Source organism: Gossypium hirsutum, chromosome D10, assembly GCF_007990345.1.
Source record: "Gossypium hirsutum isolate 1008001.06 chromosome D10, Gossypium_hirsutum_v2.1, whole genome shotgun sequence".
Classification (NCBI taxonomy): Eukaryota; Viridiplantae; Streptophyta; class Magnoliopsida; order Malvales; family Malvaceae; genus Gossypium; species Gossypium hirsutum.
This window is the reverse complement of record NC_053446.1, coordinates 9,971,122-10,114,892: the sequence shown is the minus strand read 5'-3', so window position 1 is coordinate 10,114,892 and position 143,771 is coordinate 9,971,122. Positions and strand designations below refer to the sequence as shown.

Sequence of the window (143,771 nt, the reverse complement as noted above, 5' to 3'; positions counted from 1 at the left end):
CCTCATTCCAACCTACTACATCTTCAGAGGTGTAGGAATTGCTTTGATCCACTCCACCGCAACGTCGGGGAGATAGGATTCGCAACTCGTAGCTTCTAAAAAGAACAAAATTTGCTATCTCTAGTCAGCAATACTTGATGCGATCTGCTCTACTACTGCTTAGGGAGATAAGATCTATTGTTTTAATCCGCTCCACTACAACTTCAGGGAGATAGGATTATCAAATTCAATCTACTCCACTACAACCGATGGAGGCAAGGCTTCATTTTGGATCTGTTTCGCTGTCAATGCAGGAAGGCAAGATCTGCTATCTTTAACCAGCTCCACTGCAACCGATGGAGGTAAGGCTTGGGTCTTCTATGTGCTTCGCTGTCAATGCAGGAAGGCAAGATCTGCTATCTTTAACCAGCTCCACTGCAACCGATGGAGGCAAGGCTTTGTTTTCGATCTGCCTCACTCTCAATGGAGGAAGGCAAGATCTGCTATCTTTAACCAGCTCCACTGCAACCGATGGAGGCAAGGCTTGGTTTTTGATCTACTTCGCTATCAATGCAGGAAGGAAAGATCTGTTATCTTTAACAAGCTCCACTGCAAACGATGGAGGCAAGGCTTTGTTTTCGATCTGCTTTGCTGTCAATGCAGGAAGGCAAGATCTGCTATCTTTAACCAGCTCCACTGCAACCGATGGAGGGAAGGCTTGGTTTTCGATCTGCTTCGCTGTTAATGCAAGAAGGCAAAATCTGCTATCTTTAACCAGGTCCACTGCGACCGATAGAGGCAAGGCTTTGTTTTTGATCTACTTTGCTGTTAATGCAGGAAGGCAAGATCTGCTTCTTTAACCAGCTCCACTGTAACCGATGGAGGCAAGGTTTTGTTTTCGATCTTCACTGATCTGTTCTTCGGGGAACATGACCTGTGTAATGAACCTAAGTATGCCTAATGATTAGGATGGCATGATCAAAATGAATCAAATGCTCCTAACTAGACATGTGTGAATGGTGTTTGCATGAATGCAGAATTTTATTTTTTCGAGAACGATCTCGCTTAGGTTGTCATTACTCGAAGTTTATTAAGGCTTTGTGACTGACCTGCTATAACGCCTTCTTTCTTGACTGACTTTTCTGAAGAAACATTTAGCCAGGTTTCCCCCACTGTACACCTCAAAGTTTAACCCATTGGGGCGCAAAATTTAGATCATCATTCTCCCACTGTAATTCAAGGGTAGAAATATGGCTTTTCCTCAATCCTTCTCTTATCCAATTCAAGGATACAGGATCTAAATCATTCTGGTTTCTTACACCATTCTCAAGGTGTCATACCAAAGACTTATGCGTAGATGAAGGCTCTCTTCTCAAAGGTAACCTCTTCCTATTGCCTGATGATTATTGCTTGCTTGTTTATTTAAGCTTTATCATTAACCTGTCATCTTATCATTTTGTTCAATCAATGCGTTTGACAACAAAATCCAAAGAGAAAGTCCAAATTTAGACTCTTCCTTCTCAAATTTCCAACCTTTAAACCTGGTGCGTTCTAAACAATAGTCCTGTTTTAGGCTCCTATATTATTTAGAAACTTTTCTGAATAATATGCAAAACTTCCTTTGTGAAAGTTTTATTAGTCCATTAATCATTATTCCAATGCAACATGTTTGCAAAAAAGGTCATCACAATGGATAAGAATAAAGTTGGTTCTGAGCATAGCTCGAAAGAACAAATTATCGAAAATAGTAAAGAATAATAATAAAGAAATCGATCGGGATTGTATATCTTGGAAAAGAAAAAAGTATTCCAAGAACAACAAATTCAATATGAATAATATAAGAATTGGGCGCCCCAAATATCGCAGCTTGAACTTCTCTATACAAACTTTCTGAAGACCATTTCTAGTTGGACATGTGTTTAGGAGATCTACAGTGCTTTGTCGATGCCCCAAGATGTCGCCTATCCTTTCCTGTTGATTCAAGCATAGCAAGATCACCACATGTCCAATCTGATCAAGATTCGAGTTGCTCTGATCGATTCATGCCCCATTCTGATCAATATTTGAGCTGCCCTTTTCGGGTTTTCAACTCAAATCCCCTTTTGCCTAGGGTGCCCTTTGCGAGTTTTCCCCTTAGCCTCTCCATTTTTACTTTTTCATTTTCATTTTTCATTTTCATTTTTTCATTTTCATTTTTTCATTTTTCATTTTCATTTTTTTCATTTTTCACCCTTTTTTTTTTGAATCAAGGCACCCTTTGCAGGTTTTCACCTTGGTCATTTCACCTCTCAACATTCGCCTTGTCAGGATGATACTCTATCACACAATCATAACCCTTTAATAGTTCAATCCAACGTCTTTGCCTTGAAATCAACTCCTTTTGAGTGAGGCGGTACTTAAGGCTCTTATTATCTATGTAGATAACATACTTCTCTCCATACAAATAATAACGCCAAATATTTATTGCAAAAACCACAATAGCTAAATCCAAATCATGAGTAGGATAATTGCGCCCATGCATCTTCAACTATGTCGAAGCATAAGCCACAACTTTTCTCTCTTGCATCAACACATAACCAAGACTCGAATACAAAGCATCACTAAAAACCACGAAATCTTTTCCAGGTTCCAGTTGAATCAACACTAGGGTTTTAGTCGAAATTGCCTTAAGCTTATAAAACTCTTTTGTCTAGCATCAGTTCATTCAAACACCACATCTTTCTGAAGTAGTTTCATTAAAGGTGCAAAAATAAGAGAAAACCCTTCAACGAACCTACGACAATAACCAGCTAAACCCAAGAAACTCCTAACTTCAGTAACACTCCTAGACAGCTTCCTTCCAAAATTGCCTCAATCTTCTTAGAATCCCTTCTACCGATACAACATGACCTAAGAACGCCACTTCCCTAAGCCAAAATTCAAACTTACTCAACTTCGCATGCAACTGCTTATAGCTCAGAATCTACAAGATAACCCTTAAGTGATCATTGTAATCCTCCTTAGAACAAGTATACACCAAGATATCATCTACGAAGACAACCACAAATTGATCCAAATACGAATGAAACAAATAATTCATCAAATCCATGAACGTAATAGGAGAATTAGGTAATCCAAACGGCATCACCAAGAACTCTCCATGCCCATACCGAGCCCTAAAAACAATTTTCAACACACTAAACTCCTTCACCTTTAACTGATAATACCCATATCTAATATCAATCTTTGAAAACATCGTTGTACCTTAGAACTGATCAAACAAACCATCAATTCAAGGCAAATGATATTTATTCTTAATTGTCAACTTGTTCAACTGCCTATAATCAATACATATCCACATCGTACCATCCTTCTTCTTCACAAATAAAATTGGTGCACCCCACGGAGATACACTCAGTCGAATAAACCCTCTATCAAGCAACTCTTGCAATTGAATCTTTAATTCATTGAATGAAGAAAATCAAACTTTTGAAGAAAACCCAAGAAAACCTAATAACTTGACAATGGTGAAATCAATGGAGTTTTGGGTGTTTTTAAAGAAATTCTATGGATGTTTAAGGCTTGGGTGTTGAGAGAAATTAAAAGCTTGTAGTTTGGAAATCAAAAATCAACTGAAAGATCAAGAGAATGGCAAGGGACGGCAAAACTTTGTGTTGGGGAAAAACCTATCATGAAACCACATTGATGGGGGAAGAAATAGGCTAAAATTTTGAAATCTAGGCTTATTGCCTCTTAAAAAGCTCACAATTTTAACTTTATTTCAATTCAGTCATTTTTCTAAAATTAAGGGTTTCTAAATCACTTTTTCAAATATTGATTTAATAGGTAAGATGCCATAGTCGAATATAATTTCAGTTTACCATGCTACAAAATTTCGAGAACCCTAGAGCTAGCTATTTTGGGATGTTACAAAATCGGTCCATTTAGATCCATATGAAGCAACTTTAGTGGGGCAATAGATTAGACCAGTTGTACCTGCTTGTGAGACTCCCTATGTTGTTCTCTACTAAGACGACCTACATAGACCTTAGGCACTACTCCCCTTAATGTGTACATATTATTTCCATGGTTTTTAAAACATTATACATCAATTTACAACCTCATTTAAACTTCAAATAGAAGGCATAAACATTTTCAAGTCAAATAATGAAATAAATCTTAATTAATAACATCAAAATTACTTGAATTTAAACTCAAATTTTACAAATACCATATTCAAATTAAGTCTTTATGTACAAGACAATGTCCATATACAAGAACAAATAATATAAATACATTACAATCTCAATGAAGGGTGATCTGAAGCTCCCAAGTTGAAAGCTCTACTTCTCAATGAATCCATTACCAACATGTTTAAAACAACTAGCGCATGAGCTTAAAAAGCTCAATATTTACTCAAAGATAACCCTACTTATCACATCCCATTATTAATATCTAGCTACTTGGTAGGAAATATCAAAGTTCACATATAACATACATATCATTTCTAGCGTATTCAAATTTGATTGTTGAATTATAGGTTCAACTTACATATTATTGGTTATTGGCCATGTAACACCTGAATTCCAATGGTATTGGAAAATATGGTTTTGGAACCTCATTTCTATAAATCGAGTCTGTAAATATAAAATAAAAATAATTAAAAATTTAATTTGAAAGTATAATAAATATTGGTTAAGTAATAAAGCCAAAAAAGTATTTAATTAAAGGTCAGGGACTAAATTGTAAAATTTTAATCGCTATAAAGTTTTAATTAAAAAATAGCTTGGGGCCTAGATAGAAATTATCCAAAGGATTAAAATGGTTAGTTAACCATTATTTAACATGGCTTAGTGGATGATGATGATTTCCATTAAGTTAATATTGTAATTAATATATATAATTGTCTTAATTAAGTAAATCAAACATGATTAGTTAATTAATTAAAACTTAATGAAGGTATATATAGCCAAGTTAGTGGATGAAAGATGAAACTTCATATTCTCCACTAGCCACCATTTGAAAAAAAAAGGAGAAAAACTCCATTTTTATGAGTTACATTTGACCATCAATTTATTTAAGGTAACTATTCCTTTTTCATGTACCAATTTGCGAATTTTTTAAAAATTTTAGCAAGTTTTAGTTGTTGAGAAATTAATGAATTAGACTTAAAATTGATAGAAATTAAGCTTAGATCATGATAAAGACTAAAGTGTAAAGCTAAATAAGCTTGATATTTAAGTTTGTGAAATTAGGAACTAAATTGAATAAATTGAAAATATTTCATGAAATTTTGCTATGGATACAAATTATAAGGTCCCTAATGAAATAATGTGAAAACGGATTCTGAACTGATGCTAAATATTCAAAGACATGCATATCCTAAGTATAAGGACTAAATTGAATAAAATGAAAAATATGAATGGCTTTGTATTTTAATGTGAATTAGAAGAAATTTGATATTATTTATTTTTTGAATTATCATACGTTGCTAAAGATGAGTCGAATCGTCAAGAGGAAAAGGAAAAGCGAGAGCATCGACGAGTGACGCGAGGATTTGATTTGTACTTTTATAATTTGAGATCAATTTATTTACTTTCGTATTCATGTTAATTGCATGATCGAGTGTCAAGGTAAGTACATAATTTTTGTATGAATTGAGTTGTCATGATTGATATTGAAACTAGATATACTGGACTGAATTGAATAAAATAAAAAAGTAGCATGATTTAATTTATATATGATATATGATATGTGATATGAAAATAGATTGAAACATGTTATATGATATGAGAAAATTGTGAATTGATGATGAATTGAGAATGATGATATGTGAATTTTATAATGTAACTGAAACATTGGTTACCCTATTAGTTGTTTGGACAAGGTCAAACATGGTTGGCATGTCATAAGGTCCGGTAAAATGATTAGAAACCATCTTTATCGGCAAACCAGGTTGGTAGAATGTACATACGTTAATATTCATCAGTTTCAAACAACCTAGGATGATAGAATAATCAGATTGTGAAAACCATCATTTTCGGTCAATCCAAGGTGGTAGTATGTACATGTTCCAGTAGTCATCGTTGCTAGGCAACCCAAGATGACAAAGTATTAAATTCATGTATCTGTTTTAAGACTATGTCTAGTTAATAGGGTTATAAAAATATGAATTGGTAGTATGATAAATGAGATGAATGTGATTGAATTAGTATGATTGTATTTATGTGATATATGGAAAATGATAGCATGTGAAAAACCATGCAAACCAGTTTAAACAAGTCCTGTGGGTCAAGTCAAATTTGAACAAGTCAATAGACTCGAGAAAAAGAATCAAATCGTAAAATAATTTTTGAATAGCCTTGAATGAAAATGAGTTTGAATTTCAACAAGGTACATGAATGTATATGTTAGAATTGAACGTTGATAATGATAATGTAGAAAGATCACAAAGAAAAAGAAAGAAAAATAGAACACATATAGTTTACGTGAAAACCCTTTCGTGAAAAAGACCACGGGTAGAGAAGAAGAAAATTCACTAATGTCGAATTCGAATGATACAAGAGGAGTATAGACTACGTCTATTTATAGGTTTGAAAAACCTTATTCTAATCAACATCTAATAAAAGTAATGCAGCAAGGTTGAAAATTCTTATTCAAATCAATATCAAATAAATGAAGTAAACTTCTATACAGATTCCACTTGTACAACTTGTATGTACCGCCATCCCAGATCCCCTTATCTTGCCATTGTATTTTTTTAGCAAGAACTTTGGTCATACAAATCTAATAGTATATGTATGAAATTAAAATAGATATGTTTGCATCTTTATTAATGGAAAGGATGACATAAAATATTAGTTTGATCATCAAAGGAAATGGTGTAAGAGAACAACATTTGATCATTGAATATGTAATTTGATATGTTTGATTTATAGCATATACAAATCAAATTCTTTTAGTGAGTATGCTATTTTCTGACTTGAATCATGAAAGTACGACTGAGCTTTATCGCTCAGTATATGGTTTATTTATTCTATACGAAGGTTTAGCTAGATCTCAAAGTCCAAAAAGGTGATTTAGCATCCAGCATGTAATCCTCAACTCAAAAATGTTTGTATAAACCCTTTTCGTTTTGTTATATGGCAAGTACAAAGGTTTTGAGTCGTTTTGTATTTTAAATGGCTAAGCCAAAAGTGCGAATAGTTATGTTAATTTGAATTATGTATATAAAGTTGGTCAATGTGGATGAACTTGGCATATTAGTTGAATGGCAGTGATTTAGAAATGGAACATATGTTGAATTTCCAATTGGATGTTTTGAACAGAAATATTATTGAATAGAAATGGCATTCTCCACAAAAAAAACATACTGTATGGGCACGTGAAAGTGATTTTATGCTAATCTTCTAGAGCTACAACTATCTGATTGTACCCCGAGTATCCATTCTAAACAATAATACTCACATCCCGCAAGCCTATCCAACATCTGATCAATAAATGACAGCGAAAAATGGCCCTTCTAAGTCACTTTATTTAGTTTCCTGTAATCCACACAAATTTTCCAGCCTATAACTATCCTTGTTAGAATCAACTCATTATTCTCATTGTCTACAACTATGATTAACCAATTCTTCGGTACACATTAAACCGGAATGACCGACGAGCTATCAGATATTCGATAAATAATCCTTGCATTTAACCATTTGATGATTTCCTTCTTAACTATATCTTTCATATTCGGGTTTAGTCTTATTTTATCATCAATCAATGCCTTTTCACCATCTTCTAGTAAGATTTGATGCATACACAAAGACAGGCTAATACCTCGAATATCAACGTAATCCGTCGAATTGCCTTCTTGAACTTCTTCAACACATCAATCAACTTTTCTTCCTTTTTTTAGTTAACTGAGCTGAAATGGTAATAGGAAAAGCTAAGGAATGACTCAAATAAGCATATTTCAATTGGAAAGGAACTACCTTTAACTCCAATTTAAGTGGTTCCTCGATCAACGTCTTTGGTTGTGTGTACTCACAAGATGCTAACTTCAATTATTCGAATCAAGATTGTGAAGTGAATCCCTTCGAATTGGCCTCTAACAAAGCCAAACATTCATCATCTTTATCGTCATTAAGTAGGTTGGATACTAAAATACGTTCCAATGGATCATCTACAAATTTAAGCTCCCATTCTGTAGAAACTAGTGTTTCTGTCTCAGACATAGTGAAATATTCTTCAATTGCATCTAGAAATCTCATGGCCTTGAATACATTGAAGGTCACTTGATTATCTTAAACTCGTATGGTGAGTTCACCATTCTACACATCGATCAATGTTTTACCAATTGCTAAGAAAGGTCTCTCTAGAATGATTGGAACTTCTTTATCTGCTTCAAAATCCAAAACAATAAAATCAACTAGAAATATAAATTTATCCACGCGTACCAATATGTCTTCGATCCTTCCTTTAAGATGTGCTAACGATCTATCTATCAATTGGATTCTAACAGTAGTCGGTCTGGCCTCACCAATACCCAATCGCCTGAACATAGACATAAGCATCCAGTTGATACTCGCTCTCAAATCGCACAAATCCATTCTACAATAGGAGTTACTAATGTTGCATAATATGGTGAAACTCCCCAAATCCATCATCTTAGGAGGAAACTTGTTCTGTAAAAATGACTTACACTCTTTAATTAGGGCTACAATTCTGAATTCCCCCAATATTTTTTTCTTAGAAAGAAATTTATTCATAAATTTCACATAGTTGTGCATTTGCTCAAGGGCTTCCAAAACTGGAATGATCATATGCAACTGTTTCAACACAACCAAAATTTTCTTAAATTGAGTATCTTGTTGTTCGTCTAGAACTGTTGAGGATATGGAGGATGTGGAATTTTAAATTTTTCTGGACCAATTTGTTACGATACAACTACAACCTTGGTATTCAGTGTTGATTTCTCAGGACTGGTTTGTTGTGATAATGTTTCATCAAAGGTCGTAGGAACAGACTTTTGTAATATGGGGATTTCATCATTAAGTTAATTTTTTTCCTTATTCTAAACAATAGAGGGTTCATTTTCAGCTTTAGAATCCTTGGACTCCAACGTCCTCCCATTCCTCAAGGTAACGGCTTTGTAATGTTCTTTACCCGCATTTCTTGAATTTTTTGTGTTACTTGGTAAAGCACCTTGGGGTCTACTTCTCAGCTCATTGGCTAGCTATCTCACTTGATTTTCCAAATTCTTCAACATTATTTCCTAGCTTTGGATCAGTGCATCATTTTCACCATGTATGCCTTCAGCAAATTCTTAAGATTTCTCGAAGGTTTAATTGGTGGAAGTTTCAAAACTTGTTCAGAGTATCCCAGCTGGTAATTTGGTCTTGTTGGCATATGAGGTTATGCAGACCAGTCCTTTAATTGCCCTATGAAAAAATTTGGATGATTCTTCCATGAAGGATTGTAAAAATTTAACTACGAACTACTCTAATTATGATTTCCCATGTAATAGATTGACTCTGGTTTTGACAGGCAATTCCCTAAAACATGGTCGTCTCCACAATATACACAAGAGATATTCTCAAACTGGTCTGGCTACTGAACTATCAAGTTACCATTGGACTTATTTACAATTATGTTCTTAAGCATAGCAGACATAAAAGATACTTGGGCCGCCAAAGAAGTAAGTGCATCAACTTCATGTACTCCTGCCACCCTTCTTCCTATGGCTACTCGAGAAGTTGGCCACAGATAATTTTTATTCGAAATCTTTTCAAGAATTTCATATGTTTCATTGTACAATTTAGAAAGAAGAGCTCCATTAGTTAAAGTATCAGACCCTAAAAATAAGGTTAATAGAATCGAGTAATTAAGTTACAGGCTCGAGAAAGAGGTATTAGAATTAGAGTAGTAGAAATTAAAATAGAACAGAATAATTAATTAAATAAAATAATAATAAATAATCAAGTTCATAAATATATATTAGTAGGGATTAAATTGAAATAGATTTTAAATTAGAGGTCAAATGTGAAAATAAAGAGTTTTAATTGAAAATAGAGTTAATTGAAAAAGAGGAAGAATGGGAAAGGTCCTTCATTGAAATAAACCAAATTTTGAAATTTGGTTGGCTATATAAGAACACCCACCATCCTTTCCTTACACTATTTTATTCATTTGAAATTTTTGTTAGATCCAAACTAGGAGTTTTCTCTCAAAATTTTCTCAACTATTCTGATTTACCAAGCATCCAAACACATTTTTCTTCTTCAATTTCAAGAGAAACTCATCATTTCTCCTTCAATATTCTATTATTTCCTAACACGTTTTTTTCTTAAATTAATCCAAATCTCATGAAGTTCTTCAAATCAAAGGTAATAATCTGATTTCTCATAGTTTAAATAGATAGTAGGTGGTTTTAATTCAAGTTTTTATAAATCTCGTCAAGAATTCATAGGATCTATGGATTCAAAGTTTTTTTTTTTTTGCCTGAAAATTGTAGATCTCGTAAAACTGAGCTAAGTGACTATTTTAAAATAAATTTCTACTCATTTTAATGTAATTAAGAGTTTATGATCTTGATTTAACAAATATTTATTGACTTTGAATGGATCGAATGATTTTTCTTCTATTTGATTGAAAACAAACGTGATTTTTTGAAAAACAAATATTTGTGGAATTGTGTGAAATTAGAGGTATAAATCTAGAATTCAACATTAAATATGATGTTAGGATGTAAGAAATAAGGATTAAATCAAGTAAGAGTGAAGTAATTAACATATCAGTGTTTTGCGAGGAGCTCATTAGGGGTGAGAGTGGCGAACTATAGGATATTAGGAAAGATATTTTGGCTTAGAATGTTTATAATCTATATATTGTGTGTTGAAGTGCAAAGCCTCAGATCGTGAAGGATCATCCTCGAGCAAGGAAAAAGGAAAGCAGAAGGTGACTTAGGTTCGACAGTAAGTAGCAAACTAGCAAATGAATGGTCTTATATACTACATTTAAGCACCAATTTGCAAGCTAAGGGGAGCCTAAGTAATATGTGCGAAACTTATAAAAATGTGTTAACTGTGTTATACTACATGTGTAAAACCTATTATACAACATGTGTGAACCCTGTTATGATATATGTAAAATATGTTATATCATGTTTGAGCCCTTAACCATGTGCGAACCTACACCATGTGTGAACCTATATATTATGCGAACCTATATATGTTTTTGCGAACCCATGTTATATGCGAACCCATGTTACATACGAACCTATAAGGTTATACAAACTATGCTATCTGCGAACTGTGATATTGCGAGCTTTGCTAAATTACGAGCCCTTTTATATTGTGTACTGTAAATGTGTTAAAAATTATATGTTGGCATTGTGAACACTTGAAACCGTTGGATATCATTGGCATATCATAGAATTGTGAGTACTCACCTTTTAATGTGTGTTAGGGCATTGTGTCCCAAAGATAGTGTTGGAGAGATAAAGAAATATAGAGCTTAGCTCCATTTACTGAAGACAGCATGGTGTGTTTAGAGAGTGTGAGCACGTGTGTTTAGAGAGTGTGAGCACTCATGCTACACTTCTTGGAGACAGTGCAGGACTCTTTGAGTCATTTGGTGTGTTTGGAGATCCGTTTATCTAATGCATATAATTTATGAATATGTTTCACAGTCACAATTTGCCATTATACCAATATCATGTGTCATGTGTTATGTGTTATGTCATATTATCAGGTGAGTTGTTATGTCATATTATCATGCGAGTTGTTTTACCTGTATAGCATGCTTACTATTAGACTGATTGATGTGTTTATTTTTAGTATGTTTGAGCACCCACTAAGCTTCAATAAGCTCACACTCCTTACCTAAAACTTACAGATAAGTAGCTTGCGGGATAAGTGGTGAAGTGAACTGTCCAAGTGATCCATTGCAAGGCAAAATCCTCTGAGTATGTGATGTGTTTCTAAACCCCTAAAAAGGAAGGTAATGTAGGACTATTCCAAGGGATTAGACTTAGATTTAGATTTTAAATGAATTTTGATGGATTGCAATTGGACATTACGGACTGTTAATTTTGGATATGTAGATCTTTTATAATTGCTTGATTCAATAATTGAATGTTTGGACTATAATGCATGATGATTGTGTGATAAATTGATGAACTAACGAGCAACTATAGCCTAATGAGTTAGTCGAATAAAAAGGTACATCCTTAAATCTTAAACTGTTTTGAATCAATGTAATGACTTAGTTTGTATGAGAAATAGGTTGTGCTATACTACATTAATGTCTACGATCTATCTAATTGATGTAAGATTGGGTAAAAAAACATGCTAAGGCTCACAATAGTAAGGACTTCGCCAATTGTAAAAGGGATGTTATATATAATAACAAATATGTTGTGTAGTAAAATGAATTATGCTAGGGTAGAGTTCACCAATAAGGGGTTCGCCAACAATAAGATATCGTAGGGTAAGTTGTGTAATAGTGGTTAGCAAGGCAAGTTGCGAACTAGGTGTTCGCATAATAGGTCGCGAGTTGAGTGTTCGCTAGGTCGCCTGCAAGCTGCTAGGGTTTCCAGTTGGGTTTGTTACGAGGTAGGGTTCGTAGGTTCTGGGTGATTGATTTTCTTGAGTTTTTTTTATGATGTTTTGGTTTAGAAAAGCATGTGAACGATTTTAAATACCTAATAATTCAATATATGTGAGGTGCAATTGGTTGGATGGTGTGTTTCATGGTGGTTTAACGGGGAGTCACTTTGATGGCTAATGTGATGTTAGATATTTGGGTCAGACCGTCCTGGTCGAGTTTGGGGCACATGCATCATATAATATTCGTCATCAAGTTGTTAGAATGTGGTGATTTCATTTTGATGTTTGGCGTTCTTGCTAGGAGGAAAATATTTCATCAAGAATCGTTCAACCTATTCTTGCTATGTAGTTACCGAATCAAGCGGTAATGGATTCAACCATACTCATACTCTATCTCTCCAAGAGTATGGAAATAATTTCAATCTCAAGTTATCATCGATCACTCTGACCAATTTGAATGAGTCACTCACCTCTATGAATAAACGTAGATGAAGATACGGATCTGTAGTAGGTGTCCCACTAAATTGTCCCACCGTTTGAAGCATTTGGAACATGATTGGCATCAATTAGAATTGAAGTGTCTAAATTTCGGGTCTCACAATACCCGAATTAAGCTCATAGAAGAAAGGTTGATCTCTGTCATCAGCAACAATGACCGGATTTTGAACATTATTAGCAACTCCTCTTTGATCTTGTGGTGTAGTATTCATCTCTGCAGCTTGTCTCTGGTTTGCTTATTCTCTTCTTCTTCTTCTAAAAGTATGTTCAATTTCATGATCAATAGGAAGTAAATCAATAATTTTATCCACATTCATAAACTAATAACACCTGGAAAATCACAAAAATTACTAAAGTGAAAACAAAATAAAATTAAACCAAATTTCAAAATAATTAATTTCACAAATAATGACTAAAATAATCCCCAACAATAGTGCCAAAAACTTGTCACGAGATTAATAAACATGTGCAAGTGTACACAGTCATCAACAAGTAATAAACTAGTGAGTATTAGAGTTATCATATCCACGGGGATTGGTTTAAAACAATAATTGTAAAATTAACTAATAATCAATTTGGTAAGTAATGGAAATATGAGTGAATTGAGTTAACTAGGTACCTAAATTAAATTTAACAAAGTATGTAAACAAATTAAAACAATAACAGAAAATGTAACAGCAGTGAAAATAGTGACACAAGTTTCAATAACAATGACGTGAAAGGCTAGAGCGATTATTTCCCCTAACATGCAATCATCGAAAGCAATATTGTAGAATGTTGCAGTTATGTTGCGGCAATATGGTAGTTTACTAATCTGGAATCCACTGGCTGTAGGCTTCTCTTGAAGTCACTACATTAAATCGTTTAATCTCCTTAACATATGCCTATGCCAAGTTAACCTCAAGATCATATTTTCAAGCATTGTTCCTAAAGATTATTCAAGGTAACAATATATTTCTATACCATTACAAATTTAATTACTAGAAGGATTAAACGTGCACCTTTCAAGTTGTATGTCTATTAATTACCATCTTCTCAGATGTAATAATTAACTCAATTGCTTACTAATATTAGTTATGCTTTAGCAAGTGTTAAACATGAAAACCACTCAAATAAATAAACAGTCAATTGCACAAAACATTATTAGCAAAGCATCAATAATTTTATGCTAAAGATCCATAAATATTCTAGCATAACAAATTTAAGTCATAATCATAAAGTGAAAACCAATAAACAAGTTGCAGCTATGATTTAAAAACAATAGAGAAAGAAAGGATGATTAGTCGACTGCCAGTGGTTCTCTGCAGCTAGCTTATATTTGCTTCCTCAAAAACTCTATGTCATTCTCAGCCTCAATGCTCTCACTCTTGTGTTTTGGTTTTACTGCTCTCAAATTCTCTGTGTTGTGTGTTTTGTGTTGTGTCTTGTTCACAACTTCTTGCCTCTAATTATACTATTGAGCTCCATTGACTTTCTCTTCTTTGTTTTCTATTTTTGGGCGTCGATTCCTTGAATTTCTCCATGCTAGGAAGTGGTTTCTGTTAAGTTTAGTTCCCATGCAAAGGTGGCCATGCACGACATGCAAAGGTGGTCATGCTTCTGGAATCGCAGCAAGCAGTGGTGCCATGGTGTGCAGCAACTGAAGTTTGAAGCTGCCAATCTATTTGCTGTTTTTAGTTCCATTTTGGTTGTTTTGTAATCTAGTTCATGTTGAACTAAGTAGGTAAATGTTTTGATATTGATTGACTGAAAAGTCAGCAATGCAAGTTGTACAAGCTAATCTTGTAAGTTTCAATGCAAATTAGTGGAGTTAGGTAGTTGATTAGGTGATTACTTGTTTGATTTACTAGTTGACTGATATATGTAATGGCTTAATGCCTTGTTGATGCTTCTTCTCTCTTTTCTGTTTTTCACTTGCTAGTTTCATCTTTCTGTTTTCTGCTTCTGAGTTTGCTTCTTCACCAAGGCTCGAGGCTTACTACTCAAGCAAGATAGAAAACAGCTTGTTGCTGCCTCTTGCACCAACAATTGGTATCGAGAGCTCTTGTCTTAGTGGACCTATTGCTTCAAAACAAGGAACTTGATAGCTTCTTCAGGTTTTTCACCAGCAGCCCGACCAGTCTTCAATGGAGAAGGCTTTCACATATGGCTGGTCAAGATGAAGACTTACCTACAGGCCTTCGATCTGTGGGAAGTTGTCAACACAGATACTGAGCCAGCACCACTGAGGGCTAATCCCACAGTAGCTCAGATTAGGCAACATGCTGATGAGAGGACCAAAAGGCACAAAGCCATGTCCTGCATCCAGAACTGTGTGTCAGATGTCATCTTCACCAGAATCATGGCCTGTGAGACTCCAAAACAGGCCTGGGATAAGCTTAAGGAGGAGTTTCAAGGCACTGAGAGAACAAGGCAACAGCAGCTGTTAAACTTGAGAAGGGATTTCGAGAATTTGAAGATGAAGGAAGAAGAAACAGTGAAGCAGTACTCAGATAGAATTATGACAGTGGTTAACAGCATAAGGCTCCTAGGTGAGCACTTTGATGAGGCAAGAATTGTGGAGAAAGTCCTCTCCACTTTGCCTGAGAGATATGAGGCCAAGATATCCTCCCTAGAGGACTCAAGAGACCTCGCTAGCATCTCTTTGACTGAGTTAATCAACACATTCTATGCTCAGGAACAAAGGAGAGCTAGCAGAGCTGAAGATCACCAAGAAGGTGCATTTCAAGCCAAGGCCAGAGAAACCTCGAGCACTAATGCTCAAAGAGGCAAAAAGCCTTGGAAAAACAGGCCTAAGCCTGATGCTGCAAGGAGCAATGACCAGCCCTGCAGATATTGCAAGAAGCCTGGCCATCCAGAAGACAGATGCTGGTTTAGGCCAGATGCAGTATGCCAACACTGCAAGAAGAAGGGCCATGTTGAAAGGGTCTGCAAAAACAGAAGTAAGCCAAGGCAAAATCAATTTCAGCAGTCAAAGGTTGAAGCTCGAGTAGCTGAGGACAGTAGTGACCAAGAAGAACAGGTCTTTGCTATTTCCTGTGTAGCTTCTGAGAAGAAATGCTCTAAAGGCTGGTTGCTGGACAGTGGTTGCACTAACCACATGTCACCAGATGCCTCCTTGTTTAAAACCTTGGACAGAAGTTATAAAACCAAGGTCAAGGTTGGAAATGGTCAGTTTATAAGGGCTGAAGGAAGAGGAGAAGTGCTGATATGTACTCCCACAGGCAACAAGATCATTCCAAATGTGCTGTTGGTACCACAGATTGACAGAAACCTTCTCAGCATAGCTCAACTGCTCGAGAAAGGTTATTCTGTTGTGTTCAAGGATAAACAATGCCATATTACTGATCCAAGTGGATCAAGCCTTATGACAGTCACAATGACTGATAAATGCTTTGAGGTTCACTGGGCAAATGACTCAAACTCAGCATACACAGCCTCTGTTGAAGACTCCAAGCTTTGGCATCAAAGGCTTGGACATGCCAACTTCAGATCAATGGCTCGATTGGCCAAAGAGGGCTTGGCAGAGAACTTCACCAGCTCAGTGGAGCATGATGATGTGTGTGAAGTTTGCCAAATGGGGAAACAGGCAAGACTGCCATTTCCTACAAATTCAACCTGGAGAGCTACTGAAAGACTGCAGCTGGTGCACTCTGATGTATGTGGCCCGATGAGGACTGAATCACTCAGCAAAAACAGGTATTTCATCCTCTTTATTGATGACCTTACAAGGTTTTGCTGGATTTTCTTTTTAAAACACAAGTCTGAGGTAGCTCAAGTGTTTGTGAAGTTTAAAAATGCTGTAGAAACAGAAACAGGTTGCAAGCTGAAATCGATAAGGACTGATAATGGCACTGAGTACACTTCAGCTCAGTTTCAAGCCATTTGCAATGATGCTGGTATCAAACATCAGCTTACAAATGTCTACACACCTCAGCAGAATGGGGTAGCTGAAAGAAAGAATAGAAGTCTGATGGATATGGCCAGATGTCTGCTGTTTGAGAAGAAACTGCCCAAGACCATGTGGGCTGAGGCAGTAAACACTGCTGTTTACCTTCAGAACAGGCTTCCTACTAAAGCTCTTGCATCCGAGACACCTTTCGAGGCTTGGTCTGGTTTCAAGCCTTCCTTGGCACATCTGAAGGTGTTTGGTTGCCTGTGTTATGCACAAATACCAGCAGCAAAGAGAGACAAGCTCTCTAAAAGGGCTCAACCAGGTGTTCTAGTAGGCTACAGCTCAGTCAAGAAGGGCTACAGGGTTCTGGATCCCTTGATAAACAAAGTCCAGGTGAGCAGAGATGTCATCTTTGATGAAAAAGCCTGCTGGAATTGGGAGAAAAATGAGCCAGAAGCAGTTTCAGAAGACCTAGTGCCTAATCAAGCTGAACTTGAGCAGCTAGAACCTGAAATGGATGTTGATGATGTGCCTGTGAGAGGCACAAGGGCCCTAGATGATATTTATGAAAGGGCACAGGTTGCAATAGTAGAACCTAGCAGTTTTGAAGAGGCTGAGGCAGATGAAGGTTGGAAACTAGCTATGGTCAATGAAATCAACATGATTGAAAAGAACCAGACATGGGAGCTTGTTGATAAACCTACTGGAAAGAAGACCATTGGAGTAAAATGGGTCTATCGAGTAAAACAGAATGCAGATGGCAGTCTGAACAAGCTAAAAGCCAGGCTTGTTGTCAAAGGATTTAGCCAAAGGTATGGTCTGGACTACCTGGAGACATTTGCACCAGTAGCCAGGCTTGACACAGTTAGAATGATAGTTGCCTTGGCTGCTCAACATCAGTGGACCATTCATCAGCTTGATGTTAAGTCTGCATTTCTCAATGGCTTCCTGGAAGAAGAGATCTACATCGAGCAGCCTCAAGGATTTGTGATCACTGGCAAAGAACACATGGTGTACAGACTGAAAAAGGCTTTATATGGCCTGAAACAGGCTCCTCGAGCCTGGTATGCTCGAATTGACTCTTACTTGCTCAGTTTGGAATTTGAGAGAAGTCCCAGTGAACCAACACTGTATGTGAAGAAGAACCAAGCTGAAACTCAGCTTATTCTGTCACTCTATATTGATGATCTATTGATAACTGGAGGAGATAGAAGAATGCTGGAAGATTTCAAAAGAAAAATGATGGAAATGTTTGAAATGTCTGATTTAGGCAGAATGAACTACTTCCTTGGAATGGAAGTGAACCAAACAGAAAAGGGAATCTTTCTTAGTCAGAGTTCTTTTACTATGAAGATCCTGGACAAGTTCTCTATGAAGAACTGCAAGCCAACAAGCACACCAATGGCTGTTGGAGTGAAGCTTTCGAGGCAAGGGAGTGGTGAACCAATTTGTGAGACCATGTACAAGAGTCTCATTGGTAGTCTGTTGTATTTGACTGCCACAAGGCCCGATATCATGTTTGCTGTTAGTGTGCTATCAAGATACATGAATTGCTGCAATGATCAGCACTTTCGAGCAGCTAAAAGAGTGCTGAGATACATCAAAGGCACCATTGGTCATGGTGTATTGTTCAAAAGGGCTGAAAACATGAAGCTAATAGGCTATGTTGATAGTGACTGGGCTGGATCAAGTGATGACATGAGAAGCACATCTGGATATGCATTCAGTCTTGGCTCAGGCATGTTTTGCTGGAGTTCTAAGAAACAAAGTCTGGTGGCACAATCAACAGCAGAAGCTGAATATGTTGCTGCTGCATCTGCTGTGAACCAAGCCATATGGCTTAGAAAAATCTTGACTGATTTAAACCAAAACCAAAAGGAGGCAACAGAGATTTATTGTGACAACAAATCTGCTGTTGCAATTGCGAAAAATCCCATTTTTCATGGCAGAACCAAGCACTTCAATATTAAGTTGCATGTTATAAGGGAGATGGAACAAGCTCATGAAATCGAGCTGATTCATTGCAATTCAGAAGTGCAAATTGTTGATATCTTCACAAAGGCACTCATTGTGTCTAAATTTGTTAAATTCAAAAGGGAATTAGGTGTTACTAGCATGGAAACTAAGGAGGAGTGTTAAGTTTAGTTCCCATGCAAAGGTGGCCATGCACGACATGCAAAGGTGGTCATGCTTCTGGAATCGCAGCAAGCAGTGGTGCCATGGTGTGCAGCAACTGAAGTTTGAAGCTGCCAATCTATTTGCTGTTTTTAGTTCCATTTTGGTTGTTTTGTAATCTAGTTCATGTTGAACTAAGTAGGTAAATGTTTTGATATTGATTGACTGAAAAGTCAGCAATGCAAGTTGTACAAGCTAATCTTGTAAGTTTCAATGCAAATTAGTGGAGTTAGGTAGTTGATTAGGTGATTACTTGTTTGATTTACTAGTTGACTGATATATGTAATGGCTTAATGCCTTGTTGATGTGTTAATGAAAGAAATCAGCTCATTTTCATTCAATCTTCTTCTCTCTTTTCTGTTTTTCACTTGCTAGTTTCATCTTTCTGTTTTCTGCTTCCGAGTTTGCTTCTTCACCAAGGCTCGAGGCTTACTACTCAAGCAAGACAGAAAACAGCTTGTTGCTGCCTCTTGCACCAACAGTTTCCTTAATTTCCTTTAGGCTAGTTGGTAGTTCCCTTAATTTTTACTTTCCGCAATCTAATGGTAGACTAAGTTCTCTGCGTTGGAGATTGACTAATCATGCCTCAGCTTGCATGCCTGCGAACTGTCAAAGTGTGAGATGGAAACTACGACGTGTGTTCTCCAAGCATGCAAGTTGTGGATTGCGAGCTCTATGTAGGCGAGTTGGTGAAGTGCGAGCTATGCATGCGAGCTGAGAACATGAGCTGTGAATAGATAGCTTGAGAACTGATATGCTCAAACTGAAAGTTGCAAACTAGTGAAGTGCGAACTATCTCCAAGTAATGCATGCGAGCTGGTGAAGTGCGAGCTAGGCATGCGAGCATAGGATTGTGGACTATGTGCTCCATGCTGCGAGCTCCCTACCAACAAACGTTGCTTGTGAGCTGTAAAATATGCGAGCTGAGCTCTCATTAGCAAAGTGATAATACCGAGTTGTCCATGAGCAATGTATGCAAGTTGCAGTTAATTTTTTTATGCGTGTTGACTTCATTTTCTCTATTGTCCTTTTCTTTTATTTTTCCCAATAGCTAGCTTGTTCCTGTTGATCTTGAGGCTTGCGACATTGCTGTGGCATTAAGTGGACTTCAATAGCTACCTTCAAAGATAAATTTGCATATTTTAGCATGAAAAATTGACCAAACATGTAATATTCAAGTAAACCTTTCAATATCAAATTTTCAACATAAATATACAAAAATAGCTACTAAATAGTTATCAGTCCCTCTTAACTCGCTCGAAATATAAGCTCAAAAGTACTTAATTAACACTATATATTAGCGTTATCATATACACATCCACAGATTTATCGTAACCATTGAAAATTTCCCATAAAGCTGATCTTGGCACTCGTTTGCTAGTGTTATCCACAAAAACAACAAAATAACATTGTTGATTCAGTGAAACTGATACTCTATCTCCCATTTTTAACCTTCTAATACCTTCCTCCCTTGAGTTAGTTTAATCTTAGGTTAGTGGTTGAGCACTGATCTATTTTAGACTGTAGTTTATATAAAAAAAATTAGATGTTTTAATGTTTCAAAATTTGATCTTATGTAACCAAGTGGGAGATTGTTAGAATATGAACTTGTGTATAATAAGAACAATTAGACATTAGGTAAGCCCAAATTAAAAAGGTATAATGATACATTTAGCCCGCAATGTTTACATATTTTGTCAATTTGGCTCTAATTCTTTTTTTAATTAAATTTGGCCATTAATCTTTCAAAAAATGTCAAATGACTTTTTTAAAGGAAATGTTGGTTAAAACATCAATTTTTTTAACGATGTTAGAATGGCAATCCACAAGTATTTCTTGCTTACATGGCACTATTTGTTATATATGCCATGTCGAGAAATAATTTAACGTTTATAAAATTATTTAAAAATTTAAAACTCAAAAATATATATGAAGTTCATACAAATTCAAAAAAAAATTAGCTTGAAGTACACAATAATTGCCAAGCAAGTTGTCATGTCTAAAATTTTAGGATTTTAGTTAGTATTCCTATTAAAAACAACAATTTTCCTCTCCTACATTAACCAGTGGTTGAAGGTTCGATCCTCATCCTGGGTATGGAGCAACTTTGAAACTCATAGCCAGCGTCTACCTCCTTAATGGGCCTATAGAACGCAGAGGATTAGTCATTGGGCTTGCTTCAATGGATACCTTAGAAAACCAAAAAAACAATAATTTGACTCTTTTTGAAATTATGATAGTCAAATTCGCTTATTTTTAAAAGGTTAAAGACCAAGTTTAACTAAAATATGAAAGAGTAATGGTCAATTTAACAAAAGATATAAACGTTAAGGATTAAATTTATTTTTATGCCAATTAAAGTTTATTCAATACAGTAAGGCTGTTGATATTTAATTATCTAATAAATTATAACTAAACATGTGTAAATAATCTAATAATTAATTTCTAATTTATGACAAGATAGTTAGAAATTATGAAAAAGGTGTGAAAGTTATACATTTAAATTATGGTTCCTGTTTGCATACAACATATCCAATCTTCAAACAAAACAAAAAAAAAAAGAGGTCTCCACTAAACTCTAAACTTATGTGGTAATTCGAAATATAAAAACTATAAGAGTCGAGAAATTTGAGATACCTATATACCCTTGCGTACGTAGTGTATTATTCATAATGACTCGATAGAATAAAGTTTTATTGCAGTTTTTACCATAAATATTTGGGCTTGTATTAAATGTGATTAGGTATTGACTAACATCCAATCAAGAGATAGTTAAAATTTGTACTCATGCGGACGATCATTTTTGGTAGTTTGGAGCTCATCATATTGGTGGTAGGAGTTGCATGCACTTTATGATGGTTGAAGAAAATAGATTTGCAAAATAAACGAAGGAGAGGTGAAGTTGGTGAAGTCATAATTGCCATAGAAATTTGGTAGTCCAAGTCCAACCCCAGAATAATACTCAAAAGGACATTATGATGAACTGCAGTCAAGGTAGAGGTGGTGAGACCCCTCCAACAATCAGAAGATATGTCAGTTATGGAAGGTAATGAAAATAATTTAGAAAAGATATTTTGTTTATGTGTTAGTTGAAGATATGGGCTTATAATATTGCCGACTCATAATTGCAGAAATGCAATATGAAAAGGGGTGGTGAACAATTGCAAATTGTAGTTTGTGCATGTGAAACGACAAAGCAAAACAGAAGAGAGTGGAGAGGTAATATCTTAAAATGGGCAAAGGCATCATCATCAATCAGCCATCATCGACCATAATAAAAACATGGTGAGGGTCCACTCCCACCGTTGGATTTTAATGAAGAAGTCAAAGCTTGACCGTCAGACAAGACTGGACAGCAAAGATCGGGACCCTCTCCGGTTTGACTATCAGACATGAGTTGATTGATTCATTTATTTTATTTGGTTGTTCTTCGTCTCTCTAGGTAACACTGGAACAAACTTTAGTTTTTTGTCATTGAATGTTACCTGAGACCTTGTTGTTGTTATTACGATCTTTTTAATGCAAAAGGGGTGAAGAAGGGTGTCTCAGATAATAAGGAAGAAAGCAGGCATCTCGTGATTCATACAAACACTCTCTCTCTCATAGTTGACTCCCACTACTTCCGCCCCTAATTACTCAAATCAAACAATGCTATTCTGTCCTTTTTTCTGCTCTCTTGGCTTTTGCATTTGAGAATTATGGTAAATTTTACCCTTTTTTCTTATTTTTACAGCCGCCCAACTCTCTTCTAAAATAACTATGTTACGTTAATATGGGGTGGGCATTACTAATAGTGTCATTTTTCATCTTTTATGGTAAATATATGTTCTGGAATTGTGGATATTCCTTTCAAACCAGAGTTATATAATATGTAGCTGGGTATTTTTAAAAATGGATTTATCATCAACTCCGTGATCCAGTTAACCAAATATTTGATTTCTTAAGACTATTCAACAACTTCATGTTTGTAAATTTTGCTTCACTTGTAGTAATGCAATGGTGGGAGATAAATAAAATTAAATATAAATTAAGAATCCCTTGAGATTTGAAGTTATAATATTAAAGTCAAGGCTAGGTTGGTTGTAAATTTATTTTTTAAAATTTGTTATCAATCTTCACTTTTACTTGTTTCATTTTTGTTTTTTTATGAAAATAAATGCTAAATATCTAATTATAATTTTAGATTTTTTATTTTTTATTTTTATTTTCCATTGCAACCTTATTATTAGTTGTTCAAAAAAATAGTAAATTTTAAGTTGGCTAATTAAATTCATAAATGAGGCAACACCAAAATACCAACAATCATGTAAGTGTTGATTCAACTGAAGTCTTAGTTTGAATAAGTTTTAAATTAATAAAGATGTGTATATAATAACATTTGAAGTGATGCTAATTAAATTTTGAGAGAATGGATGAGGGGTCCAACTCATCTCATCTTCTTATATCTCACACTACCACTACATACAAAACAGATCAAATATTGGTTGTGCAGTCATTTCATCGGATTCCAATTCTACATCTTTTTATTACCTTTTATGGCTTAAATCAAAATCCTCTAAGGAAAACCATTCCAAATCCTTAAAATTTTATTTTTGAATGAATTTTAAATAAAAAAATAACTTTAATTATTGCTCTATTCTTTTTCTTATTTCATCCAATAGTTTTCGAATATAATTGCAATTACAAAGCCACATCAACCATAATTAAACATTACAAAGCACAATTGAATCGGTAACCAATGAGACTCGAACTTGAGATTTTAAACTTTCCAATAAATTAAGGCCTCATTATTTGTAAGTTTATTTTTTAAAGAATGGTTATCAATGATAATTATGCTTTGCTTTTGTCTTCCCTTGTACTTTTTGTTTGTTTAATATCTTTTATACAAATACATGTTAAATATTTAATTATTTAATTATAATATTAACTTATATTTTAGTATTTTTTTTCCAGCAGAAATAACTAATTAATTTTACATAAAATAATCATTTCAAAATTAAAATATAACTAAATTGAAGTTAAATATTTATTTTTTATGAAAAAATTAAATATATTTAACTTTATAGCACTTCAATATAAATAGTTAATTTTTTTATTATTTTGTAATTAAAAACAAATAAACTAATAAAAAGTACTCATAATTCCTCCCCAACTCATAAATAAGAGGATAATGTGCTCTAGCATATTCGAACCCACATCCTCTTGTATTGACAATAATGATATGCCAATCGAATTAAGACTCAATCGACAATAAAATATATTTATTGATTGTTCTAAAATTATTAAATAATATTAAAAAACTAAAATTAATAAAAATAAAAATAAAAACATACACATCATTTCTTGTAAAATTAAAAACTCGACTGAGAATAGTATGTACACAAAATAAAGGAAAAGGTGGCCAAACATGGGTGAAGTACCGAAACCATTAAACGTTAAGACAACCTATAATAAACGTGGACCATAAGCTGTGATGGGCATTCACTAGAATAGCACGGCCTACCTTCTACATTTTGCCACCTACTCCTATACTTTTCGTACTGCTTTTTTTTTTTTCAGGATAATTGCTTTTCACAATGTTTTTATAAGTAAATAATTTAACCATTATTCTTTTATTAATTTAATTTTTTTAAATTAAATTTGACTATTAAAATAAGAGTGAATTGCTTTTCTTTAACAAAAATATTAACTAAATATTAATTTTTTAACAATGATAACGTAACAATTTATATGAAAGTTTGTGTCTACTTCATGTTACATGATACTATTTGCCTTATAACAAATAATTTAAATATTATAAAAATATTCAATTCAAAAATTTAAAAAGTCCAAAATCCAAAAATATATATGTCTCATAAAAATTTTTTAAAAAATAACATAAAGAAATAGTATAAAGTACACGTGAATTGTCATACAAGTTATCATGTTTAAAAAATTAACGTTTTTCTCAATATTTCTGTTAAAATAACAATATTTCAACTCTTGTTAAAAGATTAATGATCAAATTCAATTATTTTTAAAATTTTGATAAAAAATTCAACGCTTCTTAAAAAATTGATAGCTAAATTGACAAAAAAATAATAATAAAAGTTAAATTAATTTTAATCCGTTTAATATGCTTAAATTTGATATTTAATTTTTATATTTTAATTTTAACATAATTTGCTCTTTATATATTTATAATGTTATTAATTAATTCAAATAGATAATATCATTAACTTTTCAATTAAAATGTTATACAATTATATATAATTTGAAAGTAAATTTTAAATCCAAAAAGTAAAGGGATTAAATTCTTGAAAATAAAAATACGATGTTTTAAATTTCAAATGTACAAAAAGACTTGAAATCATGGTTGTTTTAACCAAATCATATTGATTGAAATATCAATCCAAAAAGAAACATTAGATCGGTTGACCCGCAAATCGGTAGACTTATAGAATATTTTCCTATCTTTTTATAATTTTTAATAATTTATTTAATTAAACAATACAATTAATGACTTTACCGATTCGACCACCGATTTGGTTATGAAAACGTGACTTGGAGTATATTTTAATATTTAAATTTTTACTTTATAATTTAACACAAACAAATCATCAATCCAACGCAAAGAGGAAAAAACCATACTAATAATAGTTATTTTCTTTCTTTTTCACCATCTTTCTTCCATATTTCCATGCATTTAATAATAATCATGAAGTCCAATTGAAGATAAGATAAAAATAAACGAGGGAATCATAACAATAGTTGCATCTTCTGATAATATAAGATCATACGGAACTTTTAATAAACGTGCGTGAGCACCACTTAACACTCTCAGTTACGTGTAGCTCAAACATGGGTAATGTAGGAAGAATATAACAAAACCTAAGTTCTTATGCATAGACAACTCACACAAATACAGCCTTATAAAAAAAGTATTCTAACCGATATAGCATGTGTTATTAACTGTAAAATTTTTAAATAAATATACAACACTGTAAAAAGAATTATTACATGGAGAAACAAGAGTACAAATAATTTGATATAAATACACCCAAAATACATGGATTGTCAAATCTAGACAAGTAGAAATAGCAATGAAAAGAAGATTAGAATGAGGTAAGTAGTTACCAATTTTACTACTTCCATCAGAATTGTGCTTACCATGATTTATGAGCCAGGTATACCCAATATGAATATCACTTATCTAGGTATATACCAAGATTAGCATTTTGATTATGCAATATTCAGCTGAGAACAATAACAACAAACCAGATCCAAATAGCTAGCAGGACTCATTCTCAGAAAGCTGTCTTCTTAGACCCTTAAGAGCATCAACAACTTCAGTATCGAGATTGTGCTTCAATAGTTTACCTTGAAAAGAAGTAGATCTGAAAAAGGTGAAAACATGAATCAAAATCATTTTCATGTCAAACCTACAAAAGTACACTTCATCCAATAATCAGCCTAATATCAACATACTTGACTTTGATATTGAGTCAATTATTGCTAAATACTTTTGGTGCGCTGTAATCAAGATATTACTAAATCTGGAAAGTACTTATCTTAAAGTTTAAAAACATTGAGACTCGTGCTAAGTTGAAGGATATCACAAATCTCAAATGAGATGTGAGCTGTGAGCTGTGAGCTGGAGCTGTGAAGTCGAGTAGGCTAAAAGATAAGTCTACAGGACAAGGCTTAGCTTAAGTTGCCAAATTCTGCTTTAAAAAGGGTTATAACATTAACAGTCCAATCATAGTATGATTATTTTCTTTATAAGATGTTGGAATATGATCCCAAGGCCAAAACCGTGTATGCTCATTGCATTTTGCCTTCACTTCTACCCACAACCAAGAAACTATGTATAATGGTCATTAACAAATTCTCTTTGCATAACATGATAAAGGGGTTCCACTAGTAGACGTCACAGGGAATAATCTCAGAATTTATCATTAATGCACTAATACACTATCACCGAACCACATTCTGCCACTTCAAATCTTTGAAAATAGATACAGATTATTTTTTATGAAGTGAGATAAAGTGGTTCACTGGCATCGTAGTATACAATGTTGGTGCATCAAATACAAATTCTTCATCTCAAGCCATTTTATAATACCTACAAATATGACTTTACAAGTCTAGATTCACATTTCATGATTGAGCATTAAACCAAGGATACCTTAGACCATCTCCATTATTTCACAGAAGTCATGTATCTTTATAAAATTTGATATTCCTATGTTGGCGGATTTATTTGTTTGAAGCGGAGTAACTATTTCAAAGTACGGAGAACATATACATGTATCATCATTATTAGCTATTAGATTATTCCATTAGCTCAGGCCCCATGAGATCCCTAGTGAACCTTCTTCATCAAGCTTTGGAGACAACTTGTCATAGATCTCTTAAAATGACCAATATTCCCTTGTTTCTATGGTCGCATGTCAAGCAGCTAAGGCCACTATGTATTATGATTTTGGCATTAGGGCCCATCTTTCAACATGATGTGATGTTTGCCTAATGTGAATCATAAGTTCAAAATGCCCTTAGTTTGTTTCTATGGGTGCATGTGAAGGAGATAAGGCCACTACATATTATGATTTTGGCATTCTATTTCAACATGACGTGATATTTGCCTATGGTCAATCGTAAGTTCAACTAGTAGTATGATAATTTTAAAATGAGTACCTAAACCACACAGTGGCATGCATTTATTTATTCTTTTAATTTCTTAGGTGCAAATTTTTGTAATTTCATTCCAACTGGGGAAAACCTTTGTTCTTGAAGCATCCTCTCAACCTCCTTCTGTGAAGCTTTAATCTACACAATTAAAGAGAAACCATCAATAGAAATTATGGTATACAAACAATCTTCCAATAGAAAAAAGATATACAACGATGACAATCTGTCATAGCATGGATGCAATTTACATACAATACTTCAACATAAAAGGGCTACATCAAAGGTAAAAATTTGTTGTTAGAATTAAGTGACCCAAATCCTTATTTAAATAAAATACTGTAGTAAAATAAAATAAAAGTAAAATCCCTATAGAATTATACTTCTTTTATTTTATTTTAGAATAAGGCTTCTAAACCTTATTAAACTCTATCTATTTGATATTATTTGAATAAGGAGTTTCACTCCTATTAGAATACAAGCCTATAAATAGGCATAGTCTACTCCTCTTGTAATTAAGTTTTCAACATAGTGAATCTTCTCCTCTGCCCGTGGTTTTTTCCCAAAAGGGTTTCCACGTAAAATTTGTGTGTTTTTTATTTTCTATTTCTATTTTTCTTTGCAATATATTATCATTACCGACATTAGATTTTTCTCAAATTGGTATCAGAGCTTCCGAGTTGTTCATCTCAATCACAGTAATGACATCTTTGAAGTACGAAATTCTGCTGTTGGATCGCAACACCAAATTTGCATTGTGGCAGATAAAGATGCAAACAGTTCTTACACAGATGGACTTAGAGGAAGCCCTACTAGGGATAGATAAGATGCCTTCAACTTTGACGGAAGAGAAGAAGCGCAAGGATCGAAAGGCGTTAACACAGTTACATCTGCATTTGTCTAACGAAATTTTGCAAGATGTGATAAAGGAAAAGACTGCCGCTGGATTATGGAAGAGGTTGAAACAGATATGTATGTCGAAAACTCTAACTAGCAAACTACATATGAAGCAGCGTCTTTATGCTCATCGTTTGGAGGAAGGTGCATCTGTGCACGAACACTTAACAGTGTTCAAAGAAATTCTCTCAAACTTGGAGGCCATGGAGGTTCAGTATGATAAGGAAGATCTAGGGCTGATTCTACTTTGTTCGTTGCCCCCGTCTTATTCAACCTTTAGAGATACGATTTTATATAGCCGCGAGTCTCTCACAGTTGATTAGGTTTATGATTCTTTAACCTCTTATGATAAGATGAAGCATCTTGTGGTTAAAACCGACTCTCAGGGAGAGGGTCTTATTGTTCGTGGGAGACAAGATCAGAATACTGATGATGATCATGGAATGACATAGGAACGGAATCCTCGCAGTAAATCTAAAGGTAGATCGAAGTCTTCAAACAGAGGTAAAACTTGTAACTTTTGCAAGAAGAAAGGGCACATTAAATCTGATTGCTATAAGCTACAGAATAATATCAAAAGGGAGGCTGCGAATCAAAATGGAAAACAACTAGAAAATTCTGGTAAAGCTGATGTTGTAGAAGATTGCAGCGATGGTGAACTTCTAGTCGCTTCTGTCAACAATTCCAAAGCGAGCGAGGAGTGGATCCTTGATTCGGGTTGCACCTTCCACATGAGTCCCAATCAGGATTGGTTTACAACTTACGAAACAGTGTCTGAATGTATTGTGTTAATGAGAAATAATGCTTCATGTAGAATTGCAGGTGTTGAAACAATTAGAGTTAAAATGTTTGATGGAGTTGTCAGAACACTCAGTGACGTACGACATGTTCCAGAATTAAAGAGAAATTTAATTTCATTGAGTACTCTTAATTCAAAATGGTACAAATACACAGCTGAAAGTGGGGTTTTGAAAATTTCCAAAGGTTCCCTCATTGTGATGAAAGGGCAGAGAAAGACTGTCAAGTTAATGTTTTGCAGGGTTCTACAGTTACTGGTGATGTAGCTATGTCATCCTCTTCCTTATCAGATGATGATATTACTAAAATTTGGCATATGAGCCTAAGGCATATGAGTGAGAATGGCATGGCAGAATTGAGCAAAAGAGGACTTATTGATGGGTAAGGAATTTGCAAACTGAAGTTCTGTGAGCACTGCATTTTTGGGAAGCAAAAGAGAGTTCGATTCACCAGAGAAATCCATAACACGAAAGGAACGTTAGAGTATATACATTCTGATCTATGGAGGCCATCCAGAGTGCCTTCGAGAGGTGGAGCTAATTATATGTTAACTTTTATTGATGATTTTTCCAGAAAAATGTGGGCGTTCTTCTTGAAGCAGAAAAGCGATGTGTTTTCCGCATTTAAGTCTTAGATAACCATGATTGAAAAACAGACAGGAAAGCAAACAAAATATCTTCGCACAGATAATGGCTTAAAGTTCTGTTCTGATGAATTTAATAAACTGTGACAGTCAGAAGGGATCATGAGACACTTGACAGTTCGTCTACTCCACAGCAAAACGGCGTTACAGAACGAATGAATAAAACGATCATGGAGAAGGTTCGATGTATGTTGTCAAATGCCAACTTATCAAAGCCATTTTGGGCAGAAGCAGCCTCTACTGCATGTTTTTTTATCAACCGATCTCCATCCGTTACTATTAAGAAAAAGACTCCACAAGAGGTATGGTCTAATAATTCTGCTGACTATTCTGATTTAAAGATCTTTGGTTGTCCTACGTATGCTCATGTGGATAATGAAAAATTGGAACCAAGATCTATTAAATGTGTTTTTCTTAGTTATAAAGCTGGTATAAAAGGGTATAAGTTATAATGTCTTGAAAATAGAAAAGTTGTAATTAGCAGAGATGTTTTTGATGAAACTGCTATGCTACCTAACTTATCTCTTAAAAACTCTTCCAATAAAGAAAATCAAAAGCAGGTGGAGCATCAGATTGATCTAGAATCTACAACAGAATCGACTATTAAAGCCAGTACAAAAATTCAAAATAGAGTTTCTTCTTCACCACAATACTCTATCGCCAAAAACAAAATTAGAAGACAAATTAAACCTCCAAAGAAGTATGCCGAGGCTGATCTAGTTGCTTATGCTTTAAATGTGGCTGAAGATATAGATGCAAATCAAGAGCCATCTAATTATTCTGAGGCGGTTAGTTGTGAAGACTCAAAAAAATGGATGTTTGCTATGCAAGAGGAGATGGAATCACTACACAAAAATCAAACATGAGATCTTGTGAAACTTTCTAAAGGTAAAAAGGTTTTTCGTTGTAAATGGGTGTTTAAAAAGAAAGGGGACTCCAAGAATTGAAGAACCCAGATATAAAGGAAGACTTGTTGCAAAGGGTTACAGTCAAATTCCAGGAGTGGACTTCACAGATATGTTCTCTCCAGTTATGAAGCATAGTTCGATTCGAGCTTTGCTTGGTATTGTGGCCATGCATGATTTTGAGCTTGAGCAGATAGATATAAAAACTGCATTTTTGCATGGAGAACTTGAAGAGGATATTTACATGCAACAACCAGAGGGTTTTACAGTTTCAGAAAAAGAGGACTATGTTTGATTGCTGAAAAAGTCCCTTTACGGTTTGAAACAGTCACCAAGACAGTGGTATAACAGGTTTGATTCCTTTATGACTTCTCTTGATTTTAAAAAAAGTAGCTTTGACAGTTGTGTTTACTTTAAGAAAAACATTGATGATTCTTTTATGTATCTACTCCTTTATGTTGATGACATGTTGATAGCAGCGAAAGATAAATGAGAGATAAGAAAGGTCAAAACTCAACTAAGTAAAGAATTTAAGATGAAAGACTTGGGACCAGCAAAGAAAATACTTGGTATGGAGATTCTCAGGGATAGAAAAGTAAGTAAATTGTATCTAAGTCAGAAAGGGTACATTGAGAAAGTTCTTTCCAGATTCAATATGCAGAATGTTAAGCCTGTTAGTACTCCTTTAACAGCCCATTTCAGACTTTCATCGGTTTTATCTCCACAATCAGATGATGAGATTGAGTACATGTCACATGTTTCATACTCTAGTGCAGTGGGATCTCTCATGTATGCCATGGTTTGTTCACGTCCAGATTTATCATATGCAGTTAGTACAGTTAGCAGATACATGGCGAATCTTGATAAAGAACATTGGAAAGCAGTTCAATGGATTTTAAGATGCTTACGAGGTACTACCGATGTTTGCTTACAGTTTGGAAGAACTATAGATGGAGTCATTGGGTATGTTGATGCTGATTTTGCTGGGGACCTCGATAGAAGATCTCTCATCAGTTATGTCTTTACAATCGGAGGTTGTGCAATCAGTTGGAAAGCCACTTTGCAAACTACAGTCGCTTTGTCTACCACTAAAGCTGAGTACATGGCGATTACTGAGGCTTGTAAAGAAGCTACATGGTTGAAGGGACTCTTTAGTGAACTCAATGAAGACTTTCAAATCAATATAGTATTTTGTGATAGTCAGAGTGCCATCTTCCTTACAAAAGATCAAATGTTTCATGAGAGAACAAAACACATTGATGTTCGGTATCATTTTGTTCGTGATATTATTGCTCGTGATGATATTGTTGTGAGCAAAATTAGTACTCATAAAAATCCTGCAGATATGATGACTAAGTCACTTCCTATAACCAAGTTTGAGTATTGCTTAGACTTGGTTGGTGTTCATTATTGCAAATAAACCCTTAAGGGGTTTTATGGAAGAGGTGGAGAAACTCGTTCGTTGAGAGGTCGCGATGAAGAACTTGTTCATTAGGAATTCGTGTCAAGGTGGAGATTGTTAGAATTAAGTGACCCAAATCTTTATTTAAATAAAATACTGTGATAAAATAAAATAAAAGTAAAATCCCTATAGAATTATACTTTTTTTATTTTATTTTAAAATAAGGTTTCTAAACCTTATTAAACTCCATCTATTTGATATTATTTGAATAAGGAGTTTCACTCCTATTAGAATAAGGTTTACAAGCCTATAAATAGACATAGTCTACTCCTCTTGTAATTAAGTTTTTGATATAGTGAATTTTCTTCTCCTCTGCCCGTGGCTTTTTCCCCAAAGGGTTTCCACGTAAAATCTGTGTGTTCTTTATTTTCTATTTCTATTTTTCTTTGCGATATATTGTCATTACCGACATTATATTTTTCTCATTTGTCATAACATGGATGCTTATCTCTTATTCAGATGAATGATATCAAGTAGCAATACTTTGTAAGAAAGACTAGGCTCGACCATATGGGTATATTCTCTCTTGATGATCTAGAAAGGAAAGGACTTATTCGACCATAAAAGGAGACATGGTCCTCTTAATCATCCATAACCATAGGATGAGGGCATTGCCGATTAAAAGAAAGGAAAATCCAATATATAATTAGGATTGAGCCTCTCTTAAGAATAATAATAAGTGAAATTTACTGATACATGTAACTAGATGAATGCTTCAATCCTCATTAACTAATACAAGGCTAGTTATTCCATTACATTAATTTGAAGATATTTTCTTTGCATAAAACAATCTCTCTCGCACACGTGCTAAAGTAGCAGCCATAGCACATACTAACTAAAAGGTTTTTACAAGTTTATCTCTAGCTCAGTAAGATATTTATCATCTTGGTGTGATTAGGATTTATTCATTATTTTGGGTAGATTATAATTTGCTTATTATTTTTTATGATTCAAGAGTTAATATTATCAAGTAGCTGTGATGAAAGGGAGGATCAAAGGCAACTTGAAAATCTCTTATATATCTCAAGGGGCACAACGTCTGGTTTAAAATAATGAAGTGAAAAGAGTTGACTCAGTTTCTACAATCGAAACAGATTCTATCGAGAGAGAATTCAATGCTGGAGTTGAGAAAAAGCAAGAAACATTGAAGGCAAGTAACAGTTTAAAGGTGATGCAACCTTTTAGAGGAAAGCTACTCGCAGTCAACATGAAAGCTAAGTTTGTGAAAGTTGTTGCTGAAAATCTAGTTCTCGTGGTTTTAGGTGAAACAAGTAATGCTAAAATATCCTTAAAAAAAGAGAGAGTCTTGGCGAAAGAGGCATGAATGAGGAATTTCTACTAATAATTGGCTATGACTGTTGTCCCAGACTTGCATCTTATTCTGATGAGCTCAACCATTAATGCCGATTTGTTCTCTAAACTTCTGCCTAAAGCTTATGTTAGGAGGGGAATGCATGAGAGTCAGTTTACTTATAAGGTATACACTTTTTTTGGATATTACTTTTGTGTGCCAAGTATGCATTCAGCTATTTTGTCCAGATTATGCAAATGCTTACTAGATAGGATACTTTACAAGCAATCCTTCAACTTCTAGCTATTCTGTTAGTCATATAAAAGCACCTTCTGGAAATAAAGGTTTGCCAAACCCAACGAAACATGCTAATATCCTCATGTGAAGTTGCTAATTCTAAGGATTCTAGATTACGTGCAACACTCCAACACGAAATGCTACTAAGATGAACAAGTTGGATCTAGGCTTCTCGAATCCTTATTCTCCACATCCCTTTCAAGGAGCAAATAAAGTTTCTCATGCCCATGGAGATAAACTAAGGATATTAGTTATTGGCACCATGGCTGAAGCTCAAAGAACACTCAATTTGGCATCTTATGAATAAGACGTGGAGCAATATATGCACGTATATGCTGTTGCATATTCACTTGCTTGCTTAACTGATTTGAATTCATCCATTGGAGGCAACCATCAATTTCCACCATTGTCCACTTCTGAATATAACTTACGCCTTACATTAGAAACTAACATGTCTGATGGAAAGAACTTGATTGTTGTGATCTACAATTCTTTGGGATGGAAAAGAGAGGATGCAATATGTCTTACGGTTGTTAATGAAGCTGTTACTGTTCATGATCAAGAGGGAAGAAAAATTGAAACACAGCTTGTTCCAATAGATGCCTATGTGGACCTAAGCTATCATGCTAGAGCATATTTAGCAGTTGGATCAACATCAAAAGACGTTCATAGTGTGAAAGAAACTTCAAGGCAAAGGCCGACCGTTATGGTGGCTTAAGGCCACCCCTAAATTTTTTGGGAATTTTTACTTTTCCTTCAAATTTTTAGAAAATTTTAATTAGGCCCCCCAAAATTTTTAGAAAATTTTATTTTTCTCTTAAAGTTTTTTGAAATTTTTAGGTAGCTTCCCTTAATGTTTTGAAAATTCCCATATACCTTTTAATTTTTTTTGAAAATTTTAATTAAGCTCTCTTAAAATTTTTGAAAATTTTCAATAATCTTGTAGATTTTAAAAATTTTAATTAGACCCAAAAATATTTTTAAAAAATCATCATTAAACTCTTAAAATTTTCAAAAATTTTACTAGGTCTCCAAAACTCATCCCAAGATCCGCCACTGCCTTAAGGCCTGAAAGTCATCTATATCTAATATGGCGCATTAAGTTTTCCAATTTTATTCTGTACTTAATTTCCCTCTGTGTGGCTGCCGCAAGATCAAAGTTTAAAAGTTAAAACTTTGGCTCTTTTTCCATTCATGTGTATCCCTCTTGACTTTGATCTACAACTGTTCTTTTTCATTCTCTCCTTCACTTTGTTTCACAACAATATTTTATCCGGTGGAGGTAGAGGTGGAGGCGGAGGCTTGAGATGGCGGCTGACGGAAATGAAGGGCCACCTTCAGTTGAAATAAGAAGAGCAAAAGAGGGGCACCAAAGACGCAGCTTTGATTGGTAAAGAGCGAGCCAAAACTTTTTAAGTTTTGATCTTAGCTTTAGGGTTTGGCCATACCGTCTGCTCCCTTTAATGTTTAGGTTTTTTTATTTTGTTTTATTATTTTAGGCTTGGATGAGTTGGGTTTATAAGTTTTTTTTTTTTGGTTTGGACCTTTTTTTCGCTTTGGGCCGGGTCTTTTTTCAGTTTGGGTCATGATATTTGGCCCAAAAATATAAAAACTGGTTCAACCAGTCTTTTACAGATTCATCCGGCTCAACCACAGTTCACACCATTTCACAAGTCAACTGATTCCCTCTCTTATTCCGGACCAGTACACCAGCTAGTTCCCAATGTGACTAGTCCGACCAGCCAGTCCGGCCCAGTTTCGATAACAATGGTGTTAAGTTTGTAGGTGCAACATCACCTTCCAAGCTTTCCTCTCTACAACCTACTCTAAGGGGGCCAACAATTGGTATTCGAGGCAAAGTAATCCTTGCCTTTGAAGCAAATGGATCCTAAAAATTTGGGGTCAGGTTTGACAGATCTATTCCTGAGGGCAATGACCTTGGCGGTCTTTGCAAAGAAAATATGGTTTCTTCTGTGCTGCTACCTCACTAAGCTCGGATATTTCTGAAGGTGATATTGACAAACCAGTTGCTAATGATCCTTTTGAGGTTGCATTGAATGAAAGAAAAAGCAATCCCTTGAGACAGAAAAGTCTAGCTGGAAATACAGATAGGAGACTAGCTATAGAAAAAACAGGCATGGAAGTTCTTATATCAACGTTGAATCAAGAAGTTGCAGTTAGACAGTTCCTCACAGCAAAAGTCAAGGATTTGGAAGTGCAAACCACTAGAGAGAATTGTTATGAAACATGCAACCTCAAAAGGAGTTACTTTGGAAGCAATGTTTGGATATGGAATTGAAATTAAAGAAGAACAGGATGATATGGCACATGTTGGCTCAGCAAAGTTATTAGTCATGAAGAAGAAGCTGCAAAGTGCTGATATAGAAATTTATGCTGAAGCGGTAAAAGTTTTCTCACCGAGACAAGTTTTCCAAGGGGGAATGACACGAGAGGTTTATTTATTTTAAAATTTTATTATTTCAGTTTTATTTTATAATATTTTTTTAAGTACTAAATAATTTTTTCGATGGCTAAGATTGTGTTAAGAAAAAACTTTATTTTCAAGAAACTCCAGTAACTTTTCTTGCAAGAAAGTCTATTATATCAACCCTAAGTTCTTTACAGTTCCAACTTTCTAACTCATTTTCCAGCCCTAATCCTTTTTATTGCTGATGTTTTCTTCCTTAACCACATCAAGCTTCTAGTTGAGCTATATGTGAGAGGGATTGTTAAGTAGTATTATCCTACAGCTGTTAAGTCTTGGGTTTTATGATTTTATATTCAAATTGGTCAATCCACTTATTACCTATTGGTTTTAAGTTGAATAATTAACAGATACAATTTTATTTTTCAAGTTTTAATTAGCTTTTTGATGATGAATGTTTTCGGTGAGGTATTCAGTGTTGTAGTTTTCTCCCTCTGTTGATTCTTTTTAACCCCCTATTTTTCTATTTATCCCCTAATTTCATTTTTTTTTCCTCCCTAAATACTTATGTTTAGTTCTGATAGTACTTCAAATTTCTATTTGCTAATCTCTTTCCCTACTTGTTCCACATCAATTTGGTATTAGAACCTAGAAGAGCTTTACTGTCAGCATATTCTCTACATCTATAGGAAGAAAAAAGAAAAGGAGAATACATCCAGCTAAATCAAAAAAAGAAAAAGAAAAATGCAGAAAGGGAGACAATTAACAGATTGTTCTAATGACAATGTCCACATCAAGATATTCAGGAACCCATTTCCTCTCAAAGAGCCTGAGGATGAAGCTGTCCTGGAAAGAATAGTAGTGCTCCCCAAACTAATTTGATGATAGATGACTTGGGCATTAGAGATGGATTAAAAGGTGGAAATGGGAATGAGATCACTGATACTAATAGTGTGACTGCTGAGTGTTAGTCATGTTTTCCATGTAGCAAATACATTATCCCAGTGGCATGCTTTTGAGCCTTTTTGTTTTCTCCACTAGTCTTCTTAAGGCATTTTATTGGTGGCAGTAAGTGTTGGTGATGCATTTGTTGCTTGCTTCCAGTATAGACAACAATTCCTATTATGGGTTCCATGGAGCATAATAGTGTTTGCATTAACACTTTATGGACTCAAGTTTTTCCAACCAAGGGTGACTGATGGACTAGGAATTCCTATAGATGAAAGAATGTTTTTTGTTATCCAATCTTAAGGACATAAATATGTTCAAAAAGTACCATAAACAGGACAAAGACTTTGATCACAATTCATCAAATATAACCTTCAAGGACAAGTAAGGTTCTAGCAGAAGTTTCTACTCACTACATGGGTTATATTGATTAGGTTCAAAATGCCAAGGAAGATCTCAAAAGGTGATTCCATGATTTCAATCTTGAGGCAATGATTTTTCTAAAAGGAGGAAAATCTTCATGTTTACCTTTTGTTCTTCGATATTTGCCATCTAGCTGTTGTTACAATGTAATTATTTATTATTTGTTTAAGATTTATCAGTAAGGATGAGATGTTATCAATAAATTTTATAACAGCTTGTGAGTGTTAGCGTTAAACTGATTCGTTAAATATTTCATGTTCGATTCTATTGAGTTCCTCAAAGGTTGAGTCCCTTTTCATGACAGAAGATGGTTTTTTCTAGTATTGCAAACCTATTTCACAACAAAGAAACTGGACAAAATAACAAGTATAACATCAGTTTGCTCATGACAACATAACTATGTTTTCTAACAGACACACACCAATAAATAAGTTTCATATGGGCATGGAATGCAAAAATGCAGCACTTGGTTAGAAAAATGCCTCACCTCAGAAACCAATGCCTTGGAGCTCCAAATAAAGGCTCCCTGAACAAAACCATTAACATAAATAAGTCCAATGAATAATCTAATAGACCATTCCCAAACCATTGTCAAAATAGATTACACCTGCCTAAAATAATAATACAAGAGATAAGCATCCCCAACAAGTATCAAGACAATCAGACAGCTACTTGATTCTGAAACCCTAATTTCTTACCCAGTATAATTTGGAAGATCCACCTCTGTAATTTATTGACTAATCACGCTTTTTGGTTTTAATTGTAACACTTCACAATTAAAGATAATGCGGATGAAGATCCCTTTTAGCATCACTTTATCACCAAGGATACTAAGGGAGTACTCCAACCATCATCAGTGGCATCTTCTTAGTTGCCATGATTTAAGCAACCTACTCATAGTTTCTACACATAAGTTGCAACATCTTACTAAAGGAAGCTGGACAATATTTGTTATACATAGGGTGGAGAAATATCTATCTTAATGATAGTGAATACATAATGCTCTGGAATTTCCTGGTCAACCTGTGATGCAACTTTTTAGCTGTGACCCCAAAGAATCCTTAGATGTCAAGCTTACTTTACCAAGTATGATTTGCCATACAACCATAGTACTTGTGGTATGACTCATAAGGTACTGTGTATTCTACAAAATTTTGTGATTGATACAGTGTGCTCATACTTCAATATCCTTTTACCTACTTGTTACATCAGCATCTCATAGTCCATGGGCATCCCAAGTATTGAGCAAATTCAAATTTTAGATGAGTACGTAGCAGAAAATACCATCAGATAATTATAGCAAAGTAGAATGTCATGATTGCTACAACAGAATAATTTCTTGATCATAAGGCAATGCTCACCGCTCCATGTGCTGCATGCTGCTGACAATGATCAGAAGTCACAACCCAAACTTTGGGGCACCCATCCTCCCTCAGAGCTACAACCTGTTATATATTTGAGATGTACACTAGAAGTCACTAACAAGGAAATAGTTCATTTATTTTATAGAAAGATGCCTACTGAAGGTGTCATGGAAAAGAGTGAGCAACAGATGTTATAGGAAATACCTTACAGGGCAGACTAACCTAGATGCATAACTGATACTATCCCCTAATGCTGAATGCATAACTGGAACTATCCCCTAATGCATACAGTTTATCAGAGGAGAAGCAACTTTGTTATGAGACTTGTCAGATACTTTCTAACATATTCCAAACCATCATGCCTAAAATTCCAGAGAAAAATTTACCTGGAGGCCTCAACATTAATAAGTGTTTTTATTTTCCCAATGAAGTTTAAGGGAGCACATAAGAAGGATATGCTGCATGTCTTTGGAAGATACTTGTACCATCCATTCATAATAATCCTAGAAGGTTCTCGAGCAAATCAAAAACATGATTTGTAGCTCGTTTTCCTTTTTGTCCAAGAACATAATTTATAGTTTAATAATCTAAAGAAGATAAAAGTAAAACTCTACAATGCGACGTGAAAAAAGGAAGCATAATGAGGCATGCTAAAATCAATCCTTTTATTCTTCCATATATAAACCAAATATGTTAAATAACCAGTAAAGAAACAATCGAAATTCTCAGCGAGTTGTTATCTCAAACCTCCTTTTCGATCCATGCATCAGCACAAGACTCTCCTGAGTAAACTATATCAATGCTGAAAATTGGAAATTGTTAACATCAGAAATCAAAATCTTATAGAAAGAAAAGAAATTCAGTTATATAAATAAGGCAACGTTGAAATATGAAGTATTTAAGACCATGCTGCCAATTCAAGGAACATTATGCACATACCATGGCTCTATGTTACTGGATTTGATGCAAGTGTTGGATACAGTATGTGTCTAACAAGGACATGCTCATTTTTTGTAAGATTTTGCATATATATGGAGGGTTGTATCATCATACCCCTGTTCAAATATGTGTTGGACAACGAGGACTTCAAGAAAAATGAAGAGTCAAAGCAACATATCTACAGCTAATTATCGAAGTTTCAGTCGCTCAACAACCATCCATATCAAGCAATGACTCTTCCTATTACTTTTTTCTTTTCTTTTTAATAGACTTTTAACTTCTGTAGAAGATACACTGCCCTACATGTTCTATGCATTTCATGCAAAAACTATAGACACCACTAACATGCACACATAATACAATGAATTAAGGTCATTCCCAAGGCCCGACTAGTCATACTAACACAAATATAGAGGAAAAAGGTCAACATAACCAACACTAGAGATTCATAACTGTGGAAAAAAATGTGAAATCCCTTTATTTTAATGAATGATTAACACCTCTTTCAAATTGGAGACTAAAAGTCCAATTTTTTGAGCCTCGTCTTAATATCTATTAAACAAAGGGTAGAGTTATGCATGCAACTTCAAGTTTATTGTCTGACTAATGAATTCTTGCACATCTACCAAGTGATCATGAAATTTGGATTGCCATGAGACATGATGTAAAGCATCAGACATGCCAATGTTTGAATAGAAGAAGTAAAGCACAAATGTAGAATAAACTAAAAACCATTTTGCTCAGTCCTAAAAAACCAAAATGAAAAATAGCAGAGGATAAACTTAAGAAAAGTTAGTAACCATGCAGATTTGTTGATTTCGCAGCAAAGCCATTCATAATCATACAAGCATGGAGTTTTAAGCTGGATCCAGCATAGAGGTGCTCATGGGCCGGGCCAGGTTTGGATTGGGCCCATGCAAGGTATCTAGACCAATTTTTCAATCCCAAACCCGGCTCAACCTGAAAAATGAGCTTACTTTTTTTCCCAAGCTCAGCCAAATTTAAGAAAGGTCAACCCGGGTCCGACCTGCCCATATTTTATTTTTTTTAGATCAGTTTTTTATTTAAAAATAAGTTTTTAAAAATATAATACACTAAATGCACTAAAAAACGCTAAAATAAAAGTATTCAAAAACATTAAAAAAGCATGATATTAAAAAACAAAAATAAATATCATAAAGTTTTATTGTATTAAATATAATTTTTATATTTTATATTTTATATTTTGGCTTGGGTTATTTAGTTGGGTAAGTTTTTTCTAGGTTTTGGGTAAATGGGTTTAATTGTTATTGGGTTAGTGATTTAATATAAATATATATAATTATTATTTAACATATATAATTAATATAATTAATTTTTATAACATAATATATTCAGGCCAAGCCGGGCTCAGGCCAAAAAAATCTTACCCAATACTCGGACCATACAAAAAACAGGTCTTAAATTTTACCCAAGCCCATTTTTCTGGACTCGTATTTTTGTCCAAACCCTCCCATTTTTGGGCGGGCCTTCGGGCCTAAGCAAGTGGGTGACCCATGAGCAGCTCTAATCCAGCAAGTGGAAAACAGAAAATGTAAACCTAATCAAAATAAAATGAAAATCAGAATGAAGATTTCCAGTAGAAACAAGCAAGTACATCATAAGTCATAACAATGATAATGTTCTGATAATAGGTTACCTACAATTACTAAAAAAGAAAAAAAAACTGATCCATCTATACGTAAAGGAAGTTCCCTGGTTTATCAAAACAAGCATGTTTAGCATAGATAAAGATATTTCCCAGTAATGAACTTAAAGAGTAAAAGAGGACAGAAATTATTTTAGATAATAACAGAATCAGAATTATAAGTACCTGGCAAAAGTTTCCTTGTGTGTAGGAAGTCCAGACATCATAGCGTCAAATACAACAACCACTTTAACCCCTGAAAATATTTCAGAAGTAACAGAGTTAGCACATTAACAATTCAGCTAAGGCATCCTATCAGACTAGTAAACTTGAACCTTGTTCCTACATAACCCCATGAATCCGATCAGAGAGCTATAGGACATTAACAATTGGTAAAAAAGAATTAAAGGAAGTTTTTCACAAAAATGTGTGATATTAATCAAGTAACTTAATTAATACCTTAATAAGTTATTGAAGATACTGAAGCAGAAAGGTGAGTTAAATTATAATATTCTAATTGGTGCATAAAATTAACTTACTTTTGCTACATGTTTAGATAGTTAACCATCATTATAATATTAACTTACTTTTGCTACATGTTATAATTCCCAGGGAAAACTAAGAAATAGAGCATTTACAACATATTTAGTCATTCCACACAGAGATGCGCAAAGGTTATATTTGGAAGAAGCAAAGCATAAACCTCTTAGCATACTAAAAGTTATAAGTTCATCTATTAGTTTTTGGCGAGCAATGTCAAGCCTCCCTTTCATAAAATGCTTCTTCAGCTTCATCCAATAGCCACATACATTGTAACCATCGACGAGCAATACAGGGACAGCATCATCTAAACCCTGGTTGGTACTGTAAAAACTTTTAGCACCAAGAAGCTGAAAAGTGAATTGATTCAACAAATGATCTAAGAAATAAACTTAGACAGTGCTTACTAATAAAGGGTCGTTGTAGGATCACGATAAAGCTCTATGTCTTCAGGAAGCTCCTCCTTTTGCACCTTCTTTCTCCTATAACTAGTTGCAGGCTTAGGTGCACTAGATTTACTCTTTTGGAATTCCTACAGGAATTTTTCTCATATAATTAAAGAATTTAAGATAAAGTGTTTACAATAAAACAGCAGCTTAATGCTTACATACCTTCCACAACTTCAAAAACTGCAAGTTCTGCTTGACATTGGACGTGATTCTTGGAGGAGCTGATTCAGGACCCTTACCCTATCAATGGTAAAGCTAGATTGTCAGAGACAGTCTAGTCTAAATGGAAGGGCAAAGCTCCAAATAATCAAAAGAAAAATTGGTCCAAAACAGAAACCTTATGGGGAGAAGGAGAAGAGGACTTGTTGAGGATGACTGCCAAACCCTTATAGCTAGCGGAATCGCTGCAGCAATGATGAAGTGAAAGACTGATAATTCTCATCTTCCGGGAAGACCACTACATCATTAGCTCTGTCCCTTTCCGTCGCATTTAACCGGAAAACCTGAAAAGCCTCTTTCTGCGATCTACCGCTAAGTTCACTACGGATTGGAGAGCTTCCTAGAAACACATCATCATTATTCTCGTTACTTTTTTATGGATAACCGGTTGGAAAGAAACGTCACCACAAGAATTTTCCAACACCACCAGTTTTCAGGCAGGGTTTTTTATAAAGCATCCCTAAACTTAACAATTTTTACCAACTTAGTCCCTTTTTTCAGTCCATTTTTATTTTGTAATTTGACAAAAACAAAATTAAAAATATATAATATTAGTACCTGAACTTATCCAGATTGGTACCTATTATTTTTTTTTGTTCTAGATTAGTATCAATTTTTTTTCCTGTCCACTAGTTTGGTACGTGACGTGACCTACATTATTTAAACAAATATTTTTTTTAAAAACTTTTTTTTTTACTTTTCTCCCCCAATTTTTTGTTGTGTTTCTTCTTATCCTACATCTTTCTTCTTCTTCCTTCAACCCAAGTTACTACCTTGGTCGCCATTGCCGGTTAGCTTCCTTTTCCATCTAAAAATGGTACTGGAGTATAGCTCTCCGTTCACTCACCACCAATGATTTATAGAGAAAGGGGAGTGTACTTGAGTCTTAACCTTATTTTGCTATAATTTTCTACTTTTGTGGTTTGGAAAAATTCCAGGAAAAATAGAAAGGGAATGGTGGCCATGGCTTTGCAGTGATTTAAAACAATTGCATTGAAGTGTACCTGAGTCTAATTTCGTAAACTGCAAAAATCCCAAACAAGATTTAAGAAAAAACAAAAACCAAAAAAAAAATATAGAGAAAGGGGAGACCAAAGATCCTTACAATCCCAAATAGCTGATTCGAAAAGTGATGTTGCCATCAGCAAAAAGAAAGGGCTGTATTAACATTCGGAGAGTTTACGGCCACGGAAGAGACGATCCCGATGAGCCAAAACGACGTAGTATTCAAAAAAAAAAAGGAAAGCAAGGAAGAATACTACTATGAAAGAAGGTAGTAAAGGAAATGATAAGATTTGTAACGTTCAAGAGGGCGCTTAAATAGCAGTAATAAAATTTTGAGGAAAAAGTTCCCACAGTCGTTAGAACCACTCTCTGTTTTGCAAAACATCGCCAATCAACTGTCAAATTCATTTGTTAACCCAAAAAGAATTACAAAATATTAGATACTAGCTGAAAATGCTTCAATACGAATTAATGTCTCACTAAAGCAAATTGTTAATGTAAAAGAAAGTAATCAACGCCTGAAGCATGAGAATTAGTTAGTTCCAAATATAAAAATCCTCGTAAAAGGAAAGAAGTAAATATTTAAAATGATCATATTATGGGCAAGTGCCCAAAAAGAGGCTAAAGATATAACTAATCAAAAAATCCAATAACTAATCAAAAAACCCAAAAGGAGATTTAAGTACCTAAAAATGGTGATAACGAAGAGAACTCGATAAGTGATGTTACTTCAGTAAAAAGATAGAATCGGAAAAATATAGTTATTGACAATAATTTTGCTTATAATGTTGTTATTTAAATAGAAAAAGAAAATGCATATCCTGAACTTAAATCTATTGAGGAATGTAGAAATGGAAAAGATTAGTCAAAATGGAAAGATAAAATTCAAGCAGAATTGAATTTACTTTCTAAATGTGATATTTTTGGACTTGTATTTCAAACACCTAACGATGTAAAGCCAATAGGATATAAATGGGTATTTGTGTGAAAAAAAAATGAGAAAAATGAAGTTATAAGATATAAAGAACGACTTGTAGCACAAGGATTTTTGCAAATGGCCGACATTGATTACAATAAGATATATTATCCTATGGTGGATGTAATCATGTTTAGATATTTTATTAGTCTGGTAACACGTGAAAAACTTGACATGCGTCTAATGGATGTTATTACAGTCTATTTGTATGGTACACTTGATAGTAAAATTTATATGAAAATCCTTGAAGAATTTAAAATCCCTGAAGGATTTAAAATCCCTGAAGGATATAGAGTTTCTTGGGAAAATTGATGGATCAGATTAAAGAAAAATTTATATGGATTAAAACAATTTAGACGTATGTGGTACAATCGTCTTAGTGAATATTTGTTAAAATAATATTATAAAAACTATTCAATTTGTCCATGATTCTTCATAAAAAGGTTTGGATCATATTTTATGATAATTTCTGTTTATGTTGATGATCTAAATATTATTGGAAGTTCTGAAGAGTTTCAAAATGCAGTAAATTGTTTAAAGAAAGAATTTGAGATAAAATATCTTGAAAAAACAAAGTTTTTTCTTAACCTGCAGATTGAACATTTAAAAGATGGAATCCATGTCCATCAGTCAACTTATACAGAAAAGATCTTAAAGAAATTTACATGGATAAAACACATCCATTGAGTACCCCAGTGGTTTTTTTTATCGTTAGATATGAATAAAGATAAAATTCATCCTTGCAAGAATGATGAAGAATTTCTTGATCTTGAAATACCATATCTAAGCGTCATAGAAGCATTGATGTATCTTGCAAACAACACAAGACTTGATATAACTTTCGTTGTAAACTTGTTAGCAAGATTTAGTTCTTCTCCAACATGTAGACATTGGAATGAAATTAAACATGTATTTAAATATCTCAGTGGGACCATTGATACGGGATTATTTTATTCAAATTATTCAAAATCCCTATTAGTTGGCTATGATGATGTTGAATATTTATCAGATCCACATAAAAGTAAATCTCAAATGAGATATTTATTTACATGTGGAGATACTGTCATATTATGGCGTTCAACAAAACAAACATTAGTTGCTGCCTCTTCATATCGTGCAGAAATAATTGCAATGCATGAGGCAAGTCGAGAGTGTGTTTGGTTAAGGTTATTGACACAACATTTCTAGTAGATACATAATTTGCCTTTTCAAGAGAATATGTCAACTATTTTATGCGAAGATAATGCAACATGTATATCTTAATTGAAGGGGGTCACATCAAATGTGATAAAATGAAACATATTTCACCAAAATTATTTTTCACTCATGATCTTGAGAAAAAATGTTATATGGAAGTTCAACAAATTCGTTCTAGTGATAATTTAGCATATCTTTTTACCAAGGCATTACCAACTTCAACATTTGAAAGATTACTACACAAGATTGGAGTGCGCCGACTCAAAGATGTAATGTGATGTTGTCATTAGGAGGGAGTCAAAAACATGTTACACTATTTTCCTTTAACCATTTTTTGTCTCATTGGGTTTTCCAGGTAAAAGTTTTTAACGAGGCAACTTATAATAATAGATTATGTACTCTTTTCCTTTATTAGATTTTTATCTCATAAGATTTTTCCTAATAAATTTTTTTACGAGACATTTTCATTGATGGATATCCAATGGAGAGTGTTGCAAATCCATTGATAAATAGATGTCCATAACCCCCTCAAATTTATCTTATTGTAACCCCTAAAGAATGATTGTCTATAATTCCTAAGTTCATTAGTTTGTAACCCCTAAATTAATGTTGGTCATTAATGCTTTATAACTTATGATACTTGAAGCCCTATAAATAAAGGGCATGTACAAGCTTATTATATCCTAAGTGAAAGTTCATTTCATTATCTTTTTTTTCTCTCTTAATTTTTCTATTCTTTGTCTAGTTTTATAATAAATTTCAATTTTTACTATTTACATAATAATGAAATCCAAGCCATGGGACTAGAAAAAGAAAAAAAGAGGCTTCCATCTGGTGTTAGGATTAGCCCAAGAATGCGATGGACAGCAATGACTTACGACAACGGCTATAGTTGTGAAAGGAAAGAAATAAAGAAAAAATAGAATATATTTTTATAATTGAAATGGAATCAATTAATCATATTAAAAAGGGTAATTAGGAAGAAAAGTAGTATTTATAATTAAATATAAATTTGATTAGGAATTAAATATGTAAGGTCAGAAATTTAGATAAATTTTAAATTTATCAATTTTGATTTTTTGAACTTATATTATGTATTATCAATTTTTTTAAAATTTCAATTTCAATTTATATTATATCATTTTTGTTGAAATTTCAAATTTAAATTATATTATATCATTTATATTTATCAATTTTATGAACTTAAGGTTTTGAGTAACATTAAAAAAAATTAAGTATTTTTCCAGTTGATTTAGAAATTACTTAATTCATTAAAAACTTTTAAGTAAAATTAAGTAAATTTTTTTTATTATTCACATGATATTCCCAGCCAGTGTTCCCTTTTATATTTTAAGTAAACCTAGCTTGATTTGAGGTAGGTCAAGGTATAAAGATTAGATAGAAACTTGAAACATAAAGCTTAATGATTAATAATTTCACTAGTTGGTGAGGGTAACACAAGTAGTTGACGGTTCATGGGTTTGGTCCACTATACTGCACTGTTATCGATAGTGTAGTTTCTCCCGCGATACTCATTCCGGTTGGCATGCTTTGATAAGATTCTTTCACCATTCTATCCATCTGTGTGGTATTTGTGGACTCATGCTTGCTTGCTTCACCTTTTCTCTCCGTGAACCACTTGTCCAATGACGACCGCACAAACTCCTTAAACAGTCCTTCCTTCAATTGACTACCCATCTTTGATTGTGTATCATGCAACCATCAAAACACACAAGCTAAGGCCACTTCACTCATGGATAAACATATTTGTGTAGAAATACCTACCAGTGTGACCAAAGCATACAAAGGCAAGGTGCTGTAACTGCATAGAACTTGAACCATTACACTGCAAAAACCAAAAAGTTCTGTAAAACAAGTAAATGGACTTTGAAATCATCAAATGTCAAATGTTTTTACCCCATTATAAGTCTAGGGATGATATAGCTCATTCTTTCCATGATGCATGAATGGAATCCATATGTACACTGTATGAAACAAACTAGATCAGTAATATACATAGCCAAAGAGTTTAAAAAGCAGATATTGCTAGACATACCAATATCCAGAAGAAGAATGCAAGCTCAAATGCATTTTGAAAGAGAATAAAATGAATCAAGTGAAGAACGATTCCAGGCTTTTCGAACCAAAAATGTGTGTCGGAAGGTTTAACTTGTGTTGCTTCACTCACATCCACCTCTTGCGCTAAGCGAGTGATAATGTGCTCTAACTTGGTTCCCACGAGAAGTAAAAGCTGTACACCTCCATTCAACTCAAACAATTAATGTCATCTGACTCTCAATAATATTCCTAAACCACTGAATATGGCTAATTAATCTACTTACAATGACAGGGAGAAACGATAACCAAAAATAAGTATGCCACCCTGCTTAGATATATACAAATATGTTAGGGGTACATAGAATCTCATACATCGAACACTGTGTAACCAAAAGCACTGCTATGCCATTTAGATTAAAGGAAAATTACCTTCCACGTTCAATAGCAAAAACACCACCACAAATAGCCACAGGTACCAGCTATATATATGTGACACAGGATGAAATATTAGTAGGGGTTATGTATCTTAAACTTAGAATAAATCTGATTTTAAAGAAAAAAGAATTGATCACCTTATGCCAACAATCTTTTTGAAGTCCACTTCAAGTGTCCGAATCATGTAACCGTGAAAATCAAAGTTTCTATGACCTTGAGTCTGTGGGGAGAAGAGGTAATCGGTAACACCCTTTTCATCAAGCCATAGACAAAACTAATTGTTCCTAATAGTATTATTGATGATCATGATGGTTTAGGGACTTAACTCTGATAAACCCTTCTCGAAGTGCTAAGTAGTCTGACTTGGTAACAGAATCATAAAACTGTTTGAAGAATGACATCTGCCAAAACAACATATGTAATTGATGTCATATAGTGATCATGTCAAAATAATGCTTAATGTTTACAGCTATATATATATATATAAAAGTTAAATTCTCAAGGAACACAGGTCCAAAAAGCCTTATTTGAAAAGGCAAGGTGTGGTTCACAGGTTGGCTACCTTGAAGACAGCAAAATTTAACTCATTTACATTTACCAGAATAATATAAACGACTACAAGACTTACAATCCAGCTCACAACAGCTGCCCTTCTCCAATATCCTTGTGCATGTCGTGCAAAAAATGTATGATGATGATCGGTATCCTCTGCTGGACCAGATAACATGGTTAACAACAATCTTACCAAATAGAAATCAAAGATAGCTTAGTTTGGAATTTTTTATTCTTGTCACCATTTCCATGTTTCAAAATCAATTCTTCCCACTGCTTCCATTGTCGTATCTGCATAAGATGAAGAAAATTTACGAACTGCCTTAGTCTGTAGGGTTGAAAAAAAGAAAAAAAAAGGATTTCGAGTACTTGCCCAACAAAACAATCTTATATATCAACTAAGTTGTCCCTGCTAATAGTTTCGATTACCTTGATTATGTATACTTGCATATGTAAAACATATTACTAACCAAAGTTGTAGTTATATAAAGACAAAACATACTTTGAAATAAATAATCTAATTTGTAAGAAGAAACTGTAAAAATAGAACGACAATATGTCGCAAAGAAAAAAGAAATAAAAATAAAGAACACACAGATTTTTACGTGAAACCCTTTCGGGAAAAAAGCACGGGCAAAGGAGAAGAAAATTCACCACGTTGAATTCGAATGATTGTAAAAGTAGTTTCGACTACATCTATTTATAGGTTGAAAAACTTATTTCTAATCAAAGTTAAATATATTATGTTAATAAATACTAAATATATTATACACATAAATACTAAATCTTTTAGAAAGAAGATATATTTTGTTTAACTTGCATTGCAAGCAATCTCTTGGAATTTGAATCACACAACTCTAATAGTAACAAAACATCACCCTTGCTCCTCCAAGAACCATCGTAATGACGCAGAATATCACGTGAACAACTGCCAATACAAAGATGAAAATGTGCAGATGATGTAATGCTTCCAGTGACAATAAGGGGACCTTCCCCTGAGATAAAATAAAAATAAAAAAAGAAGGAAAGAAAAGAAAATCAGATTTGAGCACGATTTGGAGCCAAAATCAGATCAATCTCTTCTGGAAATGTTTAGTGTTGTCTGCAGTTCATTAATAATGTATTTTTCCCTTCAAAGTAAGGAAATGAAGCTCACAAGGACAAAGATTTGCAGTGAGTTGTTATATTCATTCTACATGAGGTAACTTTTTGAATATGGTTTGGTACATATATAGAATCTCGAATATACACACTTGAGATATTTTGAGAAAATATTGTGTTGTTATATAGGCAATTCATACATCTGTGTCGTGTGTGTGGTCTAATATATGCAATGCAAAATCATAGCATGGAGGAAGAGATTGAGCATTTACGAGGTGCCTTATTCTACTTCAAGTCATATTAGTCAGATAGTACCCCATAAGTTAAGTGACTCCACACCATATGCTTTAGCAAGCACGAGCACAGTATTGGAAACTTAACAATTTTGTGAGACCATGATAATATACCTCACGCGAACAATGGTCTGAGCCGCTATCTGTGGAGAACAAGCGCCGTCTATTGTTTATAGCTTGAGAAGTATATTCTTCATGAGTTTTCTCTTCACTATGCCTCTTGCATGGAAGCAGACTAGTTGCGAAGTAAGCCGGGATGCAAATTTCACATACTAGACCTTGAAAGACAGTTAATAGAAGGGAAATGAATCCTAATAGCATCAGCTCTGTCAACAAACATCAGTAAGGAATTGGTTAGGAAAAACCATAAACTTACAAATTCAAGGCATGGTGAAGTTATATACACCGTGTTTACTAGCTTGGGAGATTATTTGTAATGAAATCCTTCCCGTATTCCTTTTACCTCATTAATGTTGCATATTTAAATATGCACTGTTTTATGACAACGACATGAGCTGCCCAACTATTAACTTAAAGAATTTCTAGCAAGCTAATATGAGAAGAGAGAAAAAGTAAGAAAGCAAACCTTCTTTCAATTTTTGTAATGCTTCAAATAGTGCATCTTGTTTCTTATGCTTCAAGTACTGGATTGCCAAACACAAAACAATGGAAAGATTTTCTTAATTTCATACAATGTGATATTATACTAGTTAAACATAGAGGAGGAGCAAAATTGTTTCAGAAACCTTCCCGAGGCGATGAAGACATCGTTCAGCGATAATAGATATGAGAACAATGATGAAACAGACAGCAGCTACCACCCAGGTTGGTGTAAACTCGAGAGAATTGGACTCTTCTTCTGCCGACATATCTTAATTTCATACAATGTGCCAAGAAATAAAACAAATGCAATACTGTCGTATGGTTGCTGTCACCAATATATAAAATGCCTTAAAAGGAAGACGAAAAGGTGCCTAAAGAATAAGCATATACAAACGCGAGGGAAAAGAATTTAACTGAGGACAGTTGAAACGGAAAAATAAAAATAATAATAAATTGCCAAAGAATCAACCAAGTGACAAGAAAAGCGCAAATCTCAGTCACAGTTGATAGGAATAACTTGAGCTGAACCCACATTTTTTCTTTTTCTTTGCAACACAGCTACCCTAGATTCTGCTACTAACCCACCCAATCCTTTACTCTCCAATTTTCCGGCCCCGTCGATAGCTTGGCTGTTTCCATGCACCAATTTTACCACTTCAAAATTTTGTGTTACTTTGAAATCATTGAGAGCGGGGTACACATGTCGTCATTATACGCTTAACTTGCCATTTAGAAATCAAAAACAAAACCTTGAGATACAAAGAAAAGAGGAATAAATACACAAAAACCACATACATTCTGATTCAAGCACACTCCCGGTCTGGTTTGTGAGAAATACTCAAAAGGGAGAAAAGAACAACAGTGAACTGCTAAGGCGAGATTTCTATGCTCTGAAAACGGCAACCATTAGATATTAGACACAAATTTATTGTTAAATCAATTTAAGTGTTTAAACTCGTGTTTCAAAGAATACAGTATTAATACCATACATATACACTATGTATACCGTGAAATCCAAATGGACTTCATATTCAAATTATCAGATCCTGAATGCTAGTCCTATTCTCCAATCTAATAGCCAAACCACCATCAGTTTACTGCAGCTTTGTTCCATTGCACATCTCCTTCCTTGCCCTTTGCACTACTTTCACTTTCAAGGTCATCAAGGTGCCAAAAAACACTTACAAAATCATAAGACTAAGTCACACAAAAAGGAAACATTTAAAGGATCTAAAAGCATATTTATGGCTTCCAAGGTGCTGGAGGTGGTGGCGGTGTGGGAAACATTGGTGGAACTGCAGAAAATATGGTATTCTTGTCAATTCCAGTTGACTTGTCACCAGACAATGCCACAAGTGCAGCAACCAAACCAGCATTGCCTGCAAGAGTTGGTTCAGTGTAGTTGTAGTTGGTGCGAACATCGTGAAATCCATCATGCTTGTCAGGTCCAGCAACCATGGCTCCCACAAGCGTATTCGGGTTTGGCTTTTTTGAATCCCTCCATTTCCATCCCCCCTTACAGTTATATCTGATCTTATTCTTAGGGATAGATGCACCTCTATGGTGAACATGTTTTGGGTAATGGTTACCAAAACCCACAACAAAGCTCATTTTCCGAGGATTTTTGCCAAGGATGTAATCCATCTGCAAAGTAAAAGCCAAAGAAACAAAATTATTAGCTAGCAGCCTTGGTATGATTCAAGTCAAGTGGTATGAAACATTTCTCCTGGACTATCTTTTGAAAAAGAACAGACAAAAACATACCTGGGTTTTGGCAAATTCACGCAAGACATCAGTTGAATAGAAATTGGGACCACAATACCATCCAGGTGTATCAGCAGCATCAAGATAATCACTGTATAATGCGGCTAAGAAGGCTGCATTGACAACATACTGCAGAGGCTGAGGCCTACCATGGTTTAACTGAATCAAACCGCCTGTTAAATGTCCAAAGTTACCAAGGTCAAAGAAAGGTACATAGCAAACACAATTGAGTATGACATGGTTAACAAAAGCAGGAGATATGTTTACCTTTAGTTCTATTAAAGCTAGTAAAAACTGGAAGGAATGAGCACATAACTATGCTGGTTTGATTGTGAAACGTTCTCAATATTTCCTCATATGGATACCCAGGACTTAAAAACAATCTCAACCGGCTCAGAAGCACCTAAAACACAAAACATTGGTTATATTAGTGATGAACATAAAAGCTATCTCCAAAAGGTTCTATCGCTAAATAATGACAAAAGTTGATAAACCCTGTACAGGCAAATTAGGACAAGTAGTAAATGTATAACCTGTTACTGCAAACAGTGACGTACACAATTAAGCACACTAATTAAAAATTAATCCGTCTAGGAAGCATAAGTAGCAACTTTAACAGGCTTGAAGCTAGCTAGATCAGATACAGGAAATGTATGATCAATGATTTTGTAGTACAATGATATACAAAGAAGAGAAAAAAGACCAAGGAAACAAATGATTAATGACAAAAAATGAGCTTAGTGCTGAGTGGCCATGGTGCTTCAAATATTGTTAAGACTACCTGATATCGAAGACAAACAAAGACAAAGAAACAAGATCTACGATAAAATTTTACCCCTATGAATATAGGGCAAAAAACTGGAAGAATATTTCCAAATGGTAGAAAGATAGCTAATTGATTGTATCAAGAAAATTCATCTAAATTGCATTTGAATATCATATAGCTGCAAACAACACAAACCAAACCTAATATACAAGTTCTGAGAAAAATTTTACCAGAAAAGCAAAATTTTACCAGAAAAGCCTTGCATCAAATAACCAAATAGTGCAGACAGTAACAAAAGGTACAAGAGTAGAAGACAACAGCATAAAGTTACCTGAGCACCAGCAAGCTTGTTGTCCCAGCTAAGAACGCCATAATCTGGGCCTCCCCAGAATGCACCGGCATGCTTGGCAAGTTTAGGATGAGTAGCCAACTGAAGGTAGGAAGAATTCCCAGTGGCGTAGTATAACCAAGCTCCACCCCAAACAAACTCATCCCAGTAACTGGAGGAGTTATAAAAGAGGGCAGGGTCAGAACCACCAGCACTATATCTGCCTCTTTGATCCCTGGCAAACTGAAAGACTGTCCGTGCACCATGGACAAGCTTTTGAGAGTACGCCTTGTTGTCTTTGAAAACAATGGAAGCAGCAGCCAAAGCAGCAGCCATTTCAGCAGCAAGATCGGAGCAGCTGTGACATTCATAGACAGGGCGCGGGTAATCAATGTCCTCAGGGCGCATCCAGCAATAATGATCATTGGGTGTAGTACTGCCTCCGGATGTATCTCCTACTCCAACCTATAAATTTATAACTTAGCATCGATAAATGGACAAAGAACAATGAAATAAGGAATAGTATCTGTATAATTATACCTGCGCTGCAATATTATCTATGGTATCAGCTGAATTGTTGAAGGTCTTGAGCAGATAATCAGTACCCCATTTGATAATCTCCTTAACATGATTAAGTTCACCGGCAGCCTCGTATTTAGCACTGTACTCAACGACGCTCCAGCTCAACATGGTCATGGCAAAAGATGCAGGGAAGTTGAACTTGATAGCATCTCCAGCGTCGTAGTAACCGCCGACCAGATCCTTCATTGTAGTGCCGGGATCGGACTTTCCATCTCGGAGGCACGAGTTTCCTCTCCAGGACACGTTATTATGCTTGGGTAACTTCCCGGCTGCAGTGCATTTATAAATTAGATTATTACCATTATTATGGGTCAGGAAAGACTGACATTGTCGCAACAAAAGCTATTATTATATTATTATATTATTATATACCCTAAAAGCATGGGTATAATCTGATCTGACCAATACCCAACTTAGATCTGATAACTGAAGCTAAAACTGAAGGAAGAGAAACGTACAACGCTGAGCATTGAAGAACATGAGGGCTTTGTGAAGTGCGAGAGTGTAGTTATCAGGAGGAGGCTTGCCGTGGTGATGACGTGGAACGGTCTTGACGATTAAGGTGATTAATCCGGCAAGGACGGCTGAGACGACCAAGGTCCCAACCGTCCAGACAAAGATCTTGCGGCTGACAATGATGCACCCGAGATCAACGTACTTCTTCTTCTTCTTCTGCTCGCTGGGGCCAAGCAGCCAGCTCTGCTGCGTCTCGTCCAAAGGGCGAGAGAGCGCAGCCCTGTCCAGGTCTTGCAGATTCCTACTCCTGTCATCATCAGTGGCGGAATCAGCCGCGTTTATCTCCAGCGGCCCTCCCCAGGGATCTCTCCCATACATGCTCATCTTGATTAAAAGAGGAATAGACAAAAGTAAAGAAAAATTATAAAGTATAAACCGCAATGGCAGCACCGACAGATGAGATGAGAGGAAGAGGAAGAAAGTGGTGTGATAAGAAAATGGGGTAAGTGAGCAGTGGCTGTTGTTTTCTGTTCTTGTCTTTATTGTTACTTTTTTTTGGAGTTGTAGTGGGTGCTAAGTTAATATTGAGCTGGAATATTTTGGTTGCTTGGCCCTCACACCCTAATCTTTGCTCCTTTTGCTTTACTATTACTCTAAACTACAAATATTTTATTTTAACATCCAAGCAAAATCTTGGATTTGGGTTTGGGTTTGGATTTGGGTTTGGTTGATGAAACTGACAGAGGGACAAGGACGGTGTAGCTGTTAGCTTGCTTTGCCTTTTTCCACAACCCAAATCTTCCTCCAGCTAAGGGTAGGTCTTCTTTTTCTTTCACCCCATTTTATTTTCTAACTGACAAAAATTTTATATTTTAGGAAAAAAATCGATGTACAAAAATGAAATATACCAGTATCCTTCAAAATTTTAAATTTTAATAATGGTAACCTTTTAGATTTAAAAATTTAAGTCCAACGACATGACATGGTTGTATGTAAGCTCAAATTTTTACCTTTAAATGGTAGGATAAAACATGTTTAAATAATTGAGGAAAGACTCAATCAACCTCCAATATATCTATACTGTATATAAAGATTTTAATTGTATTAGTTTTATGTCTCTACTTAGTTGTTAAATTATAAAAATATCATTACTTTAACAAAACAGTAAATATTGATTTAAAGACATTTTTGTTTTAAAAGAAAAAACTTCATGTTTTTCAACTCAAAACATATACTATAGCAAATTTTAATTTTCATGTCAAATTTAATAAATATATCCACTAATATCATAGTTTAATATAATTTATTATGGAATAAAATAGGGCCAAGAGATTAATGAGGTATAGTAAAATAAATATTTAAAAAATAGATTGTGAATTCTCCCCTAATCTATTATACATAAATGCAATTACAATTTTTTTATTTGATGATACAAATAATTTAGTTTTAATTAATAAAAGTAAATTATCAAACAATATAACTAACTGAGGCTTCGGTTAGTTAGCTGAATAGATTTAATTTAAAATTTTGAAGTTAAAAAGATAAATTCAAAAATAAAATTGACGGAACCAATCCAATACTCTTCCTTACCACTTATTCAATATAATTAAAAAATTAAATGCTAAAAAAATAAGAATATTGAATTTAATTTATAAAATTTGTTTGATCTATTATTTAAAATTAATAACTAACAAAAAATCAAAAGTAATTTTTTTATAATATAATATAATATTAAAATAAATAAAATAAAATTTAACTAATTGAAAATATTTTGATAAGTAATTTTTATCTATTTATTATTTTTTGTACTTTTTTAGAAAAACATTCTATGGAATGATTTTAATTTTAAATTATCAAATATATAAAAAAATTAAAATTATTAATTTTAAATATGAATTCAATTAATCTAAATTTATGTATAATATATATATACTAATCAAGTTAATTATTTAGTAATAAAATGTTGATAATAAAATCTTTGTCTAATCTAAAAGGAATATCCGGGTCCGCGCCACGCGGCGAACATACATTCATTCTCTCCATTATTAATACAAAGGGCTCAACCTATTTTTTAATCAACCGAACCTTGACCGACATTATAAGACATCTATTTGTTGTTCTGTAATCAATTTGTATTTTTGTTTGCCACGTGTCCGGTCTGGTCCTCGCCTATGCTGCTTTATTGTTCCCGTCCTGAATTCATTCCTTCTCTTGCCCAGGCTGTCTCTGGGATTGAATAATTTAATTTTTTGGTTAAATTCTGCTTTTAGTCCTTGTACTCTATAAAAGTTGTGGATTTTATCATTGTACTTTAATTTGATCAATTTAATCCTTATATTTTTTGAATTTTTAATTTTCTTGACCCAAAGAGTAGGTGTTAAATTTATTTATTTAAATTCAATTATTAATCTTATACTATGCGTATAATTATAGATTTAGATTATATTCTTTAATTGGATCATTATAAATTCTATACTTTTTAGAATTTTAAAATTTCAATTTTATGCAAATTATAGTCGCTAAGCCGTTAAATGAATTTTTGGTGAGTAACATGTGGAAATAACAAGTTAATATAGTGTTACACATATATAATATGTTTAGCGCATTAGATTTTGAAAATAATAGAATTTAACTTAATGAGTTTAATAGATATGGTTTGATGATAACTTAAGTTTAAAATTTAAAAAGCATAAAAATTAAAAATGATTAAAATAAAATATAATGCTTAAATCTATATCTCCAGTAACTAACAATAATTTTATTTTATTTTAAATTTATAAACCCTAAACAACGTTTTTTTTTTTGTAAATTAATTCAGTTTTCTAGTGAGAGGATGGATACTACTAAAATTAAAATTTCAATATTTTAGTCTAGTTTAGTTTTTGATTTATTGAATTTGAATTTTTATTATTTATAGTGGAAGTTTATAATCGTTCTACCTTAAGCTTCCTCTAAAATTAGAATCTACATTCACTTATTAAAAATGTATTATAATTTATCAACATTCTGCGCTTATTAATTGAATTTTAGTTAATAAATAAAAAGAATGGCTGAACTCCTAAAAACTCTAAAATAAATTACGCATCTAAACATATTTTTACCATTTCTGTCATCCCAAATATTTTGTCCTAAAAACCATCATTTCTATTATAAGATTCCAAAACCTTTGGAAATGAAAGAGTCCTTGTTTAGGACTTCAAATTTTAGTTTAGATTAGCATTCCTATCGCAAGTCATCCACAAAATGGTTAAAAAGATGTTGAATGTCCAGAAAATTAAAATAAATCTGTCTATGGAAGTCCTAACTGAATTTCAACTAGACACATGGATGATTGGAACATGAAGAAATGAAGTCTTCGTGAAAAACAATCTAACACTCCAAAAACAAAGTGTAGGCCAATCAATTTTTCTAATCAATTACCAAGCAACACATGTCAAGTTAATATTATTGTGGGTCAAAGTTAAAATTACTGTGATAAAAAATGATGACATCATGTTTATTTTATAATTATTTTTTTTCTAATTATGTAACACCTTAACCCACATCCGTCACCAAAATAGGGTTACGGAGTTTTACCGATCAAACAGACATAATTTCAAGCATTTCATATCATATAATATTAAAGACAAAACTAATCAAACTCATACATATTGCCCCTTATTCGAGCCCTCGAGGCCCAAATTACGTATTAAAAACAAGTCGGGACTGATTCGGAAGCTCAGAGAATTTTTCGAAAAATAATAAAAAATTTCAAAGCTACAGGGTTCACACGGCCATGTGGCCAGAATTTACCTTAAATAACAAGTTTACCATTCCCTGCAAGCTTGGACATTAAGCAATTCAAAAATCATTCGTTTAACTTATTCAAAACACGATTAAACACATCCAAAACATGTCAAAATAATCATCCTAGGTGTCTAACCAATGTACCCTCATAGCTACCACAATTATATCATCAAAACATATAAATAAAACATCATTCAAATCCAATTTGTAAACATGCCAATTTCAATTTATTTTACCTATTTCATTTTCGTTTAAACATCAACTTAAATATGTCATATCATGACCTCAAACATAAACACATTTATATGTATATAACCATCCAATATTAACTTATAATCTTATTTACAATCAATCCACAAAATGATTAATATTTAGATGCCCTAGGTACATGACAACATAAAAGGAAAAGCATCACCACGTTTGAGTTCGAGACTGTTGTTGGATGCTAAATCGGCGATCAAAACTTAGTACCTAACCTGCACACGGAAAACAAAACCGTACGCTGAGTAAAACTCAGTGGTATTTCTATAATCCAAATATTTAAAGATAAAACAATATAAAATGTATAATAAAATATTAAACACAATTGAAAATTTTAAAATCATACAATATTCAATTTCCATCACTTGCTATAGAAATAACTTTTCACAATTTAAATCACATTTCATTTATGCAATTGCTTTATCCATACAATATTCGATTCACTATTCCACTTCATTTCTCATATCATTCCATTTCAATATCAATTATAAGATTTTTGTAACACCCCTAACTTGTATTCGACGCTGGAACAGGGTTACGGAGCATTATCAGACTTATAAACCAAACAATCATACATTTCATATTCATTTCTCATTAAAAAAAACCATTCAAAATCATTCATATAGTCCCTAATACGAGCCCTCGATGCTCAAAATAAACATTAAAAATGGTTCGGGACTAAACCAAGTACTCAAGGAATTTTTAGGAAAAACATGAAAATTTTTCAAAGTGTAGGGGACACACGCCCATGTGGCCAGGCCGTGTGGACATTCAAAATAGGGCTACACGTCCATGTCCTAGCCTGTGTCCAAACTAGTGAGCATGCTGACTTGGGTCACACGGCCAAACCACACGTCGTGTGTCAGGCCATGTACCATTCGAAATGGCCTCACACGTCTATGTGCCAGGCCGTGTGCTAGGCATTGTAAAAACTGGAGGGTATATTGACTTGTGCACACGGCCAAGCCACACACCTGTGTGCTAAGCCGTGTGAAGCTACTGACTTGATTTCTAAGGAAGTTACAGGGAACACACAGCTGTCTCAGCTGGTGTGTCATACACGGCTAAGACACACACATGTGTCTCTGCCCGTGTGGACCAAAATAGGTCATTTTCTAAGCCATATTTCTCACCCAAATTGATACCAACCTACACACATCAATATGCATATAACCATGGCCTAAATAGGCATTCAAAACCAACCAATGTCAAGTTTATAATATGTAATAATATCACATACCATCATGATACATATAGGCTCCTCAAATGGTCACTCATAATCATGCCAACTATCTCTCTAAATATACCTAATTGGTCAAACATGTATATGCAATCTTTGTGCCTAAAACTTAACATGTATGCCACTTATAAATCTCAACCATTTGGTACCAAAAATACCAATTCACAACCAAGTCATTTACATAACAACCATACATCATATACTGTAAGGCTATTTACCTATTTACATATTTACAATTCAAAAGATATGTCCACAAAACAAGCCAAATCAAATGGCTAAAACACAACTAGACATATAGGCTTCCATTAGCCAAAAAGACCTATACATGCCATTTAACCCAAAATATAAAGTCAAAAGTACCAAAATAATGTTTGATAGTGTGATACGATCTCTGACAACTTCTAATCCGAACGAGCTTCTGAAACACTATAAAATACGAAAAAATAAACAGAGTAAGCAATTAAGCTTAGTAAATTCATATAACACGGAATTAAACTTACTATTTAACCCCAAATTTAGGTAAGTAACCCAAATCATAACACAATTCAATTTGGCCAAAGCTTATCACATAACCATTTATCAAGTTAGCCATGTATTCATATAAAAACCAAGAATCATGTATGAATTCAATAATTACTAAATTCCATGTACATGTAACATCTATACCGTGTATCTGTATATCATACATAGATCATTTCCATGTAAATACTTGTACTGGTTCGTATCGAACTTGTATAATCTCGTAATAACACTATGCCCGTTGAACCACTTAGAATATCGTTAGATACGCTGGTGGTACACACGAGGTGTACTGACTGAATTGTAATCTATCAATTCCTGTACATGTATGCTCATACGAGCGATAAACGCTAAGCTCCTCCGAGCTGAATAACGGTAAGCTTATACGAGTTGAGTATCGGTAAGCTAATAAGAGTTGGAATCGGTAACCCTAATGACATGTCATTCGTATCCTACGAATTCTTAAAGTTCAAACGGGGCTCGATATTCTTCGTATGTTGTCGGTTATGTGCTCGATAATCATACATAAAGATTAAACCATTCACATACATATATTTCAATTAAAGCATATAAATACGCAATTTAATTACACGAACTTACCTTAAACTTGTACGACGGAAATATGATTGTTTAGTCCATGGCTTTATCATTTCCCCGATTTAATTCTGAATGTTGCTTTTCTTGATCTATATAATCAAATTTAACTAATTTAAGCATCATTCTATTCAAATCAACCAAAATTCATTATGGAAAAATTACCATTTCCCCTATACTTTTGACTTATTTACAATTTAGTCCTTAGGCTCGTAAAATGAAATTCATGCAATTTCATCCACACCTAAGCCTAGCTAAATTTTATATGTGCTTATGCAGCCCATATATTCCTCAAATTCATACATTTACCACCCTATTTTCATATTTCACAAATTAACCCTTAATTGACAATTTCAACAAAACTCACTTAACAAAAATTGTTTATTTAACAACCAAAATTCATTTTCTTCCATTAAACTTCAAAACCTTAACAAATTCATCAATGACAACACTCAAACTATTCAATAGTTTTGTAAATTAGCCCTCTAGTTAGCTAGGTTAAGCTACAACGATTCCAAAAACATAAAAATCAACAAAAACGGGACAAAGGATCACTTACATGCAAGGGATTTTGTGGCTAAAAAATTGTAATGGCCCAAATTCAAGGTTATCGGAATAGTGATTTCGTAACCACAAATCCGATTTAAAGAGAAATTTATTTTAATATTTTTGCATGAATATTGATATGATAGAAAAATCGTATAAAATATTGATAGAAAAATTTTACCGATTTAGTGGTTAGTTAGAAAAAGAAATTATTGAAGAAATTGGGTAAAAAAAGGTATTGAGACCTCGATCTTGTAAAATCGAGTCGAAAATATTTTTATAAATATTTATGAAATGTTAGTAATATGGTATTAAAATTTTGTTAGAAAATTTTAATGTTTGGGTAGTCAATTAAGTGAAAAAGACTAAATTGAAAAAGGTGTAAAAGTTACTAGAAGGATTAAATAGCTCAATTGTTAAATGAGGAGGGACATAAATTGTAAATAAGCCCAAAAGGAGATATTTTGGGCGGCATAAGCTGAGAAAAATCAGGAGAATTAGTGAAATAAGGGTAAAATAGGAAAATAACAAATTTTACTAACATAAAAATGAGACCAAATTGGAATATCTAGAATTCTCTTTATTTTTCTGCATTCTCGTCAGCCAAAAACATCCTAAGGGTTTATTCAAGCTGGTTTTTCATAATTTTTGCACCAAGTGAGTTAATCCTTGCCTTTTTCTTGTAATTTTGGTGTTTCTAAGACTTTTACAACTAGGTCATATTACTAAATTTATTAGTTTTTGATTTTATGAATGAAATTGAAAGTTGATATGAATATGTGCTGGAATTTTATGATGAAATAGCATGAAATTTAAGTTTTAATTTGTTTATGAGATGATTTTATTAGGTAATTTCTATAGAAATTGATTTGTAGGACTTAATTGTGAAAAGTTTGGAATTAAAGTCTAGTGCTAAAATTCTAATTTCCAAAGGTTATAAAATATTTTAAAGTGATATAATAAAGTGTTAATTGAGAAAAATCAGCTCAATTGAGAGGTTAATTGAGCAGGGATGAAATTATCATTTATTGAAAGTCTGGGAGGAAAATGGTAATTAACATCATGCACTAAACAGTTTTGGACAGCAGCAGTAGGTTAACTTTGAAAAATCACCAAAAATTGTATAAACTTAATTAGAGAATGAATAAAATATGAAATGTTTCTTATAAAAGAAACGGTGTAAGCAATGGAATTGTAAATCATGAGATATAATAGATTTTGTGAGATAAGGTCAGAATGAATTCAGGTTCCCCTGTTCTGACTTTGGAAAATTATTAAAAATTGTAAAAAAATGATTGTGAGTTGTAATTTATATGATTAGAATCCTTAATTAGTCTATTTTCAGAAGAAACAAATAAAAACACCATCCGAATTCTGTACAATGAGATAATTAATTTTTAGTGAAGAGGGATCGGAACTGTCAAATAGTGAAACAGGGGAAACTTTAAAGAAATAAACTGTACTTATTGGCTAAACCGAAAATTCTGGAAATTTTATGGTAAGAAGATATGTGAGTTTAGTTTCGCAAAAAATTAGCGGATCTTAATTTGGAGTTCCGTAGCCGAAGATATAAATAATTTAGTGACTATGATGCAGTGAAACAGCTTTGAATGCACTATAAATAATAATAGAATTATTGAGAATATTACATATGAACATGAATTGTATTAGATTAATGATTAAATTTATTTATTTAGATCCATAAAATTCAAATACAAAGCTAGATCGAGGAAAAGAAAAAGTTCGGGATTAGTAGATTTTTGTTTACGAACAAATATCGAGGTAAGTTCGTGTAACTTGAATTATATTCTTAAATGCCTGAAATGTTTGTTATTGATGTGAATATGATTTGAATGTTCATTGTATGAAAATTGATGAAACACTGATATATCTGATAAAAAGGGGAAGAAATCTCGGTTGAATGGAAGGAAAATTAGATGGATCTCTGAAAAGGAATTGACGGTAAAAAGGATCTAGTCCGGGCGGGTGATCCTATCCTGATATAGCGCTCCCGGAGAATGTGTGGAAAATGGATTTAGCCCGGACAGGTAATCCGAATTAGGGTCTGAATTTAGCCTGGACTGGTAATTCAGATCCAAGCTCATTAGAGTAATTGTCATTGCTGGGGATTTAGCCTGGACTGGTAATCCCGATAATACTCTATGAGTTTATATTACAGGGGATTTAGCCTGGACTAGTAATCCCGCTGTAAGGATGAGATTCACGGAATTGTGCTCTCTGAAATGGAAATGTGCGCACATGAATATTAATTGACGGACTCGGATTTGTACACTTAGGTGTACTTCTGAAAATGCATCGAAATTCCGAGAAATTCAACTGGATAAATATGGAAAAATAACAAGGGAATGGAAATCATGGAATTGATGAGCTCATCAATCATGGTATAAATTATTGATATATGGAAATTGTTTGACTAATTTGAATGTTGAGTTGTGCATGATAGGGGAATAATGTATTGAATGGGTGTATAAATGTTTATTGCATTGTATTGAAAATATTAGGTAAGTATAATTCTTGTTACATGAACTTACTAAGCACAAAGTGCTTACCCTGTTTCTTTTTCTCCTATTTTGTAGTGTTAAGAGCTCGGAGGTCGGATTCGGTCAGAGACGTATCACACTATCAACCTCAAGATCTCGGTATATAAAGATACTTTATTTTGAAAATCAATGGCATGTATAAGCTAGTAAAGTAAATGTTAATGTGAAATGAATGTATGGTTAGCCATTGGTATGGCTAACAAATTTTGGTTTTGGTATGTGATGAGGTTATCTTATGAGTACGTTAAATCTATCTTGAAAATATGTTGAAATTGATTGGTTGTGTTGGATTGGTCTCGGTTTAAAATTTGCAGGGAAGATTAGATACTTGTAAAATGGGTTATATTGGATTTAAAAAAAACTTTGGGATTTTGCAAAAAATTTATTCGGTAAAATTTGGTAATGCCTCATACCCTATTTCGGTGACAAATATAGGTAGGGGGTATTACAAAAATTCAAGCTCTCGAATGGCCATTCTTTGCTGTAAATTTTGGTGCATGCAAGAATGAAAGAGATGGCCATTTGTGTTATTTTATCTTTAATTACCTAATTACCTTTTTGCCCTTACCTAACTTTAAAATTTACTCAAGTACCAAGCCATGCACATCCACTAACTCATTTAATGGTCTAATTACCATATAAGGACTTCCACTTTAAGGTTCTATAGCTATTTAGCACCTTTAGCTAATAGAATTCAACTTTCGCACTTTACGCGATTTAGTCATTTTTTACAAATTGAGCATACAAACGGTAAAATTTCTTAACGAAATTTTTATACCATAATTCTATCATGATATAGATCACAAAATAATATTAAAATAAATTTTTTTGACTTCGGATATGTGGTCCTAAAACCACTATTCTGATTTCATTGAAAACGAGTTGTTACAACTTTATTATTCATTTACCCTTGTTAACACGACTCGGACTCAGATGGATACACGGATCTAACCAAAACACACCAGTTTGGCAACCAGTGCATCATCGGATAATTCGGAGTAATAAGTTGACACCCAGTGTCTCATCGGCTAAACCGAAGTAAATTGGCACCCAGTGCCTCATCGAATTAATCTGAAGTAGTAAATTGACACCCAATGTCTCATCGACTCGAAGTCGAAAAAATCTCTGAACTCTTCCAATCCTATAGCGTACCATCTATATCCGACTCAACTCGATACAATTAATAGGGTTTAATTTCATAATTCAAAAACAATCAATATTCAATATCAATTTTTCATATAATCACATATACATATAAATTCAATTCAATATCAAAATGTCAAATACTCACCTCAACCACTTACCATAAGTATTAAATCAAAATACAATAATTAATAATTAGATTTGGATTATAGAAATATAAACCAGAAATTCCGAGTTATTCCTTGTCGACCTTATCTTTCCCTTTTTTACTCGAGGGTTCCGGTACGATGTTAGCTACAGAATTAAAACAATTAAAATTCATCAATACAACACAATTCAATCTCATATTTAATATTTCAATTTTTACTCAATATTTTCCTAAATTCCAATTTAGTCCCTAAATCGAGACTAATTTTATTTCTTCACAATCAATCTTATATTTTTATACAAATTCCACTTTAGACTAGATTTAACTCTCTAATTTCACTAAAATCCCTAAATTTTGAATTTTCACAATTTAGTCCCTATTACTCAAAATTTACAATTTATTTTACAATTCAATCCTTTTTCATTTCTAACTTAAAAATCTATCAATTTAATCCCTAATACTAAAATTATTCAACATAGACAACACTTAAAAATTCAATAATTTCTAAAATTTTGACATGGGTCGGGTAGTATTTAATACCAGGATTCCAAAAACATAAAAGTTACAAGAAAAGGGACTAAATTGACTAACCAATTGAGTTTGGAACTTTAAAACCCTAATATTTCCTTCCTTTTTATTTTCTTTATTTTTCTCCCTGTTTGGTTTGGCTTTCTCTATTTCTCTTTCTTTTTCTTTTTCCTTTTCCTTTTTATTTATTTGTTTTATTATAATAATATAATAACATAATATATTTACTTAACATTTAAGGTTTATTTTATAATATATATAATAAACTTTCACATGTTTTAAAGCTTATGCCGCCTCATTTATAAGCAATGGTATAATTGCTTCTTTGGCCCTTAAATTTTTCTTTCATCTATAATTAAATTTTCACCTTATATGCAATTTAATCCTTATTCTTAATTACTTTTAATTCATGCAAATTCACCTAACTAAAACCTAATTAACCACACAACTAGCTTCGTCAATATTTATTAAAAATATTTACGAATCCGATTTATGAAAATGGAGTCTCGAAAATATATTTTCCGACACCCGTGACTATCAGGTCGTTACAAATTAATAGATAAATTTTTTTATATTATTATGGATAAAAAATAAAATAATTAAGTGATAATACTAAATGATTGTTTTCTCTCTAATTAATTAAGTTAATAAGAGATAAATATAAATACAAGAGTTTAAATTTTTGTAGAACAATCAAATGAAGTTGCTAGATTATACAAAAATTCTCTTTTTATTCATGTATTTGGCACTATAAAAAGGGGTCATCTCGTCATTTAAACACACACAAGTTCAAGAAACCCAGAATATCTATACATAAATCTCGAAGAGTCGAAGAACTTGAAGACATTATGACAAACACTATATTTGTTTTGAAGAAAAGTCATCTTCCAATCCAATGTAATCAAGGAAAGGAAGACAAAAGACGTTCTTGAAGAAAGCCACCTTTTGATCCAATTTAACTTTAGAATTGAGGTCAAAACTCATTTCAAGAGCAAGTCACCATGACACTTGAAGTAGACTCAACCATTCAATATCAAGTTTAGACGACCTTTGGATCCAAACTCTCTCTAAACCTGTTTTCAAGATCAAGTCTCGACGGTTCTTGAATTAAAATCATATTAAATTCTCAAACAAGCATCTAGCCTTCAAGTTCAAGTCTCAATGACCCTTGAAGCAAAATACATCCTTTCAATATCAATTCTAGACTGTAATAGCTCGATTTCGACCCTAATCGGACATAGTAGTTTCGGGACCACAAATCTGAGTCAAAATAATATTTTAATATTATTTTGTGTGTTTATTATGTGTGAATTTATATCCATGAAATTTTCGTATTTTAATTTTGCTGTTTGAGTGCCGATTTAATAAAAAGGATTTAATCGCGTAAAATGAAAATTTAGGGGTTAAATTAAAAGCACCTAATTGTTGTTGTCTTTTTAAATGGGAGGATTTATGATGCAATAATACCAAAAGAAGGATAGTGGGCGGCATTTGACAAAACTAACCTTAAGGTATATGTTATATATTATTATAAGGTTAATTTAGTAATTAGGTAAATTATAACATTATAATAAAGTAAGTCATAAAAAGATGAAAACATTCATCTTTGTTAGCCGAATGTTGAAAAGGAAGATACCATCCATGGCTTCTTAGGTTTCGGCATTTACTTAGCTTGATTAAGATCAAGAAAAGATAAATTTGGATTTGGATTGGGGGAAAACTAAAGTCGTTGACTAGCCGTTCCATTCCGTTTTACATCGCCAAGGTAAGTCTATTAACAATTTAATATTATCAAATCAAAATATATATATCTATCTATCATACATTTAACAAGCTGGAATTAATAATATATAAATCGAATAGAACTTTGTGATTTTCATATGTGTTAGCCGAACATATGAATTTAATTAGTTAGATTCAAATTAGTAGTATAACTTACATGTATATTTGCTATGGTATGCTTTAAGCTCAATGAAATGAAACTAATAGTAGAATTTACATGGTTAAAGTTCGAATGTATGATACAAGTTTATTAAGCTGAACTTAATATTAAGAATTTCATATATATATATATATGTGGTTCGAATATATATTCAAGTTCTTGAGTTGAATTTAATGTATGAATTTTATATACATATATGGTTCGAATATTAGTTACAAATTCCTTGAGCTGAAGATAAAGTTGTGAATTGTACATATATGTTTGAATGTGTGTTTGCTATGAAGAATTTAATATAATTAAATTTTTACGAAGATACAGTTATTGAGTAAGACTTAGGTAATCATAAAAAATTATACGAAAGATCATATTTGTATATGAGATTTTCAGACTTTACGTCTAGCAGGCTTAATGCCGGTGAAATATTTCAGACTTTACGTCTAGCAGGCTTAACGCCGATGAAATATTTCAGACCTTACGTCTAGCAGGTTTAATGCCGGTGTATTGAATCAAGCTTCAAACCTAGCAGGCTACGTGCCGGTGAATCTGTTCAATATATGTGTTTAGAAAGTTTATGTTTATTGTCAATGTAATAGCAAATGGATTGTAAAAAAAAATTAAATAAACAGGTATGTATTATGATATATCCTATTCGATGTTGAGGTAAGTATATTGATTGATTGTATATAAAAGTGATATTGATAGGTATATATATGTATTTGTCAAATAAATATTCGGCCTTATGATACAGTAGTTTAAATTCAAAAGTTTATATAATGTTTATTAGATGTAATGAAAATGTTCTAAGGTAAATAAATGTTTAGATAATAAATTATATGTGGTACTTACGGTTTTAATAAATTTACTTAATGAATTATATGATTCTTATATATTTTTGTTATGCTAAAGATTTACTAAGCTTTATAAGCTTACTTGGTGTGTTTACGTTTCTCTCTTTTATAGACTTTTAAATCAAACTTCAAGCTCGAGGATCGTCAACAAAGTTCATCACTCTATCTATTGTTTCGGTATTTAAATGTTTGAACTCAACTTGTGGCATGTATAGGCTGGATGATATTTTGAATATCGTACTATAAAATTTTGTATCTGTAATTAATAGCCATGCGAAAGTGGTTTATTTCCTTGCGGTTGAGTTTGTTTTCAATTCATATGTTTTGTACTAATGGTTTAAAACCAAGCTTATACTTAGGCATATTTTATTTTGGTTTAAGCTTATGATATATAAATATATGTGATGCATATGTCTTGTTTTTGAATTTGTTGATTCGGCTATGCAGTTAGTTATTTGGCCGAATGTACATGAGGTTGAATGACATTTAGTTTGAATGTGTGTGGGTTATAATAAATAAGTTGGTATTAGTCAAATATGTCATATACATGTAATATGTTTTGAATTTGGTATTATATGAATTCGGTTATGGCATATAGGTAAAAGGTTTAGCATGTTTTAGATGAAATGGTTGTCGAATTTAGTTCATGAAAAGGTGTTTATATTAACAAAATGTTATGAAATAAATTAGTAATTTGCATATGTATATTGGATTATATGAAATTGAAAATCTTTTATAATTTGATATTAAATTAATTATGAGTATGAGTATAGTTGACATGTAAATTGCATAGTCGGCATATGTTTCTTTAAAAATGGCTATAATAGTATATTCATTAGTGCTAGTTGATAATATATAATAATGTATGTTTTAAAGCTCTTAAATAATATATTATATATAGTTAAAGTAAATTTGAAATTTATAAACTATTTACTTATACGTTCGGGTAAAGATAGTAATGTTAAAATGAAAATTTTTGGGATTAGTATTTAAAAATTTATAAACTATTTACTTATACGTTCGGGTAAAGATAGTAATGTTAAAATGAAAATTTTTGGGATTAGTATTTAAAGTATTATAATTTTAATGGCTGGCCGAACATGTGTATATGAATAAATGAGTAGTTAAGTTCAGGTATATTTGGAGTTAAACTAATAGCATGTGAATTGTTTGAATTCTTGAATTCTAAGGAACTTCTGTTCTGAGTTGTGTTATGTCCGGTAATGCCTCATAATCTTAATCTGGCGACGGATACGGGCTAGGGGTGTTTCATAGACGACCTTTAAATCAAAACTTCATCAAAGAGAAGAATAAAAAGAGTTTCTTCGTATTTAAGAAATTTCCAGAGATTGCAATTTTCTTTTTGAAGTTATCAATAAAATTTGGAATCAAAATTTAAAGTAAACTTTCAGCTCGAAATTTGCATGTATAAATTTTTGGCACACTTGGTGGGACAATTTTTATCTTTCATTTATTCTCTTGAAAAGTTAAAGCTCAAAGTTACAATGGACACGGAAAATCATCATCAACAAACCAGCTCACAAGCTAGCTTAAGTTAATCAGGCAGGTCAGTCATCGCTTTATCATCAAACACCAATTTCCCTGCTTATCCTTATTGCATTGGACAGAAGACAAAAGCTTTTTTAAAGTTACTAAAATAAACTTATTCAATGCTTAGTGACAATCCTATTGGGATCTAATACCCTCAATGTAGTGATTATATTTATATAATTGTAATTTTTCGAACACATTAGTTTAATAAAACTTCATCACTATTATAGTCTTTTGTATATTGTCTCAACAATTTTTGCACATAAAGAAAAATGGAAGCAAATATTAACTCACTAGTTATTTAATGTTTAACTAATATCAAGAGGCATTACATGATCGGATTGTAGTGCGAGAAGACATTTATCAAGTTCGGATTGGGAGATACATCGTCTTGGGTATTAAAGTGGATAACTTCCAGAAGATAAATATATAGATGTGACTGACTGCACTGACAATTCATCGGATAAAACCCAAATAGAATAGATCCTAGATTTGTTATGAATTTAGGGTCCGTTTGTTTGCATGCAAAATATTTTTCGTAAAATATTTTCATTGTTTTACAGTGTTTGTTTAGTGGAAAATGAGTTATCAAATGAAATCATTCTCCAAAAAAAGGTAAAATCAAGGCTTTTTTAAGGAGAATGTCTTACTAAATCTTTTTTCGTAAGATATTTTATAAATTGATATGGCTTTGTTCACTATCGAAGAAACAAAAAAGGGAAGCTTTCAGAGCAATAAAAGAGAAGCTCTCTTTACCGTCGAAGAAAACAGTCTCTTATATTCTAATTTTATATATTTTTACAATTTAGTTCCTAAAATCCAAATTTTTACTATTCTACAATTTAATTCCTCAAAAGCAATTTTTCTTGTTCTACAGTTCAATCCTAAACCTCATTTTGTAGAGTTTTGCAAAACAGTCCGTTTTCTAAAATTTATAGATTTTATAATTTAGTCCTTACAACTAAAATTGTCAAATTTCTAAAAATAAGTCCTTGATTTTTGAACAGTTAAACTTTCATATTCTATTTTCCAAAATTGTAAATTCTCAAATAATGTAAATTAGTCCTAAAACTCAAGTTTTGAAATATTTACAATTTAACCCCTATAGTTTCAAACTTTACTATTTTATGCTCAACTTTCCAAATTTTCATATTTCATAATTATATAGTTTAGTTACTTCATCAATGTTTCAAATTTCACTACTCAAACCCTAAGAATTCAAAATTTTACAAATTTTACAATTTGGTCCTTACTTCGATTTTTATCATAATTAAATCATTTTCAACTTACTCATCCAAATAATATTCAAAATAAATATTTACTTATCCAGAAATCATTTTTCGGGAACTATTTTCAGTGAAACAAACAGAACCTTATTCACTTGTGATTTTTATAGTGTGACTTACCTTAATCCTAAATAAGTGACAAACTACGTAACTTGTATGATTTGATGTATTGATAGTCTGTGTTCAATTGACACTCTTCATGTATTAACATTAATAATGAGTTGCAATAAATTATTTTTTAAATTTTTTTTATTTTTTTAAAATAGATTACATTTTTTTAAATATTTTTGTTGATGTATAATTTATTTATCAATTTTAAATTTATCAAATTATCATGGTTGGCATGACATTTATATAGATAAATAATTTATTATCATTAATTTTTTTAAAAAGTTATCATTACAATTTTAATTATTCAGGATATAATAGTTAACAATTATATAAGTTTTATATATTAACTTTAAGTAACTTTTAATATAATTGTTAATTTTTCATAACAAATTCCATAGGAAAAAAGTATCTTTTAATTTATATATAAAAAAGATAAATTTTTTAATTTACAGATTAATTTTTTTATATTTTAATATATTTTTTCATATAATTTTAAAATAAATAATATATAAATTATTTATAATATTTTTTTTAAATTAAATTTTTTTGCTAACCCAAGCATCTGTAGAAAAATTTTAATTAATAAATTATAAAAATTACTTAAGATTTCTTAAAGGAATATTGAAAAATATATAATATGTGAAAATAAAATTGCAACACAAATGATTTTTTAAAGCTTTTTAAGTTTATTATCTTTTCATATTTTAGAAATTTTTTACATATTATTATGTTTAAGATAAATGATTAGTTAAATAAACTAATATTTGAAAAAAAATAATATGTCCATTAAATTAACCTGTATAAAGAAATAAATTATTTAATTATCTTTTAAAATAAAAAATGTAAAAAATAGATAAAAGAATGGAGATGCTCTACTTGTAGTAAATGTAATATATGGATCTTATTCTATTAAATACATATGATTTGATTATCATTTAAATACATATTTTTTTACTTTACAAAATCATATCTAAAATGAGTATTTTATTTTTTAAAAGTATATTTTGACAATAATATTAATTACTTAAATCTTAAATAAAAATTTTAAAAATAATATTAAATTAGCCTTCAATTTCCATCAAAAATATATTTTTTGTTATTTGTAGAAAAGTGAATCCGAATGAAATATTAATTCTAACAAAAACTGAATTTAAAAATTACATCCCGACCATGATTATTTGAATCGGATTAAAAATCGATTGGATATCTATTCAATAAAAAGCTTTGAAATGATTGGTGTAAATTTTTATTTTTAATAAATTATTTAATAGATGGATGTAAACCAAACAAACAAATGAATTAACAAATTTCACCAAGGCTCCATTTGTTTCATTGAAAATGACTTACGGAAAATGATTTATGGAAAATGATTTACTTTTTTGAAAAAGTTAATATTTTCTGGTGTTTGGTTGAATCCGTGTAAAATATTTTCTGTTGTTTGGTAGATTTCTTAAAAATATTTTATAAAAGTTGTTTTCAATGAAACAAACTTACATTTGAGGTTTTTTTCATTGTTTAATTGAATTTATTTTTATCTATAATTTTATATTTTACATTGTTTTTGCATATATTAAAAATATTATGTTAAATTCAGATTCATTACAAGGTCATTTTTTAATTACATGACTACGAAGTGACTATTTTTTATTTAAAAATATGACATCAATTGACAAAAAAATTTAACGATGTCAACAATTGGACTTGATTTTCAAAATTGAAAAAATAAAGGGACTAAATTCTTAAAAATAAAAGTACAAAAACTAAATTGCAAATATATGAAGTGTACATGGACTTATGACATATTTTAACCTTTATACTATAAAACATTTATTATTAATATATTTATAATTGTAATAAATATTTATTATTAAAATATTGAATATTGAATATTTTCAATAATATGTTAGTATTATTTAAAATTCTTATTTTAAAAATTTATTGTTAAAATAAAATTGAAATATTAAATAATTTATTAAAATAATAAATTATATTATTATATTAATAATTTATTATATGACTAAATATAAATAATTAAATATGTATTTTTAATATTTTTAATAATTTTAAATATTTTTAAAAATAAAAATAAAAATAAAATTTATTATCAATATAATAATATTAAACTTGACTTAAGTTAATTTTTATATAAAAATAAAATTATTTATAGATGGTTTTTTTTTTCGAAAAATACCTTACTCTTTTTAAAGGAGAGTTTATTTTAGTTACAAGTCATATTTGTCGTTGAACAAAGTGTTTTTAATAAAACAAAACATAAAAATATATAAAAATATTTTTTGTAAAACTTTTACTTATAAACAAACTACAACTTCCAAACAAATTCATTAAGAATTATTGCTTTCCTTTCGTACCAAACGAATTTAATGACTAAAACAAATTAAAATTTAATCCACAGAAGAGGAAAATCTTTCACACTTCCTCTGTCAGAAGTCTCAAAGACCAAGAAAAAGCGCGCGAAAGGTGGTAAAACCCTAGCGAGGCAATGCCGGAGCTTCCAGAGGTAGAGGCAGCAAGAAGAGCGATAGAAGAGAACTGCTTGGGGAAGAAGATCAAGAGAGCGATTATAGCCAATGACTCTAAAGTCATCGAAGGAGTCTCCTCCTTGGACTTCGAGTCCGCTCTCTTAGGCAAGACCATCGTCTCTGCTCACCGGAAGGGCAAGAACCTCTGGCTCCACCTTGATTCCCCTCCTTTTCCCTCTTTCCAGTTCGGTACGCTTCCCTTAAAAGCCCTAGAAATTCGTTTTTTTTTCTATTTTCTGCTCATTTTGTTTAAGATTATTATTATTATTATTATTATTATTTTGTTTTAACCAAATGTTGGTTGAACGGATTTCAGGCATGGCCGGTGCTATTTATATAAAAGGCGTTGCTGTTACAAAATATAAGAGGTGACGTTCTTTTCTGGTTCTCAGTATGAAGTATTTTTACTTCTATTATGTTTTGGTTGTCTCGGAAGCAAAATGCAAGACCTGTGCTTGCATAAAAAACTGGAAGACATTTTAAATTATTAAAGTTTGGGAATTTCTATTATAAATAACAAAATGTAAGATTTTGACTTTTACTTGAACTGATTATTATTATTTTTTAGAAAGATGTTACATTTTATCTTCTTCTTCTTTTTTCCCCCTTCCATTTTGGTTTTACTTAATTAATAATTAATTGGAAGCACCAATAGTGACAACTAAATAGCGTCTACATTGATTAAGAAGATTTCATGAGCTATTGAAGGTATTGCATCAGAGAGATGTTTAATTTGTTAAGTGGAAAGGGATTTTAGCTCATATTGTTATAATTGATGTTTGGTTAGGAACATTATGGTAGTAATCTTAACATCTTTAATACATACAGGTCTGCTGTAAAAGACAATGATGAATGGCCTTCCAAATATTCAAAGTTCTTTGTTGAAGTAAGAACCATTGCTCTTTCCCTTGGTAATCCAATATGTTCTGTGGATTATCTTTTCTTTAAGTTATCCTTGAATATCGTCATTCAACATTTGCAATCTTTAAAATTTTAATAGTTTTTTTTTTGTAGTTTGTTTTCATGTGACATCTTCTTTGCGTTAACCTTGGCACTTAATATAACATAGCATATAATTGTTGAATCCTATATGTCTCTTCAAAGGTGAAGCTTCTCTATATATTTCTTAAGTGACAAATGTATTGGTTTCTAATCATTTTAATGCTCTCCTATTTCATTTTTTTTCATGATGTTCACAAGACCTGTATTAGATTCTTTCTATATTCTTTTTTTGAACTTCCAATAGCTTTTCAAGACCGGATGAACTTGGACGAGTAGATATGAAGGAAAATACAAATTCTGAAGCAGGTTTATGGTCATTTGGTGCAGTTGGTTTCCCAGTAAAAATGGTCATTAATGGGTCATTGGTTGATTTTATTATGTGCTCTTTTGTATTGGGCACTCAAAGGCCATTGTCTGCAGTTAACGAAGAGAAAAAAACTAAAATGTATCATTTTAAGTGATTTTCATCTTGTTTGATATGTTTGTCTAATCATCCAATTAAGCACTTAGAATTAGCAATAAGTTCTTCTGTTTCTTAGTGAAATTATTGAGGCTATATTCATGGGGATTTACCCTGATCGGAATCAGTATTGTCAAGGCATGTGCCTAGGTGTGCATGCTTGCATCTAGGCCCGCAAGCACCAGACAAGAAAAGCGCCTTAGATCCATTCAGTTGAGGTTCATTTGATCAGGCACATGCCTTGGCGCCTAGATACTTCTTTTTTGTAAGGGGATAAGTGTTAAAAAAAGCTTGCCTGTTTTCACTTTTCTTTAATTCCTTTTATTTTTTCATTTTTTTCATTTGATGTACCTTCACTAGTAAGAAATGGATAGTATCAAAATCGCTATTTCTCAATATTTGAGTATTCAACAACAGACATGGACCATAAGGAGATCATGCATATTGACCTACAAAAAATTTGCAAGTTTGTAAATAAATTAGACCTGATTTTTAGAGAGACTCGTACAAAATCAATACATATATAAATATTGTTATTTACTCCATGTGCGAAAGCATTTTTTATGCCTTGGTCTTGAGGCATTTTAAGGGTTTTACTGCCTTGTGCCCTTGACAAAATTGATTTTTATGCTCTTTTGCAGCTAGATGATGGTTTGGAGCTATCTTTCACTGATAAGAGGCGATTTGCTAGAGTCCGCTTGCTCAAAGATGTATTTCAATTTCTAATTTATTTAGTTTGTTGAGTTCCTACAGTTTTTCATGTTTGGTTTATATCTTGAAATGATTTGGTTGGTGCAGCCTACATCTGTGCCTCCAATATCTGAGCTTGGTCCTGATGCACTGTTTGAGCCTATGACAATTAATGAATTTACTGACTCCTTAAGCAAGAAGAAGATTGGCATTAAAGCTCTATTGCTTGATCAGGTTAAAACTCAAGTGGTCATGGTTTTTCTTTTTTTGTTGTCATGATGATTTTATGTCTATAGCCTTGTATTATCCTTCAGTTCTTTTATTGTTTCTTTTCCTACTTAACCTCATATTTGTATCTAGTAGCTCTTCTTCTTGGTTAAGCTGTTGAGAGATTATGTGAAATGGTAGCTTTTGTGTTTATCCTGCTCACTAGTTCTTATTTTGATTTTTTTTTTCATTTGCTATTAGCGAATTGCCTAAATGTATTAGACATTATCTTTATTCTTGTGATTTTTTTTTTCTTTTTCCTTCCAGTTGTCCCATTTCCTCCCTCAGTAATTCCTTGTAAGAATGAAATCAGGTTGCTGCATGCAATATGAAATTATATGCATGTAACTTTCTCAGTTTCATTTTCGGTTCATGACTCAAGCTGGAATACTGTCTCCATTACTTGATTTTGGTGATTCTCAAAGCTTGTTCTTGGAGATCATCATATTGTAAGGGCAGGACTAGGACATGGAGCAATTTGCTTCAACATAATTAATGACATTAGACTCTGTTTAGGTGGATGCAGTGTACTTAAGTTGCTTTTCTGCAGTACATGTCTGATTCATATCCTTTATTGAATGACTGAAGCCTTTTTTGTTTCATGTAGCTAGCAAATATATTTGAAGTTACTTGATTTTTCTTTTGTTTCCTCTTATCAGTAGCTTTTTGTTGTGCTCCTGTTTTGATGTGTTATTAACCTAGCATGAATGAGACTTCCATCCAGTTGAATCATCCTCACTGTAGCATTGAAGTATTCTGTAGGTCTGGTGTTTTCTATTGGGAAAATGTAGGAAGGCAAAGTTCATCCTTGATATTTTATTAATGGCTGAGCTGCCCCGAAAGGGTGCAAGTTTCCCTTTCCCTTAATCCACCACCTTGATGACTGAGCTTTACCAACTCAGTTGGCAGGCACATTCTATTTCAATTATGATTGCATTTTAAGGTCGTGAAACAACTGTCGTAACCCTCTCTGCCCTTCATAGTTTTTTTTTTTTTGTTTGCACCCCCTCCCCTGGGAAATTAAATTTGTAAGATGCCCCCTATACATGGATTCAGGTGCAGAATATGAATCTTCTATGGCGATGGCAGTCCTGACTTGACAATGAAGAAAGTGAATAACATAGACAATGGATGATTGCAGGGTTATATGAACATCAAGTTAAAACAACCCAATCCATATATTGACCTAAACGTGAAGTATAAGACGAATTGAGGAAGTTATTGGTCTGGAAAGATACAGCCAGGATGAGGAAGAAAAAAAAATGCAAAACAAGAACATGAAATTGTTTTAGAGATAAGAAGGAAGATAGAGGGTTGAAACTTGAAACCAGCTTTAGTATGAACCAATTTTTTCTTACGCAGCAGCCTGCTTTTGCCTTCTCCCATTCATTTCGAATGAGATCATGGTTCTTTTTGATGAAGAAAAAAGAGAGAAGGAAAACGAGAATGATGGAAGATTCTAGACAAGTCTACCTGATAGGCTTATGCCTTTTGGTTCTTTAGCTAGCTTTTCTTTTAGAAAAGTAAAGGAAAAAAATTCCAATTATTCTAGATACGGTATCTACTTTGATGTGCTACTGTTGTTTCTAATTCTCTATTTCTCTGATTAAAAGTAAAAAGTTTTAATTGTCTTTGTTAACTTTTGCAGAGTTATATCTCAGGAATTGGCAATTGGATTGCAGATGAAGTGCTATACCAAGTGAGTGCACCTTTTTACATACAAGATTGATTGCTGCATATTTAAGATGATGTTTAAGATAGACCCATGATATAGGATCTTAGATAATCCAGATATGGCACATTTCTAATGCATAGTTTTGATATTATAATCCAAATGAAAATTTTTCAATGTTTGTTGCACTGAAAAATAGAGCTTCCACTTGAGGTTGAGGTTACCATATATATATATATTGCTTTGTCCTTGACATAGTTTGAGAGAATGCAAGTAATGATCTTAAAGTTGCATTTCAAGATGGCTTGTTCAATCTCTTATTTAGTTTGAAAAGTTTTAGAGAAATAGAAAATATTGAATTTAGATTCATTGATTACAGAAGACTGACCTCATACAATGTCATGTTTATCACTGGTTTAATACTGCGAGACATTTTCTTTTGAATACACAACATTGTCTTGATGCATCTTGATGACTGAGCATAAGTTTTAGAATGTCGGGAATTCAAAAATAGTTATCAAGCATGCTATATGTTTCACTCTTTTTCTTCTCAGTCTCCACAATTTTATCAAAATATGTACGAAGTATATTTAAGAGAATGATTGCAATACAAATAATACAATCAATGGGACCAACTATATTGGAGTTTTAGTTTTTGGGGTGGAAGAGTTTTTTTTTGTTGGGTGTGTGTGTGTTAGTTTTATTAGTTTTTTTTTTTTTTTTGGGGGGGGGGGTGGGATTGAAGGGAAGTGTATTCTCCATTGACAAACAGCAACTTTACTCATTTGAAGGGCTTTTAATAGAGAGGTTGACAAGATGAGTTGAATGTGGCTGTTTGGTAAGGTGGTCACTAGCCTCCCAAAATCAATCCCCTCCAGAGTGAAGTTTGGTTTTACTAATATGTGATGAGAAATATAAAATATATTTCTTGAATGGGCAGCTATTTGGACTCAAAGTATTTATATAGCTGTTACAAGTTTATCATAGAATTTTCTATGTGGCAGGCAAGAATTCATCCTCTGCAGATTTGTTCCAGCCTGTCCAAAGAAAACTGTGCAACTTTACACAATTGCATCAAGGAGGTAAGTGTTGACCCATCTTGTAGTTGGTAATATTTTATGTTATAATTGTGCGTTCTTCATGGAAAATATAGAGGAAAATATTTGTAGGTCATTCAGTATGCTGTTGAAGTTGATGCTGACTGCAACCGTTTTCCTTGTGATTGGTTGTTTCATTTTCGGTGGGGCAAAAAGTCTGGAAAAATTAAGGGTAAGATACCTCTCATGAAACTGATAATCATGTTGAAAAAATTGTTTTTACAGGTTATTGAAAAAGCAGTTGAAGTTGGGGCAGATAGTAGTCAGTTCCCTAGTAATTGGATATTTCATTCTCGCGAAAAGAAGCCTGGCAAGGCTTTTGTTGACGGTCTGGCTCCTGAACCTATATGTGTCTTCTAGCATTATCTCCCATCTCCTTTCATTGTGATAAATTGATACTTCCCTTCTAAATGCATGTGTCAGCTCTTATGTGTGCACAACATGCATGTTAAAGTGCTCATTGTGTTGTATTTCTTTATTGTATGTTGATTATGTTGGAAGATATGGTGCTTCCTAGTTTTATTTTCATCCATTAAACAATGTGGCTGTTTACTGATTGATATCAAGTTATGAATATTGCCATTCATGTTTATTAGCCCTTTTATTTCCCTAGAAAATAATGAGCTTCCTTTCAATAACAGGGAAGAAAATTGATTTTATCAATGCTGGTGGCAGGGTAGGTCATTCTAAAATATGGTTTATGTTGGTCGATCAAGTGCCTTGTTTAACTGTTCACTTTCTGGTACAGACATCCGCATATGTACCGGACTTGCAGAAATTGAGTGGAACAGTAGCTACAAAAGCAGCAGGTAAACCTAGAAAGCAGGCTTCAAAGAAAAAAGGAGGTGATGAGGCTGAGGATAATGTTGATGATGAAGATGGCGTTGGTGATGAACCTACGAATGAGGAAGAGGAAAGCACTAAAATTACCAAGCCTAAGAAGGGGGGAAACCCTAGAGGTCGTGGTAAAAAGCCCCCTATGAAAAGAAAAGCCAAAGAGAGTGATGATGATGATGATGATGATGATGATGACAGTGGTGGTAACAATGATGTTAGCAGTGAAGAGGATGATGAAGATCCGACAGAGAAAGGTAGGAAGGTTAAAACTAATACTAGTAACAAACAAGCGAAGACTGTGAAGACATCCAAGCGAGCAGTGAGTAGTCAAGATGGTAAGAAGCCTAAGAGAGCAAAGTAGATAGCTGATGAATCATTTAACGTCTCCAGATATGTCTGCCCAAGTTTTGTAAGAATGGAAGGGCGGTGTCATGTTCTTGTAACTAGTATTGCTTGTTCAACCTTCTTATTAGATCACACTTGGCTTAAATTCTGAATTGGCGGCTACCTTGTACTGCAGCTGTTTGTTGCAGGGTATTTTGAAAATTTTCAGTGTGTTTTAAGTTATTTGAAGTTTGAAGCTCTAAACAACCTATGCATAGACTGATAGCTGCAAGTCCGGATCACTTATTTTGATTCCTTGGCTTTGAAGTGAGCATTATTTAAGATGTTGGGTATGGAAGTTTGGAATGCAAGCAAGTGAAATCATAAACCTCCAAGAATAGGAAGAGATTGTGTTGAGGTTGATTGCTGTGGTTGCAAAGTTGTAATTAATTTTTGGCGTTGGTCCAACGCAAAAAGTGAAGTGGATGCATGGACTTCTTTAATCCTTTCCAGCATCCACGCATACGCTAGGACTTGGGTGCAACTCTGTTTTAAAGTTGAACTAAAGCTAAGCTTGTCCTCAAGTCATTAAATTATATATTCTCAGTTTTAGGATAAATAGTGATGTTGGAGTTAAAATATATGGTTTTTCAGGATGGAAATGGAGGAAATGGTGTAACTTGGATTCGGAAAAACAAATAAATAAACTTCGCAATGCGTGGACTTTTTTGTCCTTTGACCCTCAGAGCCGTTGACCAATATACATACTACTCCAAACTCAAACAGTGGTTGGGTGGCATGAAGTTGTGGCAATGGGATCAATGTTTTGACAAGGGTACCGATACAGTCATATAACGATCAACCTCGTTGAGACCATTAACTCCGTCTAGAGGCGTACGCATCACATTCCAATTTCAATGGTTTTTTTAGCCATATTTTACAGGTTAGCAACTTTAATGCCAAAAATAAGGTTGAAACAAGTAAAAATATTTGGAGGCAGGACACGTACATGTTGAAAATATTAGGGATGCCATGAAAGATAATGCTCAAAGGGCCAGGTCGATGAATACAGAACTATATTCTTGAAACTTGGAAACTTTTCAAGTGACAGAGTACATCGATCGTTGGTCGGGGATCCTACCACGGTCCTATGGAGTTGATCTCCGAAACAGGCGGTGTGAGTACGGGATGTTCCAAACACTACGGTACTCGTGTTTGCATGTGGTTGCAGCATATGCTACCTACCATTTAAATGTCGAACAATATATCGACGATGTGTACACGCTTGAACGTACATTGCGTATTTGGGGTAACGAGTTTCCTGTATTAAGGGATGTATCGACATGGCAAGTGCAACCGCCTGCGTTCGAGATGTTGCTAGATCGGTCACCACGTAAGAAAGTTAAAGGTCGACCGACAACAATGAGGATTTAGAACGACATAGATATCAAAGAACAAGTCGATCCAAAGTATTGCACCATATGTAAAATAGTTGGCCACAATCAGAGCAAGTGTCCCCATGGAAACGTCTATACTGGTCAATCTTCATGGTTTGAAGGAAATTAAATGTTGTACCCGATGTTTGCATTTTATGGTCTTGTGGAAATAAATTTTGTATTGTTTAGTGTTAAGCTTTTATTTAAAATTAACTGTTGCAACTTTTAATACTTTAAAAGATATTATAAGTTATACAAAAAAGACTAATACATAAGTTGTGGAATTATAAACCAATACAAAAATATTACATAACATTTGAAATTTACATGTATCAAAATTGGAATGAACCGAGAGTGGTATCGTCGTTCGGGTTATAGCTGTTTACGGGCTTCCATTGACGGGGTGGACGTTGGGGTGATATGAACTGCTCTGCGACCCATCATAAAAAGCACCTACCCATTGGTCCGATGTGTTTAAGGGCTGGTCCTCCGAGTCGGGCTCTGCCATATGTTGATCCTCTGGGTCGAGCTCCTCAGTAATTCTATGCGATACTAACCGTACTCATAACTCATCGTGTAACCCACGCAAAAATCGCTTACAATTGTCAATTTTAGTCGGCATAAACTCAACAGCATATGTAACAGCCCAATTTTCAGTAGTGTTAGAACAGTGATTTGAGATCACTAAATTCGATGAAAAAGTTAGAAAAATTTATTAATTAATAATTATAAGTTAAGCGTGATTTTAGAAATATTTTTGAATTAGTGAATTTTGTGATTCAAAAGAAATTATTAGGTAAATTGGGTCGAAAACGAGGTATCGAGACCTCGATATTATAAACTGAGCCGTAAATATTTTTATAAATATTTACGGAGTGTCATTAGGGTAGTATAAAAGTTTCGTTAAGAAATTTTAACTTTTCGATGGTTAATTGATTAAAAAGGATTAAATTGCAATAGAGATAAAAGTTTAATTAAATATTAAAAAAAGTTAAAAGGACCAAATAAAAAATTATACCTTTTTCTAAAGTTGAGGCGGCATAAGTAAATTTAAAAAAAAAATCTAAAGTTAAAATAGATTATTATTATAATAATATTACTTAAAAGTTAAGTTATATATTATATTATATTATATTATATTATAAAAGAAATAAAGGATAGAAAAAGATAATTGAAACAGAATTGAAAAACGAAAACAGAGAAGAAACAGGGGAGAAAGAAAGAAAAAGGAAAATTTGGGGTTTTGAAGTTCAAGCTCAATTGGTAAGTAAATTTAATCCCTTTTCTTGTAATTTTTGAGTTTTTGGAGTTCTAGAACAAAATCTTTCATAGTTTATGTTGAAATTTTGAAAGATAGTTTATTTTTAGACATGAGTTATGTTGAATTAATTGACGAATTAGGGGTTAAATTGATTGAATTTCAAGTTAGAAGTTAGTAAAGGGTTGATTTGTAAAATAAATTATAGGTTTTGAATTAATAGGGACTAAATTGAGAGAATTTCAAAATTAAGGATTTATGGTGAAATTAGAGAGTTAAATTAGTTTAAAGTGGGAATGAAATGAAAATATGAAATTAGTTTTGAGAATAAAAATTAGTCTCGGTTTAGGGACTAAATTGGAATTTAGGAAAATGCTGAGTAAAAATTGAAATATTTAATGTGAGATTGAATGGTGTTGTATTGATGATTTTTAATTGTTTTAATTCCGTAGCTAGCGTTGTATCGGAATTCTCGACTAAAAAGGGGAAAAATATAGTCGATATCGAATAGCTCGGAATTCCTAGTTTGTATTTCTATAATCCGAATCTAATTATTAATTATTGTATTTTGATTAAATGTTATAGTAAATGATTGAGGTGAGAATTATTGTGTTTTACAATTGAAATGGATTGTCTTGATATGTGATGAAATTATATTGGTTGAATTAAAGTGGAATATATATTATGAATATATGTGTAAATGTGAAATTGTGCAAGTATGATAATTGAATTATTTTTTATATGTATAAAATTCAGCCTTAATGCCCAAGTAGATGGAATTTAGAACTACTGGAATATTAGTGGCATGCCATTAAGGAACTTTAGCACGCTCTCTGAATATTAGCACGTTGGTGCTCTCTGATTATTAGCACATTAGTGCTCTCTGATTATTAGCACGTTAATGCTCTCTGATTACTAGCACATCAGTGCTCTCTGTTTAGCACATCTGTGCTCTCTGTATAGCACTTCAGTGCTCTCTGTTCATTAGTGCATAACAATGCACCTCTGTATTTATTCCGTATATCCGGTGTGTTCTATAAAATCTACTTTCGGCTAAGAATAAGAATATGAGATAGTAAACTGAAAATAGAATGTGAAATATGTTGTAAATACATGGAATACACGAGTTATATACTCATAAATTGATTGTGGAATGGATAGTGCCATTGTTTAAATGATACGTGAATAAATTATGGAAAGGTATTATATATAGAAAGTGATGAAAATCGAGTATTATGTGATTTTAAATGTTCAATTGTGCTTAACATTTTATTATACATATTTTATTGTTCTATTTTTTTAAATATTCAGATTATAGAAATAACACTGAGTTTATACTCAGCGTACGGTTTGTTTCCGTGCGCAGGTTAAGTACACAAGTTTGATCGCTGATTCAGCATCCGTAACTCGGTTATTTCTTTGTGTCGGCATGTACCTAGAGTGTCTAAATATTAGTTATTTTGTGGTTTGATTGTAAATGAAGTTATAAGATCTATAATTAAAACGATGCTTGATGACTTGTTTTGATGATATAAAATGTTTGAGATTTCTGTTTGTTTGATCTGTAATCTCTGGTAATGCTCCGTAACTCGGTTCCGGCGAGGAATACGGGTTGGGGGTGTCTCAGCATACCTGCTAAGTCGCGAAAATTCTCGTTCGTAATCAACTACAGACATTTCACCTTATTTCAGCATAAAAAACTCTTGTTTTCTATCTCCGATATGCAGTTCACCAACATATTTCTTTTGAAATTATTTTTGAAAGAATTCCTAATTTACCTGATCTGCGGTACATGACGTGTCACTGACTGCCACCAGGTATATGCTTCTCATTGCAGTAGAGAAACAACACATATTAAACTTTCACGCGAGTCGCATTCAAGTTGTTGCAAAATATGTTTAGTAGATTCAATCCAAATTTCAGTTGCGGAAGGATCAACTCCTTTCAATTCCAAAAATTCAATTGCACCATATTTACGCAATTCTTTTATCGAAGCTTGAAGAATAGTAAGGGTAGATGTCGTAGCGGATGTGGTTCCCGCCACTCACTGAAGAGCATCAGCAATAGCTCTAAGTAATTGTAAATCATCTCTTTCCCCAATATTACCTCGTTCAACATTAGATTGTTGAGTACTAACTGGATTAATACTCGGATTTGCTGATTCGATTTCATCTAACTCATTGGAGACACCATCTCCGGTATATATTTCTTAATCAATATCATCATTATAATCATCTGATATTTTCAACTATAAAACAAATATATATATATATCAGCATCCAAATCCCGACTCAATTTGACTCAATTATGACATGTACCTCTAAACTCAATTCCAAGCTCAATTTAGTTCGAGAATCGGTTAAACCTGCAAAGCTCTGATACCAATAAATGTAACACCCCTAACCCACATCCGTCGCCAAAATAGGGTTTCGGAGCATTACCGATCAAACAAACATAATTTTAAGCATTTCATATCATACATTAATCAAGTCAAATCCAATCAAACTCACACATATTGTTCCTTATTTGAGCTATCGAGGCCCAAAATACATGTTAGAAACAAATCAGGACTAATTAGGAAACTTAGAGAATTTTTTGAAAAATAATAAAAATTTTCAAAGCTGCAGGGTTCACACGGCCGTGTGGTCAGGCCGTGTGACTCACACGGTCAGGAGACACGCTCGTGTCTCAGGCTGTGTGGGTATTTGATATAGGGACACAGCCGTGTCCCAGGCCGTGTCTATACCTGTGTAACTCTTTGACTTGGGTCACATGGCCAAGTCATACGCTCGTGTGCCATACCGTGTGCCCTTTTGAAATGGCCTCGCACGACCGTATGCTAGCTGTGTGTCTCACACGACCCAGTCACAAGCCCATATGTCTAGCCGTGTGGACTCAAAATGTGCATTAAACAAACAAGTTCACCATTCCCTGCAAGCTTGGACACTAAGCAACTCAAAAATCAATCGTTCAACCAAATCAGAACACGATCAAACACATCCAAAACATGTCAAAACAATCATCCTAGGTGCCTACCAATGTACCCTAATTGATACCTCAATTATATCATCAAATGATATCATCAAAATATCATTCAAGTCCAAATTATAAACATACCTAATTTAATCTATTTTACCTAACTTATGAACACTTAAACACCAAATTAATATGCCATAATAAAGCTTCAAAAACAACACATGTATATATATACCAAACCAATATTAAACTTTTAACATCATTTACATTCAATCCACAAAATAACTATTAATTAGACACCTTAGGTACATGCTGACACAAAAGGATCACCACGTTTGAGTTCGGGACCGTTATTGGATGCTGAATCGGCGATCAAAATTAAATACCTAACCTGCGCACGTAAAATAAAACCGTACGCTGAGTAAAAACTTAGTGGTATTTCTATAATTTGAATATTTTAAAATAAGAAATTACAAATATATGATTGAAATATAAACACATATTAATATTTAATTATTACAACAACCATATCATATTTCATTTGTTTCACAAATATCTCAATTCACATACTTGCTATATAAATAGTTTTTCACAATTTATTTCACATTTCATTATACAATTGCATTATCCATTCCATATTCATTTCATGAGTATATAACTCATATATTCTATATATTTGCAACATATTTCACATTCTATTTTCAATTTACTATTTCACTTCTATTTCGCATACTATGTCATTTCAATATCAATCATAAAACTTTATTATTCATTTACCCCTATAAACATGACTTGGACTCGAACGTATACACGAATCCAACCAAAAAACACTAGTTTGGCACCCATTGCCTTATCGGATAATTCAAAGTAATAAGTTGACACCCAGTGTCTCATCGGCTAAACCGAAGTAAATTGGCACCCGGTGCCTCATTGAATTAGGTCGAAGTAGTAAATTGACACCCAGTATCTCATCGACTCGAAGTCGAAGAAATCCCTGAAATCTTCCAATCCTATGGCATGTCATCTATATCCGACTCAGCCCGATACAGTTAATAGGGTTTAATTTCACAAATAAAAAACAACCAATATTCATTTCAATTCAAATAATCAATATATTCAATATATATACCAATTCAATCAATATAAATTCAATAATTTCATCACATACAAAATCAATTCATTTCAATTGCAAAACACAATAATTCTCTACTTAGCACTTACCATATATAATAAATTGAATTATAATAATTAACAACTAAGTTCGGATTATAGAAATACAAACTAGAAATTCCGAACTATTCCTCGTCGACTTTATCTTTCTCCTTTTTAGTCGAGGGTTTCGGTACGATATTAGCTACGGAATTAAAACAATTAAAATTCATCAATACAACACAATTCAAGTTCATATTGAATATTTCAATTTTCACTCAAATATTGCCTAATTTCCAATTTAGTCCCTAATCCGAGACTAACTTTTATTCTTCACATTTAATTCTTTATTTTCATGCAAATTCCACTTTAGACTAAATCCAACTCCCTATTTTCACATAAATTCCTAAATTTCAAAATTTTCACAATTTAGACCTTCTTTCACAAAATTTACTATTTGTTCTGCAATTTAATCCTTTTTCATTTCTAGCTTAAAAATATATCAATTTAGTCCCTAATACTAAAATTATTCAACATGGACAACAATTAAAAACTCAATAATTTCTAAAATTTCAACATGGGTCGGGTAGTATTTAACACCGGAATTCTAAAAACATAAAAATTATAAAAATGAACTAAATTAACTAACCAATTGAGCTTTGAACAATTTGAAACCCTAGCTTTGTGTCTTTCTCGTTCTTTCTTTCTCTTTTTCTTTTCTTTCTTATTCTTTCTGTTTCGTTGGCTTTCTTTTTCTTTTCTTTTTTTTATTCATTCATTTATAATATATAATATATATACTTAATTAAATATATTATAATATTATAATATATATTTTTAACTATAAATTTTATAATAACATACACCTTATGCCCCTCATTTATAATATATAATATATATACCTAATTACACTTAATTTATGCAAATTCACTTACCCAAAAATTAATTAACTACACAACTAACTTCGTAAATATTTATTTTTAATAAATATTTATGAGTTTGATTTACGAGAACAGAATCTCAGAAATGCACTTTCCGACACTCATGACTATCGGGTCGTTACACGATACCCATCATATATGGTAAAATTTTTATAAAAATATGACAAATCAATTGTCTATATAATTTAAACATAAAATTATATATTGAAGAGTAAAACTGAAATTTTGAGAAAACAAAAACATCACACTTATATTATACCAACATAGCCATTCTAAGTATTTTTTTATTTAAGTTAACTTAAATGAGTAATAAAATATTAATAATAGAACGAAGCTTTGTCATAAATATTAATAATAACACGTAGACATCAAATGTGATTTCCAAATCTCTTTGAAGCTTATCATTAATTCTCAATTGTTATATCCTCATCATAGTTAAGCATTAAAACAAAAGGCAACCATCGATATCTATAATAATACATTGAGTTTTACATATAATATAAACCAGACATATTCAAACTCAAAAATTTATCTTATATAGGAGAACTTTTATAAAAAAAATATCCATTCGTTAAAGATAAATTTAATCGTAACTCTAATAATTTTGAGCTTATTCAATTTGATTATCATAGATTAGTTGAAGCTAAATTAATATATATTCCTAGTTTTCTCATGTGAATGCGATTTTTAATTTTTATTTAGGTGGTGTCAAATTAGTGGAAGACAAATGTAACTTTTTTGCACCCCACAAATGGAACCAAGCACAACAACAATGCAAAATTAAGCAGAAAGGTCATCATATTAAAAAAATTAATAAATTTATGAATGTGCCATAAATAAAAAAAAATTATTATTAACACGTAGAGATCAATTTCATGCAAAAAGGAGTTAAAAAGGGTTAATAATAACCAAATAGAGATAAATTTCATGCAATTAAAACACGTTGAGCAAAATAGCATTGAGCAAGAAAAAAACGAGAAACTAAAACGAAAATTTTTTATTTAATTTATAATTAATTTTACTATTTCGTTGATCCTCGATGAAGTGTGATCCGTATTTACTCGAGAAGACATTTTGATATCTGCATAATTTTAAAAAAAATTACATAAATTAAATATAATTAATTATTATATTACAATAACTATAAAATATAAAATACAAACTATATATACCTTACAAGTTTTTTTTTCTCCTTTCTTCATTCTCTTCTACAAAATACAAAATACAGACTATTATATACCTTACAAGTTTTTTTTTCTCCTTTCTTCATTCTCTTCTACAAAATACAAAATATTTGAATGGAGGACCAAAACCCCACCTTCTTAAATAGAGGCATTTCTTCTTCTCCCTTTCTATATATATTTTTAAACTAGCAATTATTAACATTATAAACTTATTGATCAATCACATTACTGACATGATGTGATCAGTCATAATATATATTTTTAATTCTTTAATATATTTTTTAAAAAAGAGACATAATTTTTTTAACAAATAAATTATTTTTTATTTTTTTCCAATCAATTCAACTTTCATTTTTTTTTCTCATTTTTATTTTATTTTATTTTTTGGTTCTCCATTTTTTTATTTCTATTAAGAATGTCCCCTTAATTTTCTTGATTTCACATTACATAAATTATTTACATGAAAATTATATTTCGCAAAATAACTATCAATTTACATTATTCAAAAAATATATTTTACAAAATATAAATTTACATTTCAAACATTCTAAATAGTTTCACTTAACTTACAATATATCATTTTACAACACGAACAACTTTCTCAATACTAAAAATAAATAAACGATTTTTTTCAAGTCTGACAATATTGTGTCTTACAAACAAAATATAATTAAACAATTTTGTTCAAAACTGACATCATTCTATCTTACAAATTGAAAAATAAATTGTTTAACCGTAACAAAAGCGTCTTTCTCAGTATTATTAAATTGTAGCTCGAATGCTGCCGATATTGATGATCTCACCTGTGCGGTTCAATTTATGATTCCTTTTAACCTTCAAACATCCCATTAACCTACGGAATCCCAAATAATCTACTTGTTGGTTGCATAATCAATTTGAACCCGTTATCGTCTTACCACAACCAACGAAAACACTTACATAACCAATTTGAACCCGTTACCAAATAAATAATTGGCATTCGAAAGTAACCATTAAATTTACCGGTGTCAAAGCTCCACCGGATTATCGTTAAACAAAACATACCTTCAAATTAAAAAAAATACATAAAAAAACAAAGAAGGCTTCTCATATATTTCCCATTCAACCTCTAACAAAGTATAAGTAAATTTTTTTCTTTCAACTCATATTCATGTGTCATTGAGAGGCTTATATATACAAATTTGGCCACGCCAAATAGAATGATTTTACCAAATAAAATATTATTTTTTTAAAAAATTTAAATATAAAAAAATAAATTTAAAAAAAGTACAGGTGGCACCATTTAAATTGGCTCTACAAAAAATATATACATAAAATATTATAAAATAAATAATAAACAAATAAAAAAACAAATAATAAACAAATAAAGAAAACAAAAAGTAGATTTGGCGCCACTAAAAAAAGAAAAATTTGTTTAAAGCCCCCAATTTTTTCAAAAATCGCAGTATTTTCCTAATATTTATACAGGTGGCGCCATTGTACATGGTTCCACTAAAAAAATAATTTTCTTATCTTGATTGCTGACATGGCATGTTAGTGACGCCAAATACTTTGACTCCTACTGTAGATTTTAAGTTACTTACTTATTTTATCAAAAAAAAATAGGTTATTTACGTAATTAATTAATTTGTTTATGTTAGTTTCATAAAAAAAGCCTATTTTTATTGGGTTTCAAATTGGTAGCCCAGTTCTGTCTGTCAAAATAGCTGATTGGCGTTGAGAGAAGTGAGACTGATGGAGGAAGCAAAAGGAGTAGTGAAGCACATATTGTTGGCAAAGTTCAAAGATGAAATCCCACCTGAGAAGATTGAGGAACTCATAAAAGGCTATGCCAATCTTGTTAATCTCATTCACCCCATGAAAGCTTTCCACTGGTATGTTATCCCTTTTTGCTTCATTCATACCTTTCTTTTCTTTTAGATCTGGGTATCATTATATATAAGTAATTTTGAGATCCACTTCTTGGTGATGGATCCGTGGTTTTAGTTTGAGGCTTAAAACTGATGGATATTTTAAATGATAATACTAGCCCTTTTTCTAGTTGTAATTTGATAACCCAGAGGCTTCAATCTTCATGTGTTGATTTACAAAACAGTAGGAAAACAACCCATTTCTGATCCTGCCTTTGGGCAAAATCAATTCCATGATGACAGGGGGAAGGATGTTAGTATTGAGAACCTGCATCAAGGGTTCACTCATGTGTTTGAATCCACATTTGAAAGCACAGAGGGGATTGCTGAGTATATAGCTCATCCTGCTCACGTGGAGTTTGCAAATCTGTTTCTCCCCAGCTTGGACAAGGTCATTGTATTTGACTACAAACCCACCGTTGTACGTTGCTAAGTTACAAGCATAGTTCTGTCTCAATGTAGCTTTTGTCCTGCTCATGTCTGTTGTTATTTTGAATAAAGTTTGATGTCTTGTACTATGAAATGCGCCCATCCCTAGTGGTCAAGGCAAAAGTTGGTTGGTTTTATCTTCTATAGGTTTTACATACAATAATTCCTTGTTGAGATTGTGCTTTGATGTATTCTTGAGCTGAGTTGAGACTAAGCAATAAGAAGCTTGAGTTTGAGATAAAGCCAATTTTTTGATTTGAATTTCGGCTTTTAAGCTAAAGCAAATTTCATTTTTAATATTTTGAACTAAAAAAAACTGAATTATTAGATTAAGGTGATGCCTAAGAAAGAAGAAAAAATTGAGAGAAACAAAGAAAAGATGAGAAAGATATGGAAAAAGGTTAGACTAGAGTGAGTGATCCAAGGATTTTTTATTTTTAATAAGCCTCCCCTGCAGTTTGTATTTCTTTATTAAAGCAAAAATGTATTTCATGCCCATATTAGTTGTAGTGGTAAATTGGGATGGAATAACTTCGAAGTTTCATTTCAACCATGTGGATGTGTATTCCTGTATTCCAAAATTGCACATTCCACCTGGTGCACTTTGGGTGAGCCTTCCTATGTTTGTGAATTTGAGTATGGTGAAAGGCTATCTCGTCGTTGGTATTTCTTATTCCTAAATTGATTAAATATTTTGCATTTAAAACTAGAAGGTGGGTGTTCCTTTGATTAAATATATTGATGTTGCACTTAACAAGTAAAAGGTATATACTTGGTGTTACATGAATTTTGGTGCTAATCGGATTTGTTCAAACTCTTTAGTATTTGCTTTCATTCCAATAAAATTGCTTAATTAAAGATTTTCTTTAACACCAATAACATAATAATTAATATGTTATACTATTTTTTACCCTGTTAAAGACAATTATAACACACAAAGACAAGAAAATAAAGGGGTATAATTTTCTTCAGATAAAAATTTATATTACGGGTGCAATTATATCTATTAACTTGACAGTTGGGAATTTGAAGTCTGATACGAAATTAATGCCCAACTGTTACAACAACGTGCACCCAAACCAAACCAATCCCAAATCCCAAATCCCAAATCCCAAATTAGCAACAACAGGAGCAGGATCAGCCTTAGCTCAACACTTCTGAAAGCTGGAAAGTGAAAACTGCAACTGCATCCTGTAAATGACTCGAATGAAGGTCTTCCGGAATGGGAGCACTGAACACCGTATCATAGCAGCTTAACTGCTCATCATGCGTCCGACTTCCGCTTGTATCTGACAGCAACAAATTGCATATCTCATCCGCCATCTTTGAATATGCCACCCTGCACCATCACATATATCCAATCACTACCCACCAACTAAGCTAGTTAATTGATGTAAGCAGGCACATAGAGCAACTAACTGATGCCAAAAACCAGATCCTATTAGAGCTGTAGCTCAGATGAAAGCATTGGAGACGTTGCTCTCAAGTTGATAAGTAGTAACTTCTATCTGATTTACACCAAAATTCATGCAAATATGGAAAAATAGAAACAGTAATACAACTACATATCAATGACTAAACCCCTTTTTTACCCAACATATTCCATAGCACATCATTCTAGTAGCCATGAAAAGAAAGGGCTCCAATGAAATGAGCTGACTATCGCAGGAACATTAATTCAATATCATTTAAGCTTCATAATTTTCCCACTTCTGTGATTAGGTACTTGACAAATTTCATACTACAGCTAACGAGAAGATGTGAAAGGCAAAGAACAAGAAGGCTTTGGTGTCAAATTTCCATTTAAGATGTGAATAAGCTATAACATATCACCAAAAAAGAAAAAAAGAAGAAGAGGGAAATAAGCTGAAATTATGAAAACTTGTTATGCAGACATAAGCTAGCTACCAGGAGATATCATTTTATTTCAGGATATATTAAAAAGGAACGTATTTATATGGATTAGCCAGCCCAGAAAGATAATTCCGACACAACAGAGTACACTTTAGTCCATTTAATAGCTAAGGTAGTTAACAATTTCACAATTGTGCAATTATAATACAAAACTGAGTCTCTCCGTTTGCACCTCTTTTAATTACAGGAAGATTAAAATGGATGGAATAATTCCTTAAGCTTGTCTGTATCTACTATTAGTTTAGTTCTAGTCCCCTTGTGTTTTCATGTTGGTCAATACCAGTCAAACTTAATGCCATCACAAACTGAAATTTTGTATTAAAACTTAGACATGTGATCATTTCCATTTTATATTCAGTTACGATCAATCAATCTATTTTTTTTATTACTAAAACTCATAAAAGAGATTAACAAAAATACCTAGCATCAACATGTAACCTGCCACCCCAAACTGCTGAGGACTCATTCAAACAGCCAAGAAAGTCTCTACAAGCTGCATTTTTGCTGTTGAGGGAACCCTGAAAAGTTCACCAGCATCACTTTTAAAAGGAACTAAATAAAGTTCGCTGATATTTTACAAAACAACAGCTTATGAGTGCAATTGCTTAATCTATTACAAATCTAATAGGGAGATGTGGAACAAATAAAATCACGAAAAAAACGGCATCATCATTATCCCAGCCAGTTCCAAATGTTGAAAAATAACTCATGATTTAATCACAGAGACACAATTAGAATATATTCTTTGAGCTGACAAGCTTTAAGCATTTCAACCATAATTTATGTTAATAGAAATAAACACCTAGCATGCAACTTAGCTAAACAGCAAAGCAGCTTTCAAGCGAATTCTTCCAAAAGCAACAAAGGTAAAAGAGTATGTGAGCCACAGCCATTACACACAATTCACCCCCCACCCCCACCCCTAAAACAGACCATGCAGCACACTACTGCACCAGTCCCTTCGGGCAAATGAAGGTAATGCCTCTGCAACCTAGGTTTAACTAGGCAGATCCATTCTTGTTACTATGGCATAAATTTGAAGGAGAGTCATGTATTTTAGACTTGCTATACTTCGCATATAGTGGCCACCCCATTAACTAGTTTAGTAGGGAAAACATGACTCAAGGTAAGGACTGCACTCAGCACAACCCCATAACCAAGAAGCCGTGTTCACAATAACAGGAATGATATGGTTCACCAATAAATGAAGCATCCAACAAACTTTAGCTTATATTCAGATCTAGATTCTATGGCCTTGAAAATTTGCATGAGTTTCTTACAAGTTCAGCCATAGTATTGTTATCCTCCTGGAATGAACTTCTTAGCACATAGAATGAAATATATATTCCAGCTCCCAAATCCCAATTTTCAATTTCAGACTTGTGGTTCTCCATGGACGTGGCAATCCTCCATACCTCTGAGTCCTTGGCTGCATTGAAGAGAAAATAAGACTTGGATTAACTATACCAATGGTATTGAGACTTATCAATTATTACAGTGATCCAAAATTGTGCACTACATTCTTCAATCCACCATGAATATCCAAAAAACAGGTTTTTGAAACAATTTAAACAACTAAGATTGACCCTAGAAGTTAGTAGTAATCAGCATCTATAACTACATGATTCTGAGTCTGAAAATAGCAAGTTAAGTGAGCCACCCACCTCCAATGTGATGAAATACATCCATGCATGGACATGGGATTTTATGCTCTCAAATACATCAATACGAACAGAAAATTCATAGAATGAATTGCTAAACCCCCTTGATTGTATAGCTTAAATAGCATTCTCAAGTTTTCAAGAATAAGCTCTTTTCCCCTTCAAACATCATCTTTCCAGTAGCATCTAGACGTTCTTTCAGTAAATGTTTTACAAGGCTAAATGGAAAATTTTAAAGGTGGGAAAGAGGTAGCTTGTATGTAGAGAAAAAAGGATTCCTAGGTGATTCTGTCCCGCTATGCTATATTGTGTTTCACCATATCCATAATACACAATTCCTTTGAGGTCTTAACCATATAAATTTGGTAGGTCGCATTAACATCAATTTTTATGTAGTATAAATTTTATAGATTATTTATTTTAATGTTCACAGGAAGAGAAAAGGGGGAAAGGGGGAGACCCTGAATTTGGTTTGAAGTCACATCAATGAGGCATTAGAAAAGAAAAACAATAACAGGATAACAAAGGTCATATGGCACGTATGAATTACTTAATTTGCAATAAGATCATACCAGACAAGAACAATGCATGAGCAACTGAAGTCATGAAAATAGAATGAGCCTTTTGCCAATTTTCACATTCCAGAAAGTGCTCAAGAGCCCTTGGCAAATCCCCATGGTAATTGTAATAAACTGCCTGCATCATAAGAGGGAAATTTTCTTAATTGGAAAACAACAATTGAATTCCAAAGAACCTTTAGGAGTTCTCTCTCACACCATACATCCACACATAGACAGAGATACAGTGACAAGCATGCAGCAGGACATATCCAGATTGTTAGTAATTTAAAAGGAGTTAATCTTGAAAAGAAAAAATATGATATTTAAAGATTCCACCCAACCTTTCAGAGCTCTTTCTCTCTTATCATAAACATACATTCCCCATCCCCACATGGACACAGGTACAGATACAAGCATGTGGCAGAGCAAAGTCAACATGGCTAGGAATTCTGAAAGGAATTCATCTTAAAAAACAAAGAATGAGATTTGAAGATTCCACTCAACCAGGATGCTGATATTCTGCCATTATACACATAATCTAAATTAATGATGGATCTAACCCAAATTGAGCATCTAATTGTACCAGCAAAGCTCCAAATGTTAGCATGGAATAACGCTCATGCTGGACCAACAAGTAGTAAAATACAAAGGCTTCAGATACACAAAACTAGAAAAAATCATCTAGAAACAGAAAACATACCATAGCTTCATGCAACCACTGCAAAGGAATACCCAAGTCCTCAATAAATCGGCGCTGTGATTCTTGTGAACTCCAAGATTCACAATATTGGAACAGAATTTCCCTAATAAGAGTAGCTTGAAGGTAAGGATAATCATCACGGTAGGGCATTTGAAGGGCTACATAGATAGCCCAGTGACACTGCTCCTGACATAGTAACTGGGATACAAGTCCCATGTCAAGTGCTTGAAGATCATTAGAATGGAAAGCACCAACAGCTTCCAAGATTGCCCGCTGATGCCAGATCATATGGTAGTCAAGGGGATCATGTGTTGAAGAGAAGGTGCTAAACATTGCCTTCAGAGAACATAGTTGACTCTCTTCACTGGCATGCAGAAGCATAAGATAGTATGAAAGATCAAATCTTTCCACTCTGCTCAAATTTGCATTCTCTTCAACTGGTCCTTCATCAATATAAATTGGAACAGGAAACGGAGCTTTTCCATCATCAAGAAGGTGCTGATAAGTTCGAAACACAACAGGCAAAGCAGTATCTGACGGTAGGTGATACCACATTAACAATCCTAGGAATCTCTTCCAGTCAATCTTAATACCATGCAAAGCACCATGAATATTGCCAGCAAGCAACTCATAAAGCCGAATCCTGTCCTTCTCGATGAAATTGAAGTCCAGACCATTAATTCTCCAAATATCAAGCTGTCTTGAAACATCAGAACGATTAACTGTTGATCCACCAGCCTGGCTTAGTAAACAAGCCAATCTAACATCTCCTTTAGAAGCTGCCAGCTCCACAGCTGCATCTAGTTGTCGCCCAGTCAAGAGAAAGAATAAGTGTTCCAAGTAACCTGAATCGTTCACAGAGCTTACTTCTTCTTGTACACGGTGACATACACTTTCTTGCAGCCAACAACTAAACTCGGCTCTCCTAATAAGAGGAAGTGCTTCCAGGTCTACTTCTGGAGGACCTTCCTTGATATCTTGCATCATATCTTCCTCATTATCAGCAGCCATAGATTTCAGTTGACCAGTATTTTCCCTCTCTGAGAAAAGAACTTTAATCAATTCCCACACCATCACTTGATGCATCAAAACCAAGCGAGCAGAAGAAGATAAACCAGGAACCTCCAACTGCCTCTCAATAATGTCTATATAGCTCCTACAAATGCCAGAAAGCTCTAAGCGATTAGAAACAACCTTCAGAAGCTTCAGCTGAAAGGACCCAACATCCACTTCTTTTTCTTCATAATTTAGAGCTTTATGAAGATTCAACGGAGCATCAAAAGCAAAGTCAACAAGTTCTTTCTTTACTTTGCTATTTTCATCTCTAACTACCTTATCAATTGCCACTTTTTCTACATTGATTACAGAAGATAATACTCTTTGGCCATCATTACTACCTACAGGTGCACCAGAGTGCACAAGAATGCCACTTGGCCCCCAACCTACACGAAATGACCTACCCATGAACAATGCTGCATCAACTATATTGTGAGAATGGCTTCCAGTGACAGGTGTCTCTTGTTTGATGTCCAACTTGAAACCTTCCCTTTTTGTTGTCTTCAGTGGCAAGCCCTTATTTTCTTGTGTCATCAGAACAGTTCCAGATGAGCTTGAATCAAAAGTACCAGAGTTGTACTCAAGCAAAGCAACAGGGGTTTTCCGTACAACATGTGGGCTAGTCCTATTGGGCATCCTCTGGCTAGAGTTATGCAAAGAGGACTTTATATATTCTTTAGCAAAGGCCTGCTTCTGATTAGAACCTGTTCCTCTAAAATCCTCAATGTCCTCTTCTTCCTCAACAGGAAACATCAACATCCTCAATTCTCTCATCTTAACAGGGTCCAGCCCAAGATGGGCAGGAAGAGAATGAGAAAGCAGTGGTCCATTAGTATCCAGTTGCATGTCTTCATCAATCTCAGGATTCCCACCACCATTCATTACCCCAGGATCTTGTATAGCCCCTGTTGCGTCATCCATTATAATATCTTCCTCGTCATCTTCACTCAACCCGAATCTGCTAAAATGGTCAACCAAGAATTTCCATTCACCATTAGAAGGGTCAAATGCAATGAAGTGTGCCCCTTGACTCCTCATACTCTGTCTTAATTTCTTAACAATACTATCTACTTCCTGCTTTTCCAAGCCTAAATTTTCAATCTGAAGTTTCAAAGTTACCTCGGCAGTTTTGTTAAGGCCTTGACCAACCATGGGCTTATTGCTTTCATCTTCATATACAATTACCTGATGCCTATGGAATTTCACAATTTGATCTAAATCCAACCCTCTAACATCAGTTTTCCCAAAGAATTTTACACACCCATAGCCAGATCTTCCAACCACAAAATCCGGAACACAGCTGCAATAACCAGGTTCCAAGCGTTCCATTCTTACCATATCTTCCAAGCAAGGCTCCATATAATAATCAGGGGAATGTAAACTGGGTAAAGATTCCTCTATCCTTGTCATAACATGTGGCAAAAAATCAGAAATTGCAGATATCTTTCTCTTCTTGTATAGTGTAACATGTAAATCAGAATTTTCTGTATTGACGTCTGTCCCCCTTCTAGAAATTTCACTTGCTGTACTATGAATTTCACACACAGTCCCTGCAACTACAACTCAGATATTGAGTACATTCATACAAACTAACTTGCATCTCCAATTAGCTCAAAAATAATAATAACAACAACAATAGTAATGATAATGAAAACAAGACAAGCAAACAGATGCCTTAAAACCATTCTAAAAATACTATTCCCAGCAAAACCCGAATGAGACTCTATTTGGGAACAAAATTCAGTTCAAAGTTCAAGCACAAACATAAGCACACGCTGATACGACCCACAATTTTATCTCTCCAATTTCTCAAAAAAAAAAAAAGAAAAAGAAAGGAACCTCAAAATCTTAAAACTTGGCAGATCTATGATACCTACATAGAACTTCCAAACCAACAAAATCTGGGTATCAAACAGACAAGACCTAGAAACTTAATAGCTAGTTGAATTCAAGAACACCAAAAGAGAAAAAAAAACGAAACATTGAACTCTAAACACCAAATGAAAGCAATTTTTTTAATTTGAAGAGCATGACTGATTTGGATTAATCCCAAGTTTAAAACCCAGATACATTATAAAAAGAAAGAAAGAGTGAGGGAATTACCTGAAGCCATACCTGCAGAGTGAGGGTTTATTAAGGGTTTTAGATCCTTGAGAGTTGAATCAGTTGAAGGAGAAGGTGGTGAAGTAAAAGCACAGAGAGAGAGAGAGAGAGAGAGAGAGGAATGGGAGGGAAAGGTTTTTGGAGGGGTGGGTTTTGGCGTTTTTAGTAATTAGACAGTGAATGAGGCAGTGAGGGTTGAGGTCAGGGTTTGGGGTTTTCGATCCTATAGTCAATCCAACATACGAATTTTATTTTCATGATGGGTTCCGTTAAACTGTGATTATGCATCGGTAGGGTCACATCGAGTCAAAGGTTCGAAATTTAAAAATAAAAAAAAATCAATTTTGTTAGTGTTTATGAGCAATTATATATTAGAGTTGAATTAAATCAATATAAAGTTTAATTAACAAGGGTTGAATGTAGTTAGGAGATATCGTACTTTTAAGGAGAATGTAAGTTTGAATATTACTAATAACATTATTAGGTCAACTTCAAACTCAAAACATGATTTGTAAAACGAACATGCACAATATAAAAAAAATCAATATATTTTACAAATAGATGGTGGATGAACATAAGATAAGAAAGAGATTACTGTAGTGTCTTGTTGGTTAGGAGCCAGCTCATGAACAAGTTGACCAATTGATCAAAAGAGTGGATAGATCCTTCGGAATGGACAGATACCATGCCCGGCAGTGTGAGAAAGAGTAATAAAGAAGGTATTGCATTTGATCGCGTCAAAGGCACCTATGATATTCATATGATTATTGTAATATGCTAGGTGGTCCTCCAGGTTCCTTACTCCACTATAAGAAACCTTGGGGAACTTGAAGGAAGTTGAGAGGTTAAAGGTTAACAAGTGTGGGGCAAGAGGCTCGTTGGAGTAACTCTAAGAAGTTTTGTCTGTTTTGACCCCCTTTTTACTTCTTGTAACACTTCCATCTCAAGGACCTTCATATGCTCTTCCAAAGAAACATTGTTGACATGAGTGTGTTGCGAGGTAGCTGGTTGATTATTATTAATGGGTGGGTCATTGGGGTGGCAATGCTTAAGATCTCTACAGATGATGGATTGAGCCTCATTGTTTGGATGAATCAAAATTTTTTTCTTGGGGACTTCACGGGCTACTTAGAGTTTAGCTATCAACTGCTCATTTTGAGCATTCCGTTGATCTAAGAGTTGTTGATGTTCTTGTTGCTCCTTGAAGTGGCGTTCCCATTGCAAAAATTGCTCCTCTAAACGTTGCATTTTCTCCTGCATCCTTAAAAACTTGTTTCTGGGACCCAGAAGGTTGTTGCTAGAAGGCTTGATTTAAAGGAGTGGTAGTGGGAGCAGTGGCAATAGTGATTGCTAGTTGGGGAGATTGACCAACAAGACAGTAGGAGAGGGTATATTATAAGTACTAGGCAAGGAGTTCTTTTAGATCTTGGGAGGAGGCACTAGTTTCATGGGTTGCACATGGGAGTTCGCAACCATGACACATTTGTGTGATCCATCATGTTAAGGGATGTCATTTGGCCCAACTAAACTGACCCGTTGCTTGGAGAGATTGAAGGCTCATCTACAAAGCATGATAATTATGGAACGTAATCTTCGAAGATATGCAATCTTAGATATTACTTGTAACCTTAGAAGATAAGATTTTGTAATATTAGAGATTTGATTTGTTGATAGCTTTTAATTTTAGCCGTTGATGGACTTTAATCTGTAGCATTGAATTGAAGGCCCATCTACAAAGCGTGACAATTATGGAACGTAATCTTTGAAGATATGCAATCTTAGATTTTACTTGTAATCTTAAAATATATGATTTTGTAATATTAGAGGTTTGATTTGTAGATAGCTTTTAATATTAGTTGTTGATATACTTTAATCTGTAGCGTTGAATTTGGGGAGGCCTAACTATAAATAGAAGTCTCTTCCCCTCATTTGTAAATCACTTCAGTTTTCAGTAATAGAATTCTTGAGAGCATTCACTCAAACATTCTCTCTTGTGCTTTTGCTTTTCTGTGGATTTGTTCTTATATTTCAAGTTTATTCATCTTTGTCATCTTTGAGTTGCTTCCATTTTGTGTTGGTGCCTTAGAGGAATTCTGCTTGAATATTTAATTGTTGGGAGTTAGGTTGACTTAGATGTTTTTGAAGTGAAAAATTCACCTAATGCTGCATGAATTGTGAGGCTAAAGTTCTAACCCCGTGACACTAGAGGTTGGCTGAGAATTGAAGGATGTTGGTGAAGTAAGGCTAAAAACTGACGGCAGTAAGGTCGTTGGGAATAACTGGGATAATGGTGGAAATGGTTAGAAAATTTATGGGAGTTGAGCAGACTGAGAGAACAACCATAGATTCTAATAAAGGGGATTGGAAGTCTGAAAGGATGCTAGTGGTTGAGTTGTGGTAGTAGGGTTTTGGATTGAAGGGGAGTTAAAAGTAACGGGATAAATGGTGTTAACTGGAGTTGAGGAGTCTAATGGGTTGGTAGAGTTGGTTGGGTTTGCTGGGTTAAGGGGAGCATCAATATGTGAAAAGGAAGCTATGGTGACTTTTCATGCTCACAGCACCTATTGTTGATGAGGGTACCAATAAGGAAAAAGTCAGGAAGGAGGATATCATGGTGCTAAAGAAGGTCGATTCACCCTAGTAGGGCAGAGAGCCGATGGAGGTATGTAAGTAAGGAGGTTGAGGATAATAAGGTGGATATGAGTACTTAAGGGTCGATCCTTTCTCCATTGTGCTGAAAGGCATATATAGTGGAGGTCCTCAGGTAGGTAGTGCTGAGGTGGTGAACTTGTTACCAAAAAGTCATCATTGTGGAATGCATAGAGGGTTGCATGTGATGGGGCTCATTTTATCATTCATTTTGAATTGTAGGCCTAAAGGGCATGTTCACATTAAGAAAAGTGTTCACACTAGAAAAACAGGTGCTTTGAGGAGTGAGTGGCCTATTCATAAAGATAGATGGATAAGGCCTTTCTAAGGGAGAGGGTAGTTCATTCACAGGGGTGAACGACTTATCCTCAAGAGTGGGTGATTAGGACCCTTCCAAGGAGATCGAGAGGTTGGATGGTAGTAGGACTTACAAGACACTAGTCATCTGATGACCACTCGGACAATAGAGAGCGGAGGGTTGCTTGTGGGCATTTTCAGCAGGCTTGCTAGATGCACATGTCCCAAGCCAAAGAGGGTATAACAACTTGCATTGGAATATGATTGTCATGTCTTGACCTATATATAGCAATGATTAAAACTTCTATCAGATATTCGTTTAACATAAGTTCAAACAGTGTAACCACCATCCTCACCTCTAATATTGTATATAAAAAAAAGAATGCTATTGTCATGATTCATGCTAATGAATCTTTAATGGAGTGAGAATTAGACTAGATTAACATATAGATATTGGATTTATCATATTGGTCAAGTGAAAAAATGTTGGAGATTTATTAAGAGACAACAAGTATAAATATAGTGCAACCACATGCACAATCACAAGTACACTATAATTATAAATATATATTCGAGTTTTTACAAAATAAAATAAAATGAATATGATGCATAAATGGACAAAAAACCAAAATAAATTGAACAAAACCTACTGATCAAACGAATATGATAATATTTTTTTGAACAGTTTTATTATAGATTTTGATTATATGTGTTTTTTATGAAACAATGCCTATAACTACCCATAACCACTCCTAACCCATAAATAAGAGGATAATACACTTCATTCCACTTGAACCCATGTCCTTCTTCATTGGTAAGAATGCCCATGCCAATTGAGTTATAACTTAATCAGGATGGTAATATGTTTTTTAATAAACATATTCAAGTATATAATTATTTTTAATTTAAGAATTAAAAAAGAAAAAAATATATCATTAATTTATAGCCACTACATATGCAATTAAGTGTGTCAAACATATTTCATGCTTAAATGATTCCATCTAAATCATCTCATGGGGCTACACCTACACTGAAGCATCCTCCATTCTATATTAAACCCAATGCTTAAATGGTTGCATGGAATCATATCATGGGGCTAATAATAAAAAAGAGACCCAATTAATCGTGAGCTTTATGGGTTAAGAAAAACGTGAGTTGAAGAGAAAGTGATAGCCGAATGACCTGGGCTGCGTCGACCAAGAAACTCCCGCTCCTTCGCTCGTTTACACTCTCTCTATTCCCAACACCTTCACCACTTTTCCAATATATAGATCCCCACAACTTTCATTTTCTCTCTGTTATATGTATATTTTTTTCTTGTACTATACCAACCCCAACTAATTAATCTTTACAAATTACTCATTAACAAAAACCAAAAAAAAAAAAACAAAATAGAAAACTAGTAATTAAGTTGTTCTTCTTGATTTCATTTTCTTTGAAAAAAGAGTTAAAAAAGAAGTAGCTGAAAGTTTAACGTGTACTTTTTTTGCTTTGCATGCAAAGATAAAAGAAAGAAAGAAAGAAAGAGACTGCATTTTCTTTTTTCTTTTTTAAATTTATTTTTCTAGGAAAGTAATTTGAAGAAGAGAGAAAGATGGCGGAAACCAGCGTCGGCTTGGAAGATATCAAGAATGAGACCATCGACCTTGTAAGTGTTTTCTTTTGTTTCTGGTAAATTTTCTTACGGAATTTAATTCAAATATATAGTTTTTTTATCAATATTCATTTCTTGTTTATAATTTCATTCCAAGTTTAGAGTTTGATTTCCAACTTTCAATGCAGGAGCGAATTCCTGTCCATGAAGTGTTTCAAAAGTTGAAATGCACCAGAGATGGCTTATCAAGTGAGGAAGGCCAAAAAAGGCTGCATATCTTTGGTCCTAACAAGCTTGAAGAGAAACAGGCAAACACCCTAATTTAACCCTCTTTATTTTCTCTTCTTTCCATTTTGTTTATGAAAAAAAAAACTGAAAATCTTTAAAAAACTACATTAAACAGGACAGCAAGGTTTTGAAGTTCTTGGGATTTATGTGGAATCCTCTGTCATGGGTGATGGAGATTGCAGCTATTATGGCCATTGCTTTGGCTAATGGAGGAGTATGCTTATCGCTCTTTCTTTCTTTCTCTTGTACTTGAACTAATTCACTTCGATATGAAATCTCTAATTCCATGGACAAAATTCAGGGCAAGCCCCCAGACTGGCAAGACTTCATTGGTATTGTGGCATTGCTCTTGATCAATTCAACTATTAGCTTCATTGAAGAAAACAATGCAGGCAATGCTGCTGCAGCACTTATGGCCGGTCTTGCCCCCAAAACAAAGGTGCTTAGGAACATCAATAACTTCAATTTAAGTAGAACTTACTTGTTTGAATGTTTCTAATGTCTCTAACCATTTTTGCATGTTTGAATGATTGAAGGTCCTAAGAGATGGAAAGTGGAGCGAAAAAGAAGCTGCGATACTGGTACCAGGAGACATCATCAGCATTAAATTGGGAGATATTGTCCCGGCAGATGCACGTCTCCTTGAAGGTGATCCACTCAAGATTGATCAGTCCGCCCTTACTGGTGAGTCTTTGCCTGTAAACAAGAATGCAGGGGATGAGGTATTCTCTGGTTCTACCGTCAAGCAAGGGGAGTTAGAGGCTGTTGTTATTGCCACCGGCGTGCACACTTTCTTCGGAAAAGCTGCTCACCTTGTTGATAGCACCAACAACGTAGGGCACTTCCAGCAGGTAATCTCAGGAGCTGTTTTCCAGCAAATAACCTCTTTTATGGTGAAGATGAAAACTATAAGGATCTTCATTTTTCTTCGTGCGTTGCATGTCTGAATATGAATATTGGGATATGATCCTAAAAGGAACTTCCAAATATATGAAAAAGCTTGAACATACATGTGTCTGATAAAATCAAGTCTGAGCAACATATCTTATGCTTGATGTGCACTAAATGGTGATTGTTTCATTAGGTGTTGACAGCAATTGGAAACTTCTGTATATGCTCAATTGGGGTAGGGATGCTTATTGAGATAGTGGTGATGTATCCAATCCAACAGCGCAGGTACAGAGACGGAATCGATAATCTGCTGGTGCTTCTCATTGGAGGAATTCCAATTGCCATGCCAACAGTTTTATCTGTGACAATGGCCATTGGATCTCACCGGCTTTCACAACAAGGAGCTATCACTAAGAGAATGACAGCTATTGAAGAAATGGCAGGAATGGATGTACTCTGCAGTGATAAGACTGGGACACTTACTCTCAACAAGCTTACTGTAGACAAGTCCTTAGTCGAGGTTGGTCCTTGAATTGGAAGTTAACATCAATTATGGATTGATGATGTATTCATCCCTTCACAGAGAACCATGTTGTGAGATTTCAGGTTTTCACAAACGATGTTGACAAGGACATGGTTATTCTACTAGCGGCAAGGGCTTCCAGGGTTGAGAATCAAGATGCTATTGATGCCTGTATTGTTGGAATGCTAGGTGATCCAAAAGAGGTCAGCTAAGATTGACAAAAACAACCCCCTTTCATTATGTTTTTGCTCATCAGTCTTCAATGTTCAATTGATTTGCAGGCCAGAGCAGGCATTACCGAGGTCCATTTCTTTCCGTTTAACCCAGTAGACAAGCGTACAGCCATGACGTATATCGAGGCTGACGGTAGTTGGCATCGAGTCAGCAAAGGTGCTCCAGAGCAGGTAAATGGATAGACTTACATTGTACCAATGCTTTTCATATCATCTCCGGGATTTAAATTACAGTTGCGGTTGTAACTTCGTGTTGTTATTACTTGACATAAAATCAGATTATTGATCTATGCAATCTCCGAGATGATGTGAAGAGGAGAACTCATGATATCATTGCTAACTTTGCAGATCGAGGGCTTCGCTCTCTTGCTGTGGCTAGACAAGTAATATTCTGTGTTCTTTCTCCCAAACTTAATTTCAATAATGGAAAGAAAAAGGTCATTATGAAATGGACATTTTGATATTGTAGACTGTGAAAGAAAAAAACAAGGATGCCCAAGGAGAAGCATGGGAATTTGTGAGTATACTGCCACTGTTCGATCCTCCAAGGCATGATAGTGCGGAGACAATTCGTCGGGCCCTAAATCTCGGTGTCAATGTCAAGATGATCACTGGTGATCAACTAGCCATTGGCAAAGAAACTGGTCGCAGGCTTGGTATGGGAACCAACATGTATCCATCATCTGCTCTCCTTGGCCAAAATAAGGGTGACACAATCGATACGATCGGTGTTGATGAGCTTATTGAGAAGGCTGATGGCTTTGCAGGCGTTTTCCCTGGTATGTTCATTTTTATTTTTCTGAAATGCAATATTAGTTTTATGGTCTTTGAAAACTCACTATTTTCCTCATTCAGAGCACAAATATGAGATTGTTAAGAGGCTACAGCAAAGGAATCATATTTGTGGCATGACTGGAGATGGTGTGAATGATGCACCAGCGCTTAAGAAGGCAGACATTGGAATTGCAGTGGATGATGCAACTGATGCAGCTCGTGGTGCATCAGATATAGTGCTAACAGAACCAGGACTTAGTGTCATTGTGAGTGCTGTTCTAACAAGCAGAGCCATATTTCAGAGAATGAAAAACTATACCATCTATGCCGTCTCCATTACTATCCGAATCGTGTTAGGGTTTATGCTCCTTGCTCTTATTTGGAAGTTCGATTTTTCGCCTTTCATGGTTTTGATCATTGCCATACTGAACGATGGAACCATTATGACCATTTCCAAGGACAGGGTTAAGCCATCTCCTATGCCTGACTCATGGAAGCTCAAGGAGATATTTGCCATGGGCATTGTCCTCGGTACCTACCTTGCTTGCATGACTGTTGTTTTCTTCTGGGCTGCTAACGATTCCAACTTCTTTCAGGTAAGAAAAACATCAAACACTCTTTATAAAACCATAACAAGAAGAACCAAACATCCACTGGAAACATCTAAAGGTTGATAATAATAATAATAAGTGCAGGACAAGTTTGGGGTAAGATCCATTAGGCACAATCAAGATGAACTTACAGCTGCTATCTACCTCCAAGTGAGCATAGTGAGTCAGGCACTCATTTTTGTCACTCGTTCTCGAAGTTGGTCGTTCATCGAACGTCCTGGTCTCCTCCTCGTGGTTGCCTTCATTTTGGCCCAACTCGTGAGTTATATATATGAATATATAAAATTCCACTTCAATTTGTTAGAATATATATATAATTGTAGCTAGAATTGGTATAAACTTTTGGTTTTTGGATTCACCATTTTAGATAGCTACACTCCTTGCTGTTTATGCAAACTGGGGCTTTGCCAGAATCAAAGGCATTGGCTGGGGTTGGGCTGGCGTTATCTGGCTCTACAGTCTAGTCTTCTACGTCCCACTTGACGTACTCAAGTTCTTGATTCGCTATTCTTTGAGTGGAAAGGCTTGGCATAATTTACTTCAAAACAAGGTATCTAATCGACTCTAATCAAATCACTCCTTTCAAAACAAGTTTTTTTCCTCGTACAAATAAGTATTGATGTTTGATATCAATCTATATAGACTGCCTTCACAACAAAGAAGGATTATGGAAAAGGAGAGAGGGAGGCACAATGGGCAATGGCACAGCGCACCCTTCATGGCTTGACACCACCTGAAATGACACAGCTCTACAACGAGGAGACCAACTATAGAGAACTGTCAGAGATTGCTGAACAAGCGAGGAAGCGTGCCGAAGTAGCAAGGTTGAGGGAACTTCATACACTCAAAGGGCACGTTGAATCTGTAGTTAAACTCAAAGGACTGGACATTGACACCATCCAACAGCACTACACTGTTTGAGGGAAAGAGTGGAACTGGGTGTTGTTGTAATGTGCCATGAAAAGCTTGGAAGGAATGAAGGAGGAAGAAATTTTTAGGGTTTCCGAAATCAGCATCTATCCTATTATGAATTTTTGTAGTAGGTTAAGGAAGGCATGGTATTGGAATAATGTTTTGAATAATCCAACATAAGAGATTGTCGTATAGCTATCTCAGACAATCCTTGGCTGGAATATGGCAATGATTTTTATTACATCATCAGTTTTTTTTCTCTCTTCAAACTCCATCTTCTCTAACTGCACTAAAGTTTATGGTTTCGTCTAAATCACGGACCAACCTAGAGAGAGGATCGCTTAAAATATTCTTTCACTATATTTCATTAAGTCAACCAAGATTAATAAGCTTGCATGTTCAAGAGTCGCCGAGGGTGTTCATTATAATCATCATGGATCTTTCATTTCATTTTTGTTTGTAGTCAGGGATGAATATCAAAATTATACATCATTTTTAATGTAATGTGTAATTTGATACATGAATTTTAATTTGGTACATGTATTTATACATGTGAAACTTTGATTGTAGTTCAAATATATACATGAAATTTTAATTTCGATTCAATCAAGTATATTTAAAGAAATAAATATATCAATTTATTTTTATATGGGATAAATATAAATATTTTTGTATGCAATATATAAACATAAAACAATGCAATACCAACAATTGTGTTAATAATTTGTGAAAATTAGATTAAATAGAAAATTTGTGTATAAAATTACACAAAAGCAATGTTCATGTATAATTTTGATATTTATCCCTTTGACCCTTTATATTATAATATTACAATACTTTAGCATTATACTGGTACTACAAATGAAAATATGTTGTTTTAGGAAGAATTTGTAGGGTTTGAAAATTAAATTAGACATTTTAGTTGCAAAACTATTGTCAGAAGGTATAATTCCAAATGTAACTCTTGATGTTTGTATTATTTATCAATTTGACCCTTATTTTCTTAAAATTAAATTTGACCTTCAACCTTTTATCAATAGTTAAATTTGATCATTAGCTTTTCAAAAACAATCGAATAGGAATTGCTATTCTTTTTAAAGTATTGACTAATACATTAAAAGTTTTAAATAAGATAGTACGCATGGCAATCATGTGTACTCATGCTTTTTTATTTTCAACTTTTATGAACTTTATATATATATTTAAATTTATGAATATTTTATAAATTTTAAATTATTTGTTGACGTGGCATATAAAATAAATAATGACATCTCAACATAAAATACATGTATATTGCTAGACGAGTTGCCATGTCAATATCATTAAAAAATTAATGTTTTAGTTAACATTTAAAAAAGAACAAATTGATTCTTTTTGAAAGGTTAATGATCAAATTTAGCTAAAAAAGAATTAAGGTTAAATTGACAAAACATGTAAAAATTGAGGACTAAATTTGTCATAATGCCAAATAAAATAAAACACTATTTGTCTTATAGCCACGTCAACAAATAATTTAAAAAATATAAAATTATAATAAAATTTTAAAAAAAATTGCATGAAGTACAAATGGATTACCATGTTTAAATTTAACGTTTTAGTTGGTATTTTTTATTAAAAAACAAATTGATTCTTTTTGAAAGGTTGGCGATCAAATTCAAAATTTTTTAAGGTTTGAAAGCAAAATTTAACTTAAAGAATAAGACGCAAAAATAAGGATGAAATTGATAAAAATGTAAAAATTAAGAGTTAAAATTATGATTATACCTGAAGAGATGGAATAACATCCGCATAATAAATTCAAAAAAGAAAAATAAAAAAAGAAATTCATGTGGGGTAGTGAGACCAAATGCAAATGCAAAACATGTAGTAACTGTACCACCACTTATCCAAACCAGAGGTAGCAATCTAGAAGGAGCAGAGGCCTTCGTTCCACGTCAGCACCATGATCTGCCACACCACCATAGACCCTCCTATCAGATTTCTCATGAGCCAGCCTATGAAAACATCCACATCCACTTTAATTATAGTATCCATTTCATCTTCCTTCCCTACTCCTCCGCCAACATGGCCCCATTAGCTCCTTCCCTCGCTAAATCTGAAATGCTAGGTAACCCTCTGAATTTCAGTGTTTGGGCCAAGTCATCAGCTCCCACACCCTCAAGCTCCGACACATTCAAGACCGTGGCTCTTTTCTCCAAGAAGAAGGCTGTGTGAAATTATAAGAAGAAAACTCTGAAGAGAAACATCTTATTCAAAGACTTGCTTAATACATGCAGGTTGCACGTATTTATACATGCATGAGAGCTGAAGCTGACAGACGTTACAGCAACCTTTCTAACTACTATCATCTTTAACTGCTAACAGACTAACTGCTAACAGACTTACAACGGTACAACGGTTTTGACTATATTACAACTGCTTTGACTATATTAACTCTAACATTCCCTTAACATTTCTTTGGACTTTTGATCACTAATTTCACTTACTGACAGCACTTGAAGAGCACGTCGAAAAGAGACAAACAGTTTAGGAGGTATTGGTTTAGTGAGACCATCAGCAATCTGTTGAGCAGATGGAACAAAATTCACTTGCAACATTCCAGCATGAACTTTTTCTCGAACAAAATGATGATCTATTTCCACATGCTTCATCCTAGCATGATGTGTGGGATTTTCAGTAATTGAAACTGCAGAAGAATTATCACACCATACAATTGGCAGCTTAGTCAAAGAAATCCGGACTTCATCCAGTAGTTGTTTGATCCATAGTAACTCAGATACGCAATTGGCAAGGCTACGGTATTCTGCTTCAGCAGATGACCTGGATACCACAGGCTGTTTCTTTGAGCACCAGGTAATTGGATTTGATCCTAAGTACACCACATACCCCGACGTAGACCGTCGATCTTCAATTGAGGAGGCCCAGTCAGCATCTGAATAACACACCAGTTCCAACGATCCTGCTTCAAAATACAAACCATGATCCATAGTGCCAGCCAAGTACCGTAAGACCCGTTTTACAGCTTTCCAATGAGTGACAATAGGAGAGCTCATGTACTGACTCAGTTTGTTCACACAAAATGATAAATCTGGTCTAGTAATGCAGACATATTGAAGCATGCCCACTGTACTACTATACAAATGCACATCTGTAAAGGGAGAGCTTCCATCTGAAACCGCCAACTTAGGAGTGACGACCATGGGCGTTGGTGTAGAGGCTGCACCAAGCATGCCAGTCTTGAGTAGCAGTTCAGTAATGTACTTCTTCTGACTGAGTAACATTCCTTGGGACGTATGTTGAACATCAATTCCCAAAAAATAACTAAGATTTCCCATATCCTTAAGGGCAAACTTATCATGCAAACGACGAACCATTGCATCTATATCTTGACTACTGCTACCAGTGATCACGATGTCATCTACATACACCATTAGTAGCATGTAATTCTCAGTAGACACCCGAATGAACAAAGATGAATCTGCTTTTGATGCATGGAAGCCAAGCTCAGTGACAAGGTACTGTTTGAGCGTTTGAAACCATGCTCGAGGAGCTTGACGCAAGCCATAAAGTGCCTTATTTAACTTACACACAAGTGACTGACCAGAGGCATTCAGAACTTCAAAACCAGGTGGTTGCTCCATATATATTTCCTCAGTAAGCTCGCCATTGAGAAAAGCATTGTTGATATCAACTTGACGCACAACCCACCCCTGCATAACTGCTAATGCAAGAATGGTCCGAATGGTAGAAGCTCGAACAACAGGACTAAAGGTATCATGAAAATCAAACCCTGCATGTTGAGAAAAACCTTTTGCAACTAATCTTGCTTTGTACCTGTCAATAGAACCATCAGCCTTCTTTTTAATTTTAAACAACCACTTACACCCGATTGCCCGTCTATTCTCAGGAAGGGAGCAGAGAGTCTATGTATTATTACGACTCAAGGCTTGTAACTCACTGTGTACTGCCGTTTGCCAGCATTCAAACTTCATTGCAGCATGTATGTCAGAAGGAACATCACTTGAAGAAGTAGACACCTCGCTCAGATAAGCTTTTGGTTTGAAAATGCCAACTTTACTCCTTGTGATCATGGAATGAGTATTTGTTGGGACAGAATGAGTGGTTTGTATTGGAATAGGTGGTGAGGCTGAAGGTGATATGGATGGAGTGGACGGTAATTGGACTAACGTGGAAGAAGAAGGTTGTGTTGGTATATGTGATAAAGCCGTAGGTAATATGGGTGAGGTGGATGGTGAGTGAGCTAATGTTGAATAAGTGGGCTGTGAAATAGGCATTGTAGTTGTTGGAGTAGATGAGACAGGTGTTGAAGAAATATTAGTAGAAATGATATTAGGTGAGGTGTTATGATGAGCTACAGGACTAGGCTTTATGACAAACAGTTTTGAATTTATTTGTGAAGTGTTAGATATGGACGGCTTGACTATTGAGGTATGAGTTTTATAGGGAAAAATAGCTTCATTAAATGTGACATGACGGCTAATGTAAATTTTTCCTGTAGGGTCTCTACATTTGTAACCTTTGTGCAAGGGAGAATAGCCAAGAAAAACACAGGGAGTGGATCGAAATTGTAATTTTGTTTTGTTGAAAGGTCTCAGATTAGGAAGGCATAGACAACCAAACGTTCGAAGGAAAGAATAATTTGGCTTTGTTTTAAAAAGTTTTTCATATGGGGATATATCACCTAAGGGTTGAGAGGGTAATCTATTAATCAAGAATATTGCACTGCAAAATGCTTCATTCCAGAATAACAAGGGCATAGTGGCATGAGCTAGCATAGACAGACCGATTTCAACTACCTGGCGATGTTTCCGTTCGACAAGCCCATTTTGAGCTGATGTGTATGGACATGTGAGCCTCTGTAGAATCCCATGTTGACTCAAATAGTTCTTCAAAGCCTGAAACTCCCCTCCCCCATCAGTTTGTAGAACTTTGAGCTTAGTACCAAGCATCCTCTCAGCTTGAAGGTGAAACTGTGGAAATACAGTAGCAATATCAGACTTATTCTTCAAAAAATAGAGCCATGTGTAGCGTGAATAAGCATCAGTGAATGCAACATAGTAGCGAAAACCGTTGGATACAACAGGAGCGGGTCCCCAGACATCAGCTACTACTAATTGCAAAGGTGAGGAATACTCAGTGCATGACTTTGAAAACGGAAGCTTACGTTCTTTACCCAAGTGACAGGCAACACAGTCAACAAATTTATTACTGTCTATAAACTGTATATTACACTGAAGAAGAGCTTTTGTAAGTGTTGCTTTACATGGATGGCCTAATCTAGCATGCCAAACACTAATAGGAAGCTTTGTGCTTGTTGTAAGACATTGAGCAGCATGAGACAGAGTTGTAGGTGCAGGAGACTTGTTGAGTTGAAGCTTATATAACCCATGATGCACCAACCCTCGAAGAAGCACTTCTCTGGTCCTTAAATCACGCACCTGGCACTGAGTAGGCAAGAACTCAAACATTACCTGATTATCTTTAGCAAACTTTGACACAGATAATAGATTTTTAGTAATTCCAGGAACAAGCAGTAAAGATCGCATGTACAATGGTCGAGATCTCGTGATTAATGAGGACTGCCCAGTAGATAAAACAGGTAATGCAGAACCATTACCAACAAAAACCTTACCTGGTCCGTTATATGACCCACCATCACCAACCAAAGTAGCTGAATTGGTGAGGTGGTGTGTTGCACCAGAGTCTGGATACCATGCATTGTCAGCTACTGTTTCAGGAGTTGCAACATAAGCTTGAGGTGGTGTGACACCAGCAGATGGCATACTGACTTGTTGGGGCATACTAACCTGTTGTGGAGAGCTACCAACGAACGGGTTAGGCCAGACAGATGAAGGAGGAGGAAAACACCAACCTGGAGAACCCCACGGAGGACTTTGCTGAGGATAAGAAAACCAAGGTGTAGACGGACTCCAAGGTGCGGATGAACTAGAACCAGTCATGCACATATTTGCTTGTGGAGGGGGTCTATAGTTGCTACTCTTGTATGATGAGTCAAAACGATGGTAGCAGCGGTCAACAAGATGACCAGCCTTCCCACAAAGCTGACATTGAATTCTTGAGCTAGACGAACGCCCTCGCCCACGTTCTCGAACTGAAGATGATGGCTGATAAGCCGGTAGTGAACCAGGATCATCAGAAGACTCATTCAACACCAAGTTTGCCGAGCTGGATACTTCAGTACTTACGACCTGCTGACGAGCCTCAGTATCAAGAAGCATAGATGTTACTCCTTGTACCGTGTAGGGGATCTGACTCGCCGTAATAATTGTGATAATTGATTCATAATCTGGAGGTAGGCCATTAAGGATTGCAGTAATGTGTTCATGCTCTCCAATGATTTCTCCACAACTAGCAAGATTGTCACAACAACCCTTAACCTTCATCAAGAACTCCTTCATGCCAAGGTCACCTTTGCGTTGAGAGTGTAACGCTCGACGATATGCCATCAGTTTAGAGGTTGTTTTACTACCAAACAAAGCAACAACCGCATTCCAAATCTTGGCGCTAGTATTCATGCCAATGAGATGAGGAAGCACCGTCTGACTAATAGAAGAGAGTAACCACGAACCGAGGGCACTATCCTGCTGTTCAAACAATGCAAAATCTGGATTTTCATACGAACCACCATTATCATCGACAAGTAACGAGGGTGGCGGAGTTTCTTGAGAATCCAAGAAGCGCTGTAATTTATGCGCTTTCACAGCCAAGAGAACTTGCTGGCGCCAGAGTAGATACGTATTATCATCAAGAAGAACACTAATACGCTTTGTTGAAAAGAAACGACTGTCAAGAACTCCATCAGAAGCACTGGATGTCATCTTGCCCAATACAAAACTGCACAGCGAAAGAGAAAAAAGGAAAAAAAACCAGGAGATACTTACATTTGATACCATGTGAAATTATAAGAAAAAAACTCTGAAGAGAAACATCTTATTCAAAGACTTGCTTAATACATGCAGGTTGCACGTATTTATACATGCATGAGAGCTGAAGCTGACAGACGTTACAGCAACCTTTCTAACTGCTATCATCTTTAACTGCTAACAGACTAACTGCTAACAGACTTACAACGGTACAACGGTTTTGACTATATTACAACTGCTTTGACTATATTAACTCTAACAGGCTGCACCTCCTCCCAAGTCTAAGGTTGCTTCTGTCTCCCCAGCCAATGAAGAGCTCGCTAAGTGGTACGGTATGTGCTAGCTGCAACCCTATGGCTAAACCAATTCAACTTAATGCATATACTTGATCATTTGTTGCATATTCAATCAGGTCCCGACAGAAGGATTTTCTTGCCGGAAGGGCTGTTAGACAGATCAGAGATCCCTGAGTACTTGACTGGACAAGTCCCCGGAGAGTGCGTATTATTAAGTTAGAATAAGATTTATAAATATGACTACATTCATTCATGATGATATTTATTTTATTCAGCTATGGATACGATCCGTTTGGTCTGAGCAAGAAGCCAGAAGACTTTGCCAAGTAAGTTATACTTTTCCTTTTAAGGGATGAATACAATACTTAAGGAATGAACATATATATATTGAATGCAGATATCGAGCATTTGAACTGATACATGCAATGTGGGCGATGCTTGGTGGAGCTGGATTCATCATCCCAGAAGCTTTTAACAAATTTGGTGCCAACTGCGGCCCTGAAGCCGTTTGGTTCAAGGTTTTAGCTTTACTATTTGGACTATAACTATATATATGGAATAAATGTGTTGGTTGAACGTTGATTCACCATACCTGCATTGCAGACTGGAGCTCTTCTCCTGGATGGTAACACCTTGAACTACTTCGGCAAGAATATCCCTATCAACCTTATTGCTGCTGTCATTGCGGAGATCGTTCTTGTTGGTGGAGCTGAATATTATAGAATCATTAATGGCTTGGTGTATATATATATATGCCTGCCTCTCTATTACTATTATGAATAGTAACTTTTTACCAACCAAACATTATTAATTAATTAACAAAATTTTGCCATAATTTATTTAGGAATTGGAGGACAAGCTTCACCCTGGAGATCCATTTGACCCACTTGGGCTGGCCAAGGATCCTGAGAGGTGTTCATGGGCCGGGCCAAGCCGGGTTCGGGCTGAGCCAAAAAAAATTTTCGACCCACGTCCTAGGCCCGAACCAAAATATGAGCCTAAAATTTTGTCCAAGCCTGGCCCAAGAAAAATTCCTAAGACCGAGCCCGGCCTGGCCCGGCCCATTTTTTAATAAAAACTAAAATTTTATTTTAAAAATAAAAAATAAAAAAAGTATTTTAAAATAAAAAAATAAAAAAAATATATTTATTATATTCGGGCCGGGCCATGGCCAAAAAAGTTATGCCCAAGGCCCGGCCCGTTTTCTAAACGGGTCCCTTTTTTTGCCCAAACTCATATTTCGGGCCTATATTTTTACCCGAACCCTCCCATATTTCGGGCAGGCCGTCGGGTCGGGCGGACTCTAATCCTGACCAAGCAGCTCTGCTCAAGGTGAAAGAGATAAAAAATGGTAGACTGGCAATGTTCGCCATGCTGGGTTTCTACTTCCAAGCCTATGTCACTGGAGAAGGTCCCGTTGAGAACCTTGCCAAACATCTCAGTGACCCTTTCGGGAACAACTTGCTCACCGTCATTGCTGGAACTGCTGAAAGAGCTCCCACCCTATGATTTTAATACTACATTTTATTATAATCTGCAACACTACTCGTTGCTTGCGTCTATTCTAGGCATCAATCGCTTGTACATCCAACAAAGCTAGCACTTTAATCTTGAGTAGAGGCTTCAACTTCAAATTTCAACTGAATTTAATTAGAAAATTTTAAAAAATATATACAATTTTAAATAAAATAAAACAGATTCAAATCTATTATCTATAAAAGTAAAATGGATTCAAATAATATGTTCAAGACTTCCAAGTATCAGAACCTTTATCCACAAAAGTATAATGGAATCGGATGATGAATATGTCGAAGAAAGTAATGATAATATCCAGATATGAATATTATCTAAATCTGCAATATTCAATTTTGTAAAAGGTAAAACCGAATATCTACAGGTATCCAAATTCACACCTGCATTTAGCTAATGCTAAAGAAAGAATATGAGACATTCTCAATTGGGTTTGTTAAGCAAGCCTCAAACATGCATAACGGAAGCATACATAAAATAGCCAGCAGCTTATCGGAAAGAAACTGAATTGCCTGTTCCTATTACCATTCCGAGGGCCAATCCCCACGTCTCTACTACCTTTTGACATGGAATGAATCAGAGATTGCTTTGTCCTGTATTTCTACATGAATGAAATCTACCTTTTTAGACGATCAAGTTTGTGTTGCTACAGAAATTTCTTTCCCCTGTATAAAGCCATTTCAGAATAAATTCTGCATCTTAGGCCATAGTTGTGTTAATTGTTATGTTAGTTGAAGCTAAATATAAATGGTACCGTTTGCACTCAATATTAGGAGCAGATTTACTCCATCATTGTGGGATCATCCTATCAGACGGACCTCTTCAATTGCCAAATCTCATAACCCACTTCGCCATCAATGATTTTGTATCACCAGTAGCCTCTGCAGGAGCAAGATCCACTCTTGAAATGATGGAAGCGACTTGAATCCCTTAATATGATTTCATTATCAATGATCATGGATATGTAAGTAAAGGCATTATGGCAATCACTGCAGACACGCAAGTTCTTAGTGATATGGATAGGCACCCCAGGAGTAGAGACTAAAATGCCGTAGGCTAGAGCTAACTTCTCACTATGTTCAAAAAGAAGATCACCTTTCTCTTCATCATCCACATCATGAAGTGCACAGTTTGTCTCGGGAACAAACCCAATTGCCTTGATGCGTTGAATTAAGTCAGCAAGAAGTTTGTATATTTGTTCAAATTGTGGATGAGACCTGTCACCCACATAGAAGGTTGCAGTGCCTTTCTTTCCTTGGACCCAGCTGCAACCTGGTCTCTTTTTGACCCCTGAATATTTCATCAAAGATCGGACCCTGGCCACATCTCTCCAACGCCTTGCATTAGCATATATGTTTGAAAGCAATGTATATGACCCATCATTCTCTGAACCCAATTCCTGAAGCTGGGCTGCAGCATATTCCCCAAGTTCCACATTTCCATGGATCCTACAACCACTAAGTAATGCAATCCATACAATTGCGGTTGGCTCCATGGGCATGCTGTGAACAAGTTCCAGAGCTTGACCAAACCGACCAGCACGGCCTAAGAGATCAACCATGCAAGCATAATGATCCAATTCAGGGGTGACACTGTACTCAGTATGCATGCTTTCAAAGAATCTGATTCCCTGGTCAACCATACCTGAATGGCTGCAGACATAGAGTAAAACAAGAAAGGTAATACCGTCAGGAACAAAACCTGCTGCTCTCATATCATCCAAAACCTTGATAGCTTCTTCTCCATAGCCATGCATACCATAACCAGTTAGTAACGACGTCCAAGAAACTGAATTCCTGTGCTGCATATTGTCAAACACGACCCTAGCAGCATGTATATCACCGGATTTGGAATACATATCTATGAGACAATTTTCCATAAACAACATTACAGATTCGTAACGATTGCGTAATATGTAAGCATGGATCTGCTTACCAAACCTTAGTGCTGCCAGATGAGCACAAGCCATCAAGGCACAACATATGGTAAAAGTATTTGGCTTCATAGAGTTACCTTCTTGAAGCATTTCAGAGAAGAGCTTCAATGCATCATTTGCTTCTCCATGCTGTGCATATCCACCAATCATGACAGTCCAAGTCACAACATTCCTATCACTTGGTGCAACTGAATCAAACATTAAACGAGCTACATTTGTACTTTTGCACTTAGCATACATGTCAATTAGACCATTAATCACCATGAGATCTTCTCCTGGATCATTCCAATCGTAGTTCAAAACACATTTGATTGCATAACAGTGAGTTTCCTTCCCCTGAAGTAATGCTGCAATAGAAGCACAGCCTGAAAGAACGGACACAAGCGTAACGACATTGGGTTTAGAACCACAAAGTTGCATTTGCCTAAATACCCCCAATGCTTCATAACCATGACCCTTTTGAGCATAGCCTGCAATCACAGCACTCCAAGTCACAACATCCAACTCAATTTTCTCCTCTCTCATCTTCTGAAACAAACCCAGAGCCTCCTCAAACCTACCAGCCTGAGAATACCCAGTAACCATTGCATTCCAAGAAACAACATCCTTGACCTCCGTACTTTCGAAAACCTTATTTGCCTGCTCTATCATCCTACATTTTGCATACATATCCATCAAAGCATTGCCAAGAAAAACATCCTCAAATAAACCTCTCCTCAATGCAAAAGCATGCAGTTGCATACCATGTAAAGACGCGCCTAGAGATCCACAAGCCGGTAGCACATTGACAAGGCTGACGATATCTGGGTGGATTTCGGAGTCATTCATCATTATTCGGAACAACTCCACCGCATTCTTTGCATCCCTGCTTTGCGTATAAGCAGCAACAATAGAATTCCAGGAGACGATATCACAAATCCCTTTGTAATGCATTTCCTCGAACATCTGCCGCGCATCGTCCAACTCACCGCAACGAGCATACATTGCCACCAGCGCATTACAAACAAAGACATTAGAGTCAAATCCAGTGGTGGAGACAACAGCATGAACAGCTGCGCCACTGCGGAAGGAGGGAAGCTCGCCGCAGGCTTTGAGGACAAAAGGGAAGGTGTAATGGTCAGGAGGACAGTGGAGCCTTAGCATCCTGCGGAAGAGAGAAAGAACGTCATGGGAAAAGCCGAGGCGAAGGGAGCGTCGAATAATAGTGTTCCAGCAGAAGACCACAGAGGTAGAAGGGGTTAAGCGTTCGAGAATGGAGATGGAATGAGAAGGGGCATTGTGGGTGAGGTAAGCGGAAACGAGACGGGTAGTGAAATCTTGGTAGAGACCCTGGACAAGGAGTTGTTGATGTATGAGTTTGGCTTGGGCAAGAGAGTTGCATTTTTGGAGGAGTGTTGAGGTGATGGGGGTGAGTGAGGCTTGATTTTGAGCAACGGCTGACGAGAAGAGGGAAATGGTAATAGCGCCGCCACTGGCTCTGGGTTTGGATTGCAGAAGAAACTCAGGTTTGGTGTTGGCGCGGGAAAAGGAGCGGAGCATGCTCAGCTCAAGTGGCAGAGAAGAAGCATACGAGACGAAGATGGGAAGTGAGCTGAATGGGAGGCACAAGTTGCTTAAGTTTAAACTGAACGACAAAGATTGTGAAAGAGTAGTTGGTGGCTAAATTGTAATGGATTTTGTGTTACATCAATCTCTACTGGATTTCACATCTGCCCTTTTATTTTGCTGCACCATTATTGTTACTTTGAGATCCCCAATCTCTCGTTGATGGATTTGCAATAGGAATTGGTCCGATTGAGTGGTATTTCGTGGGTAGTTTTGTGCTCACGATCTTTGGAGTCCTGCATAAAAAAAAAAAAGGATAATTAAAGTGTAATGAAATTAAATAAATAAAAAAGTTGAAAAATAATAAAACAATGAATTCGAAATTAATAAAATGAACCAAATTAATCAAAATTCCAGCCTCGGTTTCAATTGACCACCGACTATGAATTTTTCTTGCTTATTATGATAGCAGAACAATTCAAACCGTCAATTCCTTTTTAATCGTAAATTAACTGTAAAAAGAACCCGAGAATTAACTCTTATCAAGCGAATGACTTTGATACCAACTTTCACGGTTTAATTTCTTGACAGTCTTGTAAACTAGAAGAACTCGACTCTAATTAATGACCTCAACTGTATGGATCATTTAAATTAGATCATTTGATCTCATGATGTCACCCAACTATATTTCCAATCAGACCACGCCAACTCATTTTTAATTTAAGATGAATAAATTACATTCTCATCATTTTAAAAGTTTCTCCAAATTCGTAATTTTGTATATACTAGTTTCGAATGTCATATGCGTTACAAATGATCTTATCCGTTTAATTTTTAATTAATTTTTTAAATAATATATTTTTAACTATTTTAATAGCATAAAGTAGTATTCATCGCATTTTTTAAACATAATTAAAATATATTAACTTATTTAACAATTTAGATATTATTATAATAAAAAATTAAATCATAATCAAAACATTTTTTTATCATACTCAATCTACAATATAATTTTACTCCATATATTTAATACAAAGTAACACTATTCAAATAATAACTAACTAATATATATTAACTATTAAAATATTTGTACAAATTATAATAAATTGATATATTGATAGATACCGAATCCACCAAAAAATAAATATTACGAATAAACAGAATATAAAATTCACAATATATGTAGGGTTGACCTCACAAAGATTGATCTAATTGAGTTCGAATTTCTCACACTCAGAGTACTTTGTGAGTGGTTTCGCATTCATGATCTTTACAATTATGCATAAATTAAATAAAGGAGAATTAAAGTTTAAAAAAATAAATAAAAATTGAAAATAGTGAAATAATAAATAAATAGTGAATTCATAATTAAATAGAATGAATCAAATTAATGAAAGTTTGGTCTTGGTTTTAGAACTGATCATAGACTATGAATGTATTCTCAATTATTAATAAGCCGATTATAGAGATCGAGGAACAACCTCAAATCACCAATTCTTCCTTAATCGTGGATTAACCGCATGAAAAGTCTAAATGTTGGCCCTTAGTCAATAATCTTGACAACATATTCCACAATTTAATTCTTTGGTGGCCTTGTGAATTAGAAAAACTCAACTCTAATTAATGATATCAATTACGTTTCTTCTCTTTTGATTTCCATTGCATTATACGAAAATATTTGAGTGACAACAAAAGGACCAAACTATTTTAGTTCGTAGTTTACCAGAAATTTTTTTTTAGTATGGAGTCGTAAAGTAAGATTTTTTGTCCTACTAAAAATTGTTTTCAAGTTATTAGTTGATTTTATTCTTATAAGTTCGTACATTGTCATGTGCCTATTCGAATTTTTTTTAGTTTTTGTATGTGCAATTTTCGAGACTCGCTTGCTACTTTCAATTTCATGTTGTACTGTTTGATTAACCAATAAATTTTGTATTTGAATTCAACCGAGAGATGACACAATTTATCAAAAATAAGTCGGTAAAGTGGCATGTCAATAAGACCCTTGTAAGTCGTTCAATAAGTCCAAAGTATGTCATTTAATTGGAGACTCGAATCCTTATTGTTTGGTTTGATATTCTTTTTCAAAGTAATTTTGATTTCTCGATTTAAGGCTTCGACTTAAACTTTAATTTATGGATTATATATCCGCTTCACCTCATATTTTTTCATACAACTTATTGCAAAAATGAGTCCAACGATGGCTAATCAATGCAGTTGTAAGTTTAATATCACCATTGCAAGCTTGTATCCATTTAGAAACAGAAATGACAACTAAAAGTAAATACCAAATGAGGAAGCAAAAAGGGCCCATAAAATCTATCTCCCACACATTAACATAAATGGGGGTTAATCACATTTGATTTCTGACTTAAATTGCTTACCCTTTGCCATTTCTCTCAAGTTCTACGCAATGTATAACCATCACAAAACTAACCACATTCTAGCCCTTTATGAGTAATTCGTTTGCTTGTCGCATGCATAAGAATTATTTCAATTTCATTCCATTTTTTTTTATATTATGTAAGTCAAGTTAGGTTGACTTGAAGTTTACAACTCAAATAACTTGAATAACAAATGGATATAAATATCCCTTAGGGCCCTAACAGTTTCAAAAATGTGTGAATCAGTCCCTCTTAAAAAATTATAAAACAATCAAAACAATCTTTGAAAATTCAAAAAATATATAAAAATATTAAATTATAATATATTTTAAAATTTTCAAAATAATAAATTTGAAATCTTTAACAAATAAATTATCAAATCAAGTTTGTCATACTAATTATCTTGTGTTTTTCCTCTTATTTTGCTTTAAAAGAGTTTTCAAATTTATATATAATACCAAATTAATGTTCTTTAACTCGGAATTTAGTGATATTGTTAATAAGATTTCATTATGGTCGATTTAATTTTTTTAACTTTAACTCAAACAAATTTATTCAAATTGAATTAATTTGATTCATTTTCATTTCACTTGACTTAATTTAAAAAATTTTCAAATCGAGTTAGGATGATAAAATATAATTGTCAACTTGACTAACTCGAAAATTTTCATTTGATTTAATTTGATTGAACATTCAACCTTACATACTAATACACGAGTCATAATTCATATAATGTCAATCACATTTACGAAGAAAATAAAGTTTATAAAATTTTTTTAAGATAAGTATAAGTAATATAAATGATTTATTATTTTAATATCACATATATTTTTTTCTAAGATAGTATTTATTTTAAAATTTTTTATATATTATTTGTAAATCCATTAAAATAAAAAATATGAATTAATTTAATTATTAAATATATATAAAACAAATGGGCATTATGAAAATCCTCCATTGAAAAATGCGTAAAAAAGAAAAACGAAGGGAGCCATAGAAAATCAAGATGGATGAATGATTGAAAATGGAGTAAGGAGAGACACAAAGGAAAAGCTGAAATCACAACCATACATTGAAGTAGAGGCTGTATTATATCCCTATCCGCTATCCTATCCGTAATCTCATCCTCTCGTTTCCGATTCAGTCATCCACCAATTACCTACTTACTACTCTGCTCTGCTCTCTTCTACTTATTCAATCTAAAACCTCTGTCATCTGTCCGTCTCTCTGTTTTACTCCACAACCACTATCACTACCATTATGGCTTCGGCTACTGTTTCTGTAGCCAAACCCAACCTTCAGATTCAGGTTCAGCTTTACGCACACCCCTCCTCTTATTCCTACTCATCTGATGCATTGCATACTCCTCATTCCAATATTGTTTCTTTTTGTTTCAGGCAAAAGGAAAGGGTGTTGGTTTTGCAGATTTCTCAGGCCTACACAACTCCTCTACTAGCCTTCCCTTTGCCAGGAAAACCTCTGATGACTTCCATTCACTCGTTGCTTTTCAGACATCTGCTGTGAGTTCCTCCATTTCACGCTTTTCCATCTTCACACACATTCCTATTCCATTTTCATTATTTACATATGATGGTTATAAGACCTGTGGGAGAAACGCTTTCTCCACTAAGTTTTACCATTTTATCACGTACTTATACGACAGATATGATGGTTATAAGACCAGAAATCACCTTGTTAGTAATACAGTATCATACTCACGACTGGTCTGTCAGATCGATAGTGAAACAACAATATCGAATACGAATTCTCTCTTTATACAGAAACACTTTGGTTCATGTATAATGTGCTGAATCCATTTATATCCTTAACCCTCTTGTTAAAAGTTGAAATTACAAATGAGTTTTTTCTTTATTTAAAGACTTATATGCGTTTGGGTTTTGGACCCGTACTGGTGTTTGCAGCTAGGAAGCAATAATGGCGGGTACAGGAAAGGGATGGCAGAGGCAAAGCTAAAGGTGGCTATAAATGGGTTTGGTAGGATTGGCAGGAATTTCTTAAGATGCTGGCATGGCCGTAAGGACTCCCCACTTGATGTCATTGCCATCAATGACACTGGTGGTGTTAAGCAGGCTTCTCACCTTCTCAAATATGATTCCACCCTTGGCATCTTCGCTGCCGATGTCAAGCCTGTTGGCACTGATGGCATCTCTGTTGATGGCAAGGTTATCAAGGTTGTTTCTGACCGCAACCCTGCCAACCTCCCATGGGGGTAAGAGTTGAAATTTTAAATGCATCACATTTTCATATACACAACATTTGTTTGGCTTCAATCAAACTGATAAAGATGATATTATAGGGACCTAGGAATAGATCTAGTCATCGAAGGAACCGGTGTGTTTGTCGATAGAGAAGGTGCAGGTAAGCACATTCAAGCAGGAGCCAAGAAAGTGCTGATTACTGCCCCAGGTAAGGGTGACATCCCCACCTATGTTGTTGGAGTGAATGCTGACACCTACAACCCAGATGAGCCTATCATCAGCAATGCTTCTTGCACCACCAATTGCCTTGCTCCTTTCGTCAAGGTTCTGGACCAGAAGTTTGGTAATTCCTTTTAACACTATATTAATAAAGAAGATATGCCCCATTCGAGTTTCTGACTAATGCTAATGTAATATATATGATAGGTATCATCAAGGGCACCATGACTACCACTCACTCGTACACCGGTGACCAGAGGCTACTTGATGCTAGCCACCGAGACCTCAGGCGTGCTAGAGCCGCAGCTCTCAACATCGTCCCGACTTCAACTGGTGCGGCAAAGGCCGTGGCCCTTGTACTCCCTACTCTCAAAGGCAAACTTAACGGCATCGCATTGCGTGTACCAACACCAAATGTGTCGGTGGTGGACCTAGTGGTCCAGGTTTCAAAGAAGACGTTTGCTGAAGAGGTGAACGCTGCTTTCAAAGAGAGTGCAGAGAAAGAGCTACAGGGTATACTTTCAGTGTGTGAAGAACCCCTCGTTTCAGTGGACTTCAGGTGCTCTGATGTGTCCTCCACCGTTGATGCATCACTCACCATGGTCATGGGAGATGACATGGTTAAGGTGATTGCTTGGTATGACAATGAGTGGGGCTACTCTCAAAGGGTTGTGGATTTGGCTGACATTGTTGCCAATAGCTGGAAGTGATTTCAATGTGCTATACATACATATATGCATAACAATGTCACCGATGGTTGATTTTTGCATGCTCACTTCATTTTTATTCTTTCGGCTTCAGCAATTTCTCATATTGTCAAGGCTACTATATAATCTGTAATGTAATGTGGGATACATACATTCTCTAATATGCTTATGGAATAAAATTCTTACTTTAGCATTCATGCTCAAGGCCCCTACCTATATCAATTCTCGTAATGAATGCTTGGTGACCATTTTTTTTCTCTAATACGAAATGAGAGTAAAACCCAAATTGAAAAAAACCTATGTTAAAAAATTTGTTTATAAAGAGTCACATCAACAATTTTATTGACAGATTTTTAAATTTTAGAAGAGTTGACCATGCTTTTTCATTGAAAATGAATTGAAAAGGACTGCCTAGAAAGAAAGATACTAATTGAAATGGAAATTAAGGGGAAGGTGCTAGATCCAACATCATTCATCCTTGTAGAAGTAACACAGGTCCTGACTCGAAGAGCATATTTTATGAACTACTTCAAACTACCAAACCTGCTTCAGCAGAATTTAATACACAATCATTTGTAAACAAAAGCTTTTACATTTTTGGCTTCTTTAACCATGTGTGATGTGATGAACTGAAAAAAAAAAGGGGCTAAAAGATAAAAGACACGCAACATCAGCCACCATACTTTCTTTTCTTGAAGTTCTTGCCTGATGACAAAGAAACAACATTATACCGTGAATTACCAAGTTCTCGAGGAATAACAGCTCCAGAGGATTTTAAAATATCTACCAACTCTGGAATCAATTTCTTATCCTCATCGTTCACAAAAACAATTGCATTACCCTCCTCCCCTAATCTTGATGCCCTACCAATCTGATGCACATACTCCTTAATGGAATTGGGCATATCAAACACTATCACCTGTCTCACAGCTAAAAGATCAATTCCGCGACCCAAAATCCCAGTAGACACAACTACTGATACTTCTCCAACTAAAAACATCCTCATTATTTCTCTCCTTTCCTTCATGGACTTCGTCCCATGTATTGACAAAGCTTTAATTCCAGTGGTGGCTGTAATTGCATCAGACAGTAGATCTGCCCCTGCTCTGGAACCCACATACACTACAGCAGGTGGCCTAAAATGTTTACTCCTTAATATGTCAAAAAGCTTTTGCTTTTTTTGTTTTGACTCAACCCAGATAGCTAGCTGCTTCACAGCCTTACTCGGCCTGTTAGGCTTGCCAATAGAAACAGTAACAATATCTGTTGCCATACAACTTGCTATTTTCTCCACGTCTTGTGAAATTGTTGCAGAATACATCAGTAACTGGGGTTGTGACAGAGCCCTAAAAATCTGCATCACCTGGTCCCGGAAGCCCCTTTGAAGCATGCAGTCTACTTCATCCAGACCAAATATCTTTACGTCACTTAATTCAATATCTTGCTTGGTTAAAATATCAATAAGCCTGCCCGGTGTTCCAATAATTAGTTCCACTCCTTGCTGAATGCGATAGAGTTGTCTAGCAATGGGATCTCCACCAACCACAAGTGCAGTTTTGAAAGGCAAACCTTTTCCAAGCAACTTAGCTTGGTCCTCAACTTGGATACCTAGTTCCCTAGTTGGTGTTAGAACCACCGCTAATGGCTTTCTGAGATTTGAGTTGTTGTTGGGGTAAAGTTTTGCACAAAGAGAAATAATAGGAATAAGAAAGGAAGCAGTTTTCCCAGAGCCTGTGTCAGCTGAAACAAGAAGGCTTCGTCCATCTAAAGCAGCTGGGATTACTTGCACCTGGACCGGTGTTGGCATGACATACCCTGCAGTTTCTATATTTTGTAGGAGCTTCTGAGGAAGACCACAGGAAGAAAATGCCAGTACTGGAGCAGGAATCACACCTCCTTTTACATGGATTTCAAGTTTGTTTCGAAGCAATTCAGCTTGATCACAAGTTAAAGATGGAGGCCCTGACCTATCAACAGAATCTCTAACATAAAAGCATTCATCAGTAGCAGGTAATCTCTGAGTAGATGATGAGCAAACTGGCAATGAGTTAGCAACCCTGAGGAGTAGAGTTTGTTTACATTCCAAGCTGCAAATATCATCATCTGTCTCATCACATACATACTCGCCATAGCGCCCGCAAATAACACATTTAGGTTCATCCGCCAGAGCATCTCTCTGATCTTTAGAATTCAGTTTAACATCATCATCTGCACAATAGATGGAAAATTCAATGTAGTAAATAGGTAAATCTGAGCTTACTATTCCAAGAAGCAAACAAGAAAAAAAGGAAAAAAAAAAGTGTCATGAATGGTCACACAACATGCAAAGCTGAAGGTTCGCAAACAGAACAAAAAAGGAACTTGTAACACACACACAAGCATGCACAAAAAATGAAACATGATGAAGAAAGAAATAATGGATGGCTTAGGGCACATTTTGGAAAGCTTGTTTTCTGTGTTGTTTGTCTGGAAATACAACAAAAATTGCGTTTATCAGCCAAGTTTTGTTTCTAACTTTAAAAAATAATAAAACAGAGCAAACAAACACGTTTTCAGTTTCAATAAATTAAAAATAAAAGAAAAGAAAGACTTACAACTTTCGGAATTTAACTTCCAACCGCTTTTACTTAAGTAGTATTTTTTTGTATCATTGTAACAAAAACATAGCAAATAAACGTGTTTTCAGTTTCAATGACTTAAACATAATAGAAAACAAAAATCTCTGGAAACATAAAACATTGAAAAAGAGGCAAGAACCTGAACGACCCCTTAATTACAAATACTGGCAATAAACCAAAAATAAGGAGTAGAAAGCACTAGAAAGCAAAATAAGATAGCCAAGATATGGGAAATACACTACAAGAATCAACAGGGAAATAATTTAACAAGTCAAAAGTGGTGTATAATTACCAATCCCTTGATAAATATCTTTCTGTAATACTGAACTTTCACAAGGATCATTTCCATTTCCACCCTCCATGACATAAGCTGGTTAAAAAAGATCTAATTGGCAGAAATTCAATCATGAAACAAGGTGTAAAGTAGAATACAAATGCAGTCAGCTGTTTGGGAATAACAGATAAATGGAGTACTAAAACACAATGAAATATTTATTATCAGGCAAAAAAAGGGAAACCAAAAAAAAATCAAAGTCACTTGGAAATGGATATTCTACATGAAAGCTGTTTATAAAGAATTGATTTATACAAAACAACCAAATGAAAAAAATGAAGATTGTAAGAGAAAATGATGAGGAGACAGCCAGACAGGTATAGTAAGTAATAGTGAAATCGTTGTCATTTGCCACGGGTTAAAGAGGCAACCACATTCACTTAGATATGAGAAGAAATGGGTAGATAAGCTAACATATTGAAAGCTATTAGCCGTTTGATTTCACTATCAGGATTCAGGCCAGGATCAGCCTCTTTTCGCTCTAGCCCAGGAAAATAAACTTCATTTAAACTTATTATTCTCTTATTAATAGCATTATGACTAGGCTATCAACAACAAAAAGAAATAGGGGTGGCGACTTAGACAACCTGCACGGTAAAAAAGGTTAAGCAGCCATTGCTAATCATCTTGTTTCCTCCTTGCGGAACAGAATTCAACACTTATATTCTTACATTTAATATATTAGTGTTACCACTATTTGATAAGCAATAAACATCACAATCAAAAGTTTTGTGAAAGCAAAAAGAGACAAAAATAATTTATGGGTATGCGGGCAGACAAATGCAAATCAAGGTCGCCCAGATTTAATTTAGTTTCCAAAGGGGGAAATTATATATACAGAAAAGAAATAGAAGGAAGAAGAAAGGCGCGTACCGAATAAAGGGAACTGGAATTCGAAAGGCCTGGCCTGGCCTCTCTTTAGAACTTATAACTACCAGCAATCAACTATGGAGGTTCAGCCTATCTCCTCTTCTGCAATCTGCGGCATGCACCTGGAAAATTGTTAACGTCAGGAATTGGAACGCCAAAGGCCGAAACAGGTAGACAGGAAGCGAACTCGCGCGCCAACCTCTTCAACCCAACCCAACTCAACTCAACTCAACACATAGACAATATGAGTCTAATCATAATGGATTTGTTTATTTCAGTTTATTCTGTAAAATCAACTGAGCAACTTGGGCTAAGCCTACCTTTCTTACCTATCCCCGAATTGCGTAACCCTAAGAGATAGTAATGCAGTTTGGACTGGAATAGGTATTGTGAATTCACCATCACTATATTATTAACATGTTTTACTTCAGCGGTGTTGATGGAATCGAAATAAATAATTTTTTTTGAATTAATTGAATTGATAAATTTATTTTATTATTTTAATTTGATTTAATTTTTTAAAATTAAATTAAATTAAATTGAATCGAATAAAATTATTTTAGTTAAACTAAAAAAATTTTAAACATATTAAATTAAAATTTTGTTACAATATAACTACTCCATTCAAACTATATAAAAGTCTTTCAAAACAAAATAAGAAAATAATAATAAAAACTTGAATAATTAATTTACTTATTTAGGTTTCAAAAATTATTATTTTATATTTTTTATATATTCTTTAGATTTTTTAATATTTTTATATTTTTTTTAATTTTTTAAAAATATGAATTTTGTAATTTTTATAAATATTTTGATTTTTTTTAATTTTTGTTGAGAGAAAGACCGATTGACTCAATTTTAAAATTGACAAAAACCAAATATATATTTACACCAATTAATTATTCAAGTTATTTAAATTGTAAAATTGAACCCGACTCTAACTCGAAACTCGAATTACTTATTTGAATTTACTTGAAAAAAACCAAATAATTTAAATAACTCAATTCGATTAACTCAAATTTTTTTTTCCAGTCAAACGAGTTTTACTCCCCAACACTCTGCCATAGATGTTAAAATAAATAATATAATTCATGAAATTTATTTATAATTTTGTTTGTTTTTTCAAATTATAAAGAACATGTTACTAATAAGGTTTTATTGACAATTTAGCTACTGGATTATACATCCTTTTCACTTTAATGCTTAATAGTCACTTGGCTATTTAAAATACTATTTTATCTCAATTTATCGAGTTTTTTATACAAATAATACAAAAAAATAAAAATAATACCAAAATAATACAACTATTTTATTATGTGCCAAAATGGTACAAACAGAAAAAAAAAAAAACTTGGTCGAGGGTCTGCCACAGGCGGCACCAAAGGTGCTAGTGGCAGGGCGGCACCAAAGTTGTCACTGCCACAAGCAACACCAAAGGTGTCACTGCCACAGGCGGCACCCCAACCTTATAATGGTCCCCAATTCACTTCAGCTGCACGAAAGAGAATAAAGAAAAGGAAATGAGAAGAAGAAGAAGAAGAAGAGAAGAAGAAGGGGAAGGAGGCGCAAAAGGAAGAATAAGGAAAAAGAAAAAGAGAAGGAGAAAAAGAAGAGGGAGGGAAGGAAAAAGAAAGGAAAAAAATAAAGAAAGGTAATTTTTTTAATAGAGCAAGTAATGGGGGTTTTTACACAAATAATACAAAAAAATTAAAAAATGTCTAAATAATACAACCATTTTATTATGTACCAAAACGGGACAAACAGAAAAAAAAACCTGGTCAGGTGCCGCCTGTGGCAAACCATCGACCAGGTTTTTTACTGTCTGTACCATTTTGGTACATAATAAAATGGTTGTATTATTTTGGTATTATTTTTAAAATTTTTTGTATTATTTGTGTAAAAAATCCCAATTTATTTCTTATCAGTTGGAATTAAACCTTTCAAGATGAGCTAAGACAAAATAATAATTTAACTATTAGATTGAATAAAAAACTTAAGGTTAAAGTATGCCACATGTCCTTATACTTTTTACAAATTTAGAAATTAGTCATTGTACGTTTATTTTCAGGAATTTAGTCTTATTTTTCCTATTTCAAAATTCAAAGTCAATTGCTAATATTGTTACTTTGTTTTTTGTTAAATTTGTTCATGTGACACTTTGATATAAAACATATTCACTTGATAGCAATATAACTAAAAAAATGACATTATAATAAACTTGAATTTAACAAAAAAATTTGAACGGTGTTAATAGTTATACCTAGATTTTGAAATTAGAAAAGTAGAGCGACTAAATTTCTAGGAAGTTTAAATATGCCAAAGCTTCTTGTACTCTTTTAAAATTTAAAATTTAGTCTCAATACTTTAATTTTGAGATATTGAGTCTTTGTACTTTTTTATTTAAAAATCTCGGTCCCTCCATCTAATTTTGCCGTTAAAGTTAATGATTGTTGGGGTAAACTTGAATTATGCAACAAACATGAACGAAAAATGAGAAAATTGGACACATATTTATGTGGAAAAACCTTTCTGAAGAGGATAAAAAATCATGAGCAAAGAAAACTTCACTAAAACGACAAAAAAAGAAGAAGAGGAGTACAAGATAGAGAAGCAAACAAACCCGAAATTCCCAAAATACGAAGTTCTCCCGAAATTCCCACAAACTCTCTCTTAATTTTTGTTGTTGAATCTCTCTCTAGGATTGCTAAAAGCCTTATTTATAAGCTATAATTCGTGACTAATCTGATTAGAAATATCCTAGAGTTATTAGAGTTTGACGGGGAAAAGATAATAGAGTTTAACTAGGAAAAGAAACCCATTTGAGTGGGAAACATGTTGCCATATCGTGACGTCGCTATCGGCTCGTCAGGACATCACTTATCGCCTCGTCGGGAAACAGGTTCTTCTCGTCGGAACGTCGTGTGTCGCGTCGTTGGGACATTGACTCTTCCTCATAACGACATCATCGTCTATTCAATTGAAATGTGAGACACACTCCACAATGATGTCAAAAGTAAAGTAACTTTTTTAGTCCTCAACATTTACAATTTTTTGTCAATTTGGTCATTGTCCTTTAAAAGTACATAAAAAATTAAAATATATATTCCATATTTTAAATAAAAATATAAAACTTATATTTTTTTAAAAATAAAATTTATGAAAAAAACTCTTTAAAATTTAAAAACTAAAAACTATTTTTTTAAATATAAAAAATTCAAAATTCAATGTTATCTAAATTAGATTAGGCCAAGCAATCGGACTGGTTGGATTGAGAACCAATTGGAGTAACGGTCTGGTTTTAGGTAAAAATCAATTGGCCCACGAGCCATGTACGAATTGGCTGAATTGAGCTAAAAAAATTATTAAAGCGGTAGTTGAATCAATTTTAAATTGGTTTGACCAATTAGTTTCCAAAACTACTAACCTGATTGGCTTAAAAGCAAATTATTAAAAAAAGTAAAAATAAAAATATTTAAAATTATAAAAATTGATTCAACTTCTAGTTTAATTGTTTTTCAACCTAGTTCAACTAATCCATATCGATTCGTGAATCAACCAATTTTTTACCTATCATAGAATCAATACCCCAGTTGGTTTTGGTTCTTGGTTTAACTGATTTGGTTCAACTTAGATAATATTTAATTTTGGATTTTTTTATATTTTTAGATTTTTTTTTGAATTTTAAAGAGTTTTTTTTTGTTTTCATAAAGTTTTAATTTAAAAAAATTAAAAATTAATGTTTTTTAATATAAAAATGTAAAGTTTTAAAAACAATTATGTAATTTTAAAAGGTATAAACTAAATTGACAAAAAACTGTAAATGTTGAGGGCTAAAAATGTTTAAAATTTTAAAAACCGATTGACCCCGAACCAATACAAATTGGTTGAACCAGGTTAACAAAACTAATTGAATTGACAATTAGAATTGATTTTTATTTTTTTTATATTTTTAATAATTTATTTGCTATGAATCGGTCAAACTAGTCGTTTAGGGAATCAATTGGTTAGATCAGTTTTCAAAATTGATTCTGTTATCAATTCAACCAGTTTTTTTGTAACGGTTCATGGGCCAACTAGTTTTTTATCTCTCATCGGACTGATACCCTAGTCGGTTTTTAGTCCAACTAGTTGGTTCGGTCCGATTTAGATAACATTGAAATTTAAAAAATATTATATATTTAAAATCATTTTTATTTTTGAATTTTAAAGAGTTCTTGTTTTTCATAAAAAAATTTTATTTTTAAAAATTATAATTATAATTATTTATTTAAAATATGAAAATTTTATTTTTTTTAAATTATACTTTTAAAGAGTAACAATCAAATTGACAAAAAAAACTATAAATATTGATGGCTAAAGAAATTATTTTAGCTTTACCATCATTTTTTCATTCACTTTGATGAGAAAAATAGAGGAAATGATGGCTAAATAAAGCATATATGCCGATTTTTTATTTGACCTTTTAGGCCATTTTTTTTAATTTAGGGAAATAGGTCGTTTTTGGAGCGAGTGTGTGAAAGCACGCCCAACTCATTGGATTTTTTAATGGTTAGGATTTTTTTAATTTTGTTAGGGTTAGGGTTTTTTAAGAATTAGAATTAGGCTTTTAGGGGTGAAATTGTGAAAGTTTATTGGTAGATTTGAGGGGTTGGGGATGCAATAACGCGACTCAAAACACATACATTTCATATGTCATCCGAGATAGGACCATTACCTCAGAAACCCATCTTGTGGAAGTTAGGTTTTGGAGTGACAGTGTTTGATACGGTCATAGGCCGAAGTCTAAGTAGGGGTCCCAGTTGGGGATCGTGATGCGGTTACGGGTTTAAGTATAACTGGGGACCAGTTGACTGTCATTATGCGGTCACGAGTTCAAGATTTTTGGATACCTGCAAATGATGGTTTATATATACCATACATAAGGCTAATGTCATAATCATAAGGAAAAACAAAGGGCTTTCCGGTGTAATCAACGTAATTTTTTTCTCTATTTCTAGGAAGCTGGTATCTTTAACCTTTCATTCTTATTCAAAGGTTGACACCGAGATGGATACAAAAGGGTTCTCAAAAAGAGAGTGGATGTTCTGTCGGAGCAAAAGTCAAACTCAGTTCGACACGACAACGATTGTAGTTATTAATGAGTTGTTTAATAACGACAACCGTTGTCGCCCCGAAAGAAGTATTACCTTTACTCCAACGTTACAGTTGTTACCCACCTGAGACTCCTCTTGCGTCCACGGTGGTGTTGATATTCAAATAAGAAGAACGATTAAAGATACTAGTTGTGTGGAAATTGAGAAAAACATTATGTCATCATAGCGGGAAGCCCCACAATTTTTCCTTATGATTATGCCCTCAAACTTATATATTGTATTTATAAGGGAACATTTTCGAGTATCCAAAAATTTTGAGCTCATGGCCGTGTAATGATTGTCAACTGGCTCCCCTATTATACTCCGATTCATGACCGCATAACGGTCGTCGATTGAGATCTCTATGTAGACTTTCACCCGTGATTGTACAAAGCAAAGTAACCCTAAAACCTAACTACCACATGATAGGTTTCGGAGGTAATGGTCCCATCTTAGCAGGATATATGAAATGTGTACGTCTCGGAGCAATATTGCATCATCGACGACTCAAGACTACCTCGAACTGAAAATTATGTTAGTGACAAAATTTTTAACACTGAAGTGAGGAATAAAACGAATAGAGAAAAATATTGTAAAATGAAGAGATAGAGGGCGGGAGATATGTTTTACGAATAATGGAGTATAGAGGGGGAGCCCCCTTTTATAGGCACAAGGGGAAGAGTGAGATTGCAAAGGAAAAAATCTCGTGGTCGGAAACGTGTTGTAGGACCAACATTTTCATCGATTATCTTCAAAACTTGCTTTAAAACTGCCAAAAAATTATCGGGGTCAAGTACCTTTTTTTCAGGATTTATGAAAATGTTAGTGAAAACTCGTCTGGTTGGCAAGCTTCTCTGCTAACATGGCAGGAAAGTACACCTAGCTGGATGAGTTTTCACTAACATTTTTATAAAGCCTAAAAAAAAAGTACCCAACCCCGACAATCTCAGGTAAAATTTGAAGCACATTTTCAAACACTAAATGCCATCTAAAGCACGCGTCTGATTTCTATTAGTGATTTGTGAAAAACATTTTCGAGCATCGAATAGCGTTTCATTATCATTATTCGAGGAATTCTTCATCATAAATGAATTTTGAAGCACGCATTACCTCTCTCCTAGTTCTATTTTGCTATTAAAGTACCAAAATACTTAGAGCTTAGGTACACAATAAATTCATATCAAACATCAAAGAGTTAAGTTGTGAGAGTCGTCTGCATTTCTTTAGATAACCGTCTAAAGATTTATTTTGTGGTAAATATCCAATTCATTTTAAATTGAAATGAGTCGACGAGTGACATTCATCATTTACTACGATGGTCAAATTTTTAATACTAAAGTCGGTGTTATATTTGCAGGAGCCCAATACATGGAATTAGCTTTCAACCGTACCATTCAATTGCGTGAGCTATGGATTAGAATAAGGAAGAAAGTTGGGGGTTTAAGTCGGGGAAGAATTTTGAGCTTGTAATGTAGATATCTAGCATCGGTTGACCCCATTAAGTAAATTTTTTTTGTGTGAAAGGCGAGCTCAAGCTGGAGGCGGTCATATCATACATTGCTCAAGCGAAAATGCTGTAATAAAGTTATATGTCGAGTTTGTCAAGGCTGATGGAGTTGGTCCATCTTCAGCCACTGTTGTGACTAATGTTGGAACTGAAGCTAAAGTGGAAAGTCCTACTACATGGTTGTGCTGTGGGTTCATTGGTTTGTTACAAAGCTCTTACTATGATGTCCATAAAACATCAATGGATAGACATTCTTTGGTTTTCGGTACCGATTTCAACTTCAGTGGCTACTATCAATCAAGGTATAAGCGTAACCCAAACCTCAACACCCGAGTAAGACATTCAATTAGTACGTTCGATTTCAACTTCGGTGGATCAATGTCTCAAGGTAGAAAAACTTATACGGGGGGCCATCAACCTATATTGTTTCACAATTCGTTGCAAATTTTGTCAGGTACTTGAGGTATAGAAGAATCAATGACCTACTCCCTACAATATGGACAGGCGAGAGTCCACCGAACCCTTTAATTGAAGATGACAATGAATGTACAGATTCAGAAGAAGGTGCAGCCGAGGAAAAAGGGACAACGAATGCAGTTGACGGATCAAAGTAAGACCTTAATCCAATCCGATAGTTTAGTCAGGATGGTTCGAAAGTAGAACTTTTTTGGAACAATAGTAGGTTCCAATTCAACCAGAACCTTGCGGTTCTGACGATGACTATTCTAGTAATATTTTAAATCCAGATCTGCAGTTTAGGGTATATGAACCTTTGCCCCACATGACTAACATTGATCTCTCCGCCAAGGGTGGTTTAGAGTTTGGTAGCTACCACATAGAATACTTGACCATACAAGCTCGTCGTTAGATGTCCAAGTATTGGAAGTTGACATGAAATACCCCCAAGGTGTTTTTCTTGCTGTATTGAAGTGATACAACTTTAAGAACAGTGTGAACTATCATGTCACGAGATCTAGTTTGAAGAAATCATGGCATCTTTTCAGAAGAATACGGGCTTGTGGATGATAAAGAAGTATTCCGGTCCACATACATGTGTTGAGCAGGTGCGCAATGTGTTCACCCGATATTTTGACATAATGTGTCCTGATTGGGGTCTTTATTTTTCACAATCACGTAACTTTAACTCGTATTTTACAAGTGTAAATCAGAATCATCCAAGGCTAGACTCCGACATGATATCTAATATTATTATACCTATGGTGAAGACGAGTCCCAAGATTCCTATCCTAGTGTTGATTTCCAACATTCGTAGCCAGAAATAAATACACGCCATCGTATTACAAAGCATGAGTTGCAAAACACAAGGCTATGGATAAGTTGTATCACGAATGGGACAGGTCATACAACGATTTATGAAAATGGTGTCAAGTACTAGATCGATATATACCAGGTTCCGTAACCGATATAGAAACACATTCAGGGTATTTCAGCGGTCTTCTAGTCTCTAGAAAAAAAATGTTCTACCGATTCTTTTAGACATTTGATCAATACAATGAAGCTTTCTGACACTGTAAGTTTTTGGTGAAAATTGACAACACTTGATTGTACGAGAGGTATGAGCATCAATTGTTAATAGTCGTTGCCCAGGATAGTAATCGGAAGATTCTATCGATAATGTTTACAATAACTCTAAGATAAATGACAGATGATTGGGATTTTTCCTTAGTCGATTGCGCTGTCATGTTTGCCTTTAGCCAGACATATGTGCCATTTTCGATAGGGGACTAGAAATCTTGGTCACTATTAAATGACACGGCAGCCTTTGGGATCTTATGCTCCATAGGCATTGTATAAGACACGTCGACTCCAACTACCACTCAAAATGTTCTTTGAAAAGTAAGCAAGATCAAGTCATTGACATGGGTATGTAGTTGCCACTATTTCTATAATCATGCCATATCATATTTCGTTCATTGTTTGCATTCATGGGTTTACTTTTCTCGACAGAGTACGAGCTCGTCCAACATCATTTCCATGAAATTATGGATAACTTGCGTGCTATCAACATCTATGATGCAGCGTACCTCACCAACATATCATTCAAATAGTGGGTGCAATTGTATAATGGGGGTCTATGGTATAGGCACATGACGACAAACTTAGTCAAATGCATCAATTTCGTACTAAAGAGGACTCGTCATTTCTCGATATCCTCAGTTGTTAAAGAAATATACTTTTGCCTGGTTGTCTTAAATCCAAAACGGAAGATGACTGTGACAGCCCAAAATTTACCCTAGTCGGGAAGTGGTTTCGGGACCACAAGACCGAGTCGTAAAAATAATTACTTGCTATATTCTATGCTTATTATGTGTGAACATGAGTATGTGGAAGTTTCACTCCCTAATTTTACCAATTTCATGAGAAATTATTAATTGGGATCAATTTGAGACATTGTAAAAATATGATAGTCTAATTCAAATGGTCTATTAGTGCATGTACCAAAAAGAGTGGTTTTGCATGTCAAATTGCCCAAAAGATGATGGGTGGCCGGCCAAGGAGTGATGGTGCTCCACTTATTCCAATTTATTATGTTTTGTTTAGTTAACAAATGACTTAAAATAATTATAATAAAATGGAATAAAAGAGAAAAAGGGAAGAGGAGTGTTCATATTCTTCTCCACCTTGCCAAAACCGAAACCAAAGAAGAGAAAAAGGAAAATTCTCCTTTAGGCAATTCGGCACTACATTTTGCTAGTAGGAGGTAAGTTTTGAAGTGTTAGTTAAATCTTCTTATATGTTTAAGTCAATTTGTGAATGTATTTTGACAATATTAAGAAGGATTCAAACTTTTATGATGGTTGGACACTAAACCGTGTATCAAAGTGCTAGAATTAGTAGTTGTTTACATGTATTATTGAATGAGTAGAAGGTAGAAAGGGGGTTTAGATGGAAGGTTCATTTGATTTATTTTTGTCCTTGTATGAGAAGAGGTTCATTGTTAAGGCCGAATGAGCATGCTAGATTAGTTGAAAAAAAAAATGTTCATGCTATGAGGTAATTTGAATAATTGACCGAAACATGGAAGGAAGGGTAAGATTTATAAATTATGTTTTAGGGTGAAAGGTATAATGAAAGTTGTATTAAGTTAATGTGCATACTTTGGTCTAAGTGTGGAGGAGTATTCGGCTAAGATAGTTGAATGTGGGTGTTGCCGATTTTTAAATGTAGATTATGGGAGTAGCTATAATGGGCATTAAGATGTTGAACTTAAGAAATTAGAAGTAAATGAACTTGATAGTATTTAAGAGATAGAGGTGATAGATTAATGTTGCACATTCGGCTATGGTTAGGCATGTTGATGACCTTATCTTGATTTAAATAATTAGGCATAAAAGGGTGGTAAAGGGGATGGAATTGTTGAATGATTAGTTGGGTAACAAAAGAGGCATTCGGCCATCTCTTGAGAGCTTGTGTGATGTTGGGTTTAAAATTAGCAAAGGTAACTTACCTAATGCATGTGCATGTGTGATTAGATTTTTTTGATGACATGATAGTTGCATGAGGTTATTAGCCGAATATACTAACATACATATACATGTGAAATTGGATTGTAAATATTTAGCAAGGTGGTTAAACTAGTTAAATTATTGATTTAGCTCAAGGAGTTAAAGGAGGTGAATCGAGCAAAGGCAAAGAAAAGGTTATCGAGTAGCCGAGTTGGAACCGTCTTACCCAACACGAGGTAAGTCATTAAGCATGTAGTTGGTATTATTTCAATGGTCATAATGTTATGTATTGATACTGAATGGAATGAATAAATGTACATATATATATATGCATGTACGTATGTGATGATGAAATTGTTGAATGAAAGAAAAGAGGTAAGATGTAATGAGTTGTTGATCTCGGCACTAAACGTGCGGGATAACCATTTATGACCATGAGATTGGCGCTAAGTGCGCGGGATTAAATTGTACAGCACTAAGTGTGCGATTCGACTATGTTGCACTAAGTGTGCGAAATGAATATGATGCACTAAGTGTGCGAATTGACCATGCGGCACTAAGTGTGCGAGTCTGACTATGTAGCACTAAGTGTGCGATTTGATTACGTGGCACTAAGTGTGCGAGTTGATTATATAGCACTGAGTGTGCGGGCTCAATATACATTCGTGAATCATTATGGACACTATGTGTGCGACACTATTGAGTTGATCGCGGACAGCGGATCGGGTAAGTGTCTTGAGTACATGGCTAATATGTGCTATGCGTATACTTGGTGTTGAGCTCGGTAAGTTGAACCTATGTGACAACTATACTTGAAGTCACGTACATAAAAATTTATCGTAGGATGGGTGAAAGGCCGTTTTGTTGTTTGATTGTAACGAAAATAAATTGAATTATGAAAATGCTTCAATGTCCTATTGATGAGTATATGAATTGTGAATGCATGAATTGATATGAAATTGAATCGGTAGGTTGGAGGAACTATGGCATGGTTCGGTATGGATGGAGTAAATTGTCTCATTCCATTTTGTTCCTCTTGTGATAATGTTATTGATGTATAGTAGAGCATTGCTTATGACTTACTGAGTTATAAACTCACCCGGTGTTTCCTTGTCACCCATTATAGGTTGCTTGGACTCATCAATTTTTGCGGGGTCGGGCCGTCATCGAAGTCATCACACCGGATAGCAAGTTTTGGTACTTTCTTCTTAGTGTGCTTAGAAGATCATTTTGGCATGTATAAGCTAGTACGTTGTGTTAGAATTATGGCATGTAAACTTTAAGCCATGCGAAAATGGCACGAATGTTCGATTGAGTTGGATCAAGGGTAGGCATGAAATGGACCTAGTTACTTTCGTAACAGATGCTGGCAGCAGCAGTGTCATGAGATTGAAAAATCACTAAAAATAGTAGGAGTGGAATTAATTGATGAATAAATTATGTAATCGAAGCTCGATGAGTCTGCTTTCATGAGGAAGTAACGAAAAGATCATATGGGCAGTATATTAAGAGATAATCAGATTTTTGTGGGACAGGGCCAGAATGGTTTCTGGATTCCCTGCTCCGAATTTGGAAATTCATTATAAATTAACCAGAGATAATTAGGGGTCGTACCATATATGTACAGATTCCTCTCTGAGTGTAGTTTTCATAGAAACAAACGGCACCAGTATTGAAGCCCCGTGCAGGGAGATATTCAAGTCGTAATGGGCAAAGGTCAGTGTAGTCGACCCCTGCAACTTGGGGAACTTTGACTAATAAACTGTACTAATTGGCCTGACCAAAAATTCTAGAAAAAAATACATAGATGGGCACATGAGTCTAGTTTCTGGGAAAAATTACGAAACTGATTTTCGAGTTACGAAACTCAAGATATGATTTTTAAAATGACTAGTACACAGATTGGGCAGTGTCTGGAAAATAAATTTTGTAAGGGGTTAAAGCCAGTTAACACCTCGTGTTCGACTCCGGTGTTGGTTTCGGGTTCGGGGTGTTACATTTTATTGGTATCAGAGCTATGGTTTAGTCAGTTCTAGGACTACCATAGCACGTATGAGTCTAGCTATACATGCCATAATGTTAATGTTTAAAAGGGTGATGACTTCTGATGGTTGAAATGTTTTTGTCTTGATTAGTAAATGGATCCCGGTGAGGAAAGAACCCTAGCGGATGACGTTGAGAGCGTAGCGGCTGCTCCTGCACAAGGGACGCCGCCTGTTGAACCTCAGTCATCTGTGAATAATCAAGGTGAGGGGGCTAAACAAGCCTTCTTTACCATGATGAATGAGTGGGTCGCGCAGTATGCCCGAGCCAACCCGGCTGTCCAACAATTCCCAAATTTGAATAATCCACCCCAAGAGCCTGTAATGCCATCAGTCGCTGATCCTGTGAGGCTAAGTAAGCCACCGGTAGACTTGATTAGGAAGCGTGGGGCCGAGGAGTTCAAGGCCATAGTAACTGATGATGCCGAAAGGGCCGAGTTCTGGCTTGATAACACCATTCGGGTGTTCGATGAATTGTCATGCACACCCAATGAATGTCTAAAATGTGCTGTATCTTTGTTGCGAGACTCAGCCTACTATTGGTGGAGGACCTTGATTTCCATAGTCCCGAACGAGCGAGTAACTTGGGACTTCTTTCAAACGGAATTCCGGAAAAAATTTATTAGCCAGCGGTTCATTGATCAGAAGCGTAAGGAGTTCTTGGAACTCAAGCAAGGCCGTATGACTGTATCTGAATACGAACATGAATTCGTAAGACTTAGTAGGTATGCCCGGGAGTGTGTAGCTGATGAGGTTGCTATGTGCAAAAGATTCGAGGAAGGATTGAATGAAGATTTAAAGCTACTAATGGGTATTTTGGAAATAAAGGAATTCGTAACACTAGTCGAACGAGCCTGCAAGGCGGAGGAACTTGGAAAGGAGAA

The 143,771-nt window shown here is 34.2% G+C and overlaps 11 protein-coding genes and 1 long non-coding RNA gene across 35 annotated transcripts; 6 read left to right on the top strand and 6 right to left on the bottom strand.

Moving 5' to 3' along the window:
• Window positions 1–10,154: 10,154 nt before the first annotated feature.
• On the top strand, window positions 10,155–13,349 carry LOC121222382 (uncharacterized). The gene is made up of 4 exons (XR_005919649.1): window positions 10,155–10,334; window positions 10,849–10,922; window positions 11,845–11,949; window positions 12,859–13,349. It is a non-coding gene; the product is annotated as an uncharacterized lncRNA (long non-coding RNA).
• A 12,718-nt stretch (window positions 13,350–26,067) lies between these two features.
• LOC107914189 (uncharacterized protein YacP) lies at window positions 26,068–44,458 on the bottom strand. Of its 5 annotated transcripts, XM_041103083.1 has the most exons (12): window positions 44,164–44,458; window positions 44,063–44,081; window positions 43,177–43,398; window positions 43,002–43,079; window positions 42,798–42,922; window positions 42,554–42,714; window positions 42,037–42,106; window positions 39,993–40,047; window positions 39,243–39,326; window positions 38,369–38,407; window positions 27,887–27,933; window positions 26,068–26,501 (listed from the first exon to the last, which is right to left on the bottom strand). In XM_041103083.1, exons 3-12 carry the CDS (start codon window positions 43,279–43,281, stop codon window positions 26,396–26,398), a joined length of 870 nt encoding a protein of 289 aa, XP_040959017.1. In that variant the 5' UTR covers window positions 43,282–43,398; window positions 44,063–44,081; window positions 44,164–44,458; the 3' UTR covers window positions 26,068–26,395. The 5 variants fall into 5 exon arrangements, with proteins under 5 accessions (XP_040959017.1, XP_016698483.2, XP_016698482.2 ...); XM_016842994.2 differs by lacking the exon at window positions 44,063–44,081; XM_016842993.2 differs by lacking the exons at window positions 44,063–44,081; window positions 44,164–44,458 and having other exon boundaries at window positions 43,177–43,570.
• Window positions 44,459–47,637: 3,179 nt separating this feature from the next.
• LOC107914188 (MLO-like protein 13) lies at window positions 47,638–52,171 on the bottom strand. 2 transcript variants are annotated; one of them, XM_016842992.2, is made up of 14 exons: window positions 51,422–52,171; window positions 51,262–51,319; window positions 50,790–51,001; window positions 50,160–50,276; window positions 49,524–49,572; window positions 49,358–49,437; window positions 49,056–49,130; window positions 48,867–48,949; window positions 48,724–48,773; window positions 48,579–48,619; window positions 48,293–48,487; window positions 48,154–48,221; window positions 48,022–48,082; window positions 47,638–47,934 (listed from the first exon to the last, which is right to left on the bottom strand). In XM_016842992.2, the coding sequence occupies exons 1-14, from the start codon at window positions 51,542–51,544 to the stop codon at window positions 47,710–47,712; spliced, it is 1,437 nt and encodes a 478-aa protein (XP_016698481.1). In that variant the 5' UTR covers window positions 51,545–52,171; the 3' UTR covers window positions 47,638–47,709. The 2 variants fall into 2 exon arrangements, with proteins under 2 accessions (XP_016698481.1, XP_040959016.1); XM_041103082.1 differs by lacking the exon at window positions 50,160–50,276.
• An 18-nt stretch (window positions 52,172–52,189) lies between these two features.
• Window positions 52,190–55,816, bottom strand: LOC107914187 (endoglucanase 25). The gene is made up of 6 exons (XM_016842991.2): window positions 55,177–55,816; window positions 54,677–54,987; window positions 54,140–54,601; window positions 53,310–53,445; window positions 53,043–53,215; window positions 52,190–52,922 (listed from the first exon to the last, which is right to left on the bottom strand). The coding sequence occupies exons 1-6, from the start codon at window positions 55,556–55,558 to the stop codon at window positions 52,521–52,523; spliced, it is 1,866 nt and encodes a 621-aa protein (XP_016698480.1). The 5' UTR covers window positions 55,559–55,816; the 3' UTR covers window positions 52,190–52,520.
• Window positions 55,817–74,481: 18,665 nt separating this feature from the next.
• On the top strand, window positions 74,482–81,370 carry LOC107914186 (formamidopyrimidine-DNA glycosylase). 9 transcript variants are annotated; one of them, XM_041103081.1, is made up of 11 exons: window positions 74,482–74,967; window positions 75,095–75,146; window positions 75,607–75,664; window positions 76,882–76,950; window positions 77,039–77,164; window positions 78,846–78,896; window positions 79,874–79,951; window positions 80,039–80,138; window positions 80,208–80,294; window positions 80,608–80,642; window positions 80,715–81,370. In XM_041103081.1, the coding sequence occupies exons 1-11, from the start codon at window positions 74,739–74,741 to the stop codon at window positions 81,162–81,164; spliced, it is 1,335 nt and encodes a 444-aa protein (XP_040959015.1). In that variant the 5' UTR covers window positions 74,482–74,738; the 3' UTR covers window positions 81,165–81,370. The 9 variants fall into 9 exon arrangements, 7 of the variants coding, with proteins under 7 accessions (XP_040959015.1, XP_040959009.1, XP_040959010.1 ...); XM_041103079.1 differs by having other exon boundaries at window positions 74,564–74,967; window positions 80,039–80,109; window positions 80,192–80,294; XM_041103075.1 differs by lacking the exon at window positions 80,608–80,642 and having other exon boundaries at window positions 80,039–80,109; window positions 80,192–80,294.
• Window positions 81,371–91,566: 10,196 nt separating this feature from the next.
• LOC107914184 (stress-response A/B barrel domain-containing protein HS1) lies at window positions 91,567–92,652 on the top strand. Its single transcript, XM_016842987.2, has 2 exons — window positions 91,567–91,945; window positions 92,225–92,652. The coding sequence occupies exons 1-2, from the start codon at window positions 91,806–91,808 to the stop codon at window positions 92,412–92,414; spliced, it is 330 nt and encodes a 109-aa protein (XP_016698476.1). The 5' UTR covers window positions 91,567–91,805; the 3' UTR covers window positions 92,415–92,652.
• Window positions 92,653–93,359: 707 nt separating this feature from the next.
• Window positions 93,360–100,631, bottom strand: LOC107914183 (nuclear pore complex protein NUP96). 5 transcript variants are annotated; one of them, XM_016842983.2, is made up of 6 exons: window positions 100,405–100,629; window positions 97,246–99,857; window positions 96,558–96,681; window positions 95,605–95,753; window positions 94,745–94,842; window positions 93,360–93,749 (listed from the first exon to the last, which is right to left on the bottom strand). In XM_016842983.2, exons 1-6 carry the CDS (start codon window positions 100,412–100,414, stop codon window positions 93,554–93,556), a joined length of 3,189 nt encoding a protein of 1,062 aa, XP_016698472.1. In that variant the 5' UTR covers window positions 100,415–100,629; the 3' UTR covers window positions 93,360–93,553. The 5 variants fall into 5 exon arrangements, with proteins under 5 accessions (XP_016698472.1, XP_016698473.1, XP_016698474.1 ...); XM_016842984.2 differs by having other exon boundaries at window positions 97,246–99,851; window positions 100,405–100,628; XM_016842985.2 differs by having other exon boundaries at window positions 100,417–100,624.
• Window positions 100,632–104,465: 3,834 nt separating this feature from the next.
• Window positions 104,466–109,397, top strand: LOC107915309 (plasma membrane ATPase 4). Of its 2 annotated transcripts, none has more exons than XM_041103073.1 (14): window positions 104,466–104,998; window positions 105,133–105,252; window positions 105,348–105,446; window positions 105,534–105,671; window positions 105,769–106,083; window positions 106,404–106,643; window positions 106,730–106,849; window positions 106,928–107,050; window positions 107,158–107,262; window positions 107,349–107,658; window positions 107,735–108,249; window positions 108,349–108,522; window positions 108,632–108,814; window positions 108,907–109,397. In XM_041103073.1, exons 1-14 carry the CDS (start codon window positions 104,945–104,947, stop codon window positions 109,183–109,185), a joined length of 2,775 nt encoding a protein of 924 aa, XP_040959007.1. In that variant the 5' UTR covers window positions 104,466–104,944; the 3' UTR covers window positions 109,186–109,397. The 2 variants fall into 2 exon arrangements, with proteins under 2 accessions (XP_040959007.1, XP_040959006.1); XM_041103072.1 differs by having other exon boundaries at window positions 104,468–104,998; window positions 106,317–106,643.
• Window positions 109,398–116,456: 7,059 nt separating this feature from the next.
• On the top strand, window positions 116,457–118,093 carry LOC107915711 (chlorophyll a-b binding protein CP26, chloroplastic). The gene is made up of 6 exons (XM_016844843.2): window positions 116,457–116,578; window positions 116,653–116,703; window positions 116,775–116,895; window positions 116,981–117,115; window positions 117,222–117,291; window positions 117,696–118,093. Exons 1-6 carry the CDS (start codon window positions 116,457–116,459, stop codon window positions 117,884–117,886), a joined length of 690 nt encoding a protein of 229 aa, XP_016700332.2. The 3' UTR covers window positions 117,887–118,093.
• Window positions 118,094–118,346: 253 nt separating this feature from the next.
• On the bottom strand, window positions 118,347–121,658 carry LOC107914368 (pentatricopeptide repeat-containing protein At5g16860). Its single transcript, XM_016843268.2, has 2 exons — window positions 118,662–121,658; window positions 118,347–118,572 (listed from the first exon to the last, which is right to left on the bottom strand). The coding sequence occupies exon 1, from the start codon at window positions 121,380–121,382 to the stop codon at window positions 118,776–118,778; it is 2,607 nt and encodes an 868-aa protein (XP_016698757.2). The 5' UTR covers window positions 121,383–121,658; the 3' UTR covers window positions 118,347–118,572; window positions 118,662–118,775.
• Window positions 121,659–124,717: 3,059 nt separating this feature from the next.
• On the top strand, window positions 124,718–127,114 carry LOC107914182 (glyceraldehyde-3-phosphate dehydrogenase A, chloroplastic). Of its 2 annotated transcripts, XM_016842982.2 has the most exons (5): window positions 124,718–125,080; window positions 125,170–125,292; window positions 125,695–126,002; window positions 126,090–126,334; window positions 126,418–127,114. In XM_016842982.2, the coding sequence occupies exons 1-5, from the start codon at window positions 125,033–125,035 to the stop codon at window positions 126,918–126,920; spliced, it is 1,227 nt and encodes a 408-aa protein (XP_016698471.1). In that variant the 5' UTR covers window positions 124,718–125,032; the 3' UTR covers window positions 126,921–127,114. The 2 variants fall into 2 exon arrangements, with proteins under 2 accessions (XP_016698471.1, XP_040959005.1); XM_041103071.1 differs by lacking the exons at window positions 124,718–125,080; window positions 125,170–125,292 and having other exon boundaries at window positions 125,801–126,006.
• A 302-nt stretch (window positions 127,115–127,416) lies between these two features.
• On the bottom strand, window positions 127,417–131,152 carry LOC107914181 (DEAD-box ATP-dependent RNA helicase 41). Of its 5 annotated transcripts, none has more exons than XM_016842980.2 (4): window positions 131,069–131,152; window positions 130,743–130,861; window positions 129,828–129,920; window positions 127,417–129,125 (listed from the first exon to the last, which is right to left on the bottom strand). In XM_016842980.2, exons 3-4 carry the CDS (start codon window positions 129,895–129,897, stop codon window positions 127,588–127,590), a joined length of 1,608 nt encoding a protein of 535 aa, XP_016698469.1. In that variant the 5' UTR covers window positions 129,898–129,920; window positions 130,743–130,861; window positions 131,069–131,152; the 3' UTR covers window positions 127,417–127,587. The 5 variants fall into 5 exon arrangements, with proteins under 5 accessions (XP_016698469.1, XP_040959004.1, XP_016698468.1 ...); XM_041103070.1 differs by having other exon boundaries at window positions 129,828–129,905; XM_016842979.2 differs by having other exon boundaries at window positions 131,060–131,144.
• Window positions 131,153–143,771: the final 12,619 nt, after the last annotated feature.

Bases quoted from the DNA above. Each gene is read 5' to 3' on its own strand.
- LOC107914189 (XM_041103083.1), bottom strand. From the start codon at position 43,281: ATGAGAATTATCAGTCTTTCACTTCATCATTGCTGCAGCGATTCCGCT. The intron at 43,080-43,176 runs GTTTCTGTTTTG...TACCATTGATAG, and splicing joins CTTCTCCTTCTCCCCATAAG to GGTAAGGGTCCTGAATCAGC. The intron at 38,408-39,242 runs GTGAGCATTGCC...GGTTTTGTTCAG, and splicing joins AGCATGCAGCACATGGAGCG to GGAGCCTTTATTTGGAGCTC.
- LOC107914188 (XM_016842992.2), bottom strand. From the start codon at position 51,544: ATGTCGGCAGAAGAAGAGTCCAATTCTCTCGAGTTTACACCAACCTGG. The intron at 48,774-48,866 runs GTGATCAATTCT...ACATATATATAG, and splicing joins AAAAAGATTGTTGGCATAAG to CTGGTACCTGTGGCTATTTG. The intron at 48,083-48,153 runs GTAAAAACATTT...TGGTTTTTGCAG, and splicing joins ATCCCTAGACTTATAATGGG to TGTAATGGTTCAAGTTCTAT.
- LOC107914187 (XM_016842991.2), bottom strand. From the start codon at position 55,558: ATGAGCATGTATGGGAGAGATCCCTGGGGAGGGCCGCTGGAGATAAAC. The intron at 54,602-54,676 runs GTATAATTATAC...ATAAATTTATAG, and splicing joins TAGATAATATTGCAGCGCAG to GTTGGAGTAGGAGATACATC. The intron at 52,923-53,042 runs GTATGTTTTTGT...TTTACTTTGCAG, and splicing joins GTGAATTTGCCAAAACCCAG to ATGGATTACATCCTTGGCAA.
- LOC107914186 (XM_041103081.1), top strand. From the start codon at position 74,739: ATGCCGGAGCTTCCAGAGGTAGAGGCAGCAAGAAGAGCGATAGAAGAG. The intron at 80,295-80,607 runs GTCTGGCTCCTG...TTTCAATAACAG, and splicing joins TGGCAAGGCTTTTGTTGACG to GGAAGAAAATTGATTTTATC. The intron at 80,643-80,714 runs GTAGGTCATTCT...TTTCTGGTACAG, and splicing joins TTATCAATGCTGGTGGCAGG to ACATCCGCATATGTACCGGA.
- LOC107914184 (XM_016842987.2), top strand. From the start codon at position 91,806: ATGGAGGAAGCAAAAGGAGTAGTGAAGCACATATTGTTGGCAAAGTTC. The intron at 91,946-92,224 runs GTATGTTATCCC...CCATGATGACAG, and splicing joins CCCATGAAAGCTTTCCACTG to GGGGAAGGATGTTAGTATTG.
- LOC107914183 (XM_016842983.2), bottom strand. The intron at 96,682-97,245 runs GTATGTTTTCTG...CTTATGATGCAG, and splicing joins AGTGGTTGCATGAAGCTATG to GCAGTTTATTACAATTACCA. The intron at 93,750-94,744 runs GTATTTTTGTTA...GTGATGGTGCAG, and splicing joins AGGTTACATGTTGATGCTAG to GGTGGCATATTCAAAGATGG.
- LOC107915309 (XM_041103072.1), top strand. From the start codon at position 104,945: ATGGCGGAAACCAGCGTCGGCTTGGAAGATATCAAGAATGAGACCATC. The intron at 106,084-106,316 runs GTAATCTCAGGA...TTGTTTCATTAG, and splicing joins ACGTAGGGCACTTCCAGCAG to GTGTTGACAGCAATTGGAAA. The intron at 108,523-108,631 runs GTGAGTTATATA...TCACCATTTTAG, and splicing joins CCTTCATTTTGGCCCAACTC to ATAGCTACACTCCTTGCTGT.
- LOC107915711 (XM_016844843.2), top strand. From the start codon at position 116,457: ATGCATATACTTGATCATTTGTTGCATATTCAATCAGGTCCCGACAGA. The intron at 116,704-116,774 runs GTAAGTTATACT...TATTGAATGCAG, and splicing joins AAGCCAGAAGACTTTGCCAA to ATATCGAGCATTTGAACTGA. The intron at 116,896-116,980 runs GTTTTAGCTTTA...CCTGCATTGCAG, and splicing joins CTGAAGCCGTTTGGTTCAAG to ACTGGAGCTCTTCTCCTGGA.
- LOC107914368 (XM_016843268.2), bottom strand. From the start codon at position 121,382: ATGCTCCGCTCCTTTTCCCGCGCCAACACCAAACCTGAGTTTCTTCTG.
- LOC107914182 (XM_016842982.2), top strand. From the start codon at position 125,033: ATGGCTTCGGCTACTGTTTCTGTAGCCAAACCCAACCTTCAGATTCAG. The intron at 126,003-126,089 runs GTAAGAGTTGAA...ATGATATTATAG, and splicing joins CCTGCCAACCTCCCATGGGG to GGACCTAGGAATAGATCTAG. The intron at 126,335-126,417 runs GTAATTCCTTTT...TATATATGATAG, and splicing joins GGTTCTGGACCAGAAGTTTG to GTATCATCAAGGGCACCATG.
- LOC107914181 (XM_016842980.2), bottom strand. From the start codon at position 129,897: ATGGAGGGTGGAAATGGAAATGATCCTTGTGAAAGTTCAGTATTACAG. The intron at 129,126-129,827 runs GTAATTATACAC...TCTATTGTGCAG, and splicing joins AGATATTTATCAAGGGATTG to ATGATGATGTTAAACTGAAT.